At 45.0% G+C, this 121896-nt stretch overlaps 2 protein-coding genes and 1 pseudogene across 4 annotated transcripts in view; 1 reads left to right on the plus strand and 2 right to left on the minus strand.

Moving 5' to 3' along the window:
• Positions 1–3051, minus strand: part of FIGNL1 (fidgetin like 1) — a 12069-nt gene extending 9018 nt beyond the window's left edge. Inside the window, exons 1-3 of the mRNA XM_073239132.1 lie at positions 2920–3051; positions 956–1034; positions 1–580 (exon numbers count right to left, since the gene is read on the minus strand). The exon at positions 1–580 is cut by the window's left edge and continues 9018 nt beyond it. Coding sequence (XP_073095233.1) covers positions 1–580; positions 956–1034; positions 2920–2932 — 672 coding nt within the window. The 5' untranslated portion in view covers positions 2933–3051. The remainder of the gene's footprint in view (positions 581–955; positions 1035–2919) is intronic.
• A 7173-nt stretch (positions 3052–10224) lies between these two features.
• Positions 10225–121675, minus strand: DDC (dopa decarboxylase). 3 transcript variants are annotated; one of them, XM_036992960.2, is made up of 15 exons: positions 121526–121675; positions 85684–85912; positions 82420–82533; positions 79945–80064; positions 73578–73712; positions 71745–71888; positions 38513–38579; positions 32600–32694; positions 28215–28282; positions 20943–21019; positions 19075–19094; positions 17086–17184; positions 14977–15078; positions 12357–12575; positions 10225–10621 (listed from the first exon to the last, which is right to left on the minus strand). In XM_036992960.2, exons 2-14 carry the CDS (start codon positions 85882–85884, stop codon positions 12375–12377), a joined length of 1443 nt encoding a protein of 480 aa, XP_036848855.1. In that variant the 5' UTR covers positions 85885–85912; positions 121526–121675; the 3' UTR covers positions 10225–10621; positions 12357–12374. The 3 variants fall into 3 exon arrangements, with proteins under 3 accessions (XP_036848855.1, XP_036848856.1, XP_017535944.1); XM_036992961.2 differs by having other exon boundaries at positions 12343–12575; XM_017680455.3 differs by lacking the exon at positions 121526–121675 and adding an exon at positions 93572–93662.
• Positions 60501–62596, plus strand: LOC108409733 (melanoregulin pseudogene; annotated as a pseudogene).
• Positions 121676–121896: the final 221 nt, after the last annotated feature.

Genomic DNA, 121896 nt, shown 5'->3' on the forward strand with positions numbered 1-121896 from the left:
CTGGGCATTCTGAGGGTACTTTAAAGGATTGCTCTCTGAAATGTCTTGGGTCCTATCTGTACCATGACCTGAGTTAGCTAATGGGCCACTCTCCCCAGAACCTCCACAAACACTAAATTTAGGAAAACTAGAGGCAACAGCCTCTTTATGGATTATTACCGATGCATCAGCAGGTGCCAACAAAGAGTCTCTGAATTTCTTGCCAGCTTGCATCATCTCCTGTACTTTACTCATTTCAAAAACATTATTTATTGACAATCCAGACTGCCACTTGTCACTGTCAGTTTGGTGAGATCTTGCTAAAGTTAAAATATTTTCCGCATAGTTATTCAAGCCAGTTTCAACATTGTCAGAATCAATAATTGCAGAGTATTTCTCTGCATATTTCTTGAACAGTTTGGAAGCACAGACCTGGGAGATCTCAGAGTTTGCCCATGCATACTGAATGCGTAATATCTGTGCTCGGTAGGCATCTGCCTTCTGTTCTGATGTACATGTGCCAGATGTAATTGCAAAGTAATTCTTCTGCCATTCACTCAGGTGCACAGCCCGAGAGCCAGAGGCCTGCATTTTAGAGGTTCTGTAAGAAGTGATGAAAATGAAGTGAAAGAGTCTGTATCAAGCAGAAAACAAAGCTATAATACATTAAGCATACTTTTTAAATCTCTGCTTATCTAAAGAAATGTATACTGGACTTTTCATTTTTAAGGTAAATGTAGGGATAAACCACATAGAAGGGAAATATGTAGTTAATAGATTTCAAGCATTTCAGACATAAAAGAATAAAGACTTGACTTAATAATGCTGTTATAGGTTAAACTGTTATAGTTGTAATTGCCCCTGCAAATATGGAAAACATTCAAAAGGTTTAGATGCAAAGGATTTTAAATCCATATGCAGAAGAAAGGCCATATGTAAGAATAATGTATCTGTAGATAAAGAAAGAAAAACAAACCTGGAGTTTAAGTCTGGTCTCTGGAGAAAATTAGATGACTTAAACAAGCCTTCTATTTTAGCTGAGCCTTCAGTTCTATCTGTAAAGTGAGAGAAATCATTGTGTCAAGGCAAATAATGAATATAAGAACATTTTGAAAACTACTATTATCCTTCCTATTGCACAAATGTAGAAACCAAGGCTGAGAGAGTTAAGGAGCTCAGGAGAGATGACAGAGCCAACTATCAGGGGTGCCAGAAATGCTCCATGAGCAGCTTCACTCCAGGCAGTGTGCAGTGTCACCAGACACAAAGTGCTCCTTGATGTCACCACCAAGAGGCGCAGCAACATGCACCATTAGCATGCACAACTATCATATGCTAAATGATTTTTAGAACTTATTTATAAATGATCACTTAAAATAGGACGCTTCAGAATCTGTTTCCCAATTTCACATGAAGTATTAAAAAAGTGAAAGTGTTATGATAAATGACAAGCTTTCCAGTCTGCTAGTAAAGTGCTTTTGAGATTTCTTCCCCCAAATTATTTTTATAAGCCTCCTTACATTACACTAAAGTTATTTTAACAGAATTATACATGGATGTATTATGTGGCTGAATGTGTAGAATTTACCTGCCAATCCACAAGAAAAATTTGCTAAGAAAATATCTGTTTCCTAAGAGCATTGCAACAGAGTAAAAACCAAGAACTCGTAGTATTTTTAAATTTACTCCCCAAATTATCTGCAAACAGCTTAAAAATCCATAGGTTCTTTTAGTGCAGGAGGCAGGTTTAATACAGTTTATCACCCCTAATGTGCTACAAAGAATCTGTCACAACACATATAAATTTATTTTTTTCAGCAAAGACCATGAGCATCTAAGACCCAGTGAGATTCTACTTTGCTTAAAACTATAAAGCTAAATAAACTAGAGTGAAAACTAGAACTGACCTCTCCTGACAGTTCATCCCTTTCCACTACACCATTTTAGCTTATCTTAGTCTCTTTTATGCAACAGCGGAAATGAGTAATTCAAAGAGAGTTGACTCCGAGAACATTTATCACATTACTGTGAACCTCCTCTTCCCCTCCCCTGGCTTCAACCCTCTTTATCCTATGCAATCCTGGGATTCCTCCTACAGGCCAGAGTTCTAGTCACTGTTCCCAAAATACCCTGCTTTTTCCTTTCCACTTTACCTCAAGTCTTCTCCCTTTCAGCTCAAAACTTCACACAACAAATATGCCTATGGATGAACAAACCACTCTTCAGCCCACACTGATCAGTGACGCAGCCACTGTCCCAGTTACCATTTCCAATTCACTTTAATCTTTATAGCATTTCTGTGATCTACAAATTATGGTTAATTATCAATGACTTCTGAACTGCATTTTAATCTTTTTTATTTTGATAACTTTCTGTTTAAGAATGTGGTATCTGTCTTTCTAACTAGGTATCTGGCTTCTGCCTAGTAGAAACTTTTCTTTTATATTCTTCCAGTGTTTAGAATAAGGTATACATTGGAATAAAGGTTATTCAAATACTGACGACTCCTAGTGCGGCTCTTTTCAGAACTTCCTAACTCCCAGGGGCAGCACGGCACAGAATATGGATCCTGGCTGCACTGACACCAGCCCTGGCCTGGTGTAAAGTCCTTAATCTCAGAGGCACAATAACATTACATGACTGACAGGGGCTTTCATTCTGCGAAGTGCTCGGAAAACACTGGCTCAAGCGTTTCTGGTCACCCTTCCTCACGGGGACGCCCCCACCACGGGCCTGCTTCACTCCCTCTGGAGGCGAGCGCGTCCTCGCGGCCCCAGGCCCCGTCCCCCAATGACCAGTCATTCACCACGACGGGCGCCCCAGGGCTCCTCGCCCCGGCCCTGCCCGCCCCGCGCCTCCGCCCGGCGCCTCCGCTCCCCCGACCCGGGCCCGGCCGGACGAAGACTCCTCCGCGACCTTCGCCCCAGCCCACCCGCCTACCTGTCTTGCCCATCAACGGCCCTGCCCCGGCCGGGTCGACCCCGGCCTCCCCCGGCTTTGCCGCCGACCTGCGAGCTCCGAAAAGCGCGGGGCCAGATATGCGCCTGCGCGCGGCTGACGTGCTCGGGCCCGCGCCGTGCGGGCGGGGCCGCGGATGGCGGGGCCGCGGACGGGCTGGTACCCGGGCGGCGGGGGCGCGGAGGGGTCAGGGACCGGGTCTTTGCGCGGCGTGCGCCGGCCTTCCGGACAGCAGGTGCACACGTCTGGCCGAGGGAGCTAGATCGCTGTCCGGCGGCAGATCTAAGGCCCGTCTGCGTTTCCGTGGGGGCGGCCTCATTAGTAAGGCTAGGAGCTGAGCCACAGAGGATCCCCATGGGACGCGCCCTGCCCGGGCTCCCCGGGACCAGGGGGCAGTGCCCAGGTCAGGTAACACCCATAGACGAGACCCCTCCCTCCGCGCGGCGGTGCGTGCGGCGCGTTAGCAGCCGTGCGTGGAGGACCGCTCCGGGCCTGCGGGGGACGGGCCCTTTTAAGGCGGAATGAGGAGGTGGAATTCCTGCTCCGCTTGAGTCCCGCAGCTCAGGGCCTCCCTCGCCAGCACGTGGCTTTCCCGCCCTGCGCGCGAAGAACATTTTCGTGAGAGGCAGGAAAGCGCCCCGTTATTACCTTGGACTTTGTTCTGGAGCAAGGCTTCAGAGAACACCCCCATGTTTATATTAGTGAAATGCAGTTTTCAGCCCAAATAACTAAATAGCCACTAAAAGCGACCAGTGCGGTAATTAATGTCATGCACATTAATTGGATGTTGGCAGTTCGGGGTCAAATGCCACAACCTCAGGATGGCCTGAAGGGATGTGTTTCCATCTTTTCATTCGGCCATCTTCTCCCCCATGGATTTTCCTCCCCAGGCTCGTCACCTCACTGTTTCCTAGAGGGACCCCCACAATCCAAGAAACCAGCCCCACACAACAGTATTTAAAACTGGAAGAAGGGGTCCAACTCGGGAAGAACCTTCTCCCCCTGAATACTGTCTGGGAAAAGTGAGCTCCAAGAACACTCCCTTCGTCCCTTCGGTCCTTTCACCCCCTTCTCTCCGCTTTGGGTGGTTTCCTCACAGGGATATGCTTCTCAGAGCTATTTCTCCATACATATCTCTTCTTTCTGGTGTCTGGTAGCTCTAGCCGCATGGACACAGCCCCAGATCCCACCTGCCTCTCCCCCATTCAGTGAGTTTGCTGGGGTTCGCTTGGCTCCGCCTTCCTGTGGTTCAGTCCCGAAGCTCAACCGGAAGTAAGGGAGGGAAATTATTTGGCCTACCTGTTTTTCCTCCCCTCTCTTGGGGATCAGTATTCTGTGATACCTGATGTCTAATATCTTAACAACTGATACTTCATATATTTTGCTTAGGTTTTTAGTTGTTTTTGATGAGAGGATAAGTCCAGGAATTTTTTAAATGGGTACAAAAATAAGAGGGGTTGGACAATATACTTTAAAAAAGCAAACAGGTGTGCTGGCTAGAAGGAAAGTCCGCCTCTGTTGTAGAAAGAAAAAAAAAAAAAAGCAAACAAGGGTTACATTGAAAGCAACAGCTCACAATTCACTTCTTGTCTTGGTAATAAAAGACTTTCTTATCTTAATTATTTAAAATGTATTAATTAATTTTCTAATTATAATTACCCAAAACATATAGAATAAAAAGAAAATGAAAAGTGAAAATTTTTATTTCCCGGTCAACTCCCCTTGTGATGATCTAGGGGCCACTTGGCGACATCTCATCTCTCCTTTTTGTCTTGGGCATTTCTACAGGCTCCTTGGTAACTGGCATGTAGTCAGCCTGACCTTTCAGGGAGTTTTGATGTTTGCCATATGTTTACTAGCTGTTTTTCTACCTATATATTTAGCAATCACCATATAAGTACTATTTGAGTAATTAGCAACTTTTGGTGATTTTCATCACCAATATTTTAATGACAGCATTTTGGAGAATTCACATAAAGCAGTGTCTCACCCTCCTGAGGGTGTTGTTGTTCACGTGCTGAGTCACATTCACGATTTCCAGTGTCAAATTTTTTTCCAGCAAGTGACACTAGCATTGCCACTTCGCTTTTGTGAGAAAAGTATTTCCTGATACAACAGTTTTCACCTGCCAACATAGCAGGCAGAAGCAGTGCTATGCCTCTCTCCAAACTTCAGCCTCCTCCCCATCTATATAAATGGAATAGACTTGTCTAATTCAGGACACTATTAATATGAGATACTAATATTAATATGGATATAACCCTTAAGTTACCAAAGCAGTAGTTGGCATATGGCAGACATTACCAAACGCTGTGATGCTCTATGGCATTTATTGCTATGATTAATACTGTTGTTGAGATCCAAACCCTTAATGTCATATCAAGACTTTCTCATCTCTTACAAATGGATTTTTTAAAATGCTATCTAATACTTTAGGAAAACATGGAAGGGTTTGGTGCTTGAACTATGCAGTTATTCAACTTCCCTTCCTAGACCACAGACTATGTTCTTTCTTCTACTGGGTAGAATTTTTTAAACCTGCAAGGGAAGCAGTTTTCATAGCCAGCAGAGTGCTAACTCTTGATGTGAGGGATTCTGGGACTCGGCTGCTCATTTCCATATCATGAATATTATAGACATGGTCTCAAGTAAATGCCAGTGTACACTTCAGTGATCTCATTTGTTTTTGAGCAGAGGGAAAATATGGCCCCAAATAATGTGCATCTCTGTCTGCCAGGAGCAGTACTTCATGTAAGTTTAAAGGAGATATGTTTGTGGTGCATGGGGGAAGTGGTGGGGAGGTGGGTGGGTTTGAGATCTGGAAGACATGAAAAGAGCCAGAGGTAAAACAGCCAAATATAAACTCATTTCCTTCTTGGTGGGATCCCTGAGTGTGGCTGGATTCTGGCTGATCTTAGGCCTTTCATGTAATCAGGATGCAAGTGGACCCTCATCCAATATGACTAGTGATTTTATAAAGAGGAGAGCTACAGAGGGAAGACGGTCATGTGGGGACAGAAGCAGAGGTTGGAGTGCTGCAGCCATAAGCCAAGGAACATCCAGGCTACCAGATGTGGAAGAGGCAAGAAGGAATCCTCCCCGAGATGCTTTGGGGGAGCACAGCCCTGCTGACACCTTCATTTCAGGATTCTGGCCTCCGGAACTCTGGGAGAAGAAATTTCTGATGTTTTAAGTCTGGTTTGTGGTGCTGTATTCCAGCAGCCCTAGGAAACCAGCACACTATTCTTATGGCAAAGGGGCAGAGCAATGGTGTGGTTAAGAGCAGAGCCCAGGGAGTCAGCTTTCCCAAGTTAAAATCGCAGCTCTACTACTCAGGAGGTACCTCTGACTGTTGCTGGGGGAGTAAACCGAGTGAACATCTGAAGAGAATGCAGACCAGAGCCTGGCCCCAGAAGCACCTCCCAAGTGTTGGGTATTTTTATGGCCAGTGAAGCCCTTTGCTCCAATTGAGTTGCCCTGATTCCAGCTTGTGACTGAAAGCAACCCATCCTGTTGGTGGTGTTTCCGTGTGCATATTCCTTAGCCTTGCTATTTAATAGAGAGGCACATGCTTTTATTTGCATGGACTGTTGGCATTTCAAATACAGAAGATACAGGCATACAGGTTGCCTGGTTTCAGTTTCCTTTACCCTTTCTCAGCCCTTGGTTTTCCTTTCTTGGACACCTGTAATGGTGGAGAATTTACTACCCTGAAAGAAAGCACATTCCATTTGCTGACAGGCTGACTTCTAAGTTACCTATGTTGAAAATCATTTGGTCCCCTCTGTGTCACTCACTCTTTAGAAGTACAAAGACTCCAAGTTAAAGTGAGTGTAAATTTAAAGACAGCTGTCAGGTCCTCTCCAAGTCTTTCCCCAGCATCCTTCCATTCGTAACCCTCCTCACATGACTGGGTTCCTCTCTGACGATGCTCAGGGCTCTCTCCATCTAAGTGGTGGGGCCTGGATTTGGTCTCCACATGTTGAACACTTTTGGACAAGCGTGGTCTCCTGGAAGTGAGCCCACTCTTTTTCCTTCTCCTTCGACCACCCACTTCACATCTCTGCTTTGTGGAACCACACGCAAGTGTCTCTAAAATGACAGTTCCAAATGTATCCAGTTTATCCAAGCTACTTATTCTTAGTGCTTTCTTACTAGTTGTTTTCTGTTACCACAAGCATACATGAGAACAGGCAACACAGAAGGACAGAGGAAACAGATTTTGATATTGAATGCAGAAGTAAAGGAAACTATGTCTAACATTTGATATTTGGGGAATTACATGATTCAGAAAAGCAATAAAACAATCCTTACATAAAAGGTCATCAGACAGTCTCCATCCCTTCCCTCACACGTAGGCTTTCTGAATAAAATATCAGCAAGATCAGTTTCTGGTTTGCCGACTCTGTGGGTCTCCTAAGTGAGGGCACAGGGATGAGGTCAATGGATAGTTAAACCTGCCTTGCCTGGGATCTTCTCCCCTTGTGATGATCTAGGGGCCACTTGGCGACATCTCATCTCTCCTTTTTGTCTTGGGCATTTCTACAGGCTCCTTGGTAACTGGCATGTAGTCAGCCTGACCTTTCAGGGAGTTTTGATGTTTGCCATATTTGGGAGAGGAGGCCTACGATTTTGCAGGAGATAGCCTTGCTGAGATACAGTGAAAACTATATACTTGGTCTTGTCCCTGGTACCTGACACAGAGCTCCTAAATCCCATGGAATGTGTGGGTGACAGGAGCCTCTTTTGTTCTGAGTCATCTCTTGATGGGCCCCTAAATTGGGTCAGGAAGGGGACGGGCACCAGAAAGACCAAGGCATGATTAGCGGGAACTTTCAACCCAATCCCCCAACCTCTGGGGAGGAAAGGGGCCACTGATTGAGCTCATCGCCCATTCATTTAATCAATCGTGTATGTAATGGAGCTCTGTAAAAACCCCTAAATGACAGGGTTCAGTTTCCAAGTCAGTGAACAAGGGAGGCACTATCGGACGGTGCATGCAGAGAGGGCACAGGCGCCCTGCATCCTCCCCCATCCCTGGCCCTATGCATCTAGTCTACGACATTGCTCCTGAGTTGTAGCCTTTGTAATAAACTAATAAACACAAAGTGACTTCCAGAGTTCTGCGAGCTGTTCTGCAAAGCACTGAACCTGAGGAGGGGGTCGTGGGAAGCCCCAGTTTATCACCAGCTGACCAGAAGTACAACAGGCCCGGACCTTGTGACTGACGTCCGAAGTGGGGGCAGTCTGTGGCTCTGAGCCCTTAACCTTGGGATCCGACACTGACTCCAGGTAGATAGCATCAGAGGGCTGGAGAGGGGGTGGGCAACGTGCCACTATTCAGTGCCAGGAGGGAAAAAACTTCTCATTTGGTGTCAGGTGTCGTGAGGAAAAGCAGTTTTCTTGGTTGTCAGGATCTTAGTTGTGTCCAGATCCATCCGGGATTTTCTCAGCACTAAGTAAGCAGGAGGTGCTGGTGGTCAGGAGACAGCAGAAGTAGGCAGAGCCTCATCTAGTTCTGGCGCCAGCAGCAGTCTGCCCACTATGACACCAGATTGAATATATACGTTGATAAAAATGCTGTATCTTGATGGAAGGTTAGGCCGAATAATGCAAACCTTTAAAAATGTCTCCACATTGAGCTATTTGAGGATTGTCTGGTTGGGGTCACTACCGGAGGTGAAAGATAGGTTTTCCCTATAGGGAATGGATTTCCTCACTGCCAGTTATCCTGAGAAATGGCTCATTATGTAGAGCAGACAACCTATTTGGCAACACAGGTAAGTGGGCAAGGGTGTGGGTGCTAGAGCCAGCTGGCCTGGGTTCCATCCCTTGCTCAGCCACTAATTAGTGGTTTGACCTTGGGACAGGACAAGTCATTAAACCTCCCAATGTCTCAATTTTCTCATCTGCAAAATGGGAATGATTGAGAAGTTTTAAATAAAAGTTAATATTTTAAAAATATTCACAAGAGTGCTTGGCATGGATCAAATGCTGTGAGTCTGTGTGTTAAGTACCCTGGAGGCAGTGCTGCTTCTAGGCTGGGTGGTTTGGGGTCTGTGGCTGTGATGGAGAGGCCTGGAGAGTCAGGAGCAGCAGTGAGCTGCCAGGATTCACTTAGAAATGAGCCAGATGTCACTCAAGCTCTGTGTCTGCTGGGTCTACACCTAAGCTGATGTTTTAGAATCTCTGCCCAAAATATACGGCCAGTTCAGAGAGAGGAACTCCTTTGTTATTCAGTTGCCTGCCAGGGCACAGCTGTGCACACCTCCCTGCCACATCCCTACCACCACCTGCCGCCCAGCCTCCTGCCTCAGGCTCAAGTCTCAGGCATCTTCCCAAAGTCCATCTGGGTGCAGCTGAGCAGAGGGCTGGCATTGGTGGCTTCGGTGACTCACTTTGGAGTCCTCACAGAGATCTTAACACAGGAGCACACTCAGATGTAAACAGGCTCATTGTAAAACTTAGGCACCTTGGCTTCAACTCAATGATGTTAGTGCTCAACACCCTAATGCATGGCTCAGTGACCCATCCCATGTCCTCACACCATGATGGAAGTCAGGTCTGGGTCATTGGTGGGTAGAGAACAAAAGACCTGACCATGTGAGATGGGGACTACATAGCATCTGATGTAGTCCCAGATTTCTGAAGAACAGGGGTAACTCAGTTACATTTACATAGATATCAGAGGTCTTTGACATTCAAGTACACCCACTGGGAACCTCAGCACACCTTCTGAGGGTGCTCTCAATAGCTCTGTAGTCTCCAAAGGATTATCTGGGGATTAAAATACATGTGTTTCTCCTTCATAAGATTGCATATCAAAAATGGCTTAATTTAAAAAAATACACGTGTTTCTATGAGCAAAACTATTACAAATAAGGACAGGTTACCTGAGTAAATACTTCACCTTATTGGTGTTTATAGTTATAAGAAGAGTCTCCAGTTGCTTAAGTGTGACACCAAAGGGCAGAGGGACTGACCAGATGAGGAAGCCCAGGCCCCGGAAGTTAGTGTCTTTCCTATCACACCAGCACTACTTGATCTCTGATTCTGACCTTAGTTCTTCACAAGTTGGAGTCATCTCCAAATATAACTTGTGCGTTGTTGATGCATCTTGAACAGTGTCTGATGTACAAGGTACTCAATAAACATTTGTTGAATAAGTGAATGTTGTTTTAAAATATCCAAAGATACCATAGCTTTGGCTATTTTGAAAGGATAAGTCCATATTAACAATATGATACAATGTAGAACCAAAGAATGCTTACCAGACACAATTACCATTGCACTTTAAGTTGTTTATTAAGCACTAAGCCACATGACAGAACAACTTAAAGATCACCACTAGAATCTCAAGTCCCACAATCATAGACGGCCCTGAAAAATATTTCAGTGAGCCTTCCTACCCTGAATACTTTCAGAACACAAAACCCCATGATTTGTTTAACCAGCCAAAAACATTGCCAAATGATGAAGCAAAGCTGTATCCACTGGGATTAACTTTTCATGTAGCAAATAATGTTTCTTCATTGATAAGAGACTGAACAGACATAATCACAAGCTTCTGGATAACTTCAGAGAAAGAAACGTGAGGCCACAGGCTCAATTCCATGGAGCCAGGCTGGTATTTGTTTTCCTCTCCTTCCAGCTTTCAGATAGACTTCTTTTCGACTTTTGATCTCTACAGGGAAAAAAATAACATGAATATGTGGCTATATTAAAAAATGTAAAGAATCATATTCTGTATACTTCTCATTAGGATTCAGAGAAGGAATGTAATATTTCTCAAGGGAGATGGAGGCACTGTGCAATATAGAAGAGTCTGAACTGTAAGAAATGATTTTACTGCCAACCCGGCTTCTCTGCAACACATTTTATCAATGTCCACTAGAATCTGCACCCTGTTTTCTACCCTCTGTAAGATAGGATAGTTCCTTCTTTCTCTCAGAAGTCTAGCCATGGGAATTTGATACAATAACCTAAAAAAGCACAAGTAAACCAAGGTGTTAGGATTGTCAGTGCTGTAATTAATCTGGCCCCCAGAAGTACATGTATTATGACTTACTCTTGTATCTTATATTTAAAAAAATGAACCCCATCTTTACGGAGTTGATAGCAAATATAATGACTCCACAGTAATTGTGACTTCTGTCAGAAATGGGACCTTGTTTCCAATAACTTTTCAGACCTAGGGCACCTCTGTAGTTGTGGGCATATGGCACAGAATCCTGAGACCGTGATAGGGCTCACCTGCCGGGGTAGGTGCAAACACAGGAAGTGCTAGTCAGAGCATCTGCCTGGCGTGGGTCATTTTGTGTATACTTCCCCCCCCCACACTTATCATAGAGAAGTAGAAATGTATGAAAATATGATCTCTCCCTAATGCATTCCAGTGAAGCTCACGCTATACCTCTGGAGTTGCTCTGGGCGGGCGGGCCCCTTGGGAAAGGTCCTTGTTGTACCAGGAAAAGTGTCTGGTGTTTCTGGTCATACTTTGACTGGGAGGTGGATCTTTGACCTCACAGCCATGGAAAGTCCTCTCACATAAAGTGTAATTTTTAAATCTTTTATGTTTTGAGCACTGTAATATTTAAGGTATTCACAAATAAAATTAAGAGCAAAGACAGCGAAGTGTATGCAATCAGTACCACACACTTGGGTTCTACATCCACCGTAGGTTATCATCACTGGGCCAGGGGAAATGAGAAAGAAGAGAGATAAAGGGAAGCAGAAGTTAAGGGAGGCAATCACAGAGGTACCCCTTCACTATCCTCCCCCAAAATGGGTGCAAAGAGAAAAAAGACAGACCTCCAAAAGGATGACACTCTTCACATAAAAGACTCTTAAGATTGTTGTGGCTCCAACAGACATGATGTTCGAGACCTTCCCTTTTGCAAATGCTGCATTTGTGTGAAATGTTTTCCCTGCGAGCTAGCTGCATACAGTCCTCAGGTTGCCTTAACCCACGTGGGCTAAGTCCCTCACCACTGCAGGAAGGCCCAGAGTCTAAATATGCCCTTTCTCCAAACCATCAAGAAGTTGGCCCTTTCTGACAGTAAATCACCAGTATGTCACATTGTCTTTGTGATGTTTCCACTGAGTGCCATTTATCTACAGTTTTCCAGCTTAATATATAAGTCTGTTAGCTACTGAGTTGCCTTTATAAACACTGAAGAAATCTGAGGGAAAATTATAGAAATACAGGACTGACAGCCTCATCTAAAAGAATACAAAATAAAAACTTACCTAAGTTTCTATGGAACCATTACAATCCATGGCCTCTTTCACCTCTCTAGACTCCACAGAAGATGGTGTTACCTTCCCCTTTCTACAGTGGAGGAAATCCCATCCCAGCAGGATTGAGTGACAGAGCTGGATGGCAGCGCCTCTGCAGACACTCACCTGCAGCCACTCACCTGCAGTGCCAGTGCCTTTTATTCCTTCTTTGCTCTCATCAGGTCGGAGGCCAGCTCTCGGATATGCTCCCAGGCCCGCTGCACATGAGTAGATTCCACAGTGCGAGAGCAGATGGCAAAACGCAGCACAAACTTCTCTCGGAGGTGACATGGAACCAAGTGGATTTTCTTGGTGCTGTTTATTCTTTCCAGAAGACTTTCATTCAGTTTGTTGGAACCCTGAAGGGGTCGAGAGAGAGGGGCGGTGCTCAGGTCCCGGAGGACTCAAGCTCCAACGACTCCCAAGGAAGCCCCGCATTCAGCAATGCTCCCACATATGAGGGAGAGCCTCTTTCCCACTTGCCTTTCATTCACAATGGTAAAACATTCAACCAAGTAACATTTACATGGCCCTGAGACACTGCAGGGCTATTTCTCCATGGTCTAATGTGCTGTCAAAAGATGACTTTTCCATGGTCCAGATTTTTTAGGAAAAAGTAAGGATTTCTAGATATATTACCCACAAATTAATGAACTTAAACAACAGAGCTCTGGTATCTAATGGCACCAATGAAGGGGTCTCATGGAAACAAAAAGAAGAAAGTCTCAGTAACATAGAAAATGAAGCATAATTGAAGTGTAATAGCTTATTGCTAGAATCTCGGAAAAATGTCCCCAAACTATGGACTGTTGTTGGACCTCCTCTGGAGTGGAGCAGCCAGCCTGGGGCAGGGAGGCCGAGGCCCACCGCCCACTGACTGGACCAGAGGGCAGACTTGCACCGTGGAACGGGAACCGGGAAGCTGCCCCTTCATGTCTGGCAGCTGCTGGGAGAGGGGAGCTGGGGAGGGGAGGTGGTGGAAAACAGACTGAGTGGAGACCAACAGAGGGCTGGCTGAGATAAGGACGGAGTGAAGTAAACCATAGCAATAGCAAAAGTTTAGCTGTTTTAAGTTAAAGACCATAGTATATGCTGAGGCAGTTGATGATGTAAAGGGCTTGAAATCCAGACTGGAGAGGAATGGGACCAAAAGAAGATAATGACAAGGAGGTAGATGCAGAGGCAGAAAATGAACCATAAAGCCTTCCCATAATGCATTCCCAGTGGATCTGTGGAATGGAAGAAACGAATCAAATGCCACAAAAGGAAAGGTGTATTGGCTGAAAAGCACCCAGGTGACCTGAGAGGGAGGACTCACTAGGCTGCACATAAGAGTGGACAGGACCCTGCACAGGTGGGTTTGGGGTCAACATAAATTATGAAAAGAAAACTGAAGTCTTGACAGCATTGTGCTAAGGGAGAGGAGCTGGTCCCAGAAGGCAGTATGGTGGCAATTCCATTTACAGGGGCAGAATAGACAAATCCATGGAGACAGAAAGCACATCCTAAGGATGGGGTGGGGGGTTTCTTTGGAGGACGTGATGTTCTAAAATTAGATTTTCATGAGTCTATACAACTGTGCAGATTCGCTAAAAACCATTAAGATGTGTAATCTAGGTGGGCAAAGTATATGCTATATGGATTACAGCTCAATAAAACTGTTAAACATTGAAAAGTTAAAGTCCTACAGGAACACTGGCACTAAAAACATAAACACAATGACTTCCTGATGGCTAACAAGGCACACTGCCCACACCAGCGGTGAGCCACCACACGCGGCCACCGGGGGCCCTGCACTTGGGACACCACTGCTCTGGGCCTCTGTGTGCCCATCCAGAACACACAAGACCTCGGCTCCTCTGCACACTTCTGCGCTGCTCACCAAGTTGTGTCTCTGCAGATCATGCAGCCCCCGTCCAGCCCCTGCATCGGAACATCAGAAGGCTACTGTCGCTCTGTCACATCCAGGCTTTCTCGTAACTGATCCCATCATCACCTCAAAGCTCCAAGAGTCAGTGAGGGAAGGAGATGTGAGTGGAGGGCCACTTTGATCACAGCCCTTGACAGAGCTGGACTACGGCTGCTGCTCCTGGCCACCTCTGCGGGTGGATTCTCCAGCTGCACAGCCATCCCGGCACTGACCAGGCATTAGGCTCTCGCCTAGCTTTGTTTACAGCAGGGGTGTGTGTGTGCAGTACCTCTGGGGCCCTTTGAGAAATACAGTCATGATGATTTCCAGCAAACAGGTTTATACCCCGGCCACCTAGGCCCGCTCCCCTCCCACAGTGGACACAGTCAGGCAGCAGAACGAAAGAGCACTGCAGACCAGTGCTTCTCAAAGGCCTAGGTGCACCAGCAACCCGGGGCCCTTGCTCACAGGCAGAGCCAACCGCCTGCGTGGGGCCTGAGATGGCCTTCTTCACCAGCCCCCAGCCCACACTGATGCTGGTCCTGTGGCCACCCTTGGCAGGTGCACCTGTAAAAGAACCAGTCCTCAGAGTGCTCTAGGAGCAGAGGTGTGTGGATGGAGAAAGTGGCATGTATTCTAGGGCCAAGGTTCAACCTGATGGAGACCAAGCAAACAGTTTCTAAGAAGAGTGTGTATGGAGTATGGTGGGGGGTGGGTGGCAAGGGACACAGCCTGGGAATGAGGGCTGAGTCCCGGGGTCTTGGGGGGCCAATGCAAGCTCCTGAGCCGAGGTCATGAATGATACCTTCCCCTCCATGACATTCAAAGAATATGAAGAAGACTTAACATACCTTTAGCCGAAAACACACCAGCCCCAGAGTGACTTCTGCACAGACTTCAAAGCGGGGATCCTGGTGCACCAAAGACTCAAACTCGTGAGACAGCTGGACATGCTTGGGAAGGAGGGAGGACATGGCATGAGTCTCTTCTCACCATTTATGCAGACTAGCCTCCTGGGACCCCATTAGCCCAGTCGTCCCGTTAGCCCACACATCTGTGACTCAGTCAGGAGCTGACAGCCGTGTCCTCCAGCGTGCACAAGACCTGCTCACCAGCCACTCCCACACAGGTCATGGAGAAACTTGTAACCATGAGAGAAGGGCTGTCTTCAGAAAAACACCAAGCGTCATCTTCTGTTCAGTAGACTCTTTGTATCACACAGAAACAATCTCATAATTTAAGAATAAACATTGTGAAGGGTATCTAAGCATCCAGGAAAGACACGTGGCTGACATCTCCTGAGCAGCTCCCTACACCACTGTGGGCCACGTGCTCCATCACACCATCCTCACGATGGCCTTGCACAGCCAATGCCGTGTTATACCCACTGTGCAGAGAAGGATGCTGAGGCTGGAGGCTAACAGCTGCCCAACGCCAAGCTTCAGTCCTGCACCTACCATTGTGGGCTGTTAGCCTATCGTGCTTGCCACCAAGAGATGTGAATCACATTGTACCCATCACATTCAACTGCTTTCTTCTCACAGAACTACCACCTGTTTGACTTCTGGATGCTCAAGGAGCTCGAAAGCTGATTCAGTGTGTGATCTGAGCACATGCTGGCCCTGGTACCAGTGCATGTGTTGCTCATGTAACCTAGCACCTAGCGTGGCGCTTTCACCTGCTGGTGCTCAGAGAGCATCTGAGCCAAGTACTGTGCTCAAAGTGTTCTTGGAACTGAGTCACCATACCAATGAGCTCTTCCCTGCATGTAATAAACCTGGTGCCACTAGGGGGCACCAAAGACTTTGTGGTGTCAGGTCACTCCCCCACCAATGGAACAGCTGGCGGGGAGGAGGTACAGCCTGCCCAGGACAGGTTAGACCATCCCCATACCGCCCCTCCTTGCAAGGCAGGACGGGAGCCCTTCAGAGCCAGCCATGCAGTGTTTTTACTGTGAAGCAGCTTCATCACACCCAGCTGTCCCTGAACTTCAAGTTGGACCCGTTATGGTGAGATAAATGACTTCCTTTTTCTCCTTTAAGCAAAGGAGCCTGAAATCTCATTGTATTTGAAGACATCTCAGACCCATAAACTGGCACGCACACTCCTGCCCTAGGCCTTGACCCCACATGGGTCCTTACAGAGGCCATGTAAGGAGACAGACGCCAGCCTGGGAGCCTGCGGCCATTCCACTGTGTCCCAGCTGTACAGGGGCCAAGCTGTGGCCCAGAATGTGAAATGAAGGAAAGCCAGAAACCACAGGCTGCCTCGTTCCCATGGAGCCTGAGGACATCTGCCCACCGAGATGGGCCACAGCTGAGGAAGGACCAGCATGCGAGGGACCCAGCTGGAGGTCAGGCAGGTCTTCTGGAGCTGGCTAACTGGGCAGGCAGGTCCTAGCAGGTATTCTGGCCTCAATTTCCTCAATTGTTCAAAAGCAAAAAAAAAGCAGGGTAGTGGACTGGGAGGAGGTCACCGGTTCCCACATATTAATGCTCATCACAGCTACCTGGTTCACTTCCTAAAATGGAAGTGGCTGGGGCCACTCCCACGAGACCAAGGCCATGTATGTGCTGCTGATTAGGGGCATATCCGGGAGCCACTGGGCTAGGTGACACGCATCCCCATCCAGCTCTGTGAGTCTCCCCTGCTGGCAGGTTTTGGAAAAATCACACTGTGTTCTCACTACTGCCGTTGTTGATGTGACCTCACTGTGAGCAACATGCGCCTAAAGTCCCAGCCAAGTGGTGTTTTCATTTGAGTCTCTTGCAGCTGAAAACCTGTCATCTTCATGGAAGTGTCTAGAAGATCCATAATCATGCATTGTCTTACATAATCATGCATCTTATAAATACCCTAATCTCAACAGCCCAAACTATCTCTTATCACTTATTTGCTTATTAAAACATCTTATTTATAAAGTTTAAGCCCTCCCAGATAAACAGTGAAAAAGCAGTCACCTTGCGGATATAGGCCTGCAGCCCCTCAACTCCATACATCCTAAAAACAAACCACATCTTCAAAGAACGAAATCTTCGACCCAGAGGTAACTGCCAATGCTGCAACAAAACAAAACATTGCATTAGGGAGGCGTGTGCTAAGAACTGGCGTCCTTTTTGACTCATGGCTCTGCATGTTTCTCTTGGAGGCCAGCTGCCAGCTGCCAGGCCCCATCTTGGGTGACAAAGCCAATGTGGAGGTAGCAGCCCCCACAGCAAAAGGCTTTCTTTGCAAAACTCCAAGACAGATGAGGATGGAGCAGATGTTTATGTGGGAGGCACTGTGTTCACTGCACTAAGTCAGCAGAGGTTTGCCACGGTGAGCAGGCAGGGAGGTGTGGAGCTTACCTCCATTGGGGTGGGGGTTCTTTCACTGATTTCTCTGTCTACAGGAACAAAGAAGGAGGGAGCCCAAACCCACACCCCTCTGCTGGGTACCATTTTCTAGGGCAATATTCTCTTCCTGCCCCACTGGCTGCCACGAATGACCTGCAGGTCACACTGCCACCAGAAAGTACATCCCACCCTGCTGGTCCTAATACACTATCCCTGGTTTTTCCTGAATTTGTCAGCTGGCTGGCACTCCACATGCGGTGTGGCTCCAATGTTATAAACATACTAACGCCAGCAAGAAAGGACACAGAGGGGATTAAGGGCTGGGGCTGTTTGGGAAGATGAAGTAGTGGCACTTCATTGTGACTTTTCTATTGAAGCTTAAAAAGAAGATGCCGAGCGAGCAATTCTCCCTCTCCCTCTCTTGGATATCAAATGAACTATTTCTGGGTACTTTTCTCTCTGCAATTAAAAATGTTTAAATCCTATTTCTACTCGTGATAAGCCACCAAAATGAACAGGAAGATGCAGCTTCCTCAATATCATGGGAGGTTGTGTGGCTGGGCCAGGGAGTTTTTGACCAAGGTTCTTGGTTCTCTGTTAATTAGGCACAGCAAATTCTTTAACTTTGAATCTCTGTCTCCAGATCTGTGAAAGGAGTATGAGGGTGCCCACTCTGCCCAGCACCAGAGAACTGGTGGCAGATGGTGCTACCTTCCCATCATCAGCCGGCCGCCCACCAGCAGGCACACCGGCCCCCTTCTCCCTCCTCCTCCTCTAGGTGCTAACAATCTGCCCTCTTGCCCTCATCCCCTGGAGGGCTGGTAATCCTGCCAGGGCTTGCTCATTCTTTTCACCCCACACTTCCTGGACTAGCCTTGTAGGCAGCCTAAAATACTGGGGGTCTTGCCCCAACCTGGGGGCTGTGACCACCTTAGGTCAGGGCTTCTAACCTTTTTGAACAAAACGATGGTGTCTGTGGTGTTCTTGTCCTTCGCCTGCTGAGCCCAGGACTACCTCCCTCAAGGAAGAGCCTGGGCTCTCAGGACCCAAGGCTGCATTCCTGCCCGGATGCAGGTCCTTTCCAAACAGCAGGAGGACCAAATGAAAGCTGTTCCCAGGACAGACACCTCATAGGCTGTAGTGGCAGGACTTCGTTATTCCAAGGTACAAAGGGGCATAAGGAGAAACTGGGATATCAGAGGACACTGGAGGGGTTGGTACATTTTCTCTTGGGCAAGAAGCAGCCATCAGAGAGGAGCAAGGGGTCTCAGATGTGTCTCAGAACAGCAGCTCCCTGGTAGCCAGCACAGCGCAGAACAGAGGGGCTGCACAGCCTAAGGACAGTGCCATCCTTGCAGAGGAATCTGGGTGTCACCTTTCTGAAGAGCGCCAAGATTATTCCTTCCTAGCCTGAGCCCTAAAGTTGGGGGCTCCGCAGAGCTGCCCACTGCCTGTCCTAATCTTCTGGTTGGGACTCAGCTGGACGGTGTCCTCAGCAAGACCCTGACTGTGAGCTGAATTGGAGGCAGCATGAGTTAGAGCCCATGACAGCACCCGGCACCCCATTCAGTTTGGATGACCACCTGGAACTCAGCGGGACAATCTCCCACTTACCCTGTAGTCAGTGATAAGCCCTAGAAAAGAGGAAAAGAAAGAAAAATAAATAAAACCATTAGACACTTGGCTGATCATGTGCATAATACTCGTCTTCAAGGTACACTTCCTGTGTCCCATCCATCATGTCCTGGACCACACACAGACCACCAAGGACAGGGGCTAGGTGTTCTCTGTGACACAGCCCAAGTCGACAGATTCAAGGGGGTTCCAGAGAACAGGGCGCCTGGAACACAGGTTGGAAATGCTAAATTATGAAAGGATTCCCATTTGTTTCATTTTCTGCAGTTCATAAGCATGAAATCTGAGACTTCTAGTGCCCAGTAGTAAACTGGCAGTCAGGTCCCATGCCTTCCTTCTTGTGTGGGGAGGTGAATTTGTGATATAAAGAAGGATTAAAATAAATGAAGGAATAACACTTGTGCTGGGTGTTCCTCTCCATATTCTTGGATCTGGGTCCAGGGTCTGGCCAGAGCAGATACCACTGAGCATCCGGTGAGTCCTTTCATCATCCTGGATTGAAATGGTTTCACAGTGGCTATGAAAAATCACTGCTTCCCGTTTTAGTCCCCCCTTAAACAGTATATCCAAGGATCATACAGAGGAAAGAACGCTGGACAAGAGTCAGATGGAAGTTTCTACGTGGTGATCTTGGGCAAGAAATCAGGTGGAATTATAAAGATGTGCTGCACTTAAAAATAGTAGTTGTAATTATAATCTTTTCCAGGGCTTATTTTAAAAATGTAGAGAAAAACTTTAAAAATTCACAAATAATTATACCATTTCAATCCTGTTCACATTCTAGAATTTTTCATTCCATGTTTTAAAAAAAAAATTGTATCACTGAGATCATCTTTGAAATATCAGACTTCTGTCTTTGCTTAGAATAGCAGAGAAATCTGGCTTTCCAGGCCCTGGGCAAGCCCTCAGAGGCTGGCCTGCACTAACATGACGTGGTATTGGCCATGGCCTGCAGGCTAGGACAGTGAGCATGAATGGGCCATTTTGTTTCATGAAGGCACAAGGCACTGGAGAAATTTTTCAGCATCTCTGTGCCAGGGAAAGCCCTGTTCCTCATAACACGAACACCTGTCTGTGTCCCCGCTCTGCCCTGGTCACTGGGGAGCCCACAGCCAGACCGGAGGCTGCCCCACTTCACCATGCTGTGCCCTCTGTGGCCTTGGAGAGCTGGCCACCCTAGGCACACCGGCCCCCTCCCCGCTCCTCCTCTTCTAGGTGCTAACACTCTGTCCTCTTGCCCTCATCCCCTGGAAGGCTGGTAATCCTGCCTGGGCTTGCTCATTCTTTTCACCGCACACTTCCTGGACTAGCTTTGTAGGCAGCCTAAAATCCTGGGGGCCTTGCCCCAACCTGGGGGCTGTGACCACCTAGGCAGCCGGCCCCCAGCTTCCCCACCAGACTTCATGGGCGGGCACTGGGCCCATCATAATGGCACCATCTGTGGTCCCATGGAGAGCAGGTCTGCACCAAAGGGATGAGATGAACACTCACCTGCCCTGGGGCATCTCTTCACTCCCCACCCCCAGCCCAGCTTTCTTCGTTTTCTTCTCCTCCCCTGTGGTATTGGCATAAGCGGGTGCAAACTCTCTTTCAGAGAGACACAAGGCCAGTTGTTGTTTTATAGTTTCCGCATGGGAGACGTCCGTACCCACAAGGACGGCTGTGCCCAGCCCTCCCCTCCCAGCTCCTGCTCTGACCAGCTCCCCATCAGTGCCCATTGCCTGGGGTCCGCGCCCACTTGGCGGTCAGGCTGTGTGTCCCTGAGCCTTCCTCCCCCATCCTCTGCTTCGAGTTCAGCTCTGATGGAAACCAAAGTAGAAGCAGGCCACAAGCCAAGGGCTGCTTACCTGAGTCCTGGTGGCTGTGCTTCAGGTAGAGAGGGTCCAGCTTGAAGGCTCCTGTGAGGTCTGTTCTCTTCTTCACCCTGGTTTTAGACAACAGATGATGGGCTTAATGAGGAGGTACCTTAGATGGGGCTCTGGCTTCAGAAGGTCCCCTGCACGAGAGCCCCATCTGCACCCCACCACCCAACCTCACTGCAGCACAGCATTGATTTCTGGAGCTCCAAGCACTGGGGCAGGATGATAAAAGATTAAGTATTTGGTCTTGTCTCTGGCCCCCAGCACAGAGCTCCTACAACCCCTGGAATCCTAGAGTGATAAGGTGGCTTTTGTATGCCAGGTGATAACAGGTGGCTGGGCCCCTAGAGAGCTTCAGGGTGGGGGCTGGTTGCCAGGGAAACCAATCGCTGATCAGAGGGGAGGGGTGGACCTCTGAACCCCACACCCCCAATCTCTAGGCAGAGGAGAGGCACTTGAGATTGAGCTAGTCAATCAATCATACCTGTGGAACGAACCCTCCATAAAGTCCCCTATACCATGGGTGGTGGCTAAACACCCGGAGCTAGCAGCTCCTGGAGGAGGGGACGCTCTGAGCCCCACCCCCACCCGCGCCTTGTCCCAGCCTCGCTGCCATTTGGCTGCTTGCTTGTTTCCTCCATAATAAACCTGCAAATGTATGGAAAGCACCTTCCTGAGTGCTATGAATTTGTGCTAGCAAATTATCAAACCTGAAAGGGTAGAGGCTGTGGTAACCCCCAGTTTTACAGCCGCATTGGGTGGAAGAGGATAAGTTGGGACCCCACTGCCTGTGACTGCCCTGTGAGACCAAGCCCCTCACCCCGGGGGTCCGGGCTAACTCCAGTCAGGCCGTGTCAGAATAATGGCATCACGGGACACTAGCTGGTGTCTGCAGAGCTAGTGAATGACACCCTAAGGCTAGAATTTGCTCTGCGCTTCCAGGCCCTGATGGGCATCATCCCAGCCAGTGGGGTGAACAGAGAGAGCGCTTAACGGTGAGAGCGAGGCCCGGGGCTGCAGCGTGCTGTCCTCAACTCAATCCTTTCACACCTGTGTGCCCCTCGGACGGGTCGCGCATAGTGACAGTCCTTCCAGGTAACTCAGGTGAGAACTCTTTTGGACTGGGATTTGAGGGACTGAGCTTTATGAGCATTGCCTTTCAGCCTCATTTGGCAACATGGACACCAGCTCAGAGCAGTTTTGAGGCAAACAGAATATCCTAAGGGGCAAACTGGAGAGGAGATGGCAGAACGGTAGGCTTGAAAGCAAACATAATGTGAGAGTCCCTGACGGATAAAGCCCAGTGAGTGTGAAATGGGTGTCAGAATGTGGTTTACAATGAGGAGATGGGAAGAAGGGCAAGATTTACTTATGAAAGGCAACTGAGGTGTTGTTTCTTCAAAGGTTAAAGGCAGACTCGGTCAGTAAGCAATAATAAGCTGTCTAGTCATCCTCTCCCTTTGACCTTTGGAAGAAAACGGATGGCAGCTGATGTGCATGTGTGAGCAGGAATTTTGTTGCATGGTGGGCATCATATGAGCCAGTGGAGGAATTTCCTCTGGTCTCTCTGGGCTAGGGAGGGCTCTGTGCTCAGCCTTAAGAGGGGGAGCAGTGAGTGAAAAAGGGCAAGAAATACTCATGAATATCAGCAGAATTCTGTCCTTTGTAAATGAAGATCACACTTCCCCCTGATACCAGCAATGATCTTGGAGCTGTGTTTTTAATTTTAAAAAATTATGCAGTGTTGAAGTGATGCAAAAGGTATAAAAAATAATATATCCACCTCACTGTTTATGAAAAACAGAAAATGTACAGTTAGATCTGGGATGTCCCTTCCTCTCGCCACCTCCCAGAGGAGGCCACATGGACTTATCACTGCCACAGGGTTCCACAACATTTTCTGTACAAATTCCTACGTAATCTTTGGTATTGTTTTGCAAGCTTCTAAATATGACGTAAACATAAATGGCATTGTTCTCTGTGTATTTTTCTATAACGTGCTTTTTATTTTTGTTGGCACCCTCCCCAGATTCCACCCTGGGAACAGGTCACAATTTGCCCATCTCCTACTGCTTCCTATTCATTGTTGGACACACTTCTCAGTCCTGAACACTCCTGGTGTGCCTGCTGCAGACAGTCTCTGGGACGTGCGTCCAGTCATAGGACGGGGCAGGGAAAGCATGGCATCTACAACCTTGCTGATGGCAGGGACAAACTAAGCTTCAAGGTTGTGGAACCCCGAGAGCTCCCATGCTCCATGTTCTGGCCAGCACTGAGTGTGCATTTTATTTTCCACAATCAACAATGGTTCACTGTGATTTTAGTTTGCATTTTTAATTATTAATGGAGTGAGTAACTTTGCATTTATTAAGAGACCACTCCTATTTCACCCTTGTGAGGAAATCTTTGTTCATTTTTCTATCAGGTTGTCTGCCTCTGAATTGTATACTGGATTGTAAAAATCCTATAATCTTAGGAATGCTAAGCCAGATACTTGTGGGCCATTTCTGGCATCCTCTTCTGATCCCTGCCTGACTGTGCTGGGGTGCACTGCACTGGCTCAACCACTGTCACTTCACACACACTATGATGTCAGGCAGGGCACGATCCCCACATTGTTCTTCCCTATTCTCTTGGCTATTCTGGGCCCATGTAAATATTAGGCTCAGCTTTATTGAGTTCCACAAAAAGTACAGCCAGGAGATTTATTAGGATTGCACTGAAGTCTAATATTGAGTCTCCTTCTCTGTGTACCTAATGTACCACCCCGTATTAGGACTTCTGGAGTGACTTCCAAAACTTGTATAATTTTCTTCACAAAAATCTAGAGCTTTGATAAATTTATTCATAGTAACCTAATATCTTGTCTTGCTATTATAAAGAGTATTTCTTTTTTAAAAAATTACAGGTACTGTTTATTATATATGTTTAAAAAAGCACAACTTTAAAAAATGGGCATCTAGAAATCTTGCTGTGCCATCTTATTAATAAGACTTACCCTGGAGATTCTCTTTGTATTGTAGATAGTCAGATCCTCTGAGAATAATGAGAGCTTTATGTCCTTCTTTGTAATCCTTCCACCTTTACTCTTTAGCATCTCTTATCACACAGGTCAGGAGAACAATGTTGAACAGAAGTGTGAATTATGGGAATCCTCATTTTTTCCTGACTTTAAAAAAAATGCTGCTAATATTTCACCATTAAGAACAAATTTACTATAGTTTATTGGTAGCTTTTTTTTTTTATCAGATTAAGAAAGGTCTCCTTTGTACCTATTTTCCAAGTTTTTGTTCTGCATAGGTATAGAATTTTACATAATGCTTTTTCCTCATCTAATGTGGTAACGTTGTTCTCCTTTACTATTAACATGATAAGTGACATTTAATAATCTTGTAATACCTTTAAATCGCCCTGGCATATCTGGAATAAACACATTTTGGCCATGATATACTGTCTTTTTTTCCCTTAAACATCATTGAATTTTATTTGCCAATGTTTGACTTAGAATTTTCATATTTAGGCTTGTTAGCTTGTCGTGTAGCTTTTCTTTCTCATCTTCTCATCTGGCTTGGGAATCAGAGTTACACTAACTTCATGATATGAGGAGGGTGTGGGCCCTCCCAACTGTGAATTACATGTATGATTGCACTGATAAACGCCTTCCCGGTTTGAGATTGCTATTATAAAAATTGGGATGTTTCTGCTCTGTGAAAATTTAACTATGGACTCATTATCTTAAAGAGCTGCAAGATTTTTCAGATTTCCTATTAATTCTGGAGTCTGTTTCAGTATGTGCTTTTTGTTGTTATCAATACCTACATCTGCATGGTGCAATCACAGTGCTTGTCTACTATGTTTTAAATCTCTGCCGAGTCTGTGGCTACCCTTAACATTTCCAGTGCAGTTTACCTGCCTCTATTTCTGACCCATCTTTCCAGAGATCACCTATTTTATTAGGACAGGTCAAGGGGTCCTATGCGGTTCTGTTGATCTGCTCCACTGTGCCCTTATTTTCTATTTCATTAATATCTCTTACTCTTTACTATTTCCCTCCTTCCAGTTTCTTGGGGTTTATTCTGTTGCTGTTTTATAGGTTCATTTGGGTCCTTAGCTCACTGCTTTCTGTGTAACTCTGGCCCCCAAGTCCTGCTTTCACTGCATGCTACGCACCCCTTACACTGTCCTTCTTCCCAAGCCCTGCTGCAGCTTTACATGTGTCCACTTCCTCATATTTCCCGTGTCCCACTACACTGCGCTTATCAGCGCTGCTGGGTGTGGTTGTCTGCTCTCCAGTGTTTAAGTACTAGCTTTGCTTTTCCTTGTGCTGTGAAGGGCAAGACTGTATTTAAACAAACAGATGTGTGTGCACATACAACATACACTTGCATGAGCACACACACACAAAAATGTCCTTTCTAAGCTTCACAGTGAGGAAATGCTGTCCCTGTCACACAGACACACTCTTGAGGGCTGGTCCTAAGGGATGAGGGATGGCTACTCCTGTGTTGGCTTCTTACATTGTTTTTTAAAAAAATCGACAATAGGGAGCAAGCTCTCTTTTGAATGAGGGCTTCTAGTATGTATGGAATTTTAGGCTTTCTTTGGAGAAGATCTGATATTAAGGAGACATTAAGGGCTGAGCAGAATTATGGGAATCCTCATTTTTTCCTGACTTTAAAAAGAATGCTGCTAAAATTTCACCATTAAGAACAAATTTACTATAGTTTATTGGTAGTTTTTTTTTATCAGATTAAGAAATTTTTTACATATAAAATAATTTACATATAAAAGATTCAAAATACCAAATGAACAATGAAAAGCTAATGAACAGAATAATGAAATCATTATGAAACGTATTTACTGTGTTTGTAATGATTGCAAGTTCTAGAAACTTCAATTATCTTGTCCATTTCAATATTCAGAGAATATAACTAGTGTGTTTACTTTAAATTACAGACTAACCACTGGCAAAATTTCATTTAACGAAAGAGAGACACTTGTGCTTTTAAGGAATACAAAAAAGCCAGAGAGCAATAAAAAAAAATCCACTTACATCTTTTCTGTTATATTAATAAAATCTTTTAACACAGCTCTAAAAATCCACAATTTAGTATTTGCCTGTTTTCAGCTCTTTCTGAAATCCGGTTCTTACAGGCGTCCCTATTATTTTAATTCTATCGGGTTAGGATACCTTATTTTACCACAATAACCTCTCAGAATAGCAAAATATATATATTTGATTCCATGGAAAGTCAGGACAGTGAAAAAAAAGCCTGTGAGTGGATTCTCAGCCCTCAGTCTCTCCCGACTCCATCACTATGTTGCAAGTATGAAGATAAGACAAAGCCAAGTGAGTTTTGCCCTCCCCCAAAGCCAGCTACACCAGAAAACCGGATGGATTTCATCAGGCTCAGTAAGGCCCAAAACAAAGTGGAGTCAGACGGCCACAGATTTACAGGAGGCCACACACGTTCTGTGCTATCAGAACCACGGACTGACATCAGCTCCGTGAAGCAGAACCAGCATGAAGCAGACAGAGCTGGAAAGTCCACCAATGGACTGGGTGATTCCCATCAACCGATCAGGACCACACAGGCCTGCACCCCTCATTTGCATAAGCGGACCTGAATGGGAACCTGCATAGAAACTTCTGTGAAAACAACTTTGTGTTTCCTAGGAACACACTTTTGGTTCATAGACATGGGCTGTGACCTTCCTGGTGTGCAAATTGTTTTTTAGCAATAAAGTTCTCCTTGATTAAATTTCCTGTTTTACACAGAGATTTGTTAACACAAGACACTGCCCGCAAACCTTTATGTCTGCAAACCCTCAAGGTTGTCTAACCTGGCCTGAACACACTTAGCAGACCCATGGATCAGGTGGGCAAAGGAGCAGTTGCCCTACAAACGGAAGAGGGGGGGATGCTGTGGTCCATTTTCACCTTTGGCCTTCAGGGTGCAGGTGCCTGGCCTAAAATCAGGACTATATCCAGTATTCAGAGAGAAACCAGCATCAGTGACAGCTGAACAAAAGTGGCTCTGTTCTCTTATTAGTAAGTCTTTGATCCAGGCAGGGGGTCCCTGCTGTCTCTGTGGGGAGCCCCTGCTGGTTCTGTGTCAGCCACAAATTCAGGACTAGTAATCTGACCTCCAACTCACTCAGTTTTTGCAACTGACCGAATACCCCAGCAGAGCTAAATTATATTTTCATCTGAATTAAAGTTTGAAGAAAGAGACTTTTGACACACTGTATAAGTTATCAATAATGTGTGTCACTTTAGATAAAATAGATTTTACCTAAACCACAAGAATACCACAGAATCCTAACATTCATAAAAGCTTTAACTACTGTAAATTCTTGTTACTATTTCAAACAAAGTCTGAAATGCCCATATATGAATGGGTTTAACGATCACATATCAAAGTTAAAGGCAAAGACTAACAAAAAAGAATGTGATTTGAACAGAAGAAAGGTGCTAAAGGTTTGGCTTCTCTGTAGATAAACTAGTGAAAGAGCAAATTGATTATTTGGTAAACTGGAAGACAGATTTAATGTTGGCTTGGGTGAGAGGTGCTTCCCCCACCTTTCTAAGGTGAAAAAGCACTTACTTAATTACATACTGAATGATTTTGCACAAAACTCATGCAAAGCCCCCTGGTCTTAAGACTGATGAACTGACTTCTTACCCTAATATACTTAGAAGAACCAGTTCCTGGAGATCCTATTCCACTCCCACCCATCATCCTTTCTTTAAATATTGTCTGTGTGATGGAATATCATCCACTTTAATTTTTGAATTATTTTTCCTGCTCTAAATATAACCAACATGGTTATGACACTGCTAAGATTTTCCGAGGAACTTCTTAGAAAATGGGATTACTTTTATTTTTTCTTAAGGCTTTTAGACTTAGATTTGTTAAACAGCTAAGAATAAAAACACAGAAACAACTGAATTAGAAATATGTAGTGAAATTCTTTGCATTTGTCTTTAATTATCGATAAATCAAACTATAGATGTTCTCTGTGAAAACCTTCTCTTTCCTTGTGCCAATATGCTGCAATAATATGTTCTAGGTTTACATCCAGGGTAAGATTTTGCAAGAATCTCACCCATGGTTCAGAAACAAAAGTAAGGAATAAGTATTATGTGTGCCTCTCCAAGAGCAGCATCTCAACACCTACCAGGCTTCTCTTTCCAAGAGGCCACTGTTCTGAGCAGCAGTGAGTGGGGAGTAATGGGCTCTAACACGGGAAACTTACCACATGGCAGAGCAGTCAAAGTTCACCAAAAGCCATTTGTGGGGATTAAAGTTAAATGAATCTGCAAACTGCCAAGGAATAACAACACAAGAAGACATTTCAGTTATTAATATTTAGTTATAAAACAAGCTCCCATACACAATAGCCAACAGATTACATGCTCAAATGGAAAGCAACGAGACCATGGGGTAGGGAAGGGAGGTACCTAGAGCCGTGGGGGTTGGGCCACAGGGTCAACAGGAAAGGTCTGGGCCCTGGGACTCAGGCAGCCACAGTACCCACCTGAGCCTCTTTTCATTCATTTTCAAGCAGGAACAACAATCACAGCTCATGACTCATGGAGCTAACACAGACCTGATTCTGGGCTGAAGCACAAAGGGAAGGGAATGACATGGGAGTCAGAGAACGGGGGGTTCAGTCCTGGCTCAACTCCATGTGGACCAGAGAGGGGGCATCTGCTTTGTGGAGAAGTTGTGAATCTCAGCTGGGTTCCCCTCAGCACAGCTCCTGACACGGACCCTCCGTGCTGATGGCAATGTTTGCTGATGTGGGTTTGTTAAGCTGGCCAGGTGGGTCCCCAGGGACATATGTGAAGAAAGCATGCCTGCTGCCTTCCATAGCTCGGGGTGACATGGGGAGCGAACAAGACAGTGGTCATCGGAATGCAGCATGGGATGGCCAGTAGTAGCCATAAAGCAGGCTGCTGCTAGAGGAGGGAAGTCGGAGCTGGGCCAGGACGTGCCAGGGAGGCCCCTACAGAGGGGTGCCCAGAAAGGAGCCAGGCTTGACCTCTGCAGGGCACAAAGGCTGGTGGTCCTGGGACAAAGTGCAAGGCACCTGAAGATGTTTGGAAAGGGTTTGTGGGAAGAGTGAAATGAAGAATCTCATCCTTTTATGTGGAAAAAGCATGTGCTTCAAGAGCCTCAGATCTGGCCTTAGCTCTTCCATGCTCTAGCCGAGGGCCTTGGTTCAACAATTCTATGGGAATGTATAAATGAGGGATTGGGATGAATGAGATCATATCTAGTGCCTTCCTATTAACACTTCCAATTATTTATGGTTGATCCTAATTTGGTGTAGGACTATTATACTCATTAATGGATACATTTTGAGGACCTTGGATAATTCAAAATATGCCGAATCCCAAAGCATAATCCAAAACTAGCCCTAAGGACGTGGGGATTCTGTCATCTGTGAGGAGATGCCCACGCCCAGAAGCAACAAGAATGCAGCTCACAGTTCTGTGGGCTCTCCTGCTTTGAAACTGTGAGTCTCAACTCATTTTCAATTGGGAAAATTCATACTTCTACCTTTCCTCATAAAATGAAATGTTGTTAATGTTTTATGCCATGTGCTCTCAAACCCGCATAGTCTGAAGTGACACAAAATATGTCCAAGTTTCAAATTTACAAGACTATTTGGGATAAGCAGAATTTTAATTCACATGCACTAGGTCAAGAACTGATCTGACCAATGAAATACTTTGTGCCTGCACTTTGCTCACCTCCATGAACCAGCAAAACTCTCAGAATATATGCATCAGCATGAGCAAGGGGAAAGTGAAAACTTCCTAACTAACCTACTGTAATCAGGGTCACCCCACTTTTCATTGGATCGGTTGATTATTTTACCAACATTGATGTAATAATCAACGCTTCCCCTTTAGCTAAATATTTTCTTCTCTATTTTTAAAGATAGCATTCAAGTTTGTTGTGCCCCTAACGGTTCCCTCACCGGAAGCCAGCAGCTGCCCCTGCAAAGCCCCTGAAGCCACACGCCAGTAGACTTCAACAATTTGAAGCACCACCATATTTTCAAGCAGAAGATAAGTGATTTCAACAACCAAGACCGCCAGGGAGGGTGCTCTGCATTTCCACAGAGCTGTCATGGGGCTGAGTTCTTCCATTTTCACATGGGTGCCCTGCTTCACCCTCTGGCTGATGAACGGAACCTGGGTCCAGCTGGAGGCCCAGGCATACAACCACGTGGCTAAATCCATAATTGAAGCCAAAATAAAGGCAGAGGCCATCACAGGCCCCAGCTGGCTGAATCTCCTGACGGGGAACTTTGAAATCTTCCCAAGGCTTCGAGACACCTCTTCCCTATCTGGTTCAGGGGTGAGCACAGAGGAGACAGTGGGGGTACATGGGGCCAGGTGGGTGTCGGCAGGGACATGGTTGGCCAGCTGACGGCAGCCTCGAACGACAGCCCACTCTGGGGGAGCAAATTCATTTCCTTCTAGGTTTCAATAAAAGTGATTTTGAGAGACAGGAAATGACAAGGCCTTTCATTTGTTGATAAAAGGAGACCAAATGAGCAAGGAGAGCTTTGTGTGCTAGGAATTTTATTAGCTCCCTTGTAGGGGGCTGGCCTGTTTGAATGTGTTTCATTACCCAACTGAGCTAGTATCTTCCTGCTGACAGAGAGAGCCCCTTATCTCCCCGGTAGCCCTGGGCAGGATATTACAGTCCTCTTATCTGACCAGCTGAGCAGCGAGGCCCTCCCCCAGCAGGGAACAGGAGTCGGGCACTAATGGAAGAAAAATGGAGATGGCAGGTCACTGGGCACCAGATCCTGCCTGCTGCTGAAAGGATCTCCACTGCGACGCTCCCATCCCCCGCGGAGGCCTGACAGAGGTTCTACCCCGTGAGAGGGGAAATGTCAAGTTGTGGGTTCACGGGGAAGAGGAGAGTGGTAGCAGGAAAAGACGGTGAAATCCTAAACCTTATGCTTAGAGAAGAGCGTGCCCTGGGGAGAGGTGGACAAATCTCACGGAGCTCACCTGGCCTCCCTGGAGACAGCCCACAGATCCTAGGAAGCCTCTCCTTGCCAGGACAAAAGGCACTTCTGGTGTGTAGGGATTTATACCCCATTTTCCAGCACCAGGAAACCACAAAACCAGTGGTCAGCAGTGAGCTGTACAGGGTGCAGTGTCAGCACCCCGATACCAGGCCTTCTCATATGTCCTCCCTACCCCCCGTGTTTACAGAGGCCTTTGGAAGCCCCGTGTACATCGCCCCCAGGAGTGATTTCTGCTCCAGCACAGACTCAGTAATCAATAAGTAATTATCGAATGAGTGAGTGAATAATGAATGGATGGGATGGAGCTATAAACGAGAATGCCATTCTCTTCTTTAGCAATAAGAGAATTATTCTTTTCAAAGGTGGGAGCGCTGGTGCTCCCCACACCCCACTCCACTTTTCTGGTATTATGGCATTAAGAGAATCCAAATTAGTAATTAGAAAATTGATTGGCAGCATGACATGAGAGCAGAGAGAGGTTTTGAGGGACATTCTCTCCTGGTTGTGGTGAAAAATAATAAACACAGTGTTTACTGTATTCCTGATGCCACATTAAGCCCTTTCAATGTGACTGACCCCTCTGGTGCTCACAGCTCCCCTCCAGGGAGATGTCATCAGAATCTATTTTGTGAGGTGTAGAGAAGATATTCAACCTGCCTGAGGGGACACAGCCAGTCCACAGTAAAGCTGGGATTCCAACAGGCTGTTTGATGGCCAGACTGTGCCCTTAATCCCTGCACTGAGTGTGGCCATGGTCCCACAAGACCCCTGCCCCTGACAACAAAACCAGGACCATAGATGTACTATCTCCATTCCTGGACTCACTGTCAAAGCCGGCCTCTCTGGACCCTTTGTTGCATTTACATCTGAGTTTTGGGTGAGGAGGGATTCTTGCCCGGTAAGCGGTGCTGCCATCAGTGAAATCCTGCTTGTCCAAAATAGCACATCAGAGCACATCTGTAAGGTCATTTCTATGTGCTAAATAAGCCTGTACCGTTTACATTCTGCAGCCCTGTGGGGAAGCAGAGTGCTGGTAAATAAGCTTAATTGTTCTGTCTCCAAAGAAGCAGGGGTTGGGGTGGGCATCACAGGCCCCATTCTACCAATTCCCAAAGCAGTATTGGACATTTAAGTGCAGTGGTGGCAGCTCGTTCAATGTCCGTTAGAGCAAATCTCACATTTGGTTAAGTGGTCACCACATCTATCCCATCAAGACCAGATCAGATGAAACTGCATGTTGATTCTTTAAAAAACCCTTGACCTCAACACATTTAGATCCTTATTTTCTTCCTCAGTATTTCCCCTCAGTTTTATAAGCTAAAATCTGTCCCATCTGACAGCTGTGCCCAGGGTTTGGGCTGACTGCAAATCGGCTATAAACGTCAGGTGAACTTGGAAAGGACAGACCAAATCATGGGGAAGGTTCTCACCCCAGTCCTGAGGGAATGAAATCCCCCAAATCACTGCAGTCAGATTGGAAATAATTTGCTCAAACAAATCACGACCGTGAAACACTGAGCATCACATCTTTGTAGGGAGAAATCACAGGTAACAGAATACTTCCAAACAAAGAGGACACCCACCTCCACTCCGTTCAGAAGATGCCGGAACTCAGGGCAGATGAAGGCGCTGCCCGCGTAGGCCGCATCAATGTGCAGCCACAATTCCTCCTTGTGACCTAAAGTCCAGAAGCAACTTGTGAGTTCCCTGAGGAGGCCCTCATTGAGGGGGCTGGCACCTGCCGCATCCCGTCCAGCGCCCTTCTTGAATATGGTTTATCCACAGCATTTCTTGGCCTCATTTCTGGATCCTACCCACAGGCTCTTCTTGTCTGAAGACTTCTTGGCTGAAGACACTGGGCATAGACCAGCGCCCAGTGAATTCATGGAGAGGGAGGGAACTGGGGCCACTTGCCTGCTTGACCCACACAGCTGGTCCTTGCGTTCAGCGTAACTCTGAGGGACCAGCAAGTGCCAACCCCACCAGGTCCCACACCCACACTTCACCCAGGCATGTGGCCATCCTCTGCCTCCCTCCCAGCTCTCCCAGCCAGCCCCTTCTAACATCGTCCCCACCCCAGCATCATTCAGGAAGGCCCAGTGCACAGCCCACACCTCCTCTGTGCCCACTGCACCCCATACACGTCCATCAGTCATTTAACGCTATCTGAACTCATCCTGGCTCCTTTGGTGAATGCGGTTTTTGTTTTCCATCTGAACCCAGCAGCCTTGCAGGAAGGAACCACATCTTACTTGGGAGCTGGGGCAGTCCTGTTTAAATGCGCTCCCTCAATTCAGTTGTACCCGGGTGCGACCCCTGCCTCCAATCACCCAGTGGCTGTATGGCCATGTCTCCCCTCCAGGCCCTTCTCCTCACAGGCAAATGGACGGAAATGCATTTGTGCCAATTGATGGATTCATGGTGCACTTTTTCATGCATGATGCTCATTAGTCATACGTGACACTGTGACAAGTGACAAGCAGTCCTGAGCTCTGCTGATAAAAGATACAGGTGGCTTTTCAAAGTCTTGATTCAGTCTGAGCTTCAGGATTGAAGGGATTAAAGCCCTGGGTTGGATCAAGAGCAAATGTGTCTTGAGGATGTATGCCATGGATGCAGAGGATCAGGGTACCATTAGGCCAGAGCGACCACGGCACGCATGTGGGCCAAGGGTGTCTGGGCTCACCACCTCAGCTGGACTGGCCTCACTGGGCGCCCACAGAGCCCTAAGTGGATGGGCGGTGAGCACAAAGCCTCAGGATGATCGGGGACTTCTTAGAAACGACAGGACAGCCATTATTGCTCCAGCACTGTGCTACATGTTGGTACAGCTCAGGGGTGCCATGGGGCAGGTGGAAACCTCAGATGCCCTTAGGGGCCAGGCACAAAATCTCCAAGCCAGCCTGTGACCCCATGGGCTGTCTGGGCTCCTTCCATCAGAGGCACTATGCTGAGTTTGAGACACCAGTGTGTGTTTGGTTCAGAACAGTGGCGTGAAGGGTGGGGTGGAACAGGACCTGACCAGGCAGATGTGTCAGGAAAGATGCTAGCTTTGAGGGCTGGAGGGGCGGGCAGAATCCAGAAACCCCGCAGTGCTCTTTCTTCCACAGCCCCCACATCCTCCCACCTCAGCCATCACCCTCCTGAGTGGGAACATGGGGTCAGACAGTAAAATCCATGACCCACCAACTTGAGCCAGGCCTCCTCCAGGACAGACAGGGGAGAGAAGGTCTGGCCTGAACCCCCAGGAGGGGGCCAGGACGATGCCAACCCCAAGGCTCTGTTGCCCCAGAATGCATCTGAGACCCGGAGAGGGGGCAGCAGAAGGCAGACGAAGGCCCGGGGAGGGAAGAGAAGGGGACACACAAGGGGAGGGTGTGCCGGGAGCATGCAGCCCCACTCCAGGAAGGTACAGCCTTCACCCTCAGCTCTGGGAAGGTGACCTCCAGCCTGGAGCACCTGCTGCTAGGGGTCTTTCCTGCCTAGAGCTCTGGCCCCAGACTGTAACAGTATGATTCATGTCAGGGGCTCTGGGCCATGCCCTGTGAGTTCCGGCTTCTGGAGGAACTGGAGACTAAAGGTATCAACAGGATGCCCAGAAGGGGCTGGAGAAGGAAGCCCAGCCACACGGGCAGTATGTGACTGAGCCCAGTAAAGCTCTGGCACCAACAGCTTGGAGCTTACCTGCTAGGGAGGTATTGCCCTGCGTGCATGCTGTTGCATACCATGGCTGCTATGCTTGCCATCCATGGCCTCAGGAAGGGAACACCCAGAGTCTCGGAGTTGGGACCCCTCCCACACTGCCCCACACATTTCCTCCTGTAATTAAGCAGGACTTGTGAGCCCTGCTGGTGGATTATCGGGGCTGAGGGTGGTTTTGGTTCTGGAACTCCTGAACTTGGAATTGATGTCAGCAGCCAGGGTGGTCTTTGAGGACTGGTTTCCTCTGTTTAGTTGGCCTAAAACTCCTGCAGAAGGCAGTTACAGACACCCGTGGTCAGCTCTCTTTTCTCCTTTCCACAAGAGGTAAAGAGCCAGGGGCACCACCCCTGCATCTCACGACTTTAGTGTGATTAGCTGGCAGCACAACCTGCCTTCTGGTCCCTCCAAATATTGCCGGTGTTCTAGGAGGCAGGTGGTCACCGAGACCCCAAGGCCAGAGCACAGGTGTTGCATGTCCCAGGGCAAAGTCTACCCAGCACCCAGGCAAGGCCACCCCATCCAGAGGCTTTCAGATGCATCCCAGAGGGAAGGGGCAGCCTACACAGCTCCTGCCCCCTGCCTGAGGCACATTTCCCTGTGAGGCTTTGGTGGACGGTAGCAGCCTGGCCCCCCTGCACCGTCGGCTGCGTCACCTCCCAGCTATCCTGAGTCCCTGGACGAAGGTTTTGCTGCTCCTCCTGCCCTGTACCAATTTCCACACCCCCTGGGAGCTTGACCCCTGCTTCCCACTTTCACACTTCCTGCCTATTATCTCATCCTCATCTCATTACACCTGCCTGGAAATTCAATTGATCAGTCCAAGTGGACCAATTGAAACAGCCTCACTGGTGATCATTTTAAAAGGAACCAAAAAGAAAATGTCTTTCTGAAAGCAGCATTTTGGAGAAAACCATCTTCTGATGTGTCCTCTTCATCAAATAATGGTGGAGTAATAACTTACCTGAATTATTCTAATGGTTTATTCTAACCATACTACAGAACAAGTCAGCTTAGGGGCTCAGAGCAGTCCTGTTTGAAGTTGAAGAATGCTAAGTTGGTCATAGTCAAGTCAATGGTGTCAGAGGAGGAAAAGTAGTAAAACAGTACCTAACTGGGAAGGCACTGCTGATGGTGATATCATCGTCCATAGGGAGTATAACCATCAGAACCGGCCTCCCATGTGAACTCCCGCAGCGATGGAAGGGTCTTGGCACCCATCCACCTCCGCTCCCTCGGTCGGCCCCAGAAGAGCCTCTGGGTTTGGTACCAAACAGGTCACAAATCTTGCTCTTTCCTCAGGGCCCAGCACCTGGGGAGGGGAGGGGGCTCTGGGACAGCCTGAGCTGGGACCCCTGCCTGGCGGAGAATGCCAGGAGCCTTCTGCTGGCTGTCACCCCCTTCATCCAGGGGGTGGCCAGCCCTGGGGCTCATGGGACTGCAGGACTACACAGGCTCTGCCCTGCCAAAGATCTTAAACTTCTAAATCCAATAGTCTCAGAAATTACATCAGCCAGCCACGTCCAGGACATCAAGTTCTCTGCCTGGCAGCTGGGTCAGAGGGTGCTCCAAGTGGCTTGGCCCAGCTGACAAGGGCTTGTAGCCAGGAGGCCAGTGCAGTGGCCACAGTCCAGAGCCAGCCCCTTCTGTCCCTTTTCCCCATCCCTGCACCACACATGACTGCCTTCAGCAGCTGTCTAGATACCTGCCACAGGCCGTGCGTGGTGGAGAGAAACCCTGTGTATGCCTGGGCAAGTCTACACCGACAGCCCCTGGCACCACCTGCCTCACAGCACACACTCTCTCCCTTTTGTCTCCCATGATTTCTGTGCGTTAATTCATCCTCTAAAGAATCCTGAGAGGGGACTATTACCATTTCACCATTCCAAGTGGTGTTTGCCTCTCCATGCTAAAGACGTTACGGACAAGGAAGCAAAGCTCTGAACTGAAGCAGACAGCTTTAAGTAGTGAGCTGGGATGCACCGGGCACTCTGTGCCAAGGCTGCCCAATGCAGGGTTACACAGCTGGGGAGGGAGCAGCGCCTGAGAGGGTGCTATGATGCGCGGTTACACGGGGGGAGGGAGCAGCGCCTGAGAGGGTGCTCTGATGCGGGATTACACGGGGGGGAGGGAGCAGCACCTGAGTGGGTGCTCTGATGCAGGGTTACACAGGTGGGGAGGGAGCAGTGCCTGAGAGGGTGCTCTGATGCGGGGTTACACGGGGGGAGGGAGCAGCGTCTGAGAGGGTGCTCTGATGCGGGGTTACACAGGGGGAGGGAGCAGCGCCTGAGAGGGTGCTCTGATGCGGGGTTACATGGGGGGAGGGAGCAGTGCCTGAGAGGGCGCTCTGATGCGGGGTTTCACGGGGGGGAGGGAGCAGCACCTGAGAGGGTGCTGTGATGCGGGGTTACATGGGGGGAGGGAGCAGTGCCTGAGAGGGTGCTCTGATGCGGGGTTACATGGGGGGAGGAAGAAGTGCCTGAGACAGTGCTCTGATGCGGGGTTATATGAGGGGGAGGGAGCAGCACCTGAGAGGGTTCTCTGATGCGGGGTTACATGGCGGGGAGGAAGAAGTGCCTGAGAGGGTACTGTGATGCGGGGTTACACAGCTGGGGATTGAGCAATGCCTGAGAGGGTGCTCTGATGCGGTGTTACACGGGGGGAGGTGATGGAGCAGCGTCTGAGAGAGTGCTCTGATGCAGAGTTACACACGGGGGAGGGAGCAGCACCTGAGTGGGTGCTGTGATGCGGGGTTACACAGGGGGGGAAGGGCAGCCCCTGAGAGGGTGCTCTGAGAGTGTGAACAGCCTCCATGGAATGCCCAGACCATGCAGAGGACCTGCTGCACCATCCACGGGGCCATGGCTCACCTGGAGCTGCGGGAGATTTCAGGCTCCAGGACCAAGGAAGGGTGCCCATGACCGAGCTCCCATATCCCCGAGGAAAGTCCCCATTACGGAAACCCTCTCAAGCCCTCTGAGTGTCCAGGCCACAGGTTCGAGGTGAAACTTTAAAAACAGCTGTTGTTCAGGGCTCACCTTTGGCAATCCCTGAATTCCCTCTCCACCAGAACCCTGGAGGAGGATGTAAGCTGCCAGGAAAGCTCGGGAAGCCTACATCCTTCCCAGGAGAAGCTTAGTGCTTTTGTATGGTTTCCTTAATCACTTGAAGTATGGTGCTGAACTACACTCAGTCATTCTGGAAAGGCTAAAACAGACACGCCAGAAGATGTTAATCAGGATGGCTAGTTCTCATGTCCGTCTCCTGTGAGTGTACTTGCTCTAAGAGTTTCAAGGGTTTACCCTTAGCAACATAGACTGGCAATCTTGCATCTGTGCTCTACACTGCTTGGAGCAGTGATTTCTTATGATTATGTGTAGGAACAGCTAAGCTCATCTTTTGTTCAATTAGCCCAAATTCTGAGTTTCTGGAGCAAATACAAGAAGAGTTTGACAAATCATCATAATTTTATTATGTTAATATTTTATTATATTACTATATGCGTGGTTAATATATATTATTAATATACATCTTACTAATTATATAATATATATATTATATTATATATTGCATTATAATGCAATGTTATGATATTTATATGATATAATAATTATGGAGGAGAGCCTTCTCTCTATATATAACATTCATATATATTGTATATATAATGCATAATATGATACATAATAATGCAATATATTATGAATATTATGATGGAGGAGAGCCCAAAAGAGGAAGGTGTACTAAAGTCCCTGTATATTGAGAACATTTTTCAGAGGAAAATTTAATTGGATACTTACAGATAGGACCCACTTCCAAGAGATTGTCAAATGAACAGCAGGCTGTGGTCCCCAGGGTAGCCACCACCTGGAGAAGAAAGAGCAGACCTCCTTTTCAGTCTTCCCATCTGGTCAGAATCATAACCCCACCTTTGCAACCCCCACTCCATCCCCCAAACCCAGGGTGAGCCCAGAGACTAGCATGTGGAGCTTTGTGAATGTCTGCTAGAGGAAGACGGAATGGAGATCTCTGAATGCATGTCTGATCTTCACATGTAAGCAGCAAAGCAGGCTGAGGAGGCAGATCCACACACAGAAAATGGGGCTGGGAGGTTAAAAAGGCACTTGAAAGACACTTCCCAAGTACCCAGGGGCATAAAGGGAGCCCTTGGCCACTGGGGCAGAATTTCCTGTGGTCTGCTTTGTTGACATCAGCATGTACACTGACCAGAGGGATAGCATTCTTCTGTGAAGTGGGAAGTCTGGGTGTTTTCTAAGTTTGGGGGGAGTGCTTGAGCATGTGTGTGTGCAAGTGTAGATGCGCATGTGTGTACATACAGTGTGTGCATGTCATGTGTGCATACAGTGTGTGCGTGGATGTGCATGAGGTGTGTGTGTGCATGCAGTGTGTTCATGAGTTTGTGTGTGCATGTGTATGTGCAATGTGTATGCATGCATGTGTGCAACAGTGTGTGTGTGCATGTGTGCATGTAGTGTGTGTGTGTGTGTGTGTGTGTATGCAGAATGTGGAACAAGCACACAAGATTATCATGTGCTATTGCTGCTCAAGCCGGCATGAAGGCTTCCTCTGGACAGCCTGTGGTCAGCTCAGGGCCACCAAAAGAGTTTGACCAAAACTACCCCTCACTAGCTTTCAACTGCTGCCTTTCCCTCTGAGCAATAGTGCTTTCAAAGATTAACTTCAACCCTCAAAAGACAAAGATTTGCTCTCCTTATGTATGACAAAGCCCTACCAATGTTACTAATTCTTTTTTTTTTTGTGATGTTACTAATCTACAATTACATGAGCAACATCATGGTTACTAGACTGCCATTATCAAACCCCTCCACATACCCAATTACAGTCACTATCCATCAGTGTAGTAAGATGCTATTCTTACTTCTTGTCTTCTCTGTCTTGTACAGCTTTCCCTGTGCCCCCCACTACATTATGTAGGCTAATCGTAATGCCCCTTTTCCCCCTTATCCCTCCCTTCCCACCCATCCTCCCCAGTCCCTTTCCTTTTGGTAACTGTTAGTCCATTCTTGGGTTCTGTGAGTCTGCTGTTGTTTTGTTCCTTCAGTATTTTCTTTGTTCTTATACTCCACATCTGAGTGAAATCATTTGATACTTGTCTTTCCCTGCCTGGCTTATTTCACTGAGCATAATACCCCATAGCTCCATCCATGTTGTTGCAAATGGTAGGATTTGTTTTCTTCTTATGGCTGAATAATATTCCATTGTGTATATGTACCACATCTTCTTTATCCATTCATCTACTGATGGACACTTGGATTGTTTCCATTTCTTGGCTATTGTAAATAGTGCTGTGATAAACACAGGGGTGCATATGTCTTTTTCAAATTGGTCTCCTGCATTCTTACGGTAAATTCCTGGGAGAAGAATTCCTGGGTTAAATGGTATTTCTACTTAGAGTTTTTGAGGAACCTCCATACTGCTTTCCACATGGTTGAACTAATTTACATTCCCACCAGCAGTGTAGGAGGGTTTCCCCTTCTCCACATCCTCACCAACACTTGTTGTTTTTTTGTCTTTTGGATGTTGGCCATCCTAACTGGTGTGAGGTGATATCTTATTGTGGTTTTAATTTGCATTTCTCTGATGATTAGCAATGTGGAGCATCTTTTCATGTGCCTATTGACCATCTGAATTTCTTCTTTGGACAACTGTCTGTTCAGATCCTCTGCCCATTTTTTAATTAGATTATTTGTTTTTTGTTAGTTGAGGTGTGTGAGCTCTTTAATATTTTGGATGTCAACCCATTCTCAGATATGTCATTTATGAATATATTCTCCCATACTGTAGGATGCCTTCTTGTTCTATTGATCATATCAATAGAACAGATTGATATAATCCCACTTGTTCATTTTGCAAGTTTCCCTTGCCCAGGGAGGTATGTTCATGAAGAAGTTGCTCATGTTTATGTCCAAGAGATTTTTGCCAATGATTTTTTATAAGAGTTTTATGGTTTCATGACTTATATTCAGGTCTTTGATCCATTTCAAATTTACTTTTGTGTATGGGGTTAGACAATGATGCAGTTTCATTCTCTTACATGTAGCTATCCAGTTTTGCCAACACCAGCTGTTGAAGAGGTTGTCATTTCCCCATTGTATATCCATGGCTCCTTTATTGTACATTAATTGACCATGTATGTTTGGGTTACTATCTGGACTCTATTTCATTCCACTGTTCTGTGGGTCTGTTCTTGTGCCAGTACCAAATTGTCCTGATTACTGTGACTTTGTAGTAGAGCTTGAAGTTGGGAAGCAAGATCCCCCTGCTTTATTCTTCCTTCTCAGGATTGCTTTGGCTCTTCAGGGTCCTTGGTGGTTCCATATGAATTTTAGAACTATTTGCTCCAGTTCATTGAAGAATGCTGTTGGTATTTTGGTAGGGATTGTATTAAATCTGTAGATTGCTTTAGGCAGGATAGCCATTTTGACAATATTAATTCTCCTACCCTAGAGTATGGGATGAGTTTCCATTTGTTAGTGTCATCTTTAATTTCTCTTAAGAGTGTCTTGTAGTTTTCAGGGTAGAGGTCTTTCACTTCCTTGGTTAGGTTTATTCCTAGGTATTTTATTCTTTTTGATACAATTGTGAATGGAATTGTTTTCCTGATTTCTCTTTCTGCTAGTTCATTGTTAGTGTATATATGAAAGCAACAGATTTCTGTATATCAATTTTGTGTCCTGCAACTTTGCTGAATTCAGATTCTAGTTCTGGTAGTTTTGGAGTGGATTCCTTAGGGTTTTTTATGTACAATATCATGTCATCTGCAAATAGTGACAGTTTGACTTCTTCCTTACTATTATGGATGCCTTACATTTCTTTGCATTGTCTGATTGCTATGGCTAGGACCATCAGTACTATGTTGAATAAAAGTGGAGAGAGTGGGCATCCCTGTCTTGTTCCCAATCTTAGGTGAAAAGCTTTCAGCTTCTCACTGTTAACTATGATGTTGCCTGTGGGTTTGTTGACAGTTTTTATCATGAATGGATGTTGAATTTTGCTGAATGTTTTTCTGCATCTCTGGAGATGATCATGTTGTTTTTTCCTTCTTTTTGTTGATGTGGTGGATAATGTTGGTGGATTTTCAAATGTTGTACCATCCTTGCATCCCTGAGATGAATACCACTTGATCATGGTGTATGATCCTCTTGATGTATTTTTGAAATTGGTTTGCTAATATTTTGTTGAGTATTTTTGCATCTATGTTCATCAGGGATATTGATCTGAAATTTTCTTTTTTGGTGGGGTCTTTGCCTGGTTTTGGTATTAGGGTGATGTTGGCTTCATAGAATGAGTTTGGGAGTGTTCCCTCCTCTTCTATTTTTTGGAAAACCTTAAGGAGAATGGGTATTATGTCTTCTTTAAATGTCTGATAAAATTCAGCAGTGAATCCATCTTGCCCGGGGATTTTGTTTCTGGGTAGTTTTTTGATTACCGATTCAATTTCATTGCTGGTAATTGGTGTGTTTAGATTTTCTGTTTCTTCCTTGGTCAGTCTTGTAAGGTTGCATTTTTCTAGGAAGTTGTCCATTCCTTCTAGGTTATCCAGCCTGTTAGCATATAGATTTTCATAGAATTCTCTAATAATTCTTTGTATTTCTTTGGGGTCCATCATGATTTTTTCTTTCTCATTTCTGATTCTGTTTATGTGTGTAGATTATCTTTTTCTCTTAATAAGTCTGGCTAGGGGTTTATCTATTTTGTTTATTTTCTCAAAGAACCAGCTCTTGGTTTCACTGAGTTTTCTATTGTTTTATTCTTCTCAATTTTATTTATTTCTTCTCTGATCTTTATTATGTCCCTCATTCTGCTGACTTTGGGCCTCATTTGTTCTTCTTTTTCCAATTTCAATATTTGTGACTTTAGACTATTCACTTGGAATTGTTCTTCCTTCTGTAAATAGGCCTGGATTGCTATGTACTTTCCTCTTAGAACTGCCTTCACTGCATCCCACAGAAGTTGGAGCATTGTGCTTTTGTTGTCATTTGTTTCCATATATTGCTTGATCTGTTTTAATTTGGTCATTGATCCATTGATTACTTAGGAGCATGTTGTTAAGCCTCCATGTGTTTGTGAGCCTTTTTGCTTTCTTTGTACAATTTATTTCTAGTTTTATACCTTTGTGATCTGAGAAGTTAGTTGGTAGAATTTCAATATTTCTGTATTTACTGAGGCTCTTTTTGTGGCCTGGTATGAGATCTATTCTGGAAAATGTTCCATGTGTATCCTGCTGCTTTTGGGTGTAGAGTTCTGTAGATGTCTGTTAGTTCCATCTGTCCTAGTGTGTTGCTCAGTGCCTCTGTGTCCTTATTTATTTTCTGTCTGGTTTATCTGTCCTTTGGAATGAGTGGTATGTTGAAGTCTCCTAAAATGAATGCATTGCATTCTGTTTCCTCCTTTAATTCTGGTAGTATTTGTTTCATATATGTTGATGCTCCTGTGTTGGGTGCACCGATATTATAATGGTTATATCCTCTTGTTGGACTGACCCCTTTGTCATTATGTAATGTCCTTCTTTATCTCTTCTTACTTTCTTTGTTTTGAAGTCTATTTTGTCTGATACAAGTATTGCAACACCTGTTTTTTTCTCCCTATTGCTTGCATGAAATATATTTTTCCATCCCTTCACTTTTAGTCTGTGTATGTCTTTGGGTTTGAGGTGAGTCTCTTGTAAGCAGCATATAGATGGGTCTTGCTTTTTTATCCATTGTATTACTCTGTGTCTTTGTATTAGTGCATTCAGTCCATTTATATTTAGTGTGATTATCAGTAGATATGTACTTATTGCCATTGCAGACTTTGGATTCATGGTTACCAAAGGTTCAAGGGTAGCTTCTTTACTACCTGTCTACCTTTATCTCACTTATTATGCTATTATAAACTCAGTCTGATGATTCTTTATTTCTCTCCCTTTATATTCTTCCTCTTCCACTCTTTATATGTTAGATGTTTTATTCTGAACTCATTTGTTTTTCCTTTGATTGCTTTTGTGGATAGTTGATATTATTTTTTGCCTTTAGTTAGCATTTGGTTGGTCTGCTTTTTTGCTGTGATTTTATTTTCTCTGGTGACATTTATTTAGCTTTAGGAGAACTTCCATACAGAACAGTCCCTTTAAAATGCCCAGTAGATGTGGTTTATGGGAGGCAAATTCCCCCCACTTTTGCTTACCTGGTAATTGTTTAATCCTTCCTTCAAATTGAAATGATAATCTTGTTGGATACAGTATTCTTCATTCAAGGCCCTTCTGTTTCATTGCATTAAATATATCATGCCATTATCTTCTGGACTGTAAGGTTTCTGCTGAGAAGTCTGATGATAGCCTGATGGGTTTTCCTTTGTAGGTGATCTTTTTTCTCTCTCTGGCTGCCTTTAATACCCTGTCCTTGTCTTTGATCTTTGCCATTTTAATTATTATATGTCTTGGTGTTGTCCTCCTTGGGTCCCTTGTGTTGGGAGATCTGTGGACTTCCATGGTCTGAGAGACTATTTTCTTCCCCAGCTTGGGGAAGTTTTCAGCAATTATTTCTTCAAAGACACTTTCTATGCCTTTTACTCTCTCTTCTTCTTCTGGTACCCCTATAAAGTGAATATTGTTTCATTTGGACTGGTCACACAGTTCTCTTAATATTCTTTCATTCCCAGAGATCCTTTTATCGCTCTCTGCCTCAGCTTCTCGAGTCCTGTTCTCTGATTTCTATTCCATTAACAGTCTCTTGCACCTCATCCAGTCTGCTTTTAAGTCCTTCTATTGATTGTTTCATTTCTGTTATCTCCCCCAGACTTCATCCCTTAAGTTTTGCATATTTCTCTGCAGCTCCACCAGCATGTCTATGACTTTCATTTTGAATTCTTTTTTAGGAAGATTGGTTATATCTATCTCACCAGGCCCTCTCTCTGGGGTTGTTTGAGTGATTTTAAATGGACCAGATTATTCTGCCTTTTCATGGCAATAGAAGTGATTGCTGGCAGGTGGTGTGTGTTTCAGCTGGGAGAACAAAGTCCCTTCCTGCTTGCTGGTTGCCTTGCCTTTCTCCCCTGCCTGTGCAGGCTACCTGCACACAGGGAGCAACTCTGGGTTAATCCTGTTGTGCCGTGGACAGGGCGGCCCTCAGGATAGCCTAGAGCACTGCGGGGGGGTTGCAGATGTGCTGGATGTGTTCTCCTGCAAGAACGGCTCCCCTTCATGCCTTCTGGACCTTGCACCAGCTTCCTCTGCCTTTGCCAGGTAGCTTCACGCTGGCAGCAGCCTCTTGGTCTAGCCCGATTAGCTGCATGCTGGGAGAAGGCTCTGTGTGGTTGCTGTGGGCGGGGTTTCTCCCCAGCTAGTCCATAGCAATGACGAGTGCTATTGCTTGCAGTGCTGGCTGGGGGCAATGAATGGCAGGCTGCTTATTGCCATGAGGGTCTTCAGAGCTGCGTTGCCACCCAGGGGGTTAAGGCACTTGAAGTTCCTCAAGATTCCCAACCTGCTGGGCTGAGTGTGCCGGGATGGTTTTGTCCACCTGTTAAACCCTTGTCCCTTTAAGACTTTTAAAGTGCTGGTTTTTCTTTTGTCCCAGGGGAGCTGGCCATAGGGATCCACCTGCAGTCTCCATCTCAGATTTTACTTTTCCATTTCTCTAATATCCAGCACACCATGTAATGTGTGTGTGTGCTCCCGGTGCAGATTACTAAGGTAAGGCTGGTGGAAGTCCTGGGCTTCCACTCCCTCCCCACTCTGACTCCTTTCCTCCCACCAGTGAGCTGGGGTTGGGGGAACACTTGGGTCCTGCTGGGTCACAGCTTTGTATCTTACCCTTTTCATGAGATGCTGAGTTCTCGCAGATGTAGAATAGCCAGGCTTTGTACTGTATCTTCTGGTCTCTCTTTTAGGAATTGTATTTGCTGTATTTTCAAATATATATATATGGTTTTGGGAGGAGATTTTCACCACCCTACTCACACCGCCATCTTGAGTGCCTCTGATGTTACTAACTCTTAAAGAGCTATTCAGAGAAAGTGATGAGTGTGGCTGGTCACACAAGAGGCAATGTGGACCAGAATCTGCATGCTGGCTCCACTCTGGGCATCTTGTGGGGCAGCAATTATATGTGCATTGCCTGTCTGATATCTGACTTCCCATGTACTTACCCAGCAAGCTCTTGAAAACAGGCTCCACTGTTTATTTCTTTGTAGTTCTAGGAGTTTGCTGGACACAGAATGGATACTGAAACATGTTTGCCAAATTTAAACTCTCTCCAAATGATCAAAATGCATATTATGTTCACACAACCAATGAGCCTAATTGATATGTGATACCAGGTACCATCTGAATAATGGAATTTCTCCTCCAGTGTGGTAAGAGTGTGAACTTTCATTCAACCTGTGTAGCCTTTATGGAGCCCCCCTAAGACCCCAATGCGCCATGCCTTGAGCACAGAGATGAAGAGGTCAGAAACACACAGTCTGGTAAATGTGAGAACCTAACTAGAGGCCTTGCTGATTCCATTTCACCTACAACTACCTGCATTTCACCTAAATACAAATGCTCCTCTCAGAGAGTCAAAGTGCTCTTCAAAGAGGCATCGTGCCTGCCCTGCCCTGGCCGGAGATCTGCTGTCCTGGGACTGGCATGGTTCCCTGCCCAGGAAGTGATTCCAAAGCAGGTCCTGGCTGGACTCTGTGGGGTGTGACAGGGGGAGTCAGTCCCCCAAGAGGCTACTCTCAGGACTGCCAGGAGTGATGCTTTTTATGTTTTATTATTACTCAGGAGGAGAACACAACAGATTGGGAGGTTATTGTCTTTGAAAAGACAGCTTGTTGTACTCACCATTCCCAGAAGGAAGGGCCATGCCACACTGTGGAGGGCCCCTGGGGAAGTCAGGAGGCAGAGGGAGTGGGGAAGATGTGTGCAGGAGCCTTAATGGCGGTGTCTGCAGGAAGTAACTGGTGAGGCAGGGTAAGCGGGCTTAGGATTGACTCCTTTGACTTACTTGCAGGGTGAGTCATTTACCATTTTGGCTAGTCCTGTGAGGGGCAGTCTCTCCAGAGTCAGCAAGGACCCTGAGATGTCAAAGCATCAGAAATACAGAAAATAAAAGGGCATGATGAATACACAGACATTTTAACCATGCACTCATGCAAAAAGAACTAGACTGGAGATGCAGCTCTGTGTCGCACTGGCACCTCCCTGGACTTCTGTTTTCCCACTTAGAACACGAGCTGGATGTGGCAGCTGCTCAGTCTATAAGGCCCAGTGGGCTTCAGCCTTCCATACCTTTAGACACTTTCTTTGGTGCTCTCCGTCCCATTCCTCTACAGCTCTGTCCATGCCCTCCCATTTCCGGTATCAAGCATTCTGCACATTTGCTTCATTTTGACGAGTGGAGTCAATTAGTGCGAATTCAAGTCAGGGTGTTATTTTTCTCTGGTATTTGAAATTTCTTCCTGATATAAAACTGAACAATAAAATGCTTTGTCTAAGGTGCCTGGTTTGATAGCAGAGCATGAGACTCTTAAAATGCTTAGTCTATGTCATCAGAAGCAGAGTAAAAATTGTGTATTTAAAAAGAAAATCACAGAAGCTCTGAACCTTCTTAATATTGCTTGTAATTGATCTTCCCAATGTTATGAGTCTCTTAGGAATGACGTAGCCATAACTCAGCAATTTCTTCAGTTTCATCTAATTTTCCTGTTAAAGTCTAACTGAAATAGATGCAATAACTTGTTTTTAAAATTACATACATATTAAATGTCCTGTTAAAATTCTTTTCTATCTATTAATGTGTGTACAGAAGAGTGTCTGGAACATTGTTCACCAAATATCAATAAAATATTTCTTGAAGATGAGATTTTGATTAATATAAACCTTTATTCTTGGATCATAGGTAACTGTTGATGTTATGTTCTGCACATGGACCATTTTTGTAAAAACAATGAAATCCTGCCTAGTTCTGGCCTCAGTTGAGAATTAGGTGATGTTTTCTGAGTTCTTATTCTGCAGGCTTGGGAGCTTTGCAGATATTATGTTCAGTTGTCACACAACCTTATGAGTTGGACACATTTATGATGTTGACGCTACAACTGACTGCAGTCAGCATCCTGGAGGTTGGGTCAAGGACACACAGGCCAAGCAGACCAAGATGGGAACCCAGGTGCAGTTACCCCTTGTTGTTCTGCCAGTTGGAGAACCCCACACCCTAGGCCATGCCAGAGGCCCTCCCCACCAACCTGAGGCTGGTAAGCTCATGAGGGAGGCCTGTGGGTAGGCACTGGGGACCTAGGCGCTCAGCAAGTATATGACTGGCTCACTGTTCTGATGGCTACAAGTCAGCTTGCTCTAATGCTCCAAAGCTGCTTTAATGTCCAGAACCTGCTCTGCTCTGGGCTCTGATTACCCCAGCTCAACTCAATGATGCTAACCTGATTTCAGCTGCTCTGCAGAGGCATAATCACATTTGTTCAGTGGTGAGGCATGGGGGACCATGCAGGTGCTCCATCTCAGAGATGCCCAGGTGAGCAGCCACTTTGAGAAAGGAGCCCTTCTCCTGCCTTCCTTGACTATTAACAAGGACTGTTCTGTAGGGATATGTGCCTTGTAGGCCCTTCCTTAGACCTTTGTCCTGACCTCTAGGGAAGACAAACCAGCACAAAGAAGAAAGGGAAGCTTTACTACAAGCCTCAAGCAAGTGGAGGCACAGATTCAGCCTTTCCCATTCAAACCTGCCAAATGTGCCCTTTGCTCTCAGCAGAGGGTGTTGCACTTTGAGGGTCCTGCAACCCTTTTGCAAACATAATGAAGGCTATGGGTCTGCACCACAGATTGATGCATGTAGTTATTAGGCATGTGCAGAATTATGACCACTAGATGTATAGCTTCAACAGGCCAGCTGGGAGGTAAGTCAATGCTTAAGCTACTGCCTCTTCCAGGTCTGGCCTGGCTGCTCTCTCTGGTTTCAGTATCCCTTGGCTGCCTGCCCAAGAGAAAAAACTGGTTGCATTTCTGAAACATTCTGTGATCTCTCACATCTCTGAACCTTTGCAGGACCTCAGATAGGCACCATGCCCAGGAGCACTGCCTGCGTATCCATGAGGAGAGGCTTCGCAGCTCCCCTCCACCAAGTTCATCGCACCCTCTACCCCTTGTTGGCTGCTTTGTTCTCACCAGATGGAACAGAGATGGGAGAACATGTCTAGCTTCCCACAGAGAACCATTCCACCAGGAAAGGGACTAGGTTCTTGGCAAATCCCTGGGGGGCTGGCACATGGGACGTTCTGGAGGAAGGAAGCCTTGGAAGGAAATGGGGATGAGCCGGGAACTCCTGCTGCTCCGACACAGGATGGGCCCATGGCTGTAGCTTCTGTCAGCAGAATGTCACAGATGCCCCCAAATATTTTCTGTAATCTTGGTCTCTAGATCAAAATTCTAACAGTGATGTGTTACTTGGGTACCCACACTTCCTTTAGAAAAAAAGAAGTGTGGCTTGTTCCTCTGGGTAACAAGTATAGTCTTCTCCCCAGGGTTCGGGTCTCTCCTTGCCTCGCCCTTCCCGCAAGCCAAGAAATTGACTCCAAGTTCTCATTTCTGCACACCTTCAATTGTCCCGGCACTGCAGCCACTGCCCTAATTTTCTCCATTCCTTCCTCACTGTGGAATCTAATCCCACATTCCTCACTCCCTCGTGAGCCCAAGGGAACCTGAACTCTACCCCAGCCACTCTAGTAAACCTGCTCCTAAGAAAGTCACAAATTACCTCCTCTTAGCAAAATGAAGATAGCATGGCAATCCTAGTATCATGCAGCAGGCACCCCGCCTTCAGCCCCACCCCCTTGGGGCTCTGGTTCAGCCCTCTCTTTTTTGTGACCTCAGCTTTCTTGGGCAGAGGCAGGGAGGGAGAATACCCTGTGACAATTTGTGTGGATAAAGGGCATGAACTCTCCTGAGAGGTACAAACTTTCCACTTGAGCAAAATTGAGCACAAGCCTGGACTGTACCTGTTTCTTGGTTCTGGAAGAGCAAAACCATATAAGTGAGGCCTGGGGATGTCATTTGGGACTCCTCCCCCATATCTGCTTCTGATCAGTCACCAACTCCTTATAAAAGTCTCTCAAATCCATTCCTTGCTTTCACCCCCACTGCTGTCATTTAGTTCATGCCCTTTATCCACACAAATTGTCACAGGGTATTCTCCCTCCCTGCCTCTGTCCAGCTTCTCACCAGTCGTGTCACACCAACCATACTTAAACCATTTTTTCTCAGCAATGCATGTGATTAAAATCTTTACATCACAAATGCACTCCCACAGGCAAATCCAGATTAGAACAGGACTCATTAGATATTTTTCAGATAAATAATGTCCTATAATAATTCCTAATCTCTACAAATGTTGGCCGGTAATTGCTAATGACACTGGTGGTGGTCAAAACAGTGAGCTAGGACCAGGAGAGGGACAGCAGCTCCAGTGGCTGCCTCCCATCCATGTAATAGCTGCTCAGATGTGCCACATTTTTATAGAGTAGCTTTGAACTGATGCAAACTGGAGGAAATCACCCCAATTTAGACCATTCTTTTAACAGACAGATGACTGCAGGCACACCAAGGCTTCACTCCCCTACTGTGTGCCCCTCAGCCACCAGAGGGGCTTTGGAAAATACAAATCTGATTGTGTCTCTCTTTGGCTCAAAAACTCCTCCAGTGAAGGCATGTTGCTCTTAACGAAGAGCCCACCTCCACGAGGCACCATCCCTGCGTGGCTCCTGACTGCCTACCTCTGCAGCCTGCCTCCTCCCTCACTCCACTCACCTCAAGCTCCAGGCAGCGAAGACCCTCACAGTCCTCATCCTGCCCTTTGCACTGGGCAGCAGTGCCATGAAGAGCCTAAAGTAGGAGCTTTGGAATTGCACCATTGCACAACCTGCCAGTCTCATGGCCCCAGCAAGCTCTGAAGCCTTGCTGCATCTCAGTTTCCTGGGAGGCAATAGCATCTCATTGCTATTCCCTTTCCCTGGGATACTTCTGTGCCTCAGCTGCCCCTCCTCACCCCTGCCCTCGGCCTCCATCCCTCACTCCTGCAAAGCTGTGGCTCCTGTGCAACTCTTCCCTAATCAGTCCTCCCTCAGTGGGAGTGGCTGAAATTTCTGTTTGTTAAATGACTGCTTGTTTAACATCAGTTAGACAACAGGGTCCTGAGGCCCCTCTTCATCTCTGTGCCCACAGGCCTGGCCTGCGGTGGGTGCTCAGGAAACATCTGTCCAGTGAATGGCTGGCTGTGAGTGAGCATGGATGTGTTGCCTGTTCTGTCGTGAGAAGTTCTGAGACCTAACATGTAGAGAAGGACCTGGCAATTACTGCCAAGACCAAGAATCCATCCATCTTTTGCTTGAAAGGCCACCAGTGAGGACTGTAAGATGTGGTCAGTGGAGATGCCTCCTAAATGACATCTATGAAATGTCCCAGTGGAGACCTAGGCACCCAATGGGCTCCCAAAAGACGCTTTGTTTCAAATTCTTTACGAATACCAAAGCCCAGGGAGGGGCCGATGTGCGTGGCTGCTGCTGGATGAAATCCCATCACTGAATGGAGAGCAGGTTTGGCTCCCCTTTCCTTTGGAAGGGTCAGGAATATGTGTGTCAGGTACAACACTTTATAAAAAATACTTCAACAAAGGCAATAAAATATATTCTCTAATGATTCCTGAGGGAAGACCACAGAAGTTTACCTTTCATAAAATTATATGTAAGAAGAGATGAAATTCAATCTTTCTTCCAGAATCCCTACAACTTTCTATACCATTGTATTACTTAATACATACATGTGAATTTTTGTCAAGATAAAGAAAACAACACTAAAAGAGATTAAAGCTACTGACTGTGATGAGAGAACATCGTGGGTGAGGGGGTAGTAATTGTTCAACAGACTCCTATTGTCTGGTATTGCCGTTTTAATACACACAGGATGAACCAACTATGAAGCCAGGTACATATATGACTTAATTCCATACAAATTTCAATGTAAGTGAAGACTTACATTCTAACACATAAGTGGGCAAAAGGGAGCAGGGAAAATCTCTAACACATAATATATCACTCTACACTGCATCACTACCACCACATTAGTTTTCCTTCAGTAGAAGTCTCTATTTTAACATTATTTTTATTTTTAATAACTTCTTTATGAAACAACTTTTGTGGTAAATTGGTACAACCTTTCTTAAAGGGAATATGGCAGAGTCAAAAGGCTTAGGGAAAAAGCATACCTAGAATAAAATAATTCCACTGCTAGAAATTGTTCCTAAGGAATTACTGACAGATGTAAGATTAGTTAATTAATTTTTAAAATCCACCAAAAACTACCAAAGTATGTAAGATAAATAACCCAAATATTTAACACTAGGATATTACTAGGATATATATATATATATATATGGGTTATATATATATATATATAAATATATATATATATTTGGGTTCTTATCAAAGAAAATTATATTTATACTTACATATATGTACACATATGTTATGCATCTATATATAAATATATATAGCAAGAGAGATGAGATATAATGACATATTCTGTGATTTTTTTAGCAGAATAATATTTTCATAATATATATAATGACCTAGACAAATACTAATATATGAGGTGAAGAAAGAATTTCACATATCAGTGTATATAAGACAATCTTAACTTTGTTTAAAATAAATATATGTAAATGTGTGCAGAAAAGGGAGCTAAAAGGATACAAACCCAAATGTTAAATAGGTTTTTAATTTTTACTTGCCTTTTTATACTCTCCTATCAGATCTTAGAACCTCACAGGGCAGGAGACACACTGGAGTTTGGGGCCTGCTGGCAGCAAGGACGTAGGGGGCAAAGATCCCAGAGGGAAGGGAAATGCTGGAAATTGCACCTGTTGTCCTACACTCATTGCCCATTCAGGTATATTCTACTTCTTAAGCTGAGAGGGAAAGAGGCCAAGAAGCAAAGCAAAACAAGAGATAACAGCTGGGCCGAGTTTGCAGCAGTTTGAGGGATGGGGAAGACAAAAACTGGTGTTTAGACCTGCCACTGAAGAGGGGCCCTGGAAAGCACCCTTCTATTAGGAGGGTGACACCACAGGAATGAGGGCAAAGTGGAGGTGCTCAGTTCTATAGTCAGTGTGCAGCTGTGGGCAAGCTCAGACTCCCACTGGATTGAGTGGTCTTTCATGTCTGTGGCTGCCTGCCAAAGGATATAGCGATTACTCCTTGGAGAAAAGTGACATTACCCAAAAGAGCCTGTAATATTTCATATACTATGTTTGACACTGTATATATACACATATGTACACGTTATGCATATATATATAAATATCCTGTGTACTTGCTCCACCTTGCCCACTTGGCCCATATATATATGTGTGTGTGTGTGTGTGTGTGTGTGTGTGTGTGTGTGTGTGTGTGTGTGTGTCAAGAAACTGAACTAGGAGCACAAGAGAAAAAAAAATAGAAAATAGGTGCAACAAGGTATAGATACTGGAGTTAGTAGATGATAAACTTTAAAATAATTACGATTAATATGTTCAATGAAAAAGATGGGTAGTTGGAAAATTTTATCAGAGTAGAATCTATTAAGAGAATCAGATGCAAATTCTAGAAAAATATAAAAACTCTATCAAGTTCTTTAAAAATATAAAAACTCTATCAAGACTCTCAAAGACAAAAAGAGGAAAGACACAAAGGATCCTAAAACCAGCACATCCAAAAGATGGTAAGAATATAATATAAACAGAAACCTGTGAAAAGATGGAAGAATAGGAAAGCAAGGCAAAAACCTCCTCCCACATACACTCCAAGGAAGCTACTACAGCAAATATAACTAATCCTGAAAACAACCTGAAGACTTCAGAACAGACCACCTACAACTGGGGAAGAAGAGAAGACCATACAGAGAAGTGTAAAGTGGCAGAGCCACACAGATCAGGACCCAAGCTCTTCCCCCATCCAGCCCACAAGCAGGAGGGAGTGGAACAGAGTGGGGAAGGTATAAGCACTCAGGAATCTGGCACACCTGGCCCTGGAGATCTGCTCTGGGAACACGAGTCCACATTGCACTGGGCTTTGGTGATTAACAAGGCTAGACAACAGGGAGAGCAGAGCACTCTGGGGAGCTGAGACTCCTGTTGCTGTGGAAGACAGGCACGTTCTGTTGGTCCTGCTGAAACCCAACACAGAGAGAGCAGTTTGGAAGATTTACCAGGAGATGGAAGTCTGCCAGAGGACTGGGGTGCAGGGGTCAGAGGGAGCTCTCTCTGGAGGAGAAAGGGCAGGGAGACATTTCCCCAAACCTTCCACAGCCCAACTAGTTGGGAATTCATGGTCAACTCCAAATGCCCCAACCCCTTTGATGGCAGCTCAGCCCCATGGTGGAACTTCCCGTGTACTTGCTCCACCCTGCCCACTTGGCCCGGCAGTGGGCTGCCACTGCTGACAGTCAGGCAAAGGGTGGCCTGCCCAAAATGAATTCCAGAAGAAGCACCTCACTTCATACAAAGGCCACACAGAGGTGAGCTGTGAAGAGCAGCCACTGCTGGCAAACAGGCAGAAAGGTGGTCCCCTCCACAGGGCACCAACAGAACAAAAGCTCAGCCACAAAAGAGAACCAGGTGCTGGTGAGCAAAGAGTCTTGAGCTTCTGGGCACCACAGGGTGCCTTCTTCATAAAGCCATTGCTTTCTAGATCAGAAGGCAAAACTGATCTATCTAACACAAAAGGAGAAACAAAGAAACCCAGATAAAAATGAGAAGGCAGAGGAATATGTCCCAAAAAACACAAGACACTGGGGAAAAGGGCTATATGAAGTAGAGATTAGCAATCTTCTTGATAAAGATTTCAAGTAACAGTAAAAAATATGCTCACTGATTGGGGGAAAAGAAGTGATGATCCCAGGGAGAACTTCAACAAAGAGACAGAAAATTTGAAGAGCCACTCAGAGTTGAAGAATACAAGAACTGAAATGAAAAATACAGTAAAAGGAATTACTAGTCAACTTCTGAAAGTAGAGGAGACAATCAATGAGATGAAAATTAGAGAACAGGAAAACCACCAAGCTCAGGAGCACAGGGAAAAAACGATTTCTAAGAATGAGAAGATGCTAAGAGAACTGTGTGACAACTCTAAACAAAACAATATTCCCCCTAGAGGGGTCCCAGAAGGAGAAGAAAGAGACAAAGGAGTAGGAAGTACCTTTGAAGAAACAATAGCTCAAAACTCCCCCAGTTTGGGAAAGGAAATAGACACCCAGATCCTGGAAGCATGGAGAGCCCCTAACAAAAGGAACCCCAGGAAGACCACACCAAGACATATAGTAATTAAAATGGCAAAGATTAAAGGTAAAGAGAGAATTTCAAAAACAAGAGAGAGGTAAATGGTTACCTATAAGGGAAACTCTATAAGGCTATCAGCAGATTTCTCAACAGAACAGGCCAGAAGGGAGTGGCATGAAATATTTACCAAATTCAAAGTAAAGAACCTATGACCAAGAATCCTCTGCCTAGCAAAGTTATCATTCAGAATTGAAGGTGAGATTAAAAGTTTCCCAGATAAACAAAGGTTAAAAGAATTCACAGCTACTAAACTGGCCTTAGAAGATATGTTAAAGGGACTCCTGTAAATGGAAATATTCTTGAGACTAAATATTTTTCATCAGTGAGAAAAAGCCTACAGTAAAAGTAGTAGACCAATTACTAAGTAAGTATGCAGTTTAAAAAAAAGTAGTAAAATGGTGTACAAATCAGTCAAGGCATACACAAAAGATACAGATTATGACAGATTATACATAAAGTATGGAGGAAGAAAAATAAAAAAGTAGCACTTTTAGATGTGTTTAAAATAGAACAACCATCAACTTAGTATAGACTGTATACATTTAGTAAACTCTCTACGAACCTTATGGTAATCACAAACCTAAGACCTATAATAGATAAACAAAAATTTTTTAAAAAAGAAATCCAAGAATGGACTAATAGTTATCAAAGGGAAAGGGACTGGGGAGGACGGGTGGGAAGGGAGGGATAAGGGCAGGAAAAAAAGAAAGGGGGCATTATGATTAGGATGTATAGTGTGGGGGGGGCATGGGGAGGGCTGTGCAACACAGAAAAGACAAGTAGTGATTTTACAGCATCTTACTATGTTGATGGACAGTGACTGTGAATGGGGATGTGGGGGGGACTTGGTGAAGGGGGTAGCCTAGTAAAAATAATGTCCTTCATGTAATTGTAGATTAATGATACCAAAATAAAATTAAAAAAAAAAAAGAAATCCAAGCATAACCTAAAGAAGACCATCAAATAACAGGAGAACAGTAGAATAGAGGAAAAATGGAACAAAGAGGAACTACAAAAAACACCAGAAAACAACTACTGAAATGGCAATAAATACATACCTATCAATAATTACCTTAAATGTAAATGGACTAAATGCACCAATCAAAAGACATAAGGTGGCAGAATGGATAAAGAAACAAGATCCATCCATATTCTATATACTGCCTACAAGAGACTCATTTCAAACATAAATATATACATAGATAGAAAGTGAAGGGATAGAAAAAAATATTTCATTTAAATAAAAGGGAGAAAAAAGCAGGAGTAGCAATATATATATCAGACAAAACAGACCTCAAAACAAAAAGTAACAATCCACAAAGACATTACATAATGATAAAGGGATCAGTCCAACAAGAGGATATAACAATCATAAATATCTATGCACCCAACATCTATATTTATAAAACAAACACTAACAGAACTAAAGGGAGAAATAGAAATCAACACAATCCTATGAAGGGATTTTAACACCCCACTCACATCAATGGACAGATTACCCATTCAGAAAATAAATAAGGAAACAGGCACTGAACAACACATTAGATCAAACAGACTTAACAGATATATGCAGAGCATTTCACCCAAAAGCAGCAGGATACACATTTTTCTAAAGTGCATATAAAATGGTCTCCAGATCACATATCAGGACACAAAAAGAACCTCAGTAAATTCAAAATGTTGAAAATCTATCAAGTACCTTTTCAGATCTCAATTGAATGAAACTAGGAATCAATTACATGAAAAAGAAAACCAAAAAAAAAAAAAAAACCACACACTTCAAATAATCAATTGATCTGTAAATAAATAAAAGAGGAAACCAAGCAATACATGGAGAAAATGAAAACAAAAATACAATGGTCTAAAATTTGTGGGATGATGCAAAAGCAGTTCCAAGTAGGAAGTATATAGCAATAAAAGCCTACCTCAACAAACAAGATCCCAAATAAATAGTCTAAACTTGTAACTAAAGAAACTAGAACAAGTAGAACAAATGAAAGCCAACATTAGTAGGAAGAGGGATATAATACAGAAAATAGAATAAGAAAGTAATTGAAAAAAATAAGTGAAACCAAGAACTTGTTCCTCAAGAAGATAAAATAGACAAATCACTAGCCAGACTTAAAAAAAAGAGGGAGAACACAAACAAAATCAGAAATGAAAAAGGAGAAGTTACAACTGATCACACAGAAATACAAAGAATTGTGAGACAATTCTATGAAAAATTATATGTCTGTGAATTGTACAACTAGAAGAAATGAAAAATTCCTAGAAATGTACAAACTTCCAAGACTGACCCAGAAAAACTTCCAAGATTGACAGAAACAGAAAATCTGAACAGACCAATAACCAGTAACAAAATTGAACTGGTAATAAAAAAAAAACTCCTAAAAACAGAAGTCCAATATCAGACAGCTTCACAGGTGAATCCTACCAAATATTTGAAGAAGAGTAAATACCATCCTTCTTTAAAAATGCCAAAAAAGAGAAGAGGAGGGAATACTTCTAAGCTCATTCTAAGGCCAGTACTACTCTAATACAAAAACCAGACAAAGATAATACAAAAAAATTACAGACCAATACACGAAAAAAACCCTCAACAAAATATTAGCAAACTGAATTGAAAAATACATCAAGAAGATAATCCATTACAAGCAAGTGGGATTTATTCCAGGGATGTAAGGATGGTACAACATTTATAAGTCAACCAATATGATACACCATATTAACAAAAGGAAACATAAAAACATGATCATCTTAACAGATACTGATAATGAGAAAATTCAACAACCTCTCATGAGAAAAACTGTCAACAAAATGAATATAGAGTGAACATACTTCAACATAATAAAGTCCATATATGACAAACCTACAGCTAACATCACATTTAATGGTGAAAAGTGAAAGCTTTTTCTCTAAGATCACAAACAAGACATGGACACCCACTCTGACTACTTTAATTGAACATAGTACTGGGTCCTAGCCATAGCAATAAGATGAGAAAAATAGATAAAAGGTATCCAAACTAGTAAGGAGAGAGTAAAACTGTCACTATTTGCAGATGACATGATACTATAAACCCTAAGACTCCACCCAAAAACTATTAGAACTAATAACTGGCTTTAGAAAATTTGCAGGATACAAAATCAATGCACAAAAATCTGTTGCATTCCTATATACTAGCAATGAACTAGCAGAAAGAGAAATCAGAAAAACAATTCCACTCACTATTGTATCAAAAAGAATAAAATATCCAAGAATAAACTTAACCAAAGAGGTGAAATACCTATACTTTGAAAGCTATGACACTGATGAAAGAAATTGAAGAAGACACAAATGGAAATCTGTGCCATGCTCATGGATAGGAAGAAATACTATTATCAAAATAGCCAACACAATTTATAGATTCAATGCAATCCCTATCAAAATACCAATGGCCTCTTTTAAAGAACTAGAGAAAATAATCATAAATATGGAATCATAAAAGACCCCAAATAGTCAAAGCAGTTTTGAGAAAGAACAAAGCTTGGGGTATCACACTCCCTGCTATACTACAAAGCTATAGTAATCAAAACAGTATGGTACTGCCACAAGAACAGACTCATAGATCAATGGAACAGAATAGAGAGCCCAGAAATAAACCCACACATATATGCAAATAATATATAATAAAGGAGACATGAATATAGAAAAACAGTCTCTTCAATAACTGGTGTTGGGAAAACTGGACAGCTACATACAAGAGAATGAATCTGGATTAGTGTCTAACTCCATATACAAAAATAAACCCAAAATGGATTAAAGACCAAAATATAAGATATGAAACTATAAAACTCTTGGGAGAAAACATAGGCAAAAATCTTTTGAATGCAAGCATGAGCAATTTTTTCTGGACATGTCTCCCCAGATAGGGGAAACAAAAGCAAAAATGATCAAGTGGGACTACATCAAGCTAAAATGCTCTATACAGCAAAGGACACTACTGTCAATAAAACAAAAAGACAACCTACAATATGGAAGAGTATATCCATAAATGATTTATCTGATAAGGGGTTAATGTCCAAAATACATAAAGCACTCCTATGACTCAACATGAAAAAAAACCCAAACAATCCAATTAAAAAATGGATAGAGGACCTGAACAGACATTTTCCCAAAGAAATATAGATAGCCCATAGGCACATGAAATGATGCTCCATATTATTAATCATGAGGGAAATGCAAATCAAAACCACAATGAGATATCACTTCACACCAGTCAGAAAGGTCACTGTCCCAAAGAGAGGAAATTTCAGCAATTCCAGCAAGTTATGTTATGGATATTGGGAAAGATGTGGAGAAAAGGAAAACCTTTTGCACTGTTGGTGGGAATGTAAAGTGGTATAGCCACATGGAAAGCAGTAAGAAGTTTCTCAAAAAACTAAAAATAGAAATATCATACAACCCAGAAGTCCACTTCTAAGAATTTACCTGAGGAAAACAAAATCTCTGATACAAAAAGATGTATGTACTTGTGTGTTATTGCTACATTATTTACAACAGCCAAATATGGAAGCAACCAAAGTGTCCATCAGTAGATGAATGGATAAAGAAGAAGTGGTACATGTACACAATGGAATATTATTCAGCCATAAAAAAGAAAGAAACATAGATGGCAACAACATAGATGGACCATTTGATAGATGGACCTAGAGGGTATTATACTAAGGGAAGTACACCAAGTGGACAAAAACAAATGCCGCAAGATTTCACTTATATGTGGAATCTAAAAACAAAACAACAGTAGACTCATAGAAACAGAAGTGGCTGGTGGTCATCATGGGGTAGGCGTACGGGTTGGGGTGAGTGGATGAAACAGGTGAAGGGGATAAAGAGAAACAAAATCTCAATCATAATATAAATTAGTCACAGGGATGAAAGTACAGCATAGAGAATATAGTCAATAGGTCTGTAACATCTTTCTATGTTAAAAGATAGTAACTGCACTAGCTGGGCGTGAGGATTTAATGATGTGTATAACTGTTGAATCAGTATGTTGCATACTTGAAACCAATATAATATTGTATATCAACTATACTTCAATAAAATAATATATATATAAAAAAAAAAGAATATAATACAAAGAACTATCCAAATTGTTAAAAACTTGAATGAAATCCCAGTCACTCAAAAAATCCCAAACTAAGCGGAGGCCAGAGTGTGACTGTGCAGCCCCGGGGCCGTGGAGGCGCCTCCGGCCTCGCCCGGGTCCCAGGCCGCGGCATGATGCGCACGGACCAGCCCGCGACGCCGGGGCCGCGACTGTCGCCGCGCCTGGACGCCGGCCCTCCGGCCGTGCCCTGCCGCGCTCGCTCTCCGCGGCGGCTTCCTCAGAGCCTCCAGGCTCCAGCGGGGCCCCTTGCTCTCCATGGGGCTAAGGCACTGGCTGAGGACCGTGTGTGGCTGCTGCCCGTGCCAGTGCCTAGAGGAGCCCGCCGCGCCCGAGAAGGAGCTGCTGGTCAGTGCTAGCAATCCATATCCTTCATTTGGAGCAACTCTGGCGAGGGATGATGAAAAGAACTTGTGGAGTACTCCTCATGACATGTCCCATACAGAGGCAGACGACGACAGAACCCTGTACAATTTAATAGTCGTTCGTAATCAGCAGGTCAAAGATTCAGAGAGTGCAAAAGCTCACCTACGACATCCACGTCCTGTGGCAGATCCGAAGGGAAGTGAGGAATAGATGGAAACGCATTTTAGAAGAGTTAGGTTTTCAAAAGGAAGCAGACTCTTTGTTGTCAGTGACTAAACTGAGCACCATCAGTGATTCTAAAAACACAACGAAAGCTCAGGAGATACTGTTAAAATTGGCTGAAGAAACCAATACTTTTCCAACCAGCTGGGAGCTCTCGAAGAGATACCTCTTCGTTGTGGACCGTCTCATTGCTCTTGATGCTACAGAAGAGTTCTTTAAAATTGCCAGTCGAACTTAACCCAAGAAGCCTGGGGTCCCATGCCCAGCAGATGGCCAGAAAGAACTGCACTGCCTTCCATTGCCAAGTCCCTAACAGAGAGGCCGGGAGGCAGAATTGGAATTCTTCCACTGAAACTCAACAGCCAACCAAAGTTGGACAAATGCTTAGAGAAGAGAGGCAGCAAGTAGAGGGCTAGCTAGAAGAAAAGTGATTCTGATCTGCAAATATCTAAGGGTTTGGTTATGTGGTCTTCATGAGAATGTAACTCTGTGAGGTGAAGGTTGCTTTGAAACCCTCTGCTGATCTTGCATCAGAGTCAGTGGGATATTTCATTGTGAGTGATTAGATTCCAAGAACCGATTGCCCCCATTTTGGTTCTGGTTGTATGATAAGCTCTCACCACTAATCTTATTGGAAGAATGGGATGATCTAGTTAATAAAACAATACAATTAATAGAGACAGCCATTATCAAGCCCAAATACGGATTACCAATTTTTAAATAATTATTAGAGGTTAATGCCAAAATAATACCAGGCATTACATGACCTTTCTTGGATTTGGAAGAACTTACAGAATCTTGGAGGTGTCAGAGGCATCATTGTAATAGTTATGATTATTCAGGAGTTTAGATGTGCCAGGAATAGGAATGTCTAGGGGTGCTACTCAGAAGTGAGTTCCAAATGAAGTGATCCCAAGCAGAATCTCCTGCAGCCACATGTAGAAAGCTCTATTCAGTTGTGGTACAAGCATCTTAAATTTCCAACATTCCTGATGTCTGGTTACCTCATTTTTGCATATTGTCCATTTCTACTCCACAAACCCTTGATATTTTATCCAGGATTGCATGTGTAAACCTAAACGTTTGCCTTCATTTCCTTCTCTTCCCCTTAATCTGTTTCTGGTTTAGCAGCTGAGAGTTGTACCTGCTCAGATTTGCAGACTCGTAGCTCCACAAGCAATGTTGCATGAAAGAAGGTAACTGCTGGACTGTCTTCCATTCCGAACATGATTTTCAAAACGGAACAGTGCTGCCAATACAACTTGCTTCTGTCCACAGATTGAGAAGTCCAGCTTCAAAAGTTACTTGCTACTTAAGCAAGGAGCTTGCCCAGGAATCATGGTTCATTTTATTGAAAAGGCTTTCAGAACTTGTAGGGCTTATCAGTAGGTTCCTGAGAACAATGGCAATATTTTTACTTTTACAGTGCTCTTCTGACTTCAGTTTAAGAAGTGACTTGTTTCTTGTCTGTCCAGTGGATTATGACTTGAAAATTTCCTGACTAGCTCTTTTGGTAGTGTACACAATGTTCAAAATATTTGTTATTTTGCAGACCAATTTAACTGACATGTTTCAGCAAAATTCTTCCTAGTTTTATAAGTAAGCTAAAAGTTTTATTTTTGTATATTTAGTGTTTAATCCCTCTCCTGTTTTAAATTAGGCTGCAGATAGTGTCGCTCACCTCTGTGGGCTCTTGCAAGGTAGACACACAAACAGTGAAACAAACAAAAACAAAACAAACTATAAAATTAAAAAATTGAAAAAAAAAAATCCCAAACTAACAATAAGCCCAGTGCAATAAATCATTTGAATAGACCTATACCTATTAAAGATATTGATTCATAATTTTAAACCCTAAATATCTTTCTCAGGTGGTTTTGTTGAAAAATAATACCAAATTTATTTAAAGAAGAATTTACATCCACTCTATATAATCTCTTCCAGAAAACAGCAGAGGAAGGAAACACATCCCAAGTCATTTTATGAAGTCAGAATTAAGCTAATATCAAAATCAGAACAAGAAAGTAAAAAGGGAAAGCCACAAACCAATATCACTCATGAATATAGGAGGAAAAAATTTAAATATTATTTAGACTCTAGCAATATATAAAAGGAGTTATACAATATGAACAAGTGAGTTTATCCCAAGGATGCAAAGATGATTCAATATTTGAAATTCAATCAATGTAATTCACCTTAATCCAGACAGAAAAAGTAGACCACACAATCATATCAATCAATAAAGATTGTTTTCATGATAAAAAACTTATAATTCAAGGAATAGAGAGAAACTTTCTCAACTTGATAAAGTACATCTATATAAAACCTTCAGCTAACATCATATTTAATGATGAAAATCTACATATATTTCCCTTACAATTCAGAACAAAGCAACAACGTCCACTCTCACCACTGCTTTTCAACTAGAAATTCTAGCCAGAGCAAGAAGTTAAGAAAAGGAAATAAAAGATACAGATTGGAAAGACATAAAACTATCTGTTTGCAGATGACATGAGTTTCCATATAGAAATCCTAATGAATAAGGCAAAATCAAAATAAAAAACTGTGGGCAAAATCACAATATTTCCAGAATGTCTTGCCTGGCATTAGTGTATCTCCATATCAGTAGGTGTTAGCAAGGGGTGGAGATAAGTAGTTCATTTCCATATCAATAGGTAATTACAAGGGCAAGTGAGGACATATCTGGACCAGAGAGGTTGGGTGGGGCCTCTTCTTCTGCAGCTGCGTCAAGAGAGAGACGCGGGATGACAGCTTGTACAAAATAAACGGTTTTCTCCCACTTTATTTCTCCCTTTGACTGATACCGGTTTCAAAGGTACTTTACTCTGGGATTTTCCCCACAGAGTTACAAAACCAAAAAGCTCCTAGAACTAATAAACAATTGTAACAAGGTTTAGGATAAAAGGTTAATAGACGAAAGTCCTACATCTTATACCTTTCACAAAAATTAACTCAAAATGATTTATAGACCTAAATGTAAAATGCAGAACTATAAAACTCCTAGAAGATAAAAATAGGAGAAAATGCAGATGAATCTAAGATTTGGTCAAAGCTTCTTAGCTAAAATATGAAAGGTATGATCCATGAAAGAAAAATTCATGGAAGAAAAAAAATAAGATGAACTTCATTATAATTTAAAACTTCTGCTCTGTAAATGATACTTCTACTCTGTGAACAAAATGACAAGTCACTGTGTGGGTAAAATTGTAACTTTTCCAGAATATCTTGCCTGGTTTTAGTATGTTTTCATATCAATAGGCGTTCAGAGGTGGAAAGAAGTATGGCTTTAGTACATTTGCATCTTTCCTCAGGGGTGGAGAAGTTCATCTCCATATCTATGGGTGATTACCTGGCAACAACAGAGGGCTTATCTGTATCTGAGAGGTGAGGGGGAAGGCCGGTGATTGCTGCTAGAGCAGAGAAGAAAGACAGACTGGGACTGCAGTTTGTGAGAAATAAACGGGTTTTAAACTTTATTTCTCCCTTTGACTGATTTTGGTTTTTAGGGGTATTTTGCCCCGGGATTTCCTTTCCCCGGACTGACACACTGACTGGGAGAAAAATATTTCAGTACACATCTCTTGATAAAGGACTGGTATCCAAGATATACAAAGAACACTTACAACTCAACAATAATAAACTATAAGCAATCCAATTAAAATGTAGACAGCAGATCTGAACTGACAACTCACCAAAGAAGATGTTCAAATGTGAAATAAGCATATAAAATGATCTTCAACATTACATGCTCATTAGGGAATTTCAAATTAAAGCAACATTAAGATACCACTAAACACCTATTAGAATGGCTAAAATCCAAAACACTTACATCCTCAAATACTGGTAAGGACATGGAAAAACAGGAATTCTCATTGAGGAAGTGCAAAATGGTACAGCTACTTTGGAGGAGAATTTGGAGATTTCTTATAAAACTATACTCTTATTTTATAAACTTATAAAACTCACTTTTGATCCAGAAATTGTATGTGCTCCTTTTTACTTACCCAAATGAATGGAAAACTTATGTCCAAACAAAAACCTGCACATGAATGTTAATAGCACTTTTTACAGAATTGCCAAAACTTGGAAGCATCCAAGGTATCTGTGATACTGTGATTTATAATAACAAATATATATTTGGTCTTCCTCCCCTTTTCTGGCACAGAGCTCCAAAAACTCTAGGAATTTCCTAAGTGATTACAGCAACAAGATTCTTTTGTTATATTAATGAGGTGGCTTCTAGAAAGCCCCTGGGTTACCTAAGATGGGGGTGAGTTGCCAAGGGAAACAATCATGTGATTCGAGGGTTAGAACTTTTCAGTCCCACCCTCCTGACCTCTGGGGAAGAGAGAGGGGCTGGAGATTGAGCTCAATCACCAATGATCAATGGTTTAATCAGGCCTATGTAATGAACCTTCTGTAAGAATCCAAAAGAATGGGGTTCAGAGAGCTTCCAGGTTGTTGAACATGTAGAGATGTAGGAAGAGTGTGTGCTAGGAGAAGACATGGAAACTCCTCATTCTTCCCCATACATTGCTTTCTGCATCTCATCCATCTGGCTGTTTCTGAGTTATATTCTTTTACAACAAACTGGTGATCTAGTAAGTGAAATATTTATCTGAGTTCTCTGAGCCACTCTAGACAAGTGAACCCAAGGAGGAGGCCACTGGAACCTTTGACCTAAAGCAGTTGCTCAGAAGCCCAGGTGACAACCTGGACTTGCAGTTGGCGTCTGAAGTGGGGGTCACTCTTGCAGGACTGACCCTTAACCTGTGGGATCTGATGCTATCTCCAGGTAGATAATGTCAGAACTGAGTGAATTGCTTGATAGTGTTGGAAAACCCCCACTTCAGGAGTGCAGAACCTTAATGTCTTTCAAATGGTGAATAAATAAACTGTGGTGCCTCCAAACAAAAGAATACTGTTCAGTGATTTTTGAAAAAGAGCTATAAGGCCTCTAAAAGACATAGAGGAACCTTTAGTGTATAATACTAAGCGAAGGTAGCCGATCTAAAAGGTCTACATACTGTATGAGTACATCTATATGACACTCTGGAGAAAGCAGAATGAACTATGGAGACAGTAAAAAGATCAGAGTTTGCCCAGAGCCGGGGTGGAGGGTAGGAGTGATAAGTAAGTGGGGTACAGGGGATTTTTAGGGCAGTGAAATTATTCTGTATGATACTGAAATGGTGTATACATGTCATTAGACATTTGTCAAAAACCATAGACTTTAGGTAATAATAACATGTATTCCAAAGAAACTCCTTTTGTGTTTCCAGACCCAATTCCAATGAGTGTGTGTGTGAGAGACAGAGGGTGGGGGGGTTCCCATGCACAACACTAAGTAATTCTTGAACACCAGCAGGTTATTCAAGAACTCAGCTCAATTCTGATGCTTCCTGCCTGGGGACAGCTCCAGATTCCCCAGGTTAAGGGTTCCACACTATAAAACTGCCCTCTAGTCCCCACTCCAGACACCAGTCTCAAGTCCCAGGCAGTTACCTGTGCTTCTGATCTACCAACTACAGATTGGAGGTTCCAGCAACCTCCCCTTAGGTTTGATTTGTTTGCTAGAGTGGCTCACAGAACTCAGGGAGACACATTTCCCAGTTTAATAAAAGAATCCATAAAGGATATGGTGTTAACAGCCTGATGAAGAGATACATAGGGCAGGATCCCAAATAAAGGAGCTTCTATCCTCATGGAGTTAAGGGCCTGGCCTGGTGGCATGTGGAAGCATTTTGGTTCCCAAGCATGGAAGCCCTCTCCAAGGAAGAAACAGGATTCAAGAGAGTGAATGGCTCTTCTCAGGTGTTTTTGTGAGGGCTTCATTGCAGTCATGACTGACTGAATCATTGGCCATTGGCTGATTCAACCTCCAGTCCCCCTCTCCTTGCATCTCTGACCCTTGGGTGGGGTTCAGAAGTCTCTCATTAACATGACAAAAGACTGTTACACCTTTAAGGCTCTGAACTGTTTTTGGGAACTGTAGGTGAAAACCAAATATACCTTGGAAATATATATTTGTTCATCTGAATGTCCAAATATGTATTTCTTATAATTCATTATATTGCATAATGTATTAATATTGATATATTCATTATAAATATAATTATCCATCCAATTAGAAAATGGCAAAGGACAGAAGACATTTGAATATATGGATATATGGTTAGCAGATAAGCATATGGAAAGACGTTCAACATCATGAGTCATCAGAAGTGCCAATTAAGACCATGACGAGACATCCCTGTGCCTCTATCAAAACACCTAAAATTAAAAGTAGTGACAATACTAAAAGCTACTGAGGATGCAAAGAACCTGAATTTCCTATGCATTGCCAGTGAAATTGGTACAATGCATATGTGTAGTCCTCTGTCATTTGTGACACATGCAGATGCATGTAACCATCCCTCTGGTCAGGAAACAGAACTGCTCCATTGCCACAAAGATCTCCCTGGTGCTATCCCTTTATTCACACTCACCATCCTCTTCTACCACCCATGACTATAAACTGTAAAATAGTACAGCCACTTAGGAAAATAATTTGGCAGATTCTTTAAAAAGCAAACATATAACTACTACATGATCCTCAGTTGCACTCTTGGGAATTTATCCCAGAGAAATAAAAACACATGTTCACCCAAACACCTGTACACAAATATTCACTAAGCTTTATTTGTTCTAGCCATGACTTGGAAACAACTATATGTCCCTCAATTCATAAACAGTTAAACTGTGGTCAAAGAGTATGGTACCAAATCCCCAAGGTACAGCAATAAAAACTACCAGCTATTGATACATGCAGCAGTTTGTGTGGATCTCAAGGGATTTCTGTGGAGGGAAAATGTCTGTTGGATTGCATTTATATAACAATCACAAAATGAAACAAGTGTAGAGATAGAAAACAGATTAGTGGTTGCCAGGGTTGAGGGGTGGTGGGAGAGGAAGGTGAGTGTGAGTAAAGGGATAGCACCAGGGAGATCTTTGTGGGGATGGAGCAGTTCTGCTTCCTGATTGTAGGAGTGGTCGCATGCACCTACATGTGTCACAAATGACAGAGGACTACCCAGATGAGTAGTACCAATGTCTGTCTCCCAGTTCTGTTATTGTACTCTACTTATGGGAGATGAAACCATTGAGAGAGACTGGGTGGAGGGTAAAAGGTCCTCTGTGTACTAACTTTGTTATTTTTTTGAATCTATAATTATGCAAAATAAAAAGTTAAAACCTTTCAATGTTTAAAATTAAGAACATGATATATTCATTTATCAGTTGGACATGGCTAAAGGGAGAATTGGTAAATTGTAAATGGTAAGACTGAGCATGGAGATTTACAAAATGGATGGAAAATATGTTAAAGAGCATAAGAAATATTTGGCACTCAGTGAAAAGATTTAACATCTGTGTAATCAGAGTCCCAGAAAGGACTCTGAAGGAGAGAGGAAAAGGCAGAAGCAAACATTGAAAAGACAATGGTAAGAATTTTCCAGTATAGATGAGAGACAACAAATTACAGATTCAAGAAGTTTTGTGAAATCCAAGCAATAATAACACAAAGCAAACAGTTCTACTTGTATCATAGCAAAACTGCCTAAAAAGAAAAACAAAAAGCAAATGCTATAAGTAGCCAGAGAGAAAAAGTCACATTGCCACATGACATTCATAAAAGCTACACTGAGAATGACAACTGACATCACAACAGAAATCATGGAAGAAAGATGTTGATGGTGTTAGGTATTTTATGTGCCAAAAGAAAATAGCTTCCACTCTAGAAATGTATACTCAGCAAAATGACCTTTGAAAGTAAAAGCAAAATAAAGACATCTTCAGAAAAATAAGAACTGAGATGATTAATCATATCTAAATGTAAAAGGAATTCTAAAGAGAGTTTTTCAGATGGAAGTAAAGGATCCCAGATGAAAATAGGAAAACAGGACAAAAATGATCAATGGAAAGAGAAATACGTAGGTTTACATAAATAAATGTTGGCTATACAGTTAACCCTTGAACAACATGGGTTTGAACTGCATGCATCCACTTACACATGTATTTTTTTCAGTAAATATATTGGAAACATTTTTGGAGATTTGTAACAATTTGAAAAAACATTTTCTTTTCTCTAGTGTGCTTCATTATAAGAATTCAGTATATATACATATAACATACAAAATATGTGTTAACTATTTTTGTTATCATAAGGCTTCCAGTCAACAGTAGGCTATTAGTTGCAAAGTTTCAGTCAAAAGTTATACTCAGATTTTTACTGCATGGGGTCAGCACTCCAACACCTGTGTTGTTCAGGGGTCAACTGTGTAAAATAACAATAATATCTTATGGGGTTTTCTTATGTCATACATGTAGAATTAAAATGTATAATAATTACACAGAAGGTCAGGAGGAGGCATGATAATAAAATAATATAAAATGAACCAGCTAAAAGTAAAGAAAGTAGAACGATACAGAAGATTTGGTTAATCTAAGAAAAGACATGAAAGCAGAGAAAAATAATTACATAAGAGGTGGGCCAGATAGAAACCAAGCAGTAAGATTGTAGACACACATTTATATGTATCCATAATTACCTTAAGTAAATGGACAAAATAGAGTACGATTAATAAACAAACAAAAAGAAATGGCAATAACCATATGCTTGCTTACAAGAGACATACCTTAGATAAAAAAGAACAGAAAGTTTTGAAGTAAAAGGATAGAAAAAATATATGACCACTAACCAATGGAAAACTGATGTGATTATAGTAATATCAGTTAAAGTGGAAGCATTATTAGAGATAAAGAGGGCATCTCTTAATGGCAAATCATTCACCAGCAAGATACAACAATTCTAAATCCGTATGTAACTAATGACTAAACTTCAAAGTACATAAAATAAATCTCAGAAGATATAAAAGAAGAAACAGACATAGGTACCTAGTGTGAGATGCTAGCACACCTCTCTGGGGAGCCACTTTACATTTCTTTGGTTATTAGAGGATTTTAGAGTTGGTGTGCTCTCAGTGGCTTTTTGTGGTTGAATTTGGAACCAACTCTTTGTGTATCTCGTCTACTTTTCCATGAAATGTTGCCTTTTTGCATATTGATATGTGAGCCTTCTTTATAACATTTATAATATACACTGTATTTTTTGCCAGCGTTTGTCTTTTAATTTTGAGTTTCATGATTTTTATGAAATAAAATCTCATCATTTTATGTGATATTTCTTCCATTCCTTTCATTCTTCAAATCTATGAGTATGTTCCAATGCATTTATTTCTCACTGTCTCAATATCTCACAGGATATTCTAGTAAGTCCTAATTTTGTAGTATAGGTTCAAAACTTTTATCTCATTTAAATAGAATCCTTTTAAACTATACTGAAATTCTATGTGGAAATTTTAAGGGTAATTTTTCTTTCCACCTACAATGATCTTCCTTCTTCATCTTTATTTGCCTGACAAATATTTATTGAGTTTCTGCTAAGTGTCAGGCATGGGCTGGCGCCAGGAGTAAGGAGAAAGCAGTGGTTAAGCAACCCCTCTATTCACATAACTCCCAGTTTGGTTGGAAGAGGGAGGCAGTAAACAAACACAACAAATATTATGTGTCATGTGACAGAGAAAAACAAAGCCAGGCAAGCAGACTAAGAAAGACCCCTGGGATTAGATGACCGGGGAGCCTTCATCTGCCGGCTGGCTGCCTCCTGACTCATTCTTCAGAATGACCTGGCCATCACATCACATCATGTGCTACATCTGGATCTTTCTACCTTACAACTGCCAATCCCTCTCCATTACAGCCATACCTGGTTCCCCTGGGAAGTCCTTGAATCAGGATCAAACCATAAAACCATCCCCTCCATGCCTTACCCAGTCACATGTTAAATATTCTACAAATGGTAGTCAATTTGAATTGACCAGATTTTTTGGAGAAAATAAAAGCTTGCCTCAAAGATTAATTCTTAAATAAAAAGTAATGGGCATTATTATAATTAGCCCCTGAAGTCTACCACACCAATTGCTCTAATAAGGAGGTAACACCCAGATACTGAAGATACTGTCATCTGGGCAATGCTTCTCAGCCCTAGATGCACACCAGGATGTAGAAGTTGCTGTGAAACATCTCCAACGTCTGTCTCCATCCCTAGAGATTCTGTTAAGATTGACCTGGAACAGGGCCTGAATATCAGCCTCTTTTCAAAGCGCCCCACGTAAGTCCAACGTGTAGCCAGGCTGAACGCCATGGTGCTGGGGCCTAGATCACACCTTAATTGCCATCATACATGACCGCATACTGGTCATAAGGAATGACAATTCCCAGGCTCTCACTTCAATGATGCCAACTATTTCATCCCCACTGGAAAATGCCCGTCTGTGTGCAAGAAAACCAGGTACTACTTGGCTGGTTAGATATTTTACGTAACTAGTCCCTGTGTGCTTATAACACATCTCTCTCAAATGGCATTTCTTAGCATCTACTGAAAACACTGATGTAGGCAGCAAGGCCTTCTATGCTTCATTTTTAATTCAGTTCACTGGTGTGTCACACACTCCTCATGACAGGGCATCTACCATGACACAGAGTGCTGCCAAGGGGCGATCTTTGGTGTCACTTTTTACAGGAAGCAGAAAGAAGTCTTCTCGTCTTAGCAGAGTCCTCCAGGTTGGGGTTCTCCGCTTACTTCTTTCTGAAGTTAATGCAAGCAGAAGGAAAAATAAATGGAGCCTTGCTCCAGCCTTGCTCAAGGAGAAGCTGCCTGCCAGCATAAGTACCACCTAGCCTGTGACCACAACAGCTGCCTAAGAGGTCCTGGCCCCCGGGGCTCTACCGCAGGCCCAGGCAGGGCTCGGGGTCTCCCAAGGGGCCATATGCAACCCGTGCAGTTGAACTTACAAAGAAAGGAATCAGGCCAGCAGCCTTGTCTGTCTCCAGGGCCTCTTGCAGGGCAGAAGCACGCATGGCAAATTTGTCATCTGACGGGATTGATTTTAATTTCACTCCACCAATTAAGCCAGCTCTCTCCACTGAAGAGTGTGCCTGCAGAGAAAGCAGCAGAGGTAAAGTCTTGTAGGCATGCTCCACACAGTGGCTGGGCACCCTGGCTCGGCAGACAGCCCCACTGCCTCCAGCACTCTGCTGCCTTCAGAGCACAGCAGGGGCCTGGTCTGTGATAGGAGTCGCAGGACAGCTGTTGTGGACCTCTGTGGCGCTGACAGCAGGAGTTATCACTATAGCCGCAGGCACTGTATATTGTCCACAAGAGATAGTTCTCTGCATGTGAACCTACTTTCTGGGCAAATGCTTCAGCGTCCTGCCCTGGTTCCCTGGCACAGCCTGGGTGCCCACCCCATTGTCCAGATGCTGGCTGACCATGACTCCCAGCCACCCGCTGACAGAGCCGCCTTGCTGCCCTCATGCAGGACTGACTACAGATGCACCAAGGCTGGCTCCTTGTCTTAAGGAGGGGGCAGCTCTGAGGTGGTTGCTGCACCCGGGCAGTCCCCAGGGGCCATGGTCTCCCAGAGACCACATCCTTGCTTGCTCCTTCCTCCAACCCCATTGTGTCTCCCTCCCTCCTTCAGCTGCCCTTTAGAGCACCCCTCAATAAACAGCAAACACCTACAGCAATGTGTCAGGCCCTGCTCCTGTGGGACCTGGCTGGAGAGCCCCAGAAGCCTGCCCTCCAGCCCATGGCCATCAGTGTACACAATGCATTCTCCTAAGTCCCGTGCCCTCTGGTGGAAGTAGCCATGCTCCATCCTTGGGAGAACTGAGAAAAGCTCACCAAATCATTTTCTGTAGGGCTAAAGTCCCTCAGAGTCCCCATGGGGAAAGGCTACTCCCTAACATTCATAGCGTCTTAGCTAAACATATATTTATCAAACCTACTTGTGCATATTTGTAAAGTCTCCTCTTGTCCCTTCTTCATGTGTAGGCACATACACAGAGATAACCCTCCTGTTTAAGCATTAAAATATGGCTCTTGCATTTATTTCAGGCTACATATATTTAGGAACTAGGACAAAGTTGTCATCGTGGAAATGCTTGGCTTCAGAAACGCACTGCAGATAAATATGTTGGAGAAGCTCCAGCATCTATTCCTGCAGAATCTACGTCCCTGAGAGTGGTCAGTTCTTTTTGGTGCCATCTTGACTATAGTTTCTCTCCTGGAGTTACTTTCCTCATGCTGCTCCATTCTCTTCCCTTCTGTTTCCTCTCACACAATTTTGTTTTAAACCATTCTCAGATGGGCTGGTCCATGGAATTTTACCAGCAGTGCATACCTTTGACCTTATGCTTGGCCACTAGCTGGCTGAGCAGCAACATCCAGGGGAGCAGCTCCGTGTCCCTCACTGACAGTTCAGAGAATTAATACGAGTCACCTGAGATCTAAAACTTAAACTAGCAGAGCTGGGATCTGAGCCCATATCTGGCATCTATAAAGCGGCTCCAAAGGCAGGCTGGGGATCTCAGCGTGAGCCACTGCAGGTAGGGGTGGCGAGAGGCCCAGCACAGTGATCTCATAGCACATTCATTTTTCTCTTCAACTTGATCTGCCACGTTCCCCCGGAGCACTCACACCCTCTCTCAGCGCAGACATCTCAGTGATCCCTGAGGAACAGTTCTTAGATTTGAAATGCTGTTGCAGGGTTTTGTCTTGGTTTGACTTGACATGAAACCCTCAGATCCTGGAGGCTCTGTGGAGATTGGGGCTGAGACGCTCACCTGATCCGATGCATAGGCCACTAGCTTATCCATGACGGCGCCCTGCGTCAGCCCCGGGGAGGTGGTCTGTAGGCGGCGCACCACTTTGGTACGCGCAGCCAGCAAGGCCACCAGAGTAGCTTCGCTGGCACTTCCCTAAATCAAAGAAGAGGTCAAAGTGAGCTTCACAGTTCAGAGTATCTCCACTGTTGGGAGACGTAATATTGTCCGTATTTTCTTAAAAGATGGTTCTGAAATGCCAAGTTCAGTATCTTTTGCATGAAGAAAGTGGACACCTGTGACTGCCACTTTAGCTCTTACTGTCCCAACAATCCTTTGTGTATTTTAAGGAATGCAGTGGCAGCACTGCCAAACACCCAGCATGTACCAGGCATCCCACGGCGTGCCGCTCTGCAGGCAGCTTCCCATGGAAGCCTCACAGTCTGGCCTAGGGAGTGCCACTCCTCCATCATCAGAGGAGGAGATGGCAGCCTGGGGTACCAGCATCCAAGTCCAGCTTTGGGTTGTTACATCTTGGACAGAGAAATGTGCATTAGTTTATAAATTTGGGCGCATTTTCCTCGTGGCTTGGAAATTGCCTTGAAGGACTTCCCTCCATTCCTAATGTTATGGGCCGAACTCTGTCTCCCAAATTTTGTATGTTGTAGCCTTTAGGGTGGGCACTAATCCAATCTCACTGGTGTCCTATAAGAAGAGGAAATTTAGACACCAGACATGTGAGAAAGGGCCACGTGAGGACACAGAGAGCAGACGGCTGTCTACTCTCCAAACAAGGAGGTTTCTGGGAAACCTGCCTTGCCCACACCTTGATCTGGGAATTCCAGCCTCCAGAACTTAGAAATGATAAATTTCTGTTGCTTAAGCTCCTAGTCTGTGGTATTTTATCATAGCAGCCCAGTGGACTAAGACAACTAATGCCAACAAATTATTTTGGCAAAGTCACAAAGAATGGTGCCAACTTCATTCATCTGAGATTGGGATTGGATGAAAGGTGATGTGGGTTTAGCTCCCACCACATCATCCCACTTGATTTGCAAATAATCCCGTTTTTGAATGTTGTCATCTTCAGGTGGGAAACGAATGGTCAGAGAGAGCTTCTAACTTGCCCCAGGCCAGCAGCTAGCTAGTGACCAGCATGGCGGGGAGTGAGACCCAGTCTGTCCTTCCTAGGCTGGGGGGGCCTCCCCAGATTTATACTCAACTTCCTCCATTCCTGCTGCTCGTGATCACCATATCTTTTAGTAAATCCTAGAGGAAACCCATGGACTGAACAGAATTAGCTTTAGAAAAAAAAGAAGATAGATTTTGTTGACTATGAAAAAGATGTACAAGATTTTAGAGTTTTACAGAGAAATATACAATAAAGCAATGGGAGAGGTCAGCCTTGCTTGCTAACCTTTTATCTTCCCTTCATTGATCCAGATTTCCTGCTTCATTTTACAATGTCTATGCTTTTACTCAAGCCAACTCATATCCTTCAGGAAGACAGATGACATTTAAATATACGCACATTCACTCATGGTTCTGCAGCTCTAAAGCATGGATGCAAACATACACATATACAATCTTAATTCAGCCTTCAAACTGCTTTTACATTTCTACCAGCTGTATTTTCATCAGCAATCATTTGGGCCCTGGTTAAAGAAGTCAGCTGGAAGCAGCATGGCAGGGGGCACAGGCTCCCTGCAGGCAGGCCCTGGCTCTCCCACTCCTGAGGTGCAGCCTTCCTCCTGAGCCCCACACTGTGCGCCAGGGATCTGCCCAAGGCCTTGTTCATTCCCTCCGGAAACAGAACATGGAAGGCATAGCTCCTGGTGATGAGAACCCTCCCTGCTCTCTCCTCAGCATGCTCAAGGGGCTGCCAACCCCCACCCCCAAATTCTACCCTCCATCAGGGGCCTTGGAACCACATCCCACTGAAAGGCTTGGGACCACCATGCCAATTCGCTGCTGGTGTCCTTTGGCCTCTGGTCATGTCCGGAGAAAAACTCCCCTCCTTAAGCAGCAAGTGATCAAAAAAGTAAAATGCCCAGGGAAAGACACTGTCGAGGGAAGTGTCCAGAATGCACAGCTCGGAGGCAGCCAGCAGACTTTGGCCAAGTGCAGCAGGAAGGCAAGTGGGCCCCTCCCTGAGCCCTCTGCTGGAGGCAGATCCTTGTCCAAAGAGGGGCAGGGCTGTGGCTCTAGGGCTAAGAGGGGTAATGACACCTTTGCGTTATTGCAGCACACAACGGTTGCCATGGCAAGCCCGCTAAGCAGCAGAAGGCTGATGCTGTCTGCTGATGCTGTGAGCAAGATGTCCTTTCATCCTCTGGGTTTTTTAAGTGTCACCCTGCACATGGCGGGAAATTGGCTTTTCTTCCACGAGAGCTTTCAAGCCCAATTAAGAGACCATTTTCTGGCCCTGTTTGCCCAGCTCAGAGGATGACCTGCCATTTAACTCAGATGCCTGTCACTGTACAGATGCTCAGCAGCTGCCATTACGGCTCCGCGGGGCTCAGAGTCCCCCACAGCTTGGGCTCCATGTCTGTCACCAAACCAGAGTGCTCTTTGGGGCCTCACAAATTACAGAGAATCAGCCTTGTCAGCTGGGAAGTGTGGACTGCCTGCCACAAGCAGAGACACCATCTCCTGCTTTGGTCCAGCACAACTGCGTGGATTGAGCTCCAAAGGGGTTTGTAGGAACCTGGGCTGGGAAATGCCTGGATTACTCCCAACCAAATGCTGGGGCTGCTGGTGTGTCTGGGAAATAGGACTGTCTTTAAAGTACAAATAACTAACAGATTGACCCTATGGTGGCATGTGTACCTTCAGACACTTGAACCCAAGCAAATGACCAGCAGAGCATGGAATCGGGGGAAGCTGGGATGCTCCCAGGCCTGGTTCACATCTGTACCAGCCTTCTTCTAAATCAGCTTGTGCTCTTGGGCACAATACACTACCTTTATGGGCCTCAGTTTCCTCAGCTATGAAAAAGACTGCTGATAATTCAATCAATCCTCATAAATATTTGGAGGTTGAGAAATGATCCTGTAAAGCACGAGAAATAAGCTTACATAAAGCCTAGCTCATGGTAGGCATTCAATAAAAATCACTATTCTTACAATAGATGCACCTACGATGACGAAACATTTGTAACATTTTTGAGAAACACTAAGTTAGAGGAATCACAGTGGGCTGCTGGAAAAAGTGAATGTGAAATTGCTTTAGTTGTGAGATCCAGTGACCCAGAAATAGCCTCTTTTTATTTTTGTTCTATTTTAACATTTGGTGGGACATGAACCAGGAAAGCCCCTGCAAGAACCTGATAATTTTTGTAGAAGATTGTTGCACCTCATCCTGAAATAATATTTACAAGCAAAAACTTGGTACAGCATAAATATCTCATATATTATTTATATGAGTTGTGACATGTCATAGAAATCATGCAATAACAATAATCTCCAAGGATATTTAAGCAAGAAATGCTCACAATAAAAAAGCAAAATGCCGTGCAGAAAATATGTATGTACTCTATTATCCTAATCTTGTTTATACTTATACACACAGAGGTATTGAAATAATGATAGGAGGAAGTATACCCTGAAATGTCCCTGTGTACTGTCCATTTTTATAATGGACATCTGCTTTTCGTAAGTAGAAAGGGGACTTTTTTTAAGTGGAACAGCAGAACCAAAAATGATTTTGAAGACAATAAATTGGCAATATAGTAAACTGAAGCAACAAGATAAAGAAAAAAGAAGAAATTCCTCCAAAATATCAAGGAGAAAATGACCCAAAAAAAGCACAATACAAGAGAGCTAGAAATCACAGAAGAGGTACCCACCCTGTGGAATAGAGGCTCTTGAAAACAAAGTGCCTAGAAGTTCCCACAAACCTGAGCTGAGGTCTAGCAGAGGGAAACATCCTCCAGTGAAGCTAGAGCAGGATTTCAGATTAATGCAGGGTAATTACTAAATGCTGGGGTTGAGCGACTCAAAATGAAGGGAAGAAGCAAAAAAGCAGATCTTAGCAAAGCACGTGGAATTATCAGGAAAAAACAAATCTGCCACAAGTGTCCAGGCTGTTGTGAAGTGTTAGCTCAGCCCCAGGCTGGAACTGAGTCAAACAAAATTCCAAGCTGAAGCCCCCACCCAAATGTCCCCCCATCTCCCTCGCCCCAGCTGCTGTCTCTTCTGTCAGCACCTGGGCTCTGCTCTTTACTAGGGAAGGATGGCACAGAGTCCTCTGGAGAATCAGGACCACCGTACCAGAGACGGAGAAGCACGGACCCCCACTGCAATGAGATACAGCTGGCAGCGTGGATGGGGCCTGTGCAGCAGCCTCCCTCCCTAAGGCAGAGGGGGCCAGGATGTCCTATCTGTGCATGGCCTCTAAAAGGAGGCTGGCTGGGGCATGTAAACTCTGATAAGAAGAAAAGTGTCCAGTACAGCTGGACAGAAAGTGCCACAACCAAAGACGTGCTTGAGAGGACAGAGAGAATGGGGCTGAGCCTAGCCACGTGGGCCTGTGGGTCAGTCAGCCACCTATCAAAGCATACAGCCTGTTTATCAAAGTGGGTCTGAGGCCACTGTGTCCGAATGACCTGAGGCACATGTTAGGATGCATATTCCTGACCCCCAAGACTATTGAATTGAATCTCAGAGGTAGAGTGCAGGACTCTGTCCATTACTCTGACACATAGTACACATAGTTGGCAGAATAAAGTCTCTGAGATGTCCATGTCTAGTTCTGACCATGTGAAAATCATCTTACATGGAAACAGGGATCTTGCTGATGTGATTAAGAACTTTGATAAGAGGGACTTATCTTGCATTAACTGGGTGGGCCCAATCTAATCTCATGGGTCCTTGAAAGTGAAGAACCTTTCTCCTCTGTGGTCAGAGGGAGATGGGACCCTGAAAGAAGGGCCAAAGAGAAGCAACACTATTAGCTTTGCAAATGGAGGAAGGAGCCATGGCAACGGAGTGTGGGAAGCTTCTGGAAATTAGAAAAGCAAGGAAAGATTCTTTCCTGGAGCCTCCAGGGTACAGCCTTGATTTTAGCGCAGTAAGATCCACTTAGACTCCCACCTACAGAATTGTAAGATAATATAATAGGTTTGTGTTGTTTTAAGCCACTGGAATGTGTTAGAGCAGCAACAGAAAAGTGACCCAAGGGAGTCCAAACGCCCTGGTCTGTGAAAGCATCAGTCTCAGGACTGGGCCCTGGACTTGTTCCTGGGGGAGTCTGGCCCCATCAGCCAGGTGATTGACACAAAGGCACTGTGCCTCAGGGTTCTCCTCGGTCAAATGGGCAGAAAATAGCTGCCTTAAGGAATGCTCAGGGCCTTTGGGAAGATAAGTCTTGCCAATGGGTTTCAGCCCCCTGCACATTCGCTGTGGATTCAGTGTGACCAAAGAAATGACAGTGGAATGTTTCTTCGGGGTGAAAGGGTTTATTACCCGGCTTGTTCTCCCAGCAGCAGGTCGAGCACGAGCGTCTCTGCCTCTGCCCAGAGCACTGGCCCAAGCTCTCTATGTAATGCAATAGCTTATTGCCTAAAGGTGTGGAAGCTGTAGCCTAGCAACAGGCTAGTTACATCTTCAAGTGGTTTAAGTTCAGTGAAGATCCTGGCCACAGGAACCCCAACTTCCCCACAAGATGGTACCTAAGAAACAAAATCCCTTTTCCCCCCAGTATTATTATCATATAGTGGAAATAAGAAAAATGGTGTCTGGAAGGGTGGTAGGTTCAGTAGAACCATTTTCTGTGCTAGGAAATAAAACAGCACAAAGGCCAGGTCTCCTTACTGGCCTTGGCCCTGCAGACCCCGTCACAGCACACTGTGACTGTCACTTGTGTCTGTCACACCCCAGATGTGTCTCAATGGTACATGCCAAATGAAAGGAATGAATTAAATTGGTGCCTAGAAAAGGCAACATCTTTGGTCTCACAGATGTGACACTTTCTTCAAAGATGGAAACCTTTGAAGGACAGGGTCACAGCTGCCACTTACCGCCCAGAGGACAGCCCTGAGCAGTGGGAGAGGTGATGGCGCTGCTCTGGGACAGATGTGGGCTCCCACTGCAGCTCCGGGACCAGCCAGCTGGGCACCAGTGAGCAAGTTTCTGCGCTCATGCTTAGCAGTAGCCACAATTCTATGGAACACGTGTGTATGCACACACACACACACACACACACACACACACACACACACACACACACACACACACACACACACGGGCGAGGATGAGGGAGAGGCTACATGACATCCTGTCCACACTCTCGGCTTCCCAGCAGATTGGCCTCCCCTACTCTCAGGAGTAGGAAGTACCTGCACCTCTTTCCCACCTGGGCAGCACCTGGAGGCCAACCCCTGCCCTACCTGGATCACTCCACCCCCTTCTCCCGCTTTCCCAGCCAGAAACGCCTGTGGAAGCTGCAGCATCTTGCCGAGCCAGTCCATCATCACTGTCTCCAGCTCCGTGCATGCCGGGCTTGCAGCCTGTGGGAGGGAGGGAAGGAATTAGCCCAGGCCCAGCTGCCCCAGCTTCATGACAGCTCTTGACAAAGGGGTGTGACACAGAGGATAACTTCAGAGCTTCTGTCACTTAGCTTTGGTCAATTTAACAAAAGATTTTAAGTACTTCCAAAAGGCCTATCCCTGGGTGGGAATTAACATGATGGTGTGCCCTCCCATCTTGGGGTGCCAGAGAGAAGTAGCAGCAGGCCCTGGCCCCTGGACAGTCCACGGAGGACTCCTCCATCCCAGGGGCTCTAAGGCTTTCTCCAGGGCCACTCTGGGCAAGCTCATGAGATTCAGAGATACAGGAAACCACACTCCCTAAGTGCAGACCTGCCACAGGTTGTGCAAGGGTCTGCATCTATCAGTGACCTTGTCATCCTCTACCTGCAGACTTGGGTCCCCGAGATATCCCGCCCTCCCCAGTTCTGTGACACAAATCTCTAGGGGCCAGTGTTGGGGCACTGGGCCGGGTCTTGGAGAACTTCAGAAACAACAGCAAGGTTTAGTTTTCCACTGTCCTCAGATAAAAATCACCCAATTCAGATGCTATTCAAATACCAGACACATGTTCCAAACATGTAGTCCTTGACCAAGACTTATGGGAGAAGGGTTGGGAAGGAAGGTGATAACCCAACTGCCCCGGCTGCATGCACCAGCATTGTGTTCTGGCTCTTTTAGTTATCTGTTTATTTACAGAAGCATCTAGAAAGACTCAGTAGTGGACCCTGCTTCATAGTCCCAGGTGAGTGGAATGGACAGGACTAAGCTGAGGAGGTGGTGCTGGGCAGCCTGAAGCCCCTGGGAGCCCTGGTCAGGTCACTGACCTTGCCTCTTAATGTCTCAGAATGACACCGCATGGGCTCTCCGCTGCCCTGTCCTTGCACATGGGAGGGGGCAGGCTGGCCTGGGCTCCCCCTTGGGATGGACGGAGCCTCCCACTCCATGTGGCACTCACAGGGGTGCCCAGGGCCTCCCTGCTCCGCATGCACACCAGCTCACGGTGCACTGATGGTAAGAGCAAGCGGACACTCTCCCTGGTAGTTGCCTACGCCTTCCGGCTAAGCCGCTCCAGGCATGGGGACCCACACTCCCAGTTAGGACCCATGTCTAAGGCTGGTATAGTCTAGAGACAATGCGGCAGCCCTCCAAGTCTCCAGAGAAATAGACTGTCCTCAGAAAGAACATGTAGATACAGTAGGATACATGCCAAGTCACCCGGAAGGGGACAGGATGGCTAAATGAAATGCCCTTTCATGTCTAATGGAAGAAAATGTCCTTCAGAAGGCAGTGTGCTCAGCAGAGGTGAAGGAAGGTCACAGAGGCCACTCTGCTCTCCCAGCAGAAAGGGAGGCCTCAGGGTGCCTGATACAGAAACAGCTCAGACGCTGCAGTAGGGAGCCAGGGATGACCCCTCCAACCCCTCCCTGGACTGCTGACCCCCACACCCCCCAGGCAGCTCCAGACGCCCAGTCTAAGGAGCAAGCAAGCGGCAGGTGGGGAGGCAGATGCTGGCTCCCAAAGCTCATGGTCCTGCATTCACACACTGACCTCTCCTTTACGTTCTCAGGCCCTGTTCAGCGTGAGTCAGCACCATGAGGCCACTCGGCTCCAAGGCGCAAGCAAGTGGGCACTCCGGATAAAAAGGCCAAGGGCAGACCCTGGCCTTTGGAGAAGTCCCCGCAGGTGCGCAGCCCTGGGACCCCGGACAGTCAGCATTCTGTTCTGCTTACAAGGGCTCCACTTTGGGAAGAAGGAAGCAAGCTCTGCCACAGCGCTGTGCCTGGGAGCAGGGCCACAAGGAAGCACCAGGCCTGACCGCTCTTTTGGGTAGGGACCTTTTCCTCGCTCAGTCTCCAAACCTGGTGGGTGGGGTGCTGGCCAGAGGCAGGGGCCGGCCCCAGTTCCTGGGCAGTCTGCTCTGCAGCCCTCGGCACTCCTGATGGGCGGGAGCCTTCCGGGGCCCCAGCCCTGGCTACAGACAGGTGGACTGGGACATGGGCAGTAGCATTTTTCACACTGCAGACTGCAGAGAAATCCTCCATCTGCTTGATGGAAATGCAGATTCCCAGGCTTGGGCAGCAGACACTCCAGGGCATGACTGTGATTTTAATTCACACCAAGTACTTCTAAAAAAGCACTGCTGTGCACAATTGGCTTTGGGTTGTTGATACTGTTCTAGAAAGACTGTTTCCCTGCATTCCGAATTTCCTTATGAGGCACCCTCTCCAGGGCTGAGTCCTTCTCCCCTCCCACAGGTGGCACTGCCACATGCTCACATCCTATGACTATAGGTGCCATGCCACCCACCACTGCCAGGATCACCCTGATGCTTACCCAGGAGAAGCCGATGCAGCCGATGGCCCCACACAGCATGTCCGCCAGCATGGCCGGGTACGAGCTGCCCGTGGGGAAGTAGGCAAAGAAGTAGGGGCTGTGCCAGTGGGTCACCTGTGCAGGAGACAATGTGGTAACCGCAGCCAGCCGCCCAGGGGGTCCCAGGCAGCCTCAGTTTGTCACAGCAGACGAAGTCCCCAAACCAACCCTGTTTTAAATACTGGCTAGGTGCCCTTATCAGGAAAGGAGCTGCAGCTGAGCCCCATCTCCCTGGGTAAGAAGCCGGATTTTCCTAAAACTGCTCCAAAAAGATAAATTCTATGTTAGAAAAAAAACACACAAAAAAGCCATGATTTCCAGTTTCTTCAGCTGGTCTTCCGGCCACCTCCTCGCTCTGCTATACAGCCGCTCGCCTGCCGAGCGCAGCCTGTTCCCCATCCCCCAGGCTGGCCGGCCGGAGCAGCACAGACAGCAGTGTGGCGCACAGGCCTCAGGAGGAGGGGAGACGATGTGCCAGGACATACCCGTTGGGGGCAGGCGCCCTGGGGGGGAGACCCAGCTGTGGAAGGAGGGCGGGCCAGGAATCTCTCAGAGTTTCAGAAGGTCAGGGAGGAGAGGGGACCAGGGAGCGTGGCCCAGCCTGGGCTCCTTCATTCGTCCTTGCTGATGCCACTCCTGCCATCAGGGAGCACAGAGCCCCGGGGACAGCCCCTCCCCACGGTGGAAGACAGAAAGTACCCGGGGCTGTCGTTCAGTCTCCACAGGGCACTGTGAGCTCTTCCTCAGGGCCCAGCACGCGCGGCCCTGCTCTGCGTCCCCACGCTTGCCCTCCATCCGGCCCACGTCAGTCACCAACGTGAGGTGCACTCCTAGAGGGCCAGGCCGGTAGCCCCCGGGATTTCTTGGGTCACCCGAGGCAGTTAAGGGTGTCATCCAGAGCTCTGGCAGCTGCTCAGGTAAAGTAAGGCATGTCCTGCAGTGTCTTCCAGCCCTAACCTCCCCCAGGCCTCTCACGACCCCCAAAGGCTGGGGAGGTGTTCTGGCAACATTACTCGTCGTCATTCTCCGGGGCAACATACAAGCATTTCCTCCTCTATGGCATCAGTTCTCAACTGTCCTTTGTGCAAGATGTGGCGCAAGCATGCCAGGACTGGGGAGGTGGCTGCCTGGGAGTTCCCCAGGCCATGGAAGCGTTCAGCAGGACTCATGGGTCACGTGGACTGAAGACCGGGGTCCACCACAACCATGGACCCTCGCCCCACATCTGCAGGGCTGGGACAGACAGGGGAGGACCCTGGGGGCACAGGAGCCAGCATGGACGCTCCTGCTGCCCATGGTGGAAGGGTGGGCATGCACCCCAGGAGCCCAATCCAGCCTGCAGGGTGGGGCGGCCAGGGGCAGGGCAGCGGCTGGAGGCAGCCCTCTGGGTGGCGGAGCGGGTGAACCGAGGGGCAGGGAGAGGCCGGGGACAGTCTGCGGGGAACGGTGAGATGCTTGGCACGGTGGCAGCTTTCAGGGCTATGGCGAGAGGCCAGTGGGAAAGCGGAGGGGCTGCGAGGGGCAGCAGGCCCAGTGTCAGGGCTCACAATACTTTTTGGGGCCTGGAAAATGTTTTCTTTTAAAATTCTGACAAGAAAAGTAAACTTTCAGGTCAAAGAAAAGGCTTTGCTTTCTAGTGTTACTGTATTGATCTTTGTGCCAATGCATTTGCAGAACTCGCTTTCCTGGTTTCTGGGGGGGAAGAGGCCCAAGGGGGTGGCAAGCACTGGGAGACCCCATGTCCCCTTCCCTACCCACCCCACATGGGGCAGCGCGGAACGAGAGCTACCCTGACTGGGGACACATGCCCCTGTCTTCCACTCAACTAACACCACGCTCAAGATGCCTGCCTCTACATTCGCTCTGCAGACAGGCTGGCCGAAAGCTCACCCTGCGATCACCCAACTAACAACTGGCAGGCCCAGGATCCCCACCTGGGCCCTGGCCCAAAGCCCGTGCAGCTCCAGGCACAGCTCTGCCAGTGGTCGCCCGTCTAACCCAGCAGGAAGAGCGCCGACTCCACAGTCTCCATAGTCACCCCTGTGGACGGCATGTTTGCGTCCCCTCTGATTCCTGCATTGAAGCCCTAACTTGCAGCGTGATGGGACAGGAGATGGGGCCTTTGGATGGTGCTTAGGGGCAGATGAGTTCATGGGGAACTCCACAGGGAGGGAGGGCCATGTGAGGACACAGCAAGAAGGCAGCTGGCACCTGGAAGCTGGCTCCCACTTCAGAGCCATGAGAAGTGAACGTGCCTGTCTGAGCCCTGCCTGTGGGCTTTGTGCAGCAGCCAGAGTAGAACAGCCCCTCCGCCTGACATTTAACCACACTAAATCCTAGAGCAGTTTAGCATGTTTGCACAACCTCCAAGAGAGTTTCAGAACCCTGCGCTGGCTCCCAGCACAAATGTCAGGGAAGCTCCAGGGAAACGGGGATGTATACAACCCTACCAAGAGGCCCTCTGGTCTCGGGGTTGTGCTCAGTGGCTCTGTGACCTGGCCCACAGGTCAGGAGTCTCAAGGCCTCAGCATCCTGCTTGCAAATGAGAGAACAGGCCCCAAGGGTGAGACCCCTCTTGCCATGTTCATGTACACACTTTTAGGGAGCCTCTTGGCAGGGAAAACCCTTATTTCTTACAAAGTGGTAGGGGGTGTCTTTTGAATTGGAACTGTCTGCTCCCCTCAGAGACTATGAGGGACTGCTCCCTGGTCCCCTCTGGTCCTGCCCCCATGCACCTCACACAGAGCAGTGACTCACTGGCTTCAGGTAAAAGGTCTGCTTCAGAGGTCAGCCTCTGCATAGCAGTCCCACATTGCCCTTATCAAATAAGATAAAACCTTTCTTCCATACATGTGACCTACCCTCTGCTAAACACAAGAATGGTAGCAGTATGCTTTATCTGAGAAACCAGCCAGCAGGAGCTTGTGCTCTTCAACGGTCACATGAGTATGCACTCCAGGGCCAGGGCCTCAGGTCTGGGGACCAACCCTGGGTCTCAGGGAACAAGCACACTCATGCTGCTCGGGGCTGCAGTCTTGGCTGAATCACTTACTAGCTGTGTGCCCTTAGGCTAGTCACCTAACCTCTCTGGGCTTCAGTTCCCCAACTATAAAATAGAAATGGTAAGTTTCTCTGCACAGAGGTGGTGGTGAGGATTAGGTGAGGTAACACATGTGAGTTACATTAATGCCAGCCTTCCTGTGTTCTGACCTTGGATGGGCTTACCCCTGGCATGATGATCTTCTCAACATCATTCATGATGTCCTCGAATGTGTCTGGCTCCTGAGGGGCGGTGGCAGGGATCAGGGGGCGCAGGTAGCCAGGCTCCACATCAGGGTAGACCTGGCGTCCCTCAATGCCTTCTAGGTAGTCAGCCACATAATCCACCATTTCTCTCCCACGCCTTCGGAATTCACTTGCATTCATGGTGACTGGGGCTTGTCAGAGGAGAAAACTGCACAGGGAGAGAAAAGAAATCAGTTGGCAAATATAACAAGCTCTAACCTGGGAAGGGCGAGTCCACACCAGCTGACTGCTAAGGCCACCTGAGCAATGACCCCATTACGCTGGAGCCCACCCAGATCTCGAGTCAGGAAGCGCTTTCCTTCTGAGTCCGGATGAGTGGAAATGACACTAGATTTGGAGGCTGCAGCAAAGTGCATATTCTACTGTTTGCCAGCCATTCAACCCAAGATGAAGCCACACCTCATCTTTTCATCGTCCACATGGGTGAAGTGGGCTAGAAGCACCTATCTGTTTCATGGCCCAGCCCAACTTTAATGACAAATGTTGGTCCATGTCCTGCTTTGCCAGGCACTAGCTACTGGACAGACACAAGTGGTTCAGCCCCTGAGCCTCTTTCCTTAATTGAGAAATGAAGCTAACAGTGCTGCTGTCTCAGGAGGCTGTGGAGACAGACTCTCATAGCCTGTGTAGAGCCGGCAGCCCAGGGACTGGGGCTGCCTCTCACCCCATCAGCACTGAAGTCCGCTTCCTTCCTCTCAATGCCATCACCACGCAGAGTCACACCCCTACATACAACCTGTTTTTAAGAAGTAAACTTTCTCTCCTCATCAAATAGGAAACATACGGTGATTCTGGTTCTTCCAGAATGTTTCTGTATTTGTAAGAGACAATTGTTTGCTAAGCAAAAGATGCATTTCTAAATTCCTCCTATAGTTCAGAGCTTCATAATGCAAGACAGACTTTCCCATGGGAATAAAGTGGATGGTGATTCTACACCCACTTTAAGTAGCACAGGAGACGATGCTATTAGTATCATATTCCTAGAACTCCATCTTCTATTGTTTCCCATTGTCTGTGCTGCAATTTTTTTGTCTTCTTGACAATTTTTATGAGGTTAAAGGTCTTAAAGAGAAATAACCAGATAGTTATTAAACACAAGACAGATTTTATCCAAGACCATTGCACTAGGGCAGAGAGACTGAATTTAACTCCCAATACAACAAGAACAAGTGGGGATTTCTTGCCAGCTGGCTGGGTAAGGAAGTAGATGCAAAGTTACCAAGAGCAACTTGATTAGGTGTCCAGCGTAGAGGAAGAATAGCCCAATTGAGTATCAGAGTAGAGGCATCCTGGATACTCTGGCTTAGTGCCGTTCTTTGCTAAAACTGGGCCAGGCATGCCGAAGTGAGGACCAGCAAGGAGGACCTCCTGAGAGCCATGTGGTCAGGGAGGGAGTCGACACAAAAGTGCATCAGGTGGAGGATGCCTTTCTCTCCAGTGCTTTCTTCAGAGTGTTCTCTGCTGTACTAACAGTGTAGCAAGCATCCCATCCAAACCATGAATGCTACAAACCAAAGTGATTGAGCTCCATGGCACTTTGACACTTCATAAGCCCAGTGCAAAGGAAGGGTCTGCCTATCATACCAAATACCATGGCCAGGCTTTCCAAAGGTTCTTAGTGCACAGCCATGAAACTTCATGAGGATAGCTTCAGGTTCATAATTCCCTGGGCCTGCAGACTTGGAAATTAATTTCCCACTTGGAGTGTCTCCTCTTATTTCAAATTTTGCACAAACAGTGAAACTTCACTCTTACCTCAGATTGAAGGATTTCAAGTTGACGTGATTCGAATTCAACCAAAACTGTATCAAAGCATAGCTTTTTTGCTAGCTTGCTTTTCTCTCTAAGCAGTTATGAACACATTTCCCATATTAATAAACACTTTTCCACTGTGTGATTTCCCACGATTGCATAGTAGTTCACAACTTGAATGTGCTGTCTTTACAACATGCACCTCTGTTGCTGACATTTGGATAATTTCCAATTTTTACCTGTGTTAGTGCTAAGAGTTAGCATAGCTGAGTGGCCAGTGCTTCAGGATGGAGAAGCCAAAGGACTCTGACCCAGACATTTATTAGCTGTATTACCTGGATTAAATTGCTACAGTTAACTTAAACCTCAGCTTAAAACAAAAACCATGATAATCATAGTTAAAAAACAGTCAGAGTTTTTTGTGATAATTAGATAAGGACCTGGGAACAGCTTAGGGCAATGGCACAAAATAAGCCCTCAATAAATGTTAGTTACCAGCTTTTCTATAAAATGCTGAGATGTACAACCTAATATTTACATTTTTGCAACAAAATTTTCCAAAAGGAAGAGCATTTATAAATATAAAGAGTACTTCTTTAGAACAAATTGATATGGAAATATTTTTTAGTGTCTAAAAATTACCCAATCATATTTCTCCACAGAGCTTTACTCTACCAAAGTGTTCCCCCTCTGAGATGTAGAAGGACTGTCACTGTACTATAATCACTAACACACACTGGGTTTGTGCTTGTGATAAGCTTTGCCAGCTGGCTGGGCAATTAATGATTCCATTTTACTTTGATTAATGGGGTTCACCTCGTGCTTCTCTGCCACCATGATTTCTTCTCTGGGACCCGCTTATTTGCTGCATTCTCTTCCACTGTCTTTACTAAACTGCAAAAGTGCTAATACAGTATGTTCACCATTATGTCTGTGATATATTTTGCAGATATTTTCTTCATTTTTGTTTGACCTAATTTTGCTTACAATTTTATTCAACCTATAAGAATCTCAATTTTTATGTAGTCAAACCTCAGGATCTTTTCCTGTATGATATGTCGCCTTGACTATTAAAAATGTCTCAAAGCAAATATCTGAGCAACTTCCATTTGTGCTCCTGACAGAGCAGCAGACGCATGCAGTGTACAAGGTGAAGAGTCAGAGTGCGGAGCTGGGAGAAACTGAGGAAGATGTGTGGGGTCTCAGAGTACCAGCTGCTCCTTTCCGATGGGAATGAAGTGGATGGCCCCAACAGGACACCTCAGGAAAAAACAGACAGACACACAAACGTGCCCCCAAAAGAAACATTCCCAGTCAGATTATAAGACTTGGTTATTATATTCAGGTTGTTCTGCTGTTTATTTGCCAGTTACTTCCCACAAAGACCTTTCCAGAAGGCTCTTCGGGCAAAGCCTCAGAGAATCTTATGTTCAAGCTGGGCAAATATTGGCTGGACAATGTAGACAATGATAAAGGCTATGATTGATGCTGTTCCCAGCCCTTGAGAGCGCTTCTGTTGACATAATCTGATCACAGTGTCAGTCAGCAGCTGCACTCCACGGCATTTTGCGTGCAGTCCCTATCGAGCCCTGCATGTGGGAGGTGAGCCCTTTTGCCCCTGGACCTCTTATTATATCAGTCAGAGGTGGAGCAGCTCCAAGCTCTGAGCAACCCTGCACTCCCTCCTGTCTCCTGGCTGACCTGGGGAGTCACTCGTTTCATAATTTTTCATCCCACTACTAACTGATATCCTTTGCTAACTGTGAGCTTCTCCACGCAGAAGGCTCACTCTGTTTTTGCTTTGTTAGGACCAGTGGCAGCTCCTGGACCGCAGTAGGCACTACAAATGCTGGCTGAATGAGGACTTAATGAGGGAATGGAAAATCTTCTGGTTCTCTGAGCATTGTTTTTCTGAAATGTGCTACATCCCACCCTATTCTCTACCTTTAAGGCAGCAATAACCACCAGCCCATCATGTATCTGCCACAAAAAGCACCACAGGAGACAAATGCAGCCTGGGAACAACAGGCTTCTGCCCCCAGAATCCTGACCCACCTTGGGCCTCCAGGGTCAGCACTGACTTGGTTTCCCCAGTCTAGGCCCTGGCCTCACCCTGCGCTTAGGCTTCCCGCTCCTCTGGTTCCAGTGATCCCAAGGACCCTGGACCACTGGAGTCCAACCTCTACTAGCCATTTGGCCAGAACACAACCACAGCCCTATAGATGGTGCTTCATTGGTAGTGGGCGCACCCAGGGACCTCAGGGCACAGCTTCTGTGGTGCTCACACACCTGAAACTGTCAGGACCAAGCCTAGCATTTGGGTGTCCACTTGCTCAGCACTGGGCACCCAGGAAGCCTCCTCCTTTCTGGCCAGCTTGGTCTGGATTAGAGAGGGTCCTCGTACACATGAAAAATTGGAGGCTTCAATACTACAATTCCACATGACAGTATTTTTCCTCTTAGCAGCCATGGGAGTGGAAAGAACATGGATTTGGGGTTAGAGTAAGAGGGCCTGTGTCCTAGCTCTACAGCAACAGGCTGTGCAGCCGTCAGCCTCTTGCCTGGCATCTGAGCCCATTTCCTCCCTTGCAGATGGGCTGCAAGATGCTGAGGCAGAAGGCATTTGGGCCTGGAAAGCTGTCTGTATCTGGCACTTACTATTGACATTAGGGAAGAAAATCAGCAAACACTTCCTCTCCTGAGCTGGTCAGATCATCTGGCATTGACAGCACCCCAGGGCAGCATGGGAGAGATGGGAGGAAATTCCGCACTGGACACAGATCTCCGTTTAGGAGAAAGGAGGGGGGCCCTTTGTGCTGCTGTTTCTTATGCATTCCCTGATTAGTAATCAATGCTACAAACTCATTTTCTTGACCCACAGTTCTCTACAAGAAGGGGCCATAAAGAAAGAGGTTGACTCCCTGGGAAAATATTTCCATTCACCTCCCTGTAATGGTTATACTGTGCTGCCCCATAAAGCTGACTGGAAAATGCATAACTTAAGCAATTTCAAAAGAAAAAATAAGTCAGCTACATCAAACTTGTGGACAGTATTCCAATGTACTCCTGACACCAGACAACCGACATCGTTTTCATCAGGATATGTGCATTATTGGCACCCTTTTCTCATTTATTTTTCCCATCTGCCTAATTCTAACAAGTATGATTACGGTAACACACGTTTACCCTGGTTAATATCTGCTGAGCAGAGAGTTCAGCGCTGCTGGGACACGGCCCACCTCTCGTGTCTGCCTGTTGTCTGCTGCTGCAGACACACTACCCTGCAAACGCTGACGGTGTGGGAGGCCATGAGGATTCACGCTGCTTTGTTTTCCTGTCTCACCATCCCTTAAAGATATTGATTCCCAGTGGAACCAGAGGTGTGGGTCTTTCATATATTTTGCATGCTTATTCCCAGGAAAGCTAGAATGATACAGAGATGTCACCCACCATCAGGCATGGAAAGCATCAACAACCCTCTCTGCTAGCTTTTATCATCCATTCCCATTTTAAACTTAAATTTTAAAAAAATTACATTCATCATTTTCATGTGTTTTCTATTTTTAAAAGTTTACATAAGAACTACCTAGTAATTTCAGCATTCCTCCTGTGTCTTCATTTTAGTGTCATTCCAGAAGGAACTTCTCTCAGATGGAAAACACCCTTCGTCCTCTTACAGTTGTTCCCTATTATTTTTTTCCTCAGTTCTTTTCCTCTTTCCTCCCAGGCTCCAGCACTCACTTCAGTAGTTCCCGAGAGGTCCCAATGCTCTGGCCCCCCTCGAGACTGGAGAACACTAAATTATGTTCCAGTCGGTCACTTGTATAAGAGTCATGACATCCTGTGGCTAAGTCATATATTAATTTATCTTCTATTATAAATATATGACACCTGCCACTGTCCAGGTACTGTGGCTTGGCACACTCTTTGGGGAATCTCCAATTTTTTCATGAATCAGTGGTAAATATTGACTCTGTTCTCTGCAAGGTCTTGGTTACTCCTTGGGCTCAGTTTCTGGCCTGTCTGTGGTGTTGCTAGGAAGCTGCCTTTGAGGCTCCTACAGGCAAATCCTGCAGAACGTGTTGGCACTTGGTTATTAACTCCTATTGCCCAAGAAACCAAATCAATCAGTATTGCCTGACCTTCTGCTAAGCAACTGTAGGCCTCTCTCATTTAGCCACTCAACAACCCTGAAGTACTATGACTGCTGTCCCACCAAGGCCACGCGCCAGTAACGCAGCAGCTGTTCTGTGCCTGTGGCTGGCCTGCTTCCCTGGCACCTGTGGCCGGGCATCCAAGCCCCCAACCTGTGCTGTCTGCTGCCCGGTGGGGTTGGGGTCCTGCCTGTTCACAACCCACAGGTGAGGCCACTGTGCCCCACGAAACAGAAGCAGGCGCCTGGAGAGAGGGCTCTCCTCCGGGAGGAACACAACTCAGGGTGCCTGCCAGCACCTTCCCTCTAGTCTCTTCACCCCACAACAGCTTTGCAAAGTAGCAGAATGTCCCCACCCTGGAAATGAGGAAATGTACTCTGGGAAACAGGCAGCCTGAGTCCACAGCCCATAAGCAGTTTCACAGGTGGGGCTGTGTGCCCCGAAGACAAGACCACAGGGTTCCCTTTGGCCTGGGGTCCCCATGCCCACCGCTTACAGGGGCCCCAGCCAGCACAGACAGCGCAGCGGGATTCAGACCCCTCTGGGCCATGGGCCACTCCACAGCCCCTCAGGCCCTGAGCACCTGCCTCCAGATGCCTACGAGCACCCAGAGGATCTTGAGGAGCATTCTTCTAAAATATCCAGACCATCTAATTTTCCTTTTCCTGGAGTCTTTTCCCAAACTTACCACCAGACCCAAAATGGAGTTCCCGAGAGGACAGGATGGACCACAGGAGTAATCAACATCTCAAAGAGGGGGAAACAGGTGTACACAAAGCCCCCAGCTATCCATTTGAATTTGTGGAGCTTTGCTGGGTTTCTTTTTTTTTTAATTTTATTTTAATGGCCTTAAACAGCCCGGCTGTGTGCAGAGGCGCACCCAACAGGGGCCCAGAAGGCGGAGCCAGAAGAGGCCACAGGGAATGACACACGTTTTTCTCTTTCAGAAACGTCCAGACTTCCTGGTCTTGCCTGCGTCTTAATTGATCCAGGAGGCCACCCGTCCTGGCCTGGGGCCCTGGGCTGCCTGCGCAGGGGCACAGAGCGTCTGCTTCTCGGGCCCCCTTGAAAACCCAGAGGTCAGCTGACGTGCTGCGGTCGTCAGCCTTACTTTAGGATCGCTTTCCCACGGGAGATACAGCTGAGTTGAATGAGAAATCAACTGTAAGGACCCAGCTCTTGGAGACAGAAGAGAGAAAGAGGATTGGGAGAAAACCCAGGTTACTTGCTTGAATGTCCCTTGGAGACAAGAGAAAACAAGGTACCTGGGCAGGCAGACCGCCCTGCGGGGGTTTCAGCCCCCTCCACATGCTCACGTGCAGTTCACTTGTTTATTAATAATACAGCTCCAATAACTGACTGTCTACTAGGTGCCCAGCCCTTTATAAACACCAGACCCAATTTTTACAAGAATCCTGTGGGAGGGTGCCCTCGGCTCTCCATCACAGCTGAGGGCAGGAGCCTGTGAGGGGCTGCTCCCGCCTGCACGCTGGGTCTGGCTGGCTCGCAGCCTGCTCCTTCCCTGCCCCATCTCCCAGCCTCTGTGGGCCATACATGCACCAGGAGCCACCCTGCAAAATAACTGCCACTCACCCTTGTAATGTTGTGCTCACAGCGCAGAGAACGTGGCCTAGAAAACCATAAGAAGTTTCTGATTCTTTACCTGACTTGTTGCTTAGAGGTATTTCACAAAACAGCAAGAGACTTAGTCTGGCCCCATTTTCTGGAGAAGTTCCTAGAGCCCCACCTGCTCACAGCTGGACGCAGAGCCAGCCCCACCAACCCGGCTGGAATCCACAGGCAAAGCCCCAGCCCCAGCCCCGAGGGTTACAGCCACGCAGGGGCCGGATTCTCCAGTAGGTCTGGCCCCCTGGGCTACAAGCACAAAGGGCAGTACTCACCGGAGCCTGTGCCGCTTGTCCTGTCTCCCTCTCTGCTCTCCTCGGTGACAGTTAAAAGGCAGAGGATGTGACTGCAATGTGTGTAGACAGTGTGTCCGCCTCCCCAAAGCCAATCAGAGCAGCTTGCTCTGCTTATTTACCGGCAGCATCTTCCACCTCCCTCCCTGCTGCTTCACGACCAGGATTGGAGGGCAGAGCTGGGGCAGAGCAGTACCAAGGGGACAGTGCAGCCTGCAAGGGCTGGGGGCAAGGGGCCAAGGGGAAGCGGCCCTGTGCTTCCAGCGGCCTGGGTGGGTCCCAGCCTTCAGTTAGTCCTTCCGGAGGCTCCCCAGACAACTTCAGAGCACTGCCTGGCTCTGTGAGGGGATGAAGAAAGGCCCCTGGTGGGCCAGGCAAGTGAGAAGGAGCATGCACTCCTTGCCAGCTCCGTGCCAGCACCGAGCTGTGCACCGCCAAGCTGGCTCCTTGCTCTCTCCCACAGGGCCACAGGCACCCTGCTGTGCATGGGAAACAGGAGGCTCTGAGTGCCAAGCCCATTAGCCCAGGGAAGCAGTGGCAGGGGAGGATTTGAACCTAGGTTCATCTGATGCACTGTCCTGTTTCTTTTACTCATTGAAGCCTGCCTTCAAAATACACATTCCTATCTTTTTTTTTTTAAAGGAGAAAATTTAAGAACTTTCTTGAGGATATGTTTTTTGATGTTACTGCTGTACAGTAATGTAATTGACTTTTATTGATGTATAACTGACATACAATATTATACTGGCTTCAGGGCATGAGCACAATGATTTGACGATTGTATACACACAGGCTCACCATGGTAAGGTATAGTTAAGTGTCACCATACCAACTTCACACAGAACCATTGACTATATTCCCCATGCTGTAATTTCATCTCCATGATTTATTTATTTTATAATTGGAAGTTTGTGCCTCTTTATCACCTTCACCTAACTCTCCCGTTCCCCCTCCCTGGATCCTCTGGCAACCACCAGGCTGTTCTCTGTATTTATGAACCTACCACTGTTTGGTTTGCCTTTGTCTTGGTTTTTAGGTTCTGCATGTAAGTGAAATTATTCACTATTTGACCTTCTCTGTCTGACTTATTTCACTTAGCATAACGCCTCCAGGTCCACCCATGTTGTCATAAATGATGAGCTTTCTTGGGCTTCCTCTCTCCTCTACCTGGCAGGCAGGCCGCTCAGTGCGTTAAGGGGGCAGGACTGGTTTCCTTTAAGGTGTGCTCAGAGCCCTGCGAACCTGGAAAGGGGGGCTCCGTGAGCCCACTCAGGCCAGGAGGGGCATGCAGATTCCTGTGCTCCCCCAATGCAGGCTCACCTGTGCACACACTCGGATGCATGCACACATACTTAACATTTCACAGCCAGCTAGGTCAGAGGCCAAGGGCAGGGGTCGTGGCCGGCAGCAGTGTGGGCTGGTGAGACCAGGTTGTGCTAATGCACGATTGGGCCCTGTGTACCCAGGCAGGACCCAGCTCCAGGCACAGGCCACCTCCTAGGAGAGCCAGTTGAGGCCTGCTCCTCCCCCAGCACTGTGAGGGGCCAGGCTTTGAACAGGAGGCGGCAAGCTGGAGAGAACTGGCCTGTGCATGGGGCTCTGGCCAGGGTTCTGGGCCACTGGGCCTTCAGTGCACACCTCTCCCAGCATGTGGTTCAGTCAGTGCTGGATGAAGACCTGGAGGCTAAATAGAGGGGGACACGGGTATGGTGAGGGGCTGACACTCGCGCCATTCCTCCCCCTACCTCTGGACCAGGGAGTTGTGAACAAAACATTCTGAATGAACACTCTGATGCTCATTTATAAAAGGTCTAAAACAGGCATTTTTTTTTCTTTTTTAATTTTAATTTTTTATTTTGTTATCATTAATCTACAATTACATGAAGAACATTATGTTTACTAGGCTCACCCCTACCCGAAGTCACCCCCACAAACCCCCTTACAGTCACTGTCCATCAGCGTAGTAAGATGTTGTAGAATCACTACTTGTCTTCTCTGTGTTGCACAGCCTCCACTTTCCCCCAACCCCCACATTATACATGCTAATCATAATACCCCCTGACTTCTTCCCAGCCCTTATCCCTCCCTACCCTCCCATTCTCCCCAGTCTCTTTCCCTTTGATAACTGTTAGTCCATTCTTGGGTTCTGTGATTCTGCTGCTGTTTTGTTCCTTCAGTTTTTCCTTTGTTCTTATACTCCACAGATGAGTGAAATCATTTGGTGTTTGTCTTTCTCTGCTTGGCTTATTTCACTGAGCATAATACCCTCTAGCTCCATCCATGTTGTTGCAAATTATAGGATTTGTTTTCTTCTTATGGCTGAATAATATTCCATTGTGTATATGTACCACATCTTCTTTATCCATTCATCTACTGATAAACTTAGGTTGCTTCCATTTCTTGACTATTGTAAATAGTGCTGCAATAAACATAGGGGTGCATCTGTCTTTTTCAAACTGGGCTGCTGCATTCTTAGGGTAAATTCCTAGAAGTGGAATTCCTGGGACAAATGGTATTTCTATTTTGAGCATTTTGAGGAACCTCCATACTGCTTTCCACAATGGTTGAACTAATTTACATTCCCACCAGCAGTGTAGGAGGGTTCCCCTTTCTCCACAGCCTCACCAACATTTGTTGTTGTTTGTCTTTTGGATGGTAGTCATCCTTACTGGTGTGAGGTAATATCTCATTGTGGTTTTAATTTGCATTTCTCTGATGACAAGTGATGTGGAGCATCTTTTCATGTGTCTGTTGGCTATCTGAATTTCTTCTTTGGAGAAATGTCTGTTCAGCTCCTCTGCCCATTTTTTAATTGGATTATTTGCTTTTTGTTTGTTGAGGTGTGTGAGCTCTTTATATATTTTGGATGTTAAGCCTTTATCAGATCTGTCATTTACGAATATATTCTCCCCCACTGTAGGGTACCTTTTTGTTCTATTGATGGTGTCCTTTGCTGTACAGAAGCTTTTCAGCTTGTTTATTTCTGCTTTTGTTTTCCTTGCCTGGGGAGATATGTTCATGAAGAAGTCACTCATGTTTATGTCCAAAAGATTTTTGCTTATGTTTTTTTCCAAGAGTTTTATGGTTTCATGACTTACATTCAGGTCTTTGATCCATTTGAATTCACTATTGTGTATGGAGTTAGACAATGGTCCAGTTTCATTCTCTTACATGTAGCTGTCCAGTTTTGCCAGCACCATCTGTTGAAGAGACTGTCATTTCCGCATTGTATGTCCATGGCTCCTTTATCGAATATTAATTGACCATATATGTTTGGGTTAATGTCTGGAGTCTCTAATCTGTTCCACTGGTCTGTGGCTCTGTTCTTGTGGCAGTACCAAATTGTCTTGATTACTATGGCTTTGTAGTAGAGCTTGAAGTTGGGGAGTGAGATCCCCCTACTTTATTCTTCTTTCTCAGGATTGTTTTGGCTATTTGGATCTTTGGTGTTTCCATATGGATTTTTGAACTATTTGTTCCAGTTCATTGAAGAATGTTGTTGGTAATTTGATAGCGATTGCATCAAATCTGTATATTGCTTTGGGCAGGATGGCCATTTTGACAATATTAATTCTTCCTAGCCAAGAGCATGGGATGAGTTTCCATTTGTTAGTGTCCTCTTTAATTTCTCTTAAGAGTGTCTTGTAGTTTTCAGGGTATAGGTCTTTCACTTCCTCGGTTAGGTTTATTCCTAGGTATTTTATTCTTTTTGATGCAATTGTGAATGGAATTGTTTTCCTGATTTCTCTTTCTATTGGTTCATTGTTAGTGTATAGGAAAGCCACAGATTTCTGTGTGTTAATTTTGTATCCTACAACTTTGCTGTATTCCAATATCAGTTCTAGTAGTTTTAGAGTGGAGTCTTTAGGGTTTTTTATGTACAATATCATGTCATCTGCAAATAGTGACAGTTTAACTTCTTCTTTACCAATCTGTATTCCTTGTATTTCTTTGTTTTGTCTAATTGCTGTGGCTAGGACCTCCAGTACTATGTTAAATAACAGTGGGGAGAGTGGGCATCCCTGTCTTGTTCCCAATCTCAGAGGAAAAGCTTTCAGCTTCTTGCTGTTCAGTATGATGTTGGCTGTGGGTTTATCATATATGGCCTTTATTACGTTGAGGTACTTGCCCTCTGTACCCATTTTGCTGAGAGTTTTTATCATGAATGGATGCTGAATTTTGTCAAATGCTTTTTCAGCATCTATGGAGATGATCATGTGGTTTTTGTCTTTCTTTTTGTTGATGTGGTGGATGATGTTGATGGATTTTAGAATGTTGTACCATCCTTGCATCCCTGGGATGAATCCCACTTGGTCATGGGGTATGATCCTTTTGATGTATTTTTGAATTCAGTTTGCTAATATTTTATTGAGTATTTTTGCATCTACATTCATCAGGGATATTGTTCTGTAGTTTTCTTTTTTGGTGGGGTCTTTGCCTGGTTTTGGAATTAGGGTGATGCTGGCTTCATAGAATGAGTTTAGGAGTATTCCCTCCTCTTCTATTTTTTTGGAAAACTTTAAGGAGAATGGGTATTATGTCTTCTCTGTGTGTCTGATAAAATTCCGAGGTAAATCCGTCTGGCCTGGGGGTTTTGTTCTTGGGTAGTTTTTTTCGTTACTGATTCAATTTTGTTGCTGGTAATTGGTCTGTTTAGATTTTCTGTTTCTTTCTGGGTCAGTCTTGGAAGGTTGTATTTTTCTAGGAAGTTGTCCATTTCTCCTAGGTTTTCCAGCTTGTTAGCATATAGGTTTTCATAGTACTCTCTAATAATTATTTGTATTTCTGTTGGGTCAGTCATGATGTTTCCTTTCTCATTTCTGATTCTGTTGATGTGTGTTGATTCTCTTTTTCTCTTCATAAGTCTGTCTAGAGGCTTATCTATTTTGTTTATTTTCTCAAAGAACCAGCTCTTGGTTTCATTGATTTTTTCTATTGTTTTATTCTTCTCAATTTTATTTATTTCTTCTCTGATCTTTATTATGTCCCTCCTGCTGACTTTAGGCCTCATTTGTTCTTCTTTTTCCAATTTTGATAATTGTGACATTAGACTATTTATTTGGGTTTGTTCTTCCTTCTTTAAATATGCCTGGATTGCTACATACTTTCCTCTTAAGACTGCTTTTGCTGCGTCCCACAGAAGTTGGGGCTTTGTGTTGTTGTTGTCATTTATTTCCATATATTGCTGGATCTCCATTTTAATTTGGTCATTGATCCATTGACTATTTAGAAGCGTGTTGTTAAACCTCCATGTGTTTGTGAGCCTTTTTGCTTTCTTTGTACAGTTTATTTCTAATTTTATACCTTTGTGGTCTGAAAAGTTGTTTGGTAGAATTTCAATGTTTTTGAATTTACTGAGGTTCTTTTTGTGGCCTAGTATGTGGTCTATTCTGGAGAGTATTCCATATGCACTTGAGAAGAATGTGTATCCTGTTGCTTTTGGGTGTAGAGTTCTATAGATGTCTATTAGGTCCATCTGTTCTAGTGTGTTGTTGAGTGCCTCTGTGTCCTTACTTATTTTCTGTCTGGTGGATCTGTCCTCTGGAGTGATGGTGTGTCGAAGTCTCCTAAAATGAATGCATTGCATTCTGTTTCCTCCTTTACTTCTGTTAGTATTTGTTTCACATATGCTCATGCTCCTGTGTTGGGTGGATATATATTTATAATGGGTATATCCTCTTGTTGGACTGAGCCCTTTATCATTATGTAATGTCTTTCTTTGTCTTTTGTTACTTTCTTTGTTTTGAAGTCTATTTTGTCTGATACTAGTACTGCAACACCTGATTTTTTCTCCCTATTGTTTGCATGAAATATCTTTTTCCATCCCTTGACTTTTAGTCTGTGCATGTCTTTGGGTTTGAGGTGAGTCTCTTGTAAGCAGCATATAGATGGGTCTTGTTTTTTATCCATTCAGTGACTCTATGTCTTTTGATTGGTGCATTCAGTCCATTTACATTTAGGGTGATTATCGATAGGTATGTACTTATTGCCATTTCAGGCTTTAGATTTGTGGTTACCAAAGGTTCCAGGTTACTTTCCTTACTATCTAAGAGTCTAACCTAACTCACTTAGTATGCTGTTATAAACACAATCTAAAGGTTCTTTTCTATTTCTCCTCCTTTTTCTTTATATATTAGGTATTCAATTCTGTACTTTTTATCTATCCCTTGATTGACTTTGGGGATAGTCAGTTTAATTGTGCATTTGCCTCGCAACCAGCTGCTCCACCCTCCATACCATGGTTTTACTACCTCTGGTGACAGCTATCCAACCCTAGGAACACTTCCATCTATAGCATTCCCTCCAAAATAGACTGCAGAGATGGTTTGTGGGAGGTAAACTCTCTCAGCTTTTGCTTATCTGGAAATTGTTTAATCCCTCCTTCAAATTTAAATGATAATCTTGCCGGATAAAGTAATCTTGGTTCCAGGCCCTTCTGCTTCATGGCATTAAATACATCATGCCACTCCCTTCTGGCCTGTAAGGTTTCTGCTGATAAGTCTAATGTTAGCCTGATGGGCTTTCCTTTGTATGTGATCTTATTTCTGCCTCTGGCTGCTTTTAACAGTCTGTCCTTATCCTTAATCTTTCCCATTTTAATTACTATGTGTCTTGGTGTTGTCTTCCTTGGGTCCCTTGTGTTGGGAGATCTGTGGATCTCCATGGCCTGAAAGACTATCTCCTTCCCCAGATTGGGGAAGTTTTCAGCAACTACCTCCTCAAAGACACTTTCTATCCCTTTCTCTCTCTCTCTTCTTCTTCTGGTATCCCTATAATGCAAATATTGTTCCACTTGGATTGTTCTCTCAATATTCTTTAATTTTTAGAGATCCTTTTTTCCTCTCCGTGCCTCAGCTTCTTTGCACTCCTCTTCTCTAGTTTCTATTTCATTTATTGTCTCCTCTACCATATCCAACCTGCTTTTAATACCCGCCATTGTGCTCTTCAATGACTGGATCTCCAACCTGAATTCATTCCTGAGTTCTTGGATGTCTTTCCGTACCTCCATTAAAATGTTGATGAATTTTATTTTGAACTCCCTTTCAGGAAGAGTCACAAGATCCATATTATTTAAATCTTTCTCGGGAGTTGTATTAATAATTTTACTCTGGACAAGGTTCCTTTGGCGTTTCATGTTTGTATATGGCGCCATCTAGTGTCCAGAAGCTCTATTCTGGAGCTGCTCAGCCCCTGAAGCAATGTCGGGGGTCGCAGGGGAGCGGTACTGGGGGTAGGAAAGAGCTGTTCCCCACCTCCTGGCTGCTGTGCCTGTCTCTCCTGCCTGAGCCAGTGGGCCGGGCACACAGGTATAAGTTTTTGTCCCAGAGCAGCCGGATATGGATCCCTGCTTTCCACAAGCAGCCAGAATCCCAGTCTCCCCAGGAACTCTGCCTGTATTAACTTTCCAACCCAGTAGTCATGCGAGTCTCATGAAAGCACCGTGAAGTGTAGGTTTGTGCTCCCAGGGCAGATCTCCGGAGCTAGGTATTCAGCAGTCCCAAGCCTTCCACTCCGTCCCTGCTCCGTGTCTCTTCCTCCCGCCAGTGAGTTGGGGTGGGGGAGGGGCTCAGGTCCCGCGGAGCCACAGCTCTGGTACGTTACCCCGTTCGCTGAGGTCTGCTCTTTTCTCCAGGTGTGTGCAGTCTGATGCTATCCTCTTCCCGGCTGCTTTCTCAGGATTAGTTGTGCCAATTAAATTTCCTAATTGTATCCAGTTTTAGGAGGAAACCTCTGTCTCTCACACCGCCATCTTTAATCCCTACCTACAACAGGCATTTTTATGTTAGCTCATTCAGTCCCTCACAACTACCTTACCAGGTAGACATTATCAACTCCATCTTACAGATTACGATACAGAGACCCAAAGAAGCTAGGAAATTTGCTGAGGTCACACAGCATCATGTGGCCAAGCTGGGCATCACCCACATGGTTCACCAGCAGGCCAGCTGGCCCTCACACTGGTGCTTGGTCTACAGGCTGTGTGACATTCCAGGGTATTCCAGGACAGGAGGCTGATCACAAAAGAAGAAACAGAGAAACCTACAGTCGCCAATTGCAACCAGTGCTGCAAAGTGTGTGAAGAGGGCAGAGCCCAGAGGGAAGGCGCCTGTGGTGAAGATGGGCTTGCACCTAGATGGGAAGTCAAGTCGCTGAAAGGCTTAGGCAGAGAACCCACATGCCTACTGGGTGTGTTTGAAACTCACTGCAGCCATAGCTTGGAGAATAAATTTGGGGTTGGGGTGAGCTTGAGGGTGAGAGAAAGGACAGATCTGAGATTTAAGGGGTAGAAAGAGAAAGATGTGCAGTGGTGTGATGAAGAGGCAGTCCGGGATAAGGAGGCAGGCTCCGGCTGGCCCACCTCCTGCATCCACGAGGGGTGACTGCGGGTCAGCTGCCTCACCCATCACAGGGAGCACGAGTGTGACTTATGAGACCATAGAAATGCATCTAACAAGACACAAAAGACTTGTATGAGGAAATGTATAAAAGCTCATGGGAAGCCATTAAAAATACACAACTAAATGCCATTCATGGATACAGTATGCACCCAGTATTGTAAATATCTCTATTTTCCTCAAACTGATTAAGATATTTGATACAATTCTACCCCAAATCCCAACAAAGATATTTGACTCTGAAATATAAATAGAAAGCAAAGTCTAAAAATGGTCAGCATGCTCTCAAGAAAGAGCTTTGCAGTCTTGCTCTATACTTATCAAGACAGATGAGGCCATAAAAATGTAAGGATTTTGATGCAAGGATGGAAGCCTGACTGACTAAACAGAATATAGAACCCAGGAAAAACTCCCACAAGGGACACCATCAATAGAACAAAAAGGTACCCTACAGTATGGGAGAATATATTCATAAATGACAGATCTGATAAAGGCTTGACATCCAAAATATATAAAGAGCTCACGCACCTCAACAAACAAAAAGCAAATAATCCAATTAAAAAATGGTCAGAGGATCTGAATAGACAGTTCTCTAAAGAAGAAATCCAGATGACCAACAGGCACATGAAAAGATGCTCCACATTACTAATCATCAGAGAAATGCAAATTAAAACCACAATGAAATATCACCTCACACCAGTAAAGATCGCCATCATTGAAAAGACAATCAACAACAAATGTTGGCGAGGTTGTGGAGAAAGGAGCACCCTCCTACACTGCTGGTGGGAATGTAAATTAGTTCAACCATTGTGGAAAGCAGTATGGAGGTTCCTCAGAATGCTCAAAATAGAAATACTATTTGACCCAGGAATTCCACTTCTAGGAATTTACCCTAAGAATGCAGCACTCCAGTTTGAAAAAAACAGATGCACCACCCCTATGTTTATCACTGCACTATTTACAATAGCCAAGATATGGAAGCAACCTAAATGTCCATCAGTAGATGAATGGATAAAGAAGATGTGGTACATATACACAATGGAATATTACTCGGCCATAAGAAAAAAACAGATCCTACCATTTGCAACAACGTGGATGGAGCTAGAGGGTATTATGCTCAGTGAAATAAGCCAGGTGGAGAAAGACAAGTACCAAATGATTTCACTCATATGTGGAGTATAAGAACAAAGGAAAACTGAAGGAACAAAACAGCAGCAGAATCACAGAACCCAAGAATGGACTAACAGTTACCAAAGGGAAAGGGACTGGGGAGGATGGATGGGAAGGGAGGGATAAGGGCAGAGAAAAACAAAGAGGGCATTACGATTAGCATGCATAGTACGTGGGGGGCACGGGGAGGGCTGTGCAACACAGAGAAGACAAGTAGTGATTTTACAGCATCTTAACACATAGATGGACAGTGACTGTGAAGGGGTATGTGGGGGGGACTTGGTGAAGGGGGGAGCCTAGTGTTCTTCATGTAATTGTAGATTAATGATACCAAAATAAAAATAAATAAAAAAAACTGCATGGGTGAAGAAAAGCCAAGATCTGGATCAACACAGTCACCTAAATAACCCTATTCTTAAGATAAAACTTCAGAGGAATTATTATTCACCTGTATGCATAATGCCTTTTGCTGACCACTACCCAAAAGGTCCTATAAAACCCCAAACCCTTAACCTTTTAAGCATACCTCCTCTCTGAGGTTGCCCACATTCCCATCTGAGTGTGTACTGTCTTATCAAATAAACTTTCTTGTTACATAAAAAAACAAACAAAAAAGCAAAAAAACTCCCACAAAAATATGGAAAATTGACATATGTGGAACTGTAGATCCATAGAGAAAGAACAGACCATGAAATACGCTGGAGCAACAGGCTGTCTACTTGGAAAAAAATGAAATGGAATCCGTGTCTCACTCCATATACAAAAACAAATTCCTGATTAAATCGTTTGCTGTAAAAGGCAGACTTTTTAGGATGACAGAGAATATATTGTTTTGACTGTGGGAGAGAAGGATTTCTTAATGGATTTACTTGCTCAGCTAACCATGAGAGATTGGTAAATCTGACTATATTATTAAGAATATCTGTTCTTCAAAATGTAGAACCTGGAAAGCCTACTGAGTGGAGGGAGGTATTTAAAATGCATGTTGCTAATTATGGGTCAGGTTGTATAATATGAAAAGGCATTTTCAGTAAGAGAAAGACAACACATTAGAAGTATAAGCATTTATTAAAAGTGGAAACAAGATGTCTCCTGTGATAAAATGATCCTTCTTGTTAGTAGTCAAAGATACCTGCCTTTTGCTGAATTGTAGAATGGTGATTGATTTTGGATATTTGATACTTTTTCTGGTCACTTATTAGAAGTTCTAATAGTTTGTTATTTCAGGTGGATGTCAATGCCTGTGAATTGTGAAACTGTTCTTTCTAGCATTTCACTTATTTCCTTTTCTTGCCTTAACACTGTCTGGGATTGTGCCATCTTGTATCACAGCCACAAGGCACATCTGGGTCTTGGTCTCTTTAAGTATGGCCAATATGACTGAGGAAATTAATGCTCAATTAATTTCACTTAATAATTTAAATTCAAATCTAAAAACTGAAGTAGTGTAAAATATTTCCCTCTTACACATTTTTAGTGTAGGACTATTTTTCACTTTGCTGTATCACATAAAATATTTTCATTCTATTGCAGTACACAGGCTTTTTTTTTTTTAATGTGGATACTAGAAAACTTAAAATTTTAAATTCTGTATGTGACTGGCACTGATCTAGGGCCTCCAGGACATTGTGGAACAGAAACTGTGGCAGCTTTAGCGGCTTTAAAAGGAATGCTTCTAAGATCTCACTATTAATAACAGTGTTATATTGGAAATTCTTCATTAGAAGGTTTCTTCTATTCCTATTTTTATAAAGAATAGATATTTAGGGGAGGGAGCCAACATGGTGGCATGAGTAGGACAGTGGGAATCTCCTCCCAAAAACACATATATTTTTGAAAAGACAACAAATACAACTAATCCTAAAAGAGAGACCAGAAGACACAGGACAATAGCCAGACTACATCCACACGTGCGAGAGCCCAGCGCCTGGTGAAAGGGATAAGATACAAGCCCCGGCCCGGCGGGACCCAAGCACGGCTCCCCCCAGCTCCCGGCGGGAGGAAGAGGGAGCCCAGGACTGCTAAACACCCAGCCCAGCCAGCCGCACCAGAGCACAGACACAGGGCATGCATGTGTGGAGGGCTGGAAACTAGGGAAACAGTGCAGCAAGACTTCTGAGTGGGTTCTGAAGCTGATGCCCCTGGGACAAAGAAAAGCAAGTGCTTTCTGAAAGTCTTTAAGGGACAGGGATGTAAGAGCTGGACAACACAGGTCACAGCCCAGTGGCTGGAAATTACAGGGAAAACCGGGTGTACTAACCCCCTGGGCAACAGCTCTGAGACCCCTCACGGAGGTAAACAGCCAAACAGCCCCCCAGTCCATTACCCCTCCCGGCACTACAAAAGCAGAGAAGCAGCCTAAGGCAGGCCCCGCCCTCAGAAAAGGAGCTTCCTCCATATCTGCTGGGCAAGACACAAAGACCCAGTCTACACGCAATTACCCAACACAAGCCACTAGGGGTCGCAGTTGTCCCAGTAAAGAAAGGCCAGTAGCAAGTGAAAAGTTTGGCCTTCCCAGCGAACAGTCAATAGCACCTGTCAACATGAAAAGGCAGAAAAATATGATTCAGACAAGACTAACCCAGACAGCTTCAGCATCTGCTACATCTTCCCCTGAGAAGGAACCTGGGGAGATAGATTTAACCAGTCTTTCTGAAAAAGAATTCAAAACAAAAGTCATAACCATGCTGATGGACTTGCAGAGAAATATGCAAGAATTAAGGAAGGAGAATACAGAAATAAAACAAGCTCTGGAAGGACTTCAAAACAGAATGGACGAGATGCAAGAGACCATTAATGGACTAGAAAACAGAGAACAGGAACACAGAGAAGCTGATGCAGAGAGAGATAAAAGGATCTCCAGGAATGAAAAAATTCTAAGAGAGCTGAGTAACCAATCAAAGTGGAACAATATCCGCATTATAGGGATACCAGAAGAAGAAGAGAGAGAAAAAGGGATAGAAAGTGTCTTTGAAGAAATAATCGCCGAAAACTTCCCCAAATTAGGGGAAGAAATGGCCTCTCAGACCACAGAGGTACACAGAACTCCCATGACATGGGATCCAAGGAGGGCAACACCAAGACACATAATAATTAAAATGGCAAAGATCAAAGACAAGGACAAAGTATTAAAGGCAGCCAGAGAGAAAAAAAAGGTTACCTACAAAGGAAAACCCATCAGGCTATCATCAGACTTCTCAACAGAAACCCTACAGGCCAGAAGAGAATGGCATGATATACTTAATGCAATGAAACAGAAGGGCCTTGAACCAAGACTGCTGTATCCAGCATGAATATCATTTAAATATGAAGGAGGGATTAAACAATTCCCAGAGAAGCAAAAGTTGAGGGAATTTGCCTCCCACAAACCACCTCTACAGGGCATTCTACAGGGACTGCTCTAGATGGGAGCACTCCTAAAAAGAGCACAGAACAGAACACTCAACATATGAAGAAGGGAGGAGGAAGAATAAGAAGGGAGAGAAATAAAGAATCATCAGACCATATTTATAATAGCTCAACAAGCGAGTTAAGTTAGACAGTAAGATAGTAAAGAAGCTAACCCTGAACATTTGGTAACCACAAACTTACAGCCTGCAATGGCAATAAGTACATACCTTTCAATAATCACCATAAATGTAAATGGACTGAATGCACCAATCAAAAGACACAGAGTAATAGAATGGATAAAAAAGCAAGATCCATCCATGTGCTGCTTACAAGAGACTCACCACAAACCCAAAGACATGCACAGACTTAAAGCCAAGGGATGGAAAAAGATATTTCATGCAAACAACAGAGAGAAGAAAGCAGGTGTTGCAATTCTGGTATCAGACAAAAAAGACTTCAAAATAAAGAAAGTAACAAAAGATAAAGAAGGACATTACATAATGATAAAGGGCTCAGTCCAACAAGAGGATATAACCATTATAAATATATATGCACCCAATACAGGAGCACCAACATACCTGAAACAAATACTAACAGAACTAAAGGTGGAAATAGAATGAAATGCATTCATTCTAGGAGACTTCAACACACCACTCACTCCAAAGGACAGATCCACCAGACAGAAAATAAGTAAGGACACAAAGGCACTCAACAACACACTAGAACAGATGGACCTAATAGACATCTATAGAACTCTACATCCAAAAGCAACAGGATACACACTTCTCAAGTGCACAAGGAACATTCTCCAGAATAGACCACATACTAGGCCGCAAAAAGAGCCTCAGTAAATTCCAAAAGATTGAAATCCTACCAACCAACTTTTCAGGCAACAAAGGCATTATACTAGAAATAAACGGTACAAAGAAAGCAAAAAGGCTCACAAACGCATGGAGGCTTAACAACACGCTCCTAAATAATCAATGGATCAATGACCAAATTAAAATGGAGATCCAGCAATATATGGAAACAAACAACAACAACAACACAAAGCCCCAACTTCTGTGGGACGCAGCAAAAACAGCCTTAAGAGGAAAGTATATAGCAATCCAGGCATATTTAAAAAAGGAAGAACAATCCCAAATGAATGGTCTAATGTCACAATTATTGAAATTGGAAAAAGAAGAACAAATGAGGCCTAAGATCAGCAGAAGGAGGGACGTAATAAAGATCAGAGAAGAAATAAATAAAATTGAGAAGAATGAAACAATAGAAAAAATCAATGAAACCAAGAGCTGGTTCTTTGAGAAAATAAACACAATAGATAAGCCTCTAGCCAGAGTTATTAAGAGGAAAAGAGAGTCAACACAAATCAACAGTATCAGAAACGAGAAAGGAAAAATCACGACAGACCCCACAGAAATACAAATAATTATTAGAGAGTACTATGAAAACCTATATGCTAACAAGCTGGAAAACCTAGGAGAAATGGACAACTTCCTAGAAAAATACAACCTTCCAAGACTGACCCAGAAAGAAACAGAAAATCTAAACAGACCAATTACCAGCAACGAAATTGAAGCAGTAATCAAAAAACTACCAAAGAACAAAACCCCCAGGCCAGATGGATTCACCTCGGAATTTTATCAGACCTACAGGGAAGACATAATATCCATTCTCCTTAAAGTTTTCCAAAAAATAGAAGAGGAGGGGATACTCCCAAACTCATTCTATGAAGCCAGCATCACCCTAATTCCAAAACCAGGCAAAGATCCCACCAATAAAGAAAACTACAGAACAATATCCCTGATGAATGTAGATGCAAAAATACTCAACAAAATATGAGCAAACCGAATTCAAAAATACATCAAAAGGATAGTACACCATGACCAAGTAGGATTCATCCCAGGGATGCAAGGATGGTACAACATTCTAAAATCCATCAACATCATCCACCACATCAACAAAAAGAAAGACAAAAACCACATGATCATCTCCATAGATGCTGAAAAAGCATTTGACAAAATTCAACATCCATTCATGATAAAAACTCTCAGCAAAATGGGTACAGAGGGCAAGTACCTCAACATAATAAAGGCCATATATGATAAACCCACAGCCAACACCATACTGAACAGCGAGAAGCTGAAAGGTTTTCCTATGAGATCGGGAACTAGACAGGGATGCCCACTCTCCCCACTGTTATTTAACATAGTACTGGAGGTCCTACCCATGGCAATTAGACATAACCAAAAAATACAAGGAATACAGATTGGTAAAGAAGAAGTTAAACTGTCACTATTTGCAGATGACATGATATTGTACATAAAAAACCCTACAGACTCCACCCCAAAACTACTAGAACTGATATCGGAATATAGCAAAGTTGCAGGATACAAAATTAACACACAGAAATCTGTGGCTTTCCTATACACTAACAATGAACCAACAGAAAGAGAAATCAGGAAAACAACTCCATTCACAATTGGATAAAAAAAAAATACCTAGGAATAAACCTAACCAAAGAAGTGAAAGACTTATACTCTGAAAACTACAAGTCACTCTTAAGAGAAATTAAACGGGGACACTAACAGATAGAAACTCATCCCATGCTCATGGCTAGGAAGAATCAACATCGTCAAAATGGCCATCCTGCCCAAAGCAATATACAGATTTGATGCAATCCCTATCAAATTACCAGCAACATTCTTCAATGAACTGGAACAGATAATTCAAAAACTCATATGGAAACACCAAAGACCCCAAATAGCCAAAGCAATCCTGAGAAAGAAGAATAAAGTAGGGGGGATCTCACTCCCCAACTTCAAGCTCTACTATAAAGCCATAGTAATCAAGACAATTTGGTACTGGCACAAGAACAGAGCCACAGACCAGTGGAACAGATTAGAGACTCCAGACATTAACCCAGACATATATGGTCAATTAATATTCGATAAAGGAGCCGTGGACATACAATGCGGAAATGACAGTCTCTTCAACAGATGGTGCTGGCAAAACTGGACAGCTACATGTAGACGAATGAAACTGGACCATTGTCTAATCCCATATACGAAAGTAAACTCAAAATGGATCAAAGACCTGAATGTAAGTCATGTAACCATTAAACTCTTGGAAAAAAACATAGGCAAAAACCTCTTAGACATAAACATGAGTGACCTCTTCTTGAACATATCTCACCGGACAAGGAAAACAACAGCAAAAATGAACAAGTGGCACTATATTAAGCTGAAAAGGTTCTGTACAGCAAAAGACACCATCAATAGAACAAAAAGGAACACTATAGTATGGGAGAATATATTTGAAAATGACAGATCCGATAAAGGCTTGATGTCCAGAATATATAAAGAGCTCACATGCCTCAAGAAACAGAAGACAAATAACCCAATGAAAAAATGGGCAGAGGAACTGAACAGACAGTTCTCCAGAAAAGAAATACAGATGGCCAACAGACACATGAAAAGATGCTCCACATCGCTAATTATCAGAGAAATGCAAGTTAAAACTACAATGAGGTATCACCTCACACCAGTAAGGATGGCTGCCATCCAAAAGACAAACAACAACAAATGTTGGCGAGGCTGTGGAGAAAGGGGAATCCTCCTACACTGCTGGTGGGAATGTAAATTAGTTCAACCATTGTGGAAAGCAGTATGGAGGTACATCAAAATGCTCAAAACAGATTTACCATTTGACCCAGGAATTCCACTCCTAGGAATTTACCCTAAGAACGCAGCAATCAAGTTTGAAAAAGACAGATGCACCCCTATGTTTATCGCAGCACTATTTATAATAGCCAAGAATTGGAAGCAACCTAAATGTCCATCAGTAGATGAATGGATAAAGAAGATGTGGTACATATACACAATAGAATACTACTCAGCCATAAGAGGAGGGCAAATCCTACCAATTGCAGCAACATGGATGGAGCTGGAGGGTATTATGCTCAGTGAAATAAGCCAAGTGGAGAAAGAGAAATACCAAATGATTTCACTCATCTGTGGAGTATAAGAACAAAGGAAAAACTGAAGGAACAAAACAGCAGCAGAATCACAGAACCCAAGAATGGACTAACAGTTATCAAAGGGAAAGAGACTGGGGAGAATGGGAGGGTAGGGAGGGATAAGGGCTGGGAAGAAGTCAGGGGGTATTATGATTAGCAAGTATGGGGGGGTGGGAGAAAGGGGAGGGCTGTACAACACAGAGAAGACAAGTAGTGATTCTACAACATTTTGCTATGCTGATGGACAGTGACTGTGAAGGGGTTTATAGGGGTGACCTCGTATAGGGGAGAGCCTAGTAAACATAATATTCATCATGTAAGTGTAGATTAATGATCAAAAAAAAGAAAGAAAGAAAGAAAAGGGGGATTACTCCCTGATAGGATAAAACTAATTGTAAATCAATGATTAATGCATGCTTTAATTATCTTTAGTTTTGACCCCTTAAAGGGTGTCAGATGATCGGCTATGGAGGTACATTTTTCTGATAATATTCCTTTTTCTTAAAAAAAAAGCAGTTCCTGTGTGGTGACCTCCAATGAGTTCTACACAATGGTATAAACAGCATATAAAAGTGTAGGCAAAGGGTCTATTTGTGTTTATACAGAGGATCAAAGCCTAATTTGGCTACCCAGAAAATGAACTAAGATACAATATGAAAAAGAACTTCCAACATCAGCACTCTCTGGAAGACTCATACCAGAAGATGATCATCAAAAAACCCCAACAAAGATCCACGCGCTGCTACAGCTGTAGAGGCACTCATCCCACTGGTTCCTGGACTTTCCATGGGAATGAAGAAGGAGATATCTAAGCTGGCCTGTGCATACAGTAAAACAACAAATTTGATTGGATCGATACTGTTGGAACTCAACCAAGAATTAGGAGAAGTGCAAATTGTAGCGCTCCAAAATCTTATAACTATAGACTATCTACTGTTAAAAGAACATATGGGATGTGAACAGTCCCCAGGAATGGGTTGTTTTAATTTGTCTGATTTCTCTCAGACTGTTCAAGTTCAGTTGGACAATACCCACCATATCACAGATAAGTTTTCACAAATGCCTAAGGTGCCTAACTGGTTTTCTTGGTTTCACTGGAGATGGCTGGTAATTATAGGTCTGCTTTGGTTATGTAACTGTACTACTATTATCTCAATGTATGTGCGCAATTTAATTAGTAGTTTAAAACCTATACATGCTTAAGTTACTCTACAAGAAGATATGTCAAAGAAATAATCAACCTTCCCATGTTTTCTTCCGCCTGCTACTTCTATAGCTTTTCTTCTTCCTTCCTAATTACAACCCTTAAATAGAATTCATGCCTCATATCGAATTTACTGAGTATCATAATTCTTCCAAGTGGTAAAGATACCTCAAGACAAATGCTGGGCATAAAAGCCACAGGGCATAAATATGCAAAGAAGTAAAAAGCTAACCTTTTCAAACAATAAGGCTTCTCTCTCACTTACCAACTTTACATTTCCCTGTATGGCCCTGGAAGATGACTGGTTAGCCAGAGATGGATAAGATTCCTCAAGGGAGGAACAACCTAAGACAGGCATAGTCACAGGGGGCCCATCAGGTGAGAAATTGAGAATCAACAGAGGTCAGGCTTAGAACCTCACCCCCCCTGTGTTGAGAGAAATCTTCTGCATCCGTGGATGTTTTATTGCCCTTGACTAGCTTGGATTAACACTTAGTCCACAGGCGCACACCTGATCATCTACCTTTGCTCTCCTACAACACTAAATTATGTTTTCTACCTTTATCTTGCATCTACCTACCACTTTAGCATTTTATTAAAAATAATAATAATAAAGAGAGAATTGTGGTATCCACATATAAATCACGTATAAAAATCAAACAAATATTCATATTTGAACTGATTGTTTATAGTTCATAATGCATGATCAAAACCAAAAGTTTCTGTGATGACTGCCCTTGTACTGTTCACCATGTAACTTATTCACTATATAAGAATTTGTTCTCCATGTAAGAACTTGTTCATTGTGCTTCGGAGGATTGGAGACTGGTGAGGGTTGGGCTTGGGGTGGATTGGTGATTGTGCATTGAGCATTGACTCACCTATACAGAATTTTATTGTTGTTAACAACCATTTGATCAATAAATATGAGAGATGCCCTCTCAAAAAACAAACAAACAAACAAAAAAAGTGCAGACTTCCAATTGTAAAATAAATAAGTAACCGGGATGTAATGTATAGCATAAGGAATATAGTCAACATATTGTAACCACTTTGTATGGTGATAGCTGGTAGCTAGAATTATCATGTATATAAATGTTGAATCACTGTGTTGTACACCTGAAACTAATGTAATACTGTGTGTCAACTACCCTTCAATAAGAAAAAAATTAAAAAAAGAATAGATATTTAACGTTATCAGTAGCTTTTCTGTATCAAAAGAGAAAATCATATGGTTTTCCTCCTCTAAACTGTTAATGTAAGGAATGACATTAACAAATTTTCTGACTCTCAAATATCCTAAAATTATGGTGCACTAACATTTCATACAGAATTTTTACCTCTAGCTCATGTTGTAGTTTCACTTTGTAGAATTATCTTTCTCTAGTTTTAGTGCCAGATTCTATGGTTTCAAAGACCAAGGATAATTCCTTCTTTTTTTAATTCTCTGAAACAGTTTGGATAGTTCTGAGATTTGGAATTATTCAATCACTGAGTGTCAGAAATCATACATAAAATCATTTGCCACTTACTCCATTTTTTGAGGAAATATTTTAAATGAATCAATTTATTTATTATAAAACTAGTCAGGATTTCTATTTCTCCTTGAACCCAATCTGAAGTAATTTCACCAAATGTTTTAATTTAATGCAAGGTTTTTTTAAAAATAAAAAATAAAAAATATATTCTCATATTTTTGCTTTGTTGGATCTATAATTACTTCTCCATTTTCTACAATAGTATTTATTCCCCTACCTTTTTTATCTTTAGTTAGTATTACCAGAACTATGTCTATTAATAATAACAAAAAAAAACCTTGGTTTTATTGATCTTCCCTAGTCGACCTTTTGCCTATGTTTTTTCTGTTGTTTTTTTTTTCTGAAGTCTTTATTTAAGCAATTATCTCATTAATTTTTGACCGTTCTAACTTTCTAATGTAAGTATTTAAAACCATATGCTTTTTACTACGTACTGTTTTCAATACATACCCCAAGTTCTAAAGTTTAGCATATTTCAATATCATTGATTTCTAAGCATTAATTTCTATACCATTTTTTCTTTGCTGTAAGAGTTATGCAGTAGCTTTCAAAAAAAGTCCAGACATACATAGCAATTTTTACTTTTGTTTCACTTCTAATTTAATTAATTGAATTGAATTGTGCACAGAGAACATCTATTATGATAGATAGCAGTTCTCTGAGAGCAATCCATAATGCAAGTCTCAACATCTACATCCTCAATTTTTGTGAACATTTCATGTGCACTTGAGAAGAAAGTGTATTTTTTAATTATTGGGTGCAGGTTTCTTTGTATGTCCAATAAACCAGAACTGTTACTTATTGGATTTTTTAAAATTTTATAATTATTTTGTTACCTTGATCTGTTTGCTGTCATTGCTAAAGATGTGTTGAAATCTTCCACTAAGATGGTGAATTTGTTTCTCCCCATAGCTGTGCCACGATTTGCTTTATCTGAGGCCCTTCCATTATGTTTGTACATGTTTAGAACTGCATTATTTTCTTGGTGGAAGGAACCTTTTATCGTGTTCTGTAGTAATACATTAGCAGTGTGCTTGCTGGTGACGGGTCAGAATGTGGACGGGCGGCTGCTCTTCCTCAGTCCCAGGGACAGTGGGCGGTCATGAGCCCCTCCCCTTCTGCTGGGGCAGGAGTCGGGTGAGGCAGAGCGGTGGCAGCCTGTGCAGATGCCTAGATGTCTCTACACAGTCTTCAGCAATTTTCAAAAGCCTGAATGTTATGAAACATTTTCTTCATTTCCAAATGTCATAAATGCACTCTGTGAGGATGTCCAGAGGGCATCTCTGTCCTGCGTGTTCATCCAGGTGAGCCCAAAGCACAGGGCTGGACCCTGGACTAACTGACTGCCACAGTAAGACTGCCGCTTCTCATCTGACCCAACACATGGGGTCGCTAGGCTAACCGAGAGTGAGCCAGGGTCCTCAGGGGTTCAGCCTGCTCTGCTGCAAGACCCTCCGAGCTGGGAGCGCTGGGACCCCCCAAGGCTGTCACAGAGATGCTTGCCTGGAAGACGATGCCCGTAAAGCCCTCACACCACTTGGAGCTTCCACCCCATGTCCATCCCTGCATGCGACCACTTCCCAGTTGTCCCCTAACACTTCCTACTGCCCACCCTTCCCATCCCCCTCCTACCAAGGTCCTCCACCTCTGGTCCCGTCTGCCCCTCCAGACTCTACACCCACACGGTCTGCCCTACAAGGGTCTGATTAGCCCCTCTGTGACGTGACTGTCATGCTTGCACATGGAAAGCACTTTAGAAATGCAACACTGCCAGAGTGGCAGAAAATGCCAGGTGGCCACAAGGACGATCTGAGTTCTAACCTCAAAGTCCCTGTGGCTTGCACCACCATCGCCTCTTCCTTCTTGGTTTTCTCACTGGTGAGCTGGGGATATGATCAGGATCCAGAATGTGAATCCCAGCACACACTGAACACTCAGAGGTATGCTGTTTTAACTCAAGCTAGAGGTGATGAGGAAATATACAGAAAGTTCTCAAATCTCTCCAGCCTCTGGGTTTGGTAGGAAGCCAGGAAAGCTAAGAAAGTTAAGGAAACAAAGTTTCTGTTAAGGCTTCCAGAATATAAAGGAATCACAAGGTGCTTGGGTGCTTGAAATTGAAACAATGTAACAATGTATGCCGCCCCCACCCCACACCAGGACTCAGTGGTAGGGAACAGCTTGTTAATCATAGTCATGGAAACCCAATAGTTTATAATAAGGTATCTGGGTAACCTTTACAGAAATGGATTGAAATATAGCTAGCATCCTGAATACACCTATAGTGACTTAATAGCTCAAAGTGCAACAGTTTCTGGGGACTGACTCCCCCCCTTAGCTTTGTAGTAAATGTATAAAAGGCATGGGCCTGCTGTACTCAGGGCTCAGACCTTTGGAGATCACTCTCCTCTGAACCTGCCAGTGTAAAATAAGCCTCCACCCTCCAAGATCTCTGAGTGCTGCTTGGTTCTTCCGACAGTGATCCAGTCCAGGTTTTCTGTTTTTCTGTAACATTTGGTTCCCTGACCAGGAAACACAACCACACTGGCCCATTGTTACCACTGGTTTGGGACAACTACGGTGGGGTGGTGATGGAACAGGCAACCACAATGGCTCCCTGCCTTTGGTAGTATCCTGCCCAGACACCTCGGACCAGCCCCCTGCCCCACTGTTTCTGCTGGACTCGAGGAGGTTTGGCAGGTGAGGACCTGGTTCCCATGTTGGATAACACTAAGGCCTTGGGGCCCTGGACCCAATCAGAACTGCCCTTTGGGGTGGAAGGGGAGCCTGATCACCTCCTGGAGACCTCTTAGAGGACTCACAGGTAGAGATTCCTGGGGGCGGGAATGTTTAAACTCTGGTCTGGTGTGTGAGTGACTGGGCAGGGCAGCTGAAGACATTTAGCTTGCACCGAATCGGTGATTCCATGGCCTGCGCCATAGAATCTGAGTGGGCCCTCGTCCACATTCGTGGTCATCCACCACAACATAACGGTGACTCAGCTTTGGCTGACCTGGCCTGGGACTTAGACAGGTGCCCCTTAGTCAAGGCTGACCAAAGTCTCTGAGAGGAGCATGAACGGATGGGCATCTGACTGGTCTCCTCTCTAGAGGAGGCACCCCCTCCTTGTTTGTCTTTGCAGCACCGTCTCATGAACACATCATGGAATTGGGGCACAGCAAACCCACAGTTCTTAAAACCATGATCAAAAATTTCAGAAAGAGATTTCAGGGAAATTATGGAGTGAATATAACCCTGGCAAGTTAAGGACCTTGTGTGAATCTGACTGGCCCACCTTTGATGTAGGGTGGCCTCCTGAGGGAACCCTAGATGTCCCAACAGTTCATCGAGTCTGGCGAGTCATCACTGGAGATCCAGGCCACCCTGATCAGTTCCCATACATTGACTCCTGGTTAGGAGTCGACCAGACCCTTCCATCTTGGGCGCGATTCGCTTGCAACAGGCAGGGACAAAGTAGTCTTCCTACAGAAGCCAGTGACCCAGAGGAAGAACCAAGATCGCCCCCACCTTATGCGCCCCCAAGGCCGTCAGCACCCAGCCTCCTGATACCGGACACTCTGCCACCATCGGTCTCCCCACCACCTCCAGGTCCGGGGACCCACTCTCCCCAGACCAGCAGCCAGACTGCACCCTCCATGCCAGTAGGAGAGACGAGGGAGCCTGAGAAGCGTGATGAAGACAGGACCATCCAGCCCCGCCGGTCCACGCTTTACTAGCAACCCTTCTAACAGAGAAGTTCAGGCAGACAGGGAGGCTGAAAAGGAAATTTAAAAAGAAAAGGCCAGCCTCCTGGCAGCTGCCTTAAAAGAAAAGAATGACCAAAAGGCAGAAAAAGCTTGCTGCCAAGAAGGGGGGAAGCCTAGGACCCCCCCAGCCAGGGAGCAGTGTGCTTACTGTGAAGAGAAGGGGCACTGGGAGAACGAATGCCCCAACCGAGGCAAAGCTCTGAGGCCCAGTCACTGCCGGGAGGAGCCCACGGGGAAAAGCTCACTGGCCTGGCAGGAACAGACTCAGCCTGACAAGGACGGGCTCTCTCGCTCTTGGCCCCGTGAGCCCACAGTCAGAATGAAGGTGGGGGGACAACACATGACTTTTATGGTCGACACAGGGGCAGAACACTCTGTGGTCACCCTCCCTGGAGCCCCCTTCAGCAGAAGGGCTGCAACTATCCTCAGAGCCACCGGGTCAAAAGAGTCCAGCAGCACTTCTGCCAAGCCCGTCAATGTGAACGTGGGGGCCACAGGTCCGACATAAATTTCTCTACCTACCTCCATGCCCCATTCCCCTCCTCAGCCGAGATAAAATTTCAAAACTCCTCATCCTGGCAATAACCACACCCAGGGAAGAGGAATGAAGGCTGTTCTGTGCCCAGACCCCCTCAAGTAGCCCACCTGAATTCAGGGCTGCCTTCCCCTCAGTATGGGCTGAAGACAACCCACCCGGACTGGCCCATAACCAAGCCCCTGTCATTGTAGAATTGGCTCCAGGGGCCCAGCCATGGAGACAGCAGCAGTACCCCCCTCACAAGAGGCAAAAGCAGGCATCCAAGAACACCTGTCCAAACTCAAAAAAGCAGGCATTATAGTTGAGTGCCAGTCACCCTGGAACACCCCATCCCTACCAGTCAAAAAACCAGGAGGAGGGTATCGGCCGGTCCAAGACCTGCGAGCCATCAGCAAGGTGACTGTTTTTCTGCATCTGGTGGTACCAAACCCATATACCCTCCTCAGCCAGATGGTTAACTTGCCTAGACTTAAAGGATGCCTTTTTCTGCCTCTGACCAGTCCCCCAGAGCCAGCCTTTGTTTGCCTTCAAATGAATTAAACTGGATACTGGGAGGCAGATGCAGTTAGCATGGACGCAGCTTCCACAAGGGCTCAAGAACTCATCCACTCTCTTCGGGGAGGCATTGGCTGCAGACCTTACCAGCTTTCTGAGGGATGCCACGTGCTGAGCCCTCCTCCAGTAAGTTAGATGACCTCCTCCTTGCCAGTGACACCCAAGGAAACCATACAGAGGGCATGAAGGCCCTCCTGCAACTCCTGTTAGACTCAGGATACCGAGCCTCATGGAAAAAGGCACAAACCTGCCAGCAGCAAGTCCGGCACTTGGGCTTCCTCCTCACCCATGGAAAGAGGGCACTAGGGCCGGAGAGGAAAAGTTCATCACCTCCTTAGCCCAGCCCCAGATGAAGAAGGACCTATGAGAGTTCCTGGGGCTGCCGGGTTCTGCCGAATCTGGATTCCTGGATTCTCAGCAATGGCAAAACCCCTCTACAGCCTCCTAGGGGGGCCAGACTGAGAGCCCCCCATCGGAATAAAAGAGGCAAAAACCACCTTCCTGGAAATAAAGGTTGCTTTAGGACAGGCACCAGCCCTAGGCCTGCCAGATAGAGAAAAGCCCTTCAATCTCTTCGTACATGAAAAAGAGAAGGTGGCCCTCGGGGTTCTCACACAGAGGTTGGGCCCTGGCAGCTGTCCGTCGCATACCTGTCAAAGTTCAGCAGGATGGCCACCGTGCCTCAGGGCGCCGGCAGCCACAGTTCTACTCATTAAGGAGGCAAGCAAACAAACTTATCCTGGGACAAGAATTCAATTGTACATTGCAAAGGAAACGACCCTATAACACAGGGAAGCAGCTAAAGCAGCCGCCAGTAAAAACTGCACTGGAAGCCCTCCTCAAGAAGCAATACTACATCAGTCGGTTGCCAGCACTGTGCTGGGCAACAAGTGGGTGGTGTATGACTTGTGCCAGGAATAAGGCTCGATCTGCACCATGACCCCTGCCAGGTGTTCAAAGGGCAGGAGTTTCCCCCTTTGAAGACCTAGAAATAGACTTCAGAGATGTCCAGCCAAGCAGAGGACTCAGATACCTCCTAATAATAGTGTGTACATACTCTGGGTAGGTCAAAGCCTTCTGACCAGGACAGAACAAAGCTGGGATGTAGCCAAAGTTCTCCTGAGGGATATAGTGCTCCAGTTTGCCCTACAATCTACAATTCACAGTGACAATGGACCTGTATTTGTAGCAGATGCAGTACAATTTTTAACCAAATCTCTCAACATCACCTGGAAACTCCACACCGCCTATAGCCCCAGAGTTCAGGAAAAGTAGAGTAAATGAATCACACCCTCAAGGGAACCCCAGCCAAGTTCTGTCAGAAAACCGGCCTCCCATGGCAGGACCTACTACCTTGGCCCTCCTGTGTGCCTATTGCACACCTGGAGCAGAAGGCCCCCCTTTTAAACTAGTGTATAGGTGGCCCCCACCCCCATGTCTAGAAAGCCTTCCAAGAAACCTACACCAAATAAAAAATAAGGGAGTAAGGGAACAGCTCCAAGCCTTAGGAGCCACCCTAAATAAGTTACAACAATACATCATAGAAAGAACCCCAATCTCCTTGGGAACTCCAGTATATTCCTTCCAGGTAGGAGACTCAGTCTGGGTCAAAGGAGTAAAAAAGGACCCCCTCAAGCCTCAATAGACTAGGCCCCACATTGTAGTTCTAACCATTCCTACTGCTCTCAAGGATTCAGGCATCACTCGGTGGGTCCGTCATTCCAGAATAATGAAGGCCCATCATTCTAATGAAAAAGTACATCAGTGGAGAGCCCAGCAGCCAGACCTCAGGAATCCCCTCGGCCTCTGCCTCCAATGATTACCCTCTGACTAATGAACACCTGCATACCATGGACCCTGGCATTGGCCGGTGTGGGCTCTCTCATCCTGGGGATTGGACTCTCCGCTGCTGCTGCTTCTAGTTAAACTGTGCCCCACAGAGTTGCCTTTTCCATTGTTTACTGGGTAATCAATTGTAAATCGGGCTACTGCGCTTGCTTGCCTCTTTTAACTTCAGCTGGGGCCTCAGCCTATCTAACTTCTCCCCAGTACTTCTCTATAATGTTGCCTCTATACCTGCCCAGATGGCACTGGGACCGGAGCACCCTGCATTGTACAATTTTACACTGTCATCAAGAAAATTCTATCATATAAACCAAGATGATGCCCTCTAAAATGAATTATTTAAGGGGGCATCAAAAAGGGGGGAATTATAGGAAATATACAGAAAGTTCGCAAATCCCTCCCCCCATCCGGGTTTGGTGAAGCCAGGAAAGCTAAGGAAGTGAAGGAAACAAAGTTTCTATTGGCTTCCAGAATGTAAAGGAATCACAAGGTGCTTGGGTGCTTGAGATTGAAACAATGTAACAATGTATTCACCCCAACCCCACTGGGACTCAGTGGTATGGAACAGCTTGTTAATCATAGTCATGGAAGCCCATTAGTTTATAATACTCCATCTGGTAACCTTTACAGAAATGGATTAAAATATAACTAGCATCCTGAATACACCTATAATGACCTAACAGCGCCTACTGCAACAGTTTCTGGGTGCTGACCCTGCCCCGCCTTAGCTTTGTAGTAAATGCATAAAAGGCATGAGCCTGCTGTACGGGGGGCTCAGACCTTTGAGGATCACTCTCCTCTGGGCCCATGGGCATAAAATTAACCTCCACCCTCCATGATCTCCGGGTGCCGCTTGGTTCTTCCGTCAGTGATCCAGTCCAGGTTTTCTGATTTTCTGTAACAGAGTGAGAAGCCATGATTTCTGCTCAAGACCTGTGTCTCTTGTGCGATGGTAATCTGCACAGCAAGTGGGCAGGGAAGACCTGTCATTCTCAAAGCACACTGCCTCCAGAGGCTCTGATGTACCTCTGTGTAGACACCCTCTGTCAGAGAAAGAGAGCCTTTCACAGGGTTGCACATGTTATCAAGGTAGAGAAGAGCTAATGTATTAAATCTCCCATTTACCAGATAATTCCATACATTATGATTTAACCCTCTCAAGAACATGACAAGGCAGCCCCTTCTAAAATCCCCATTTTAGAGAGGAAGCAATGGGCTCCAAAGCACCTTGGTGGTATGTGGCAGAGAAGTGGACCATGTGCACCTCCCTTGGGTGTAAAACAGCAGTCAGAAGGCATCGCCAGCCCCTGCCGTCCGCACCCGAGCTGCACAAGGGACAGCAAGCGCTCGTCAGAGGAGCCCGGCCACTGCGGCCCAGACACCTCTGCCCAGTAACGAGCTCCGGCCCTCAGGGGAGTTAGCCTTTAACAGACATTCGGTACTTTGGGCCTGAACGTCAGGCAGACGTGTTCCGTTTCCAACAGCAACAATGTACATATAAAACCAGGCACTTACTTGCTGGAACATCTAGCCCCTTCCGGGTCTCCTCCTCTGTGAGAGTCGCCAGCTTTGGGGGTTGAGGGAAGTGGGGGGCAGGGGAGCAGCTGGTGCCCAGGCAGTCACTCTTCCTGCAGCTCCAAATCTGCATGCTTCCCTGTCCTTGCATTTCAGCCTCCAGGGCTGGTTAAACATTAATTTCTGATGGTGATAAAGGTCAAGGAAATCTTGAGAGACCCAGAGGGAGTAGCCCATCTCTGGGGAAGCTGGGAAGGCTCCTTCTGGAAGCTCTGTTTCACCCCAAACACTGGCTGCTTGGATCTTTCTTACTCCTAAATCAGCCACTAGAATCCTACATTTTCCTGAAGAACCCCAATTTCAGTATTTCA

The sequence above is a fragment of the Manis javanica genome, chromosome 6 (assembly GCF_040802235.1).
Source record: "Manis javanica isolate MJ-LG chromosome 6, MJ_LKY, whole genome shotgun sequence".
NCBI lineage: Eukaryota > Metazoa > Chordata > Mammalia > Pholidota > Manidae > Manis > Manis javanica.

Coding starts and splice junctions, on each gene's coding strand:
- DDC (XM_036992960.2), bottom strand. CDS start 85,884: ATGAATGCAAGTGAATTCCGAAGGCGTGGGAGAGAAATGGTGGATTAT. Junction 82,534..85,683: donor AGAAGATCATCATGCCAGGG/GTAAGCCCATCC, acceptor TCTCCTGCACAG/GTGACCCACTGGCACAGCCC. Junction 19,095..20,942: donor GCACAGCCACCAGGACTCAG/GTAAGCAGCCCT, acceptor CCTCTTTTCTAG/GGCTTATCACTGACTACAGG.